Source organism: Eptesicus fuscus, chromosome 11, assembly GCF_027574615.1.
Source record: "Eptesicus fuscus isolate TK198812 chromosome 11, DD_ASM_mEF_20220401, whole genome shotgun sequence".
Lineage (NCBI taxonomy): Eukaryota > Metazoa > Chordata > Mammalia > Chiroptera > Vespertilionidae > Eptesicus > Eptesicus fuscus.
The window spans coordinates 80706653-80828548 of record NC_072483.1 but is presented as its reverse complement, the minus strand read 5'-3'; the positions used below and the strand labels follow the sequence as shown (position 1 = coordinate 80828548).

Genomic DNA, 121896 nt, shown 5'->3' with positions numbered 1-121896 from the left:
CCCCCCATGCCCACAACAGTGTGTGAATGTGTGTGTGTGTGTGTGTGTGTGTGTGTGTGTGTGTGTGTTGAACAAATAAATTGCTTTGGTTTGGGTATATGTCTCAAACCAAAGAAAGTTGGTAATTGTTCTTGCATCTCAAAATTACATTCTCAATGCCACACAAAGAAGAGGTTTGGCTGTCTTCATCTGCTGTGTTCCCATTAGCTTATGGATTCATCTGTGGTTTAAACAATATATGAATGATCTCTCATTGCATCCCGCAGAGGACATGCTCTGAAATAGCAAGTATTCAGTCATCTCAACAATCTCCTTTCTGCTCAGGAAGATGCTATGGATGGACCCTCACATCTCACTGTTCTGACCTTACTCCAGAAGTTAGGACAGAGATGGTCAAAGAGAATAGAAAGTGACTGTCATCCCAAGAGGGACTGGGGTTCAGGGCAGAGTGTGATGTATTTCTGATTTGCTTTCTTATTTTATTAGCACTAGTTAAATGACCAGGTGCTCCAATAGAAGACACCCTAAGTAACCAAGAAATTCTACTATTTTTGGTAAACGAATTTTTGTATCATTTGTTTTACATGAGGAATGAAGAACATTAGCTTAAGGTCTTTATTTTAAAGACCTTCCATAGATGATATATGGACTTTTAACTTTTTAACTTACAGTTTACTTTCAGTATTATTTTGTATTGGTTTCAAGTATACAGCATAGTGATTAGACAATCATATGCGTTACAAAGTATTCTCCCTGATATTTCTCGTACCCACCTGGCACCATGCATAGTTATTATAATATTATTGACTATATTCTCTATGCTGTTGAACTTTTAATTTTTTTCACTTGAAGTTTAAGTAAACAGAATGGAATTAATCATAATCCATGGTTCTTGATACTATTATTAGCCCATTGGCCTTTTGTATGCATGTATATATTTATTTACTTATTTACTTATTTATTTAAAATCCTATAGTATTTATAAACCTTCTATTCAATGTGGTAATGAGAACATTGACAGTAACTAACATTGTTTATATGAAACTTCTCCATGCTGTCCACTGGAATCCTCCCTTCTAACGTAATTACTATGTTGATTCTTATAATAATTTCACTGCCACTTGGAAACATACATAGTTATTTTTTTTTTACATATTCCTAGTAAATGCATGGTTTGGTTTCAGTTGTTTAAATTTTATGAAAATGATATTGACATTTTGTATATAATATTTTGGGACTTTTGTATTTTCCTTCTCAATCCTATATTTATGAAACCATCCATGATGTTTCAACTGTATTCCATTCATTTTAACTGCTGTGAAATAGTCTATTGTATGAACATACTGCCATGTATTTATTTATTTCCTACTCTGTGCATTTGAGTTGTTTCTGAATACTTGCTATGTAAATAGTGTCTCTGTAAACATTCTTTGTATTTATTAGTATACAAATGCAAGGATTTCTTTGGTGTTTGTATTGAGGAGTATAATTGCTTACTCATGAGGTATACCAATGTTTAATTCCTTTCTATAGTGATTGTACTGCTTCTAATTCTTGATTTCAATAATTTTCTAAGCTCCAGGATTTCTAGAATTAAATAATCCATTATTTAGTTAATGGATTATTGCCACAATCATAGAATAATACACTGTAAAGCAGAAATTATTTTTTAGGTGATCTAATTGAACCCATTTAGTTTACAGAGAACATTGGTGCATAGGAGAGACAATGACTTTCTCTAAGTCTTAGAAACAAGGGATTTTCAGATGTATCCTTAAGTTGTATCTTCTGTTTGGTAAATAATAATAAAACATCCATTGTTAAGATAAAGACATTGAGACCTAAGAAATTAAAAAAGACAAACTGCAAAGTAGTTATCCCAATTTAGGGTTAAAGTTTAATTTATTCAATGCATAGTTTTTCCATCAGCTCACATTGCCTTGTGGGGCTGACTTCTCTAATTGTTTCCCTGAAACCCATTTCCAATTCCATGGACAAAGTGCTTTACTGTCTCCCACTGCAGCTCTTTTCCCCAGACTTATTCGCATCTATAAATGACCACGTGACCTACTTGTAGCCCATGAATTTACACCTAAGTCCACTGATGAGCATTATAGAAATACCTTTACTTTCTTCATTAAAAAGTAACAGATATGGCTGAGCTGGAACAATCTTTCTATCTACTTCCAGCTTTGAATGTAAATGTGATGTCTGGAGGGGTGGCGGCTACCCTGTGAGTCTAAGGTAAGGCTAAAGGATTCATAAAAACATAGGGCCTAATATTATTGTGCCACTGAACTAATATCAGCAGTCACGTGTCTCCGGACTTCTTATTAGGTAAGAAAAATAACCCCCTTTTTATTTAAGCTACTATGGTCAGGTTTCCTGTTACTTGTAGCTTAATGCATTCCTAACTAATATATAATTTACAAAAATGGTCTCCAACTAATTTTAGAATGTTCCTTATTTTCCAATGACTAAAAATTAGAATCTTGCTATTGAATGGGAAGTGTTTTTCCCCTTAGGGAAAAATAATTGTAAACATTCATACTTAGCATCTACTTTTAGATTATAATCTTTCAATCCAAAACTCCATTTCAGATGATGTGCTCATACTCACATAAAACTAATGTCTACATTCAGCAAAAGTGTAATAAGAAGTTTGGCCACTGGTGAACAAAAGAAAATCTAGACCCTAGCTGGATAGCTCAGTTGGTTAGAGTGTCATCCCAATACCCCAAGGTTGTTGGTTCCATCCCCAGTCAGAGCACATACAAGAAACAATTTGGTCTACATACCAAGGCAACAATGACCAAGGTCCTAGTAAATTTCTTTTTCTAAGGCTTCAATTATGATGGAGTAGCACAAAACAGCATAGCCTCTCTATATCAACAGATATAAAAAGAGAGGAGGAATTCACAGTTCAGAAAATCAGGGGTCCAGGGACACCTATTGACTTTTGCCAAGAAGAAACATCTGTGAAAGGACAATGAATGCATAAATGAGTGAAACAACAAATTTATGTCTCTCTCTCTCTCTCTCTCTCTCTCTCTCTCTCTCTCTCTCTTCCTTCCTCTCTCTCTAAAATCAATTTTTAAAATTCTTACTTGGCAGACCTATATTTTAATTTCTTTGTCCATACAATGCAAAAGAAATTTTATTAGTGCAAAGTTGATTAATGCAATCACTACTCCAACCCAGGTTCAAAATGAGACTATTCTCATACGTAAGTCCAACCAACAATGGTTAAGAACTTATTATATGTGTGTTGGGCTCTAAAGCTGAGAGTAATCGGACATGATTCCCACTCTGAAGGAGCTGAATGTGGTTGGGGTGGCAGTTTAGAGGAGAGACAGAGAAGCATGTATAGCAATTAGAATATAGTAAGTGCATAATGAAAGTATGAACAAAATTGTGTAGGAATCTAGAGAAGAGCAGAGCTAACTCCCTTAGACACACATAAGTCAAGGAAAAATTTATCTTCCCAGGAGCTCTACTTACATTGTAAGTTATTTTGTGCCTTCAATAATATGTCAGTCTATGTCCTTACTTGTCCTTTCACAGATGTTTCTTCTTGGCAAAAGTCAATAGGTGTCCCTGGACCCCTGATTTTCTGAACTGTGAATTCCTCCTCTCTTTTTATATCTGTTGGTATAGAGAGGCTATGCTGTTTTGTGCTACTCCATCATAATTGAAGCCTTAGAAAAAGAAATTTACTAGGACCTTGGTCATTGTTGCTTGGTATGTAGACCAAATTGAAAACATATTACTGTAATGTAGTTTCCTTTGAAAATGAGTAGCCCAAAAGCACGAGACAATTCTGAAACCTGATACTTATAATGGTCACTCTTGAAATGTTGGGGTTATTGCAAGAGATAAACTCAACTCTTGACAAAGCCATAAAACTTCATAGGGGCTTTTCAACCTACTGGAAAAAATGGGCCAAGGTTAGGTGTATCCTGAGAAGTGCCCTAGAAAGAAACCACCATTATATCTATGATTACAGCTACAGTATCTGCATTTGTACAAGCAGGAAAAATATGAATGAACTATTCCTGTATCCCCAAGTAACTTTCCTTTCTCACACATTCTAGAATTAGAATCAATGTCCAATATCATCTGACTACTTCATTGCAACTTGTCCTTATGAATTTACTCACACTTACTGACTCATCCACTTACCCCAGTGGGCATTCCAGGAAATTGTCCTTGTTTATTGCCATCTTCAAATGATGAGAAAGCATAATAGAATGAGAGAAAGTAATTATTTTTACTATCTGATCCTAAATGTTAAAGAAGCACCCTGTTCTTAAAGGTTGTCCCAACCATTTGCAAGTTAATGCACCACTGAAGATGCAAACTATCTATATAACTGCTTTAGAATTTCATTAAAATTAATCGGAAGTCCTTTTTAATGTCTTTGAGAATTGCTTCAAGTGGCAAAAATCAGAAAAGCTATCCATGGGGCACATTCAGCTAATTGCAATTTACTTCTCAACTAGTCATTCTTTCTCTCTAGACTGCAACCGCATAAAACTGAAACAACTCCTTGGATGACAAATGCCAGTCAAAACCAGTTATTTAGTATCATGTACTTTTAAATGAACCCATTGGTGTTCTAATTTTTTTTTAATAAGTCAGAATGATGTGATAAGCTGATTCTTGGTAAAAGTATTCTCTAAGTTGAAGCTGCCATATACTCCCTCCCAGTTGGTATTGGGGAGCAAGTAAGGAAGGTAAAGATAAACTATATAGTGAAGAGAGATGAGTGAAATAGCACATTTAGATAAAAATAAAGCCACCACCAAATCATTTGAATGAAACATTTTATATGCTGTTGAACATATAAGAATGCTATCTGATCCTAAATGTTAAAGAAGCATCCTATTCTTAAAATATTCCCCAAAAGAGAAAAAAATATGCAAGTCAGTGATCATAAAGTAACCTTCTTTACTCCTCTTATACCTGTTTTTTTCCTTTTAACGAGACCTCCAGTTTCCTCCCATTTCTTCCCAGTCTAACATCTCTCTACCCTAGACTCCTCTCCTTTTCTGATCTGCATTTACCCTTGATTCCTTTGCATCCTTCTTCTTCATCAGTGTTTACCCAACAAAGCTCTAATGCTGAATCAATGTAATAATGATCTTTCTTTTCTCTTACATTTAGTCAGATAAGCACTCCAGGAGAAAAAAATAATAACAAGCATTTATCAAGTACTTCCTAACAAGCAGCACCATTCTAATTGTTTTCCATGTATGTTATCTTACTTTATCTTCACTAGCCATTAGGGAGATTTTTGCCCATTTTACAGGCAAGAAAACTGTTTTACAGAGGTTGAGTAACTTGTCCAAAGCATTACATCAAGTCAAAAACACCATTAATTGTAGACATTCTTTTATTTTAACAAAGCAAAAGAAAATGCTGCAATTCTAATTGCAAGGTGCCATCAGTTGATAGATACATCCTGATTTCAATAGTGTTAAATGTAAAAATAAAGTGCATCTAAGAATCAATGAAATACGACAGGTGAGGGAGTCATGGCGCAAACCTAGGCAGTTTGGATCCAGAGCATAGCAGTCTCCATCATTATGCTATTCTGCCTCATAAAAACCACACAAGCTTGCAAATGGTTTGTTATCAATTTATGGTCTCAAACTTTGGTCTTTTGGTACTTTCTTTAGTCTCTCTTATTTTTCTCTTTTCTCTCTCTTCTTCTCTTCAATGATTATTCCAAAATATGTTCTCTATCCTTAAATTTCTTACTTAACACCTTCCCTCATTCACTTTTTGTGGATGACTATGGGTCTTACTTCCTTAAGAAAACTGAGACCATTGGTCACCATCTCTTTCAATTCCTGCTTCCTGACCCAACATACTACCTACAGACATATTCATATCCAGAGACAGCGTGCCTTCCTCATGTTCAGAGAGAAAACTATCCCCATTTCTGTTAAACGTTGGCTCCTCCTCATTCTCTTGCCCCTATTACTTCTTGTTTCCTCTGAGATTGTTAGTCACCATTCTCTCCTGATTTTCAACTCCCTCTCTAAGGATTTCTTTCCCTCAGCCTGTAAACATGACAGAGACCCAACCACTAACCTCCTGTTCTAAATTCCATAGAGTTTTACAGGGCTGTCTACCTTCCCTCACTTCCCATTTCTGCTTTTGTTCACCACTTCTCCCCCCAACACTCAGTTGAAATTGAATTAATTATTAGCAACTCAGTGACCTCCTATTTTTTAGACCTCATGGACATTTTTTATCTTCATTTTCTTGACCCCTTTTCTGAATCTGTGTGATGTGGTTGATATCTTGCCCTTTTTTAAAGTATCTCTAGCTCATTGGCTTCCAAGGCACCAAGCTCTCCTGATTCCTTTTAACTCTATTTCTTGATCATGCAAAGGTTGGCACTTCTCAGTGTCTATCCTCAGGCCACTTTCCATATGTTCCTTGAGGGTTTGAACTATTGACTAGAGGTAAATCCAACCCCCAAGTCTAGACTTCATTCCTGTGCACTATTTCCCAAGTGCTTATCTTTAGTTCCCACCTTTTCCCTGCCTATGCAGCATCTCCATGTGGATATCAGCCATCTCAAACTTAACATCTTGAAAGCAAAATTATTGATTCCCTTTTCCCTAAACTATTACTCAAAACATTTTTTCCTCTCTTGGCTGATGATAATTCCAAACTTTCAGTTGCTTAGCCTCCCAAACTTAGAGTCATCTTCAGTTTCCCTTTGTCTTGAACTGTATGTCCAGTCCATCAATAAATCCCGCTCTTTCTACCATCAAAATATATTCAGAATCTGATCACTTTCATTGACTCCTCTGCTAACACCTTTATCTAATTTACCATCATATATCATCTGGATTGTTGCACCAGCTCCTAACTGAACTCCCTGCCTCTGCCCTTGCTCCCCTCCAGTCTGTTCTCGAGGAGCCAGGATGGATTTTAGACCACCTTTCTGACCTCATTTCCTACTGTTATACCCAGAAAACACTCTTCTCACAAAAATGCTTGTTCCATGCTTCCCTCAGTCCCCACCTGGAACATTTTTTTTTCACATGTATATGAGACTCACTCTTTCACTTCAGTAGGTCTTTCCTCAAATATCTCCTCATCAGGAAAGGCTTCTCAGTATTCCATATAAAATAACTGTTCTCCATCATCCTTTTCTAATCCTGCTTTACCTTTTGTTGATGATCATCTGCTCTTTCTTATTAGACATTTTTCCTTGGGTTTCAGAATAATAGATAGAATCTCATTATTGATTCATGCATGTCACTATTTACTTACACAATTAGCTAGTAATGTGTTTGCTTTTGATGCATAGCTGTACACTCACTGTTCAACATAGAAACTAGAAACACGAATCAGTATACTTTTATATAACTTAAAATGTAAAATATAAATTTTATTTCTCCACCCCCAGTGGAATGTAAGTTCCCTGAGCACAGGCACTTTGTCTTACTCCTTCTATATACACAATATCTAGAATAGTGCTTGGCACATAGGCACTTAAAAATAAAGTCAGCACTGCATATTTCATACTGATGTTTTCAAGGGGAATAATGCAACTATCGACATGTCCCAAATCAGAATTAAATTCCCACATCCCTACCTCTGTTCTCCCTTCTCTCTCTACATTCCTTTCTTTTGAATGCTCCCTCCATGCCTTTGCTCATGCTGACTTCTCTGTCTGGAGGAGACCATTCCCTCACTTTTGGCCTCAGGACACCTGTGTAACTCCTTCTTCAAGAGATTTGCCAGTCATCTCTTCCAAGATACCTTCACTGTCCCCTCCTTTCACTCTCCCTTTCTTGGGGTTCTCTCATGTCACACTCTGTCCCTGTGCACACACACTGTGTTTCTCTAATGACCTTCTCCAAGAGGCTGAGGGCTCCTTGAAGTTCAGGAAGCAAATCCGAGACCTCACCTAGGATCTTTTCCCATATCCTTAGGATGTAGTTTAAAGCAGGCATTGGTATGCTCAGATCACAGATTGAGAAATGGAAGTACACTTCACCCAGTTTCAGAACAGGAGAACCCCTTAGGAATAGTCTCTTCCTGTCACTTCAGTAGGAACGGGTCTCCGTGTCTTCCGTAAACCTGGTTACAAGTCTGGTTCCTCCCTGTGCCCCCTCTGGAAGGTAACCATGGATACTGTTGAGCTGGCATAAAAGCCTTCAATTAAATGGATACTACAAGTGGTTTTCAGGATGCTTAGAGGGATTTGACGTGGGGGACAAAATCTGGAAACACTTGCAAAGGTAGGAGGTCTTTTGCCTCCGGTCTCTGGGCTAGGAATATTCCAGTTAGGGTGGACGCTCATGGTCAGCGGAAGCCAGAAGGACTCTAGCCCGGGCTGGGATATTAACTAGCTGTGAGTCCAGAATCAAAGGCAATCCCAGCCGGTTCCTCTTCTTGGAAAACAGGGACCCCGCTGTGAACCTGGAGCGGTGGGCTGACTCCAGCTACTCCAGTAGCAGGCTGGGCTGGAGATAAAGGGATTTCCTGAACCCAGCCAGGAGCTTCCAGCAGCTCCACGCCCCTACCCCATCCTGGCCCCAGCGGTGTTTTACTAGGAGACATTCACACCAAGGAATGTCCTTGCAGCCCTTACTGACCGAGGGGAGGGCGCCCACGTGCCTTCCCCGACTTTAGGAGTCCGGGGTCTTCTCTCTCCGCTCTTGATTCCCAAACAAGGCACACCTGGGGAGTGGGGATCTGGGGACTTCCTCTCACTCCTAGACCTGCTTGGACTTTCAACTTTCCAGCTCCTACCTGCAGCGGTCGGAAAAGCCAAACCAACCTCACAAAGGCTCAGTTCCGCTGAGTGGAGAGTGGGTGTGGGTCACGGTCAGTGAGTGAGTGTGTGTGTGTGTGTGTGTGTGTGTGTGTGTGTGTGTGGCTAAGTCTGCTCATTTCCTGAAGTGAGATCTTCGAGGGAGGGAAGGGGGGGGGAGGAGAGGATGTGGGAGACAGACTTGGGGGCGAGGGGTGGCGGCAGTTTCCCGGCGCTTTGACGTAGACTTGGAGAGGCGCGCAGCACTCCCACTGCTTAAGAAGAGGCACCGTAGCCGCCAGGACGCCGCCACTGGGGACCTGCACTCGCTTGGGAGCAGCCTGAGCATCTTCTCTCCACTCGCTCGCGTGAATCCAGACGGGGCTGGGCAGGTAAGTGCGGAGGGGCGCCCTTCTGTCCCCTGGGAGGAAAGGCGTGGAGTAGGGAGGCTAGTGGGGCACAAAGGACACACAGAGGGTCCCTGGCAGCTCTGCTTCGAGGAGGGTGAGGCTGTGGGACCAGGTGCGGGGCGAGACGCACCGGGCTCAGCGCGGGACTCTTAGTGTGGCGCACGGAGGACCCCGGGGTTGAGGAACTTCCAAGCTGGAGGAGGGCTCTGCTCACAGGGAGACCAGGGAGACGCGGAGAGCGCCAACTTCAGCACGCTGGACAGCGCCTCGCCCTCTGTCTTAAACTTGGCATTGGCATCTTGGACCAGTCCTCTAAGAAAACGCAACTTTGGCGCCCCTCCGCTTTGATAGTTTAGTTCAGAAGAGGACAAATGGAATGTGATTTTGTTCAGGTAGAGATCTTGTGTAAATGATCTGAAATACAGGGTGAACATTTTTGAATAATCTTGTATCTAACACACCTCTTCAAAACAGGAACATACTTGTTCAAAGACGGTTTATGAAATATCGATTTAAGGGTGTCTCAATACGATCTGCTGCTGTGCAGGAAGAAAAGATTCCCTATTATGGTGTTATCATTAAATGTTTCGATATAGATGTATTTCCACGAGCTGTGCCCTGCTTGCCTTCATGATACTAACATCTAAAACGTTAGGAACTATAAGGTAAAGCTGAAAGTGACCCCCCCCCCCTCCTGTGCAAAATGGGATACATTTTGTATAGTCTGTGAAGAGTCAGATATCCTTTCTGTCTGGGAAAAAAATTAGGTTATTATTATTTTAAGGGTATCATTTCTCATTGCACGTGTCTGAAGTGGAACATAATTTCAAATTGGTATATGGATGCCTTGATTTTATTGCAACAGGTTTTGATAGCTAGCAAAATTTAATAAGAGGCAAATTATTTTTGTTAAAATTCTTGAGATTTATAGCAAGAAAGGAGAAATGAGGAAACATCATTTTATGAAAGTTATATCAGAATTGGAGAATATTTTAGGTGTTGGTAAAATGTCTATCGAGTCTAATGGGTTAAATACATGTCCCTTGGTTCACATACTTTTTGACACACTATCTCCTGTTTATTTTTATTTATAACACTTTACAATTCTTATGAATTTTTTAAAAATTGAAATTACCTAAACAGGAAAGCATCCAAGGGTGAGATATATTAAAATTCTTAATTGCACAGGAGTCCTTGATTAGGATAGCTAAGCTGAATTATGATTTTGTAGAAGAATGAAAGCCATGCAACAAGATTTTAAAATTTCACTTAAGATCTTTTAAATTATAGTCCTTTACTAGAAAAAATGTGTTCACTCATTCATCTTAAAGGATGAGTGTACATCTTAGGAGTACATATTTACTTCTTAGTCTACATATCTTGGTTTTACACTACCCAGCTGAACAATGAATCATTTTAGATAGAACAGTCTTGTGATATGGGAAAAATGGTAAGACTTCCTAGGGACAATGGTGTGTCTCCTTTGCTGTCATCAAGGTTCTTAAAGGCATAATTGTTTTCTTTACTGAGTGGAGCACAAGCAGGGACTCACGTGAGATATTTCCATCATGTGCATTTTCAGGGCCATGGCTGATCCTGGAAACAGAGGAGGGGTCTACCGTCCCTTGAGCCTCACCTGCTCCCTGCTCATTGTGGGACTGTGCTGTGTGTCTCCTTTATTCGGTCAAAGCCAGACAGACCTGCTGGCTCTTAACCAAGCCGATCCCCAGTGCTGGGAATCTTCCTCAGTGCTCCTCCTGGAAATGCGGAAGCCTCGGATTTCCAACACTGTGTCAGGTTTCTGGGACTTTATGATCTACCTGAAGTCATCTGAGAACTTGAAGCATGGGGCACTGTTTTGGGATCTGGCCCAACTCTTCTGGGACATCTATGTGGACTGTGTCCTCTCCAGGAACCATGGCTTAGGAAGGAGGCAATTGGCTGGAGAGGAAGAGGAGATCTCTGCAGTGCATCCACCGCACTCAGGGAGGAAACAAGGTGGTTAACCCTGGGTCTCGGGTCTGGAAAGGGTCAATCCAGGATGGATGTGCTAAATTGTGAGGAAGAGGGAAGTGGCTTTAGACTGATCGATTGCCACATGTACTCCTCTCAGGAGTGAACCCTACAAGCACACACGTGATAAGAAGATAGATAGTACTTCCTCCTGTATTTCATAGTAGCTATTTATATTAGAATATTGTCCTCATCCTTATACATCAAGGAAAAGTCAGAAATACGAGTAAGGGAAAAAGAAGAGTCCCAAAATGCAACATAAAATTATAAAAGGATGCCCCCAAATTAACATTTTTTTTCCATTAGCATGAATATTGAGTCATAACCTGTGTTTACTTGCTATGGTCTTGGGAAGATTTGAATATAAACCTGGGGAATGTTCACAAACACATAAGTGTTGCCACTTTTAAATAAAACAAACAGAAAACACATTGCTTTCATGTAATTGGAAGGACTCCTTGAGATGTACTTAGTTGATGAAGTAAAAGGTAGAAAAAATGGCTGGCTTACAAAGTCACTCCTCATGGCTTTTTAAACAAATCTCAAGTAATTAACTTCCAGCAAGCTGAATGATTAATATTTAATAATTTGGAACTTCCTACAAATTTAGAGGTTTTCATGTCAGTAAATATTATATTAAAATACAGTCTTCTCTGAAGGTACTAGAAGAAATGTCTTTTAGAGAATTAGGATGAGGGGGAATCAGTCTGGAGTAAGTTGAGAGATACCTTCTTAGCCTTATACATATTGCTTTTGCTCCTTTCTTGGCGATGTTTCAACTAATGAGCTTCCAATGCTTGCAGCAAGGGTGGTTTGAGTGACAGTGAATTAGTAAATTAGAATTATATACTTTAATAATTAAGTTATTTAATTATAAAAATTAGGTTTATACACAAGTAGAACATTAAGGCATAACTAAATTTTGCATGCATACATTTTATTGTGAGAATTTCTTATGTATTTCCATAATTTCTTAAAATAGCAATCAACCATAAGAGTTTCAGATGAATACTTTCCCCAGATATTGTAGAGCCTTTATATATCTAGTTTGTTTTCACCTTAGTAACTAAAAATCCTCATGATTTGCTGATCCATAAAGCCAGATAATTCACTGATATTATTTATAGATAAATTTATTATTTTAGCAGGTGTTATTGTAACTTAAACTAATTTTATTTTTTAGAGGAAATATTTTTTCAGCAGCTTAGCTTTAAAGTAGAAACACAAAATGAGTGTCTAAATGTTTGTTATTAATATTTAAAAATATTTTGAACAGAGGTTGCAAAGACATCAGTCTCAGTAGGGACTGTATATTCTCCTCATCCACCTGAATAGTCTAAGACTATTTTTTTAAGCATACTTCAACATGGCATTTCCATCCTCCATTAACTTCAGCTTTGGAAGCCACTTCCTTCTTGATACAGAGTTGCTATTGACCCAGCTGGTCTGCAAACTTTAACTGAGTTGCTACCTACGCAAGTAACAAGAGTGAACTTTTCACTTTATTGAAGTTGTTTTAACATCTGACATAAGCAATTGTTTGAAGATCAGGAAACAGATCTTCCACTTGCTTTGTACAATTATAATGAAAGAGTGTCTTCGGTCAAGAAGACACTATATCTAAAAGTTAAGTCTTGGCAGGAACATTGAGATTTCATCTCAAGAGGCTTGATTAAATCTCTAGTGGCTCAACTGGCCCTGGATGTACCTGTACAAATTCCGCACTAATTTTTTCTTTTGCTACCAGGTCAGGATGGGGATGAGGGTGAAGAGGTGTTAGTCTCTATTGTTCTCAGGGAAATCAGAGAATCAGGGAAATGATCAGAACAGAAGTCAAGAACTACAATAAGTTCCTGCATAATATGCAAAAGGTTCTTATTACTTTGATGTTTTGGAATAAAATAGTTTAAATACAGTTAAGAGATACTTTAAATCATGCTTTGTTAAAAACAAAACTCCTATATATTTGGGTATGTTAATATGTTACATTTGTTAATATTGGGCCAACAAGTATAAACAATAGATATCAAATAGCTATGTAATTGGGCAAGTTAATTAATTTATTTAGCCTTCAGTTTCTTCATCTGAAAAAGAGGGGTATAGAAAGAATTAGATGATCCATAAAGTCTCTACAGGCTCTCAGTTCTAATGTTCTGTGCGTCTACAGAAGGAAATGTACAAAAGGCATGTATTTCATTCTGGAAAGAATCTTGAAGAACTTTACCCCAAGGACAGCTTATCCACCAGGGTGATGAATGACCTGGACACCGTGGTTGTTTGTAACAATGATAAGCAGGAACAGAGGAAGTCCAGAAATGAAATGAGAATTCCAAAAACTCTGAGGGCTAGAGACATCATTTGAGAAAAAAACTCAAAAGATCATTGGTATTTAGTCTGGAAAGATAAGAGCTAATAATTGAATGCTGAAATATCTGGAAGGTGTGAGGATGGTGTATCAAGGCTTAACCACTAAATTATGATGAATTATATAAAGACATAGATGGAGAGGAGGAGGGTAGAAAAGAAGGGGGAAGGGAGATGGAGAAAGATAAAGATATTAATTAATTTAGGAAAAGAGTAGGCTCATGCTAACTCTCAGATAGAAAATAACAGAACAGTGGTTAACTCATGGATTAGTTTCATGGGGCATGTGCCTTGATGGGGAATCAAACAGGCAACTTCCTTGTGCATGGGACAATGTTCAACCAACTGAGCCACACTGGCTGGGTGATACTGCTTAGTTTTCAAACACAAAACAGAAGAGAAAACAATGCTTCAGATATATAAATAATTAAATTACAAATGCTTGATTTTCTATTTTACTCCAAGAAATTTCCCAAGTAACATATTCAGAAATTACCCATCTAGAAATCTATTCTAAGGAGACATTCAGAGATGTAACCAAGGATGCAGTATGAGGCTCTTCACTGCAGTGTTATTTATAGCAACAGGAAATTTGAAAGTAGTCTAAATGACCCATAATAGGGTAATGGTAAACTAAAGTATGGTATAAAGTGTGTATGCATAAAACTATCGTTATTTCTGGAAGATGATGCTAAGGGTGGCTTAAAGTTTTTTCCTCATATTTTTATACCAAAAATTATATAATGATCATTTTTATTTTTTAAATCAGAAACATATCTTAATACATATTAATAAGCAAATGTATTTATTATAATTTAATTTATATAACTGAACTGCATAGGACACAAAACTGCATAAACACATATTTACATATACACCTCTGGAGTACATTTATACAGAATTTTGATAGTAGAGTGGCAGAAACAGCAAACTTTCTTTTAAAACGAATATATTGATATTTAATTAACCTGAAAAAATTTGGTGACTTAATGATTCGTTCCTTTTCTCTACTTTCAGGTGCACATTCTCAGCAGCCAAGAATCCGTTCCCTGAAGAAGAAAGAGATTGAAGATTTGCTAAGCCTGTACATACGCAGGAGAGGGTCTAAATTAATTGGAAAAGCAAGCAGCGGCCTTGAAATGAAGAGAAAATAAATCTAACTTCAGAGCTAACTCAAGTCTTGTAATTTTAAAAATATATATATTTTTTTCTTGACTATTGATCATGTATTCACTTGAAATGGTGGGAATGTCCAGAGATAAATATTAAGCCACAATCAGAGTACTTAGTTTCATTCGTTTAGGCTGCTAGCATGTTCCTTCAAATGATGACCTTTCTGCCAGATCATCCCACAGTCTGAAAGACTTAAAAGAGCTTTCAAGGATGAGTAGGGGATCGGGGATACTCAGATTCTTTGTGTTCATTTTGACCATTTGTTTTGGGATGCATGACATTGTTAATAAACTAGAGTGCCATACATTTAACTTGAATATGTTGCATGACTTCCAAGCCATTAACCACTGGATTGCTTATGCACAGGCATGTTAATTAGCAGTTATTGATGACCTGTGGTACCCGAATCTTCTTTGAAAGAATATTTTTGAATATTTTAACTGAATGATGCAAAAAACAAAAAACAAAACAAAAAAAACACCTGGTGAATAAAGAATTCTTCTAATGAAAACAAAATTAATAAAAGCTCTGGACCCCAGGCAATATTATTGAAGTCTCTTTATTTCAATATTTAATGTTATCATTAATGATAATCAAATCACAAATAAAATGAGCATTAAGTTTGTTATTTCCAAATAAGCATATTTTCGGTCTGATTAACTATGAAAACTTTATAATTGATTAGACTTTGTGTTGAAAAGCAAGCTAAAAGTAAAATGAACAGCTTTATAAGAAAATTACCAGTTAGCATTTTTTCCCCCTTAAAATAAGCAGGCCTGAATGAGGTTCATAACAGAGAAGTCCAATTAGCAAGCTTATTTGAGTTCCAGACACATTGCTCTTTTTATATCATATAATTATTCTATTTTTCCAATCATTCTATGATAACCGATGACTGAGAACCCGTTTGAATTTCAGCTATGTCAGCGATTTACTTGCTTTCTCCAGGTCCAAAGGAAACCTCAGTAAATATTTTAAGGAAGGTTTAGGGCCCTCCCTAAGCTAAAACTCTTATCTAAAGGGTTATTATTAGAAGACTCAGCAGCATCTGAGGTTTAGCCAAGCCCTTCAATGGGGGAAGCAGGTCTGGGGGTGGGTAAGGGAGGGACCCAGCCCCAGCTTCTCTTGTTTAGAACAAGCACATCAGAGGCTGCCACGCTTCGGCTGCCATTTCTACATGTGTGCATGGCTTTGCTTTCATGCCACTTTTTCTAATGTCTTTAATCATATTCTTTAAAAACATCACACAAACTCATTACCTCTTATAAATTGTTAAAAAGATGCCACTCTCATGATGGTTATAATACCTGCCCCTCACTCCTATCTCGCCGTGGTCTACACAACACCTGCTGCCCAAGTTTTCTTAGAGGGTCAGAAAGTAAATATTCTATGCTTTGAGGGCCATCCAGTCTCTGTTGCAACTCATCAATTCTGCCTTTGTAGAATGAAAGTGACTGCAAACAAGACCTAAATAAATGAGCATGCCTGTGTTCCAATGAAACTTTTGTTTATGGACCCTGAAATTGGAATCCATATCATTTTCAAGTGTCACAAAATAATTATTCTTCATGATTTTTTTTTTCATTATTTAAAAAGAAAAAGTCCTAACCACTCTTAGATCATAGTGTGTACAAAATCAGCAGCAGGTAAGATGTGCCCTTGGCTGTAGCTTGCTGACTGGCATGCTTACAAAACGTGTAAGGAACAAGCTTGGATGAAGGAAGAAGGAGGCGATACATTGAGCAACAAAACTAAAAATAAAAAAATTTGTGATAAGCTGAAAAGCAAATTTAAAAATATTAGGATGACATTGAACAGGGATAACTTAGTCCTAATCCTATCCAATTGGACATTGCTTCATTCTGGAAACAGTACTAGAAATTATAGATCACATAAATAAAAGTTCAAGTCTCTCTAAACGTAACATGGACTATTCATTAAGATAATTGGTAAAACAATGAAATCATAACAATTTTTATTGAGAGAAAGTACAGAGCAGTGGGTTAGAGTATAAGCTTAGGAACTGGGTTTGAATCTCAACTTATTTATATACTGACCAAATAACTTTGGACAAGTTGCTGACCCTCTTTGTGCCTCAGTTTTCTTATAAAATATCCACTTGCTAGGTTTGTTGTGATGATTAAATGAGTTAGTGCCTACAAGGTACTTAGAAACAAAGTGCTCTAATAGTAAAAAGTGTTAGCTATTACTTTGGACATCATTAAATTAAGCATCTACATCCTCATTATACATACAGAGAAAGGAGGCACACAGGTACTTTGGCCAACCTTATTGGAATGGGGTCTTACAGAGAAACAGTCATGTTTTAAAAATAAATTTGAGATCATTGTTGATTTATATACAGTTGTCAGAAATAATACAGAGATATCCTATATACAGTGCATCCAGTTCCCCTCAATGACAACATCTTGCATAACTATAGCATAATAATACAGCCAGGAAATTGGTACAAACCAGTTCATTCAGATTTCACCAGTTCTCAGTGCACTCAATTATATGTGTGTGTATTTAGGGTTTTTTGGTGTGAGCTTATTCTCCAGCAAGAGCAACCAGATAGAAAATTAGCTCATCAATTCAGTAATTTAAATGTTGTTAAAGAAGATAGTTACACAACTTCATTTAGATCACAGACTTGAATATTACTTCCAACGATTTTAAAGTAAGAATGGCCCTCTACTGGAAACTCAGCACATCCGGATTGGATTCAGCCTCTTCTTTCCATTTCCCTCAACCACCCCTCACTCCCAAAGGTTTTACCCTTAAGAACTAAGACACATGAGTAAGGAGATGGAAAAAATAAAACTTTCTTCATGCTTCACACCAGACTATTGAGAGAGAGGGTAGAGGCTTAATTCTTTCAGTACAGATTTTGAAAATACGTTTCTTCATCACCCCAAGGGGCCTTTGAGACTGGACTCCTTTTCACTTCCAGTTGGGCAAGGTGATTTGATCAACAAGGGCAGAGAAGGCCCTGCTCACCTGCTCAGCTCCACGATACAGGTCCGTGTTTACGGAAGATTGAGGATCTGAAATCAATAAACAAGAGAGTCCTTCAGAGAAGGCACCTGTAGGTTCTCAAGCTGATATTTATAAAGCTCCAGGACAGTGAAGAAACAGAATCCACACCTCTCCTCAGTTCCTGATGATAATGCACTCTCTCTAAAGTAGCTGGCAAATGAGGTAACTATTATTTACCAGGATCAATGACCCATCCAACCAGATTGTGGGTTCTCAAAAGGCATTTCCCATGACTCCAAGCACAGATCTGAGTAGTCAGAAAGCCCACTCATTCTGGTGTACATCAGAATCACCTGGGAAGTGTCAGAAAAGACTGCTAGTTCCTACCCAGAATTCTGACTCAGTATATACAATGGTTAATTTTATGTGTCAACTTGATTGCCCAGATATTTGGTCAAACACTATTCTGGGTGTGTCTGTGAGGGTGTTTCTCAATGAGGTGAACACTGAATAAGTAAACTGGATAAAGCCGACTGCCCTCCCAATGTGGCTGGACCGCGTCCAATCAATTGAAGGCCTGAAGAGAACAAAGTCTGAGTAAGGGAATTTCTCCTGCCTGCCTTCCAGCTGGGATGTCAGTTTTCTTCTGCCTTTGGACTCAAAATGAAACATCAGCTCTTCCTAGGTCTTGAGCCTGCCAGCTTTCGCACTGGAACTACTATTTGGCTCTGCTGGCTTTGAGGTTGCTGACTACAGATGTTGGGACTTGTCAGCCTTCATAATCATGTGAGCCAATTCTTTAACATAAATCTCTCTCTCTCTCTCTCTCTCTCTCTCTCTCTCTCTCTCTCTCTCTCTCTCTCTCTCTGAAATATTGTGCCACATTTTAAAAAAATGACATTGCTCAATGTCTAAGATACATTGTCAAGTGAAAAAAAGCAAAGATACATATGGGTGTTCCCCCAAAATGTACACACACATTTTGAATAATTATAAAGGCAGTGTTTATTAAAATACATTTCATTTTCAAAATTGAGCCATCAGCTGTTAAAGCGTGTATACATTTTTTGGGGGGACACCCTGTATAAGTAGAAAAAAAGGATGAAGGAAAACCGCACTGAACTGTTAACGCTAGTTACCTCTGCAAAACAGGTAGCAAGGAGTGGAGGGCATGATAATGAATTCATTTCTTTAAAAAATCTTTGCTTAGGCATTTTAATTTTACAATGAGCATGTCATATAATCTTGTTTGTGTAATTAATTAAAAAAAAAGATCACAGGCAATGAAAACATGGAAAGGCTTGTTTTGTTAGTTACACACTTGAGTTATATGTTTTCTGTTGAACATAAGAGGAGAGGTTTTATGCCTTATTTATTCTATCTATTTCCTAACATTGTTCCAGAATGACAAGGACTTTGAGTAAACTGTATTTTATTGCCTGAATAAAAAACCTTGCCCAGAGGCAAACTTATTGTAGGATATTCTGTTTCTCAGCCCACAGTGATAAATATTTAAGACATGGCAATAAAGAAACAGGGAAGCAATAATCCATTTTATGTATGGAAGTTTTTTCTCATTGTTTGGTTGTTTTCTTTTTAAGCTCCAGTCTCTTAGAATGTTAACAATAGCCAAAGATGTGCACCTAGCATGTGGTTTGGCTAGGTGCACATTTGGAATTCAGTACATATAGGGACTGAATTTCTATAGCATATAGGTGGAAATGTTAGACATATCTGTGAAATCAATAGTCCAGAAGATATCAAAATGAGAAAATAATTTCACTCAAATGTTAGTAAAAATCTATCTGGTCTCTGAATGAATCAAGGATGAAGGAGATGGCTATCAGATTGACAGCTATGGAAGTTTAAAAGTATTAGGTTAGTGAGTCTATGATTACCTTTCTGGGCAACTGAAATACTGAGCCCGTGTCTTCCTTACAACAATAATTAATTAAGCAAACCAATAGGAATGGATATCTACTGTACTCAGGCCTCTCTCTTGAGCTCCAGATGGTACATGTTGATTGCCATTCTGATGCATCCATTTGCATATCTCTCAGGCAATTCACACTTAATGTGCTCAGAACAGAACTCGTGATTTGCCCACCTCCATCTCAGTGTTCCCAGCTTCCCCGCATTGCAATAGTGTATCACCATCCACCCAGACCAAGCCACCATCACATCTTGCTTAGACTGCAATAGGCAATAGCAGTCTAAGTCTGGTCTCTTTGCTCACCCTCTTGCCCTTCTGCCAGCCACATTCCACACAATGCCAGAGTGTTTCAAAAACATATATCTATTTCAAAATGAATGGCAAGCATCAAGCAAAGCATGTGGCACATAGTAAATGCTGGATGACCATTTGTTAAATGAATGAATGAATGCATGCATGATTCCCAGGCAACATTTGAGAAGACTGCCTTCTAAATAAGTGAGACAAATACAGTGTTGAATGTCTATTGCTGGGTTGCTAACATTCTGTTCTTTATTTTCCTACAATTTGTTAAAGTTCAAGCTTCATTTTATGATTATTTAAAAAATAAGAATTTAGATGTTGGTTCCAGGAGAAGAAAAGAACAGGAATAGACGTCCAACATCGCCACCCTTAATGCCATCCCTCTACTCCCTTGCCTTCTCATCCTTTAAACCTACAGTGGCAAATAGATGGCAAAAAAGGATGGGAGAGGAGCTGGGAAAAGGATTTCAGATATACACAGTATATTTTACTCAAATTAGAAAGAAAATAATTTAATGAGAAAGTAAGACTAGAATATTATGTCCTTTTCTTTTTTTTTTTTAATCACCACTAAAGCAAGTCCTGTTAGATGTTCTTTCAAATCTAATCCCTTTAGTGAAAGTTTGAACAAACTGCTACTGATTTTTCAATCAAACACTTGGAATTTCTAGAGGTTTGAGAATCTCTTTCTATAATTTCTCTTTTCTATTAAGCTTCCATAGGCTTTTAAAATCCTGTTATCCTAGGTATTGAGACTAAATGACTATTCAGTTAATGTCAACAATCACCCCCAAACTGACCATCAGGCTTGCTGTTTTAATCTTATTAAGCCTTAAGTAATATAAAGGTCATTTTAATTTCCAAAATGTGTTGACTCCTTAGTAAAGCTCCAATCCAATAGGGTGATCACTAGGATAATCACAACCCTGGGTGAATACGTTAACGCTGTGTGAGTAAATCTTAGCATATTACAAATAGTAGATCTTTCTAATCTTCCCAACAATCCTCAATTTAAAAAAACACACACAACTGGGACAGTAAAATTATCATAAACTTCCTGCTGTGGTCTGATTCATTCATGACAGAGTCAGAAATAAAACAAAAGTAACCAATACCTTAATTTAATTTATTTACCTTTCCACATCTTCATCAGGGTGGTTATCATGCTTCTGTCTCCGATAAAGTTTGAGGTAATTCTAGTGAGCATCCATAGATTACACATAAATTATAGAGTGTAATTTTTAATTTTTATTTATTTATTTTAATCCTCACCTGAGGATATGATTTTACTGATTTTAGAGAGAGAGGAAGGGAGAGAGACACACACACATCAATGTGATAAAAACCAATTGGTTGCCTCCTGTATACACCTAGACCAGGGATTGAACGCACAACCTTTTGGGTATATGGAACAATGCTCCAACCAACTGAGCCACCTGACCTCTAATCCATATTACCAATGGCTAAGGAGAACGTATAAACACGATCATATTCAATACCAGACTAAATAAGGACATAAAATTAAGAAATATTTAAGTGAGAGATGGCAGTGTTTAATAATTGCAAATAGTAGCCATGAAGGTTAATATAGATCTGATGCCTAAAAGCCTCAAAGAAATAAGACTAATATAAAATAAACTAGAGGCCTGGTGCACTGATTCATGCACCAGTGGGGTCCCTCAGCCTGGCCTGCAACCTCTCACAATCTGGGACCCCTTGGGGGATGTCGGACTACCAAGCTGAAACTGGCAGTCCGACATCCCCCGAGGGATGTAGTAGTGTGCGAAGTGGCAGGCAGCCGGGGAGGAGCCTGAGCCAAGGCTGGATGCCATGCCGCTCCCGCTCATCCTGGCCCTGCTGCACCTGCCGCTGCCTCTGCTTGGTAAGCTCGCTGAGTGGCGCTCCCATTGTGGGAGCACACTGACCACCATGGAGCAGCTCCTGCATTGAGTGTCTGCTCCCTGGTGGTCAGTGCATGTCACAGCAACTGGTTGACTGGTTGTTTGGTCGCTTAGGCTTTTATATATATAGATTACACTATAAGTTAAAATCTGATCAATTAATATTTGCTGAATAATCATGAAGTATATAGTACTCTAATAACAAAAAGGGAAAATGTGCATCCCTTTAATATAATAATGCATAATTTCTGCATAAGTATTTCAGTGTTTCTATTTTGGTTGTAAATGCAAGTAGAGGAAAAATTTTTCAGACATATATTTTTATATTTTCTACATTATTTAACATTGCTAATTGCATCTTTATTCATTATTACAACATCTGAATTGAGAAATAAACTTTACTTTTTCATGATTTTCCTTTAATGGTTGATTTTGATAAACCTTAATAAAGTCTCTTAAAATGTGCATGTCTTGCCTTAGCCTGTTTGGCTCAGTGGATAGAGTGTCTGCCCAAGGACTGAAGGGTCTCAGGTTCCATTCCAGTCAAGATAAGGGCACGTACCCTGGTTGCAGGTTTCCCAGCCCTGGCCAGCATATGTGCAAGAGGCAACCAATCGATAGGTCTTTCTCACATTCGATGTGTCTCTCTGCTCTCCCTCTCTCTTCCACTCTCTAAAAATCAATGGTAAAATATCCTTGGATGAGGATTAACAACCAAAAAAAAAAGGGCATAAATATTTTATCTTTATGTATCAAACTGAACACAGTGTGGGGTGTTATCTTCCAAATATGTGTAGATCTAGTCTATGAGGAAACTGAACTGTGCAAAATAGCCAGCTTACATTTGTTATGGCTGACCCAACACAACATTTTAGAAATATAAAAAGGTCAAGTGGATATTGACTTTGCTTTGAATACTTATCATGACCCCAGTGATGTTTAGATGGAAATACAGTGGGTGGAATCTTGTGTCAGCCTAAGAATCAGGCACAAGGAGTTCCTATGCCATCCTTGTCTCAGGCAGTCTGAGTATACTTCTGGCATCTTTGTGATGCTGTTCCTCTGATACAACAATAATAACTCTCATTCCCTTCACAGTAGAGAATTTAGACTCGCCAAATAATTACTTCATTGACTTGGTTCTACCAAGTTCAATATCCAACTGACACTATGTATCCATTTTATAGTCTACTACCTGTTATGGTCTAAATTGAAATTTAGAATGTGACTCAGTACCTCAGAATGTGACTATATTTGGAGGTAAAGTCTTTAAAAAGTTAATTACATTAAAATGAAGTTTTAAGGGTTAGTTCTAAACTACTATGTAATGTCCTTATGAGAAGAGGAAATTTGGATAGGGGCATGCACAGAGGGAAAATGGTGTGAAAACACAGGGAGAAGACAGCCATCTACAAGCGAAGGAGAGAGGCCTTAGAAAATACCAATGATGTTGACACTTCATCTCAGACTTGCAGCCTCCAAGGCCCCTAAGGAAAAAAAATGTGTGTGTGTGTGTGTGTGTGTGTGTGTGTGTGTGTGTGTGTGTGTGTAATGTATCTATCTACTTATCTATCATTTTATTATTACCATTTTTTTTTTTGCTTAAGTCAACCAGTCTGTGGTACTTTGTTATGACAGCTCTAGCAAACTAATATATCAACTCAGAAATATTTTGAGAAGACCTCCTGTGATGCAGAAACACACAAGAATGTTATCCTTTGTTTTATCACAAGTCTCTAGAATCTAGATGTCTAGATGAATTGTACTCAAACATAAAAGATCTTAGGTTTTCTTAAAAAGAAATGGATATAGATATCCATATCAATATGATAAGATAAAAACGCTCTATAAAAAAGACATCATGCCAAAACAGAATAAATAAATATAGGAAAAAAGACCCTTTAAAATTTAGCAATTAGTCATAGTTTATGAAGAATATGATGAATATAATGATGATACTACTTAGAATATAGAAACCTTAACCAATTATCCTCTAGAAATAGAGCATAATTTTTACCTATTTTTAAATGGTAACATCAGGCTGAGCAGTTATATGGGTTAATACTACTGATAATAGTAATTGCAATAAGAAACTAATAAGCATTTGCTGAATTCTTGGTATGTGCCAGGTGTTAGACTAAAATCTCAGATGTTTATCACCTTTCATGCTCACAACAACTAGAATGAATTAGGCAGTACTAGAAATCATGTTCAGAGATGCTACTGATGTGCAAAAGATTCACTACTCTGGTGATGAATTGTACTTTCTAGATGAATTGTAGCTGTTGGACTAATGTTATAAAATCAAGTGTTTGTTTTTTTTTAAAATTCTTTATTGATTAAGGTATTACATATGTGTCCTTATTCCCCCATTACCTCCTACCCCTCCATTCATGCCCTTACCCCTCTGTTGTCTGTGTCCATTGATTAGGCTTATATGCATGCATATAAGTCCTTTGGTTGATTTCTCCCCCTTACCCCCACCGTCCCCTACCTTCCCTGAGGTTTGATGTTCTGATAGATGTTTCTCTGTAAATCAAGTGTTTTTAAAAGGCAGCTTAAAAGGCCATCACTATCTCTATTGATTGTGAAAATCTTACCTGATGGCATTTCTAGAGTGAAGGCATCCATAAGTTTTGATAGCAGTTCTTGCAGTTCCTCTTCATCCAGCTCATCCTTTTCCTCCTGGATGTTAACTGTCTCTTTCTTTTCCATGGGGTCCAGAGTAGGACTGTTGATTTCCGTAGGAGCAATCTGGGGAGTCTCCTGTAGCAGTTCTTCCTGGGGACTGGTTGGGGAGCTAAAGATTTCCTTTGAGGTCTTTTGTGCTTGGCTTTGTGCCCTGGTACTTTGCGTTGATCTTGGCTGCAAAATGGCCTCTGGTGATTCTGAATTTGGTAGAGCATGATCTATTTTTGCTTGACTTTGATGACTTTTGTCAATCACAGTGGGGTTAAGAAGAGGTTCCCATTCCGGACCATCCACACTGGCATCCTTGCTCTGGGAAGAATCTTCTTCCTTCCAAAACTTTTTACCCTTTTCATGGTCACCCTTGGAAATAATATTTTGATAGGAAGATGGACGGAGTGGCTGAAACTTTGCCTGGAGAAAAAAAATAGCTTTATTTATGAAGAAATTAACACTTATCTTGCTTTTTTAATACATGCATTTCATCTTAATATTCCAAAAGGAAATTGTAATGTGTTATTTTTTCTGCTCTCTAAATACATTAATCTTAATGTATGCTGTTAATTCAATATCAACCTAAAATTGCCTACAAAAGTTAAAACAGCTCAGATATTAAAATATCACAGGGAATAATCACAATGAATTTGAAAAATTTTAGGTTCTAGACACTCAGATCCTAAGAGCGTAAGGAATTTCTGAAAACATCAGCCTATATTGAATTGATAGATTAAAAATGGAGTGTAAAATAGATATGTTTTCTATTTTATTCAATATCCTTTAAGAAACAATTTATTATGTTTTGGTGTAGTATCAAAGAAGATCTCCAATTACCTGAAAAGTCTATGAAAATACTCTTTTCAACTGCAAATTTGTGTGAGGCCACACTTATTCATATACTAGAGGCCTGGTGCACAGATTCATTCACAGTGAAAGGAAATTAATTAGAAGGTGGCCAGTGGGATGGGACTGGGGGAGATGGGCCAGACATGCCCTGGAGCCAATCTCCCATGGTCCTTCCCCAGCATCTGTGGAGTGAGTGGGATCCCTCTGGCAGGTGGGGTCCCTCAGCTTCACCTGAGGGGATCAGGCCAAAACCGGCAGTCTGACATCCCTTGAGGGGTCCCGGAGTGCTAGAAGGCACTCTGGAAAGTTGCTGTCGCTGAGCAGCTCCTCTGTTGAGTGTCTGCTCCCTGGTGGTCAGTGTGAGTCATACCTACTGGCCAGTTGGCCAGTCGCTTAGCCTTTTATATATATAGATTTCAACCAAAATATCTTCCCACAGATTGAATGCTGAAGCAATCATGAAAATCCAGCTATTTTTTATTAAGCCATATATTTAAGAGGTTTCTAAAAATTGCAAAATGATGCCACACTTCTCAGTCTTAAAAATATGGAGTTACTAGTGAAAATTGTTACTTATTTTATTTTTTAAATCCTGATCAAAGGATATGTTTATTATTGATTTGAGAGAGAGAGAGAGAGATTTGTTTTTCCACTTATTTATGCAATCATTGATTGCCTATTATATGTACCCTGACCAGAGATTGAACCCTCAATCTTGGCATATCGGGAGGATGCGCTAATTAACTGAGCTACCCAGCCAGGGCCTCCATGGCTCAGTTTTAATTTTGATTATGGCAAATAGTGATAGATAGAACCCACAGAAGCTCCTCGGGAATCCTAAAAAATATTTTAAAGAAGGTAAAAGGGATAATGAGACCAAAAGGTTTAAGAATGAAAGCTGTAAAGAACCTCATTGCCCCAGGTCTATTGTTTCTAAATGGTACTAATTCTGTTCTCTCCCAATGGCACTACCTTCACGAAGGGGGAGGACAGTGTGGAAAATGAAAGCTGGAGTGGGTCTGGGTATGAAGAGGAGAGGGTAAAGGAAGAGGCTGATCAAGGTGAGATTCGAAGTTTCAGGCTGCAGCCCTCCCTTGACCAGAGGATTCGAGGTCAGACTTTCAGGTGGTCTGGGTGGCCAGGGTCTCCTACATTTTATACCTGTGACTCCCGTCCCATTTGCTGTAGCTTGGTCCACAGACGGTCCTGGTTGGCTGTGAGTTCGTGAATCTTTGTTTCAAATCTGCAACATTTTCCTTCTTGGGAGGTGTATATGGCTTGCAACTTGTCTTTGTATCGGTTTAACTGTTTTTTAAGGAACCTGGAAAAAACAGGTCTGAATGGGTTGAAAGGGCAAGGGGCCAGCAGACTAGGTAGAGGCATGTGTAGCAAGATGTACTCCAGGTCCCCTCCGTAGGGCAAGATGCCGGAGAAGCCTGTGCCTTGACTATTATCTAACACTAGCGTTCCCGTTGCAGGAAAAATCCTGCAATAGGGTTTCCTGCTGCACTCTACCCTGCCCCACCTGCTCTCCTCCCTTCTCCCCTGCCCTGCCTTCTCCGCCAGCCTGCCTGCTTTTCCCTTCTCCCCCAGCCCGCCTGCTTTTCCCTTCTCCCCCGGCCCCGCCTGCTTTTCCCTTCTCCCCCGCCCCGCCTTCTCCGCCAGCCTGACTGTGTTTCTCCCTTCTCCCCCGTCCCGCCTTCTCTGTCAGCCTGCCTGCTCTCCTTCCTTCTCCCCCGGCCCCGCCTCCACTCCTCCCTTCTCCTCCCCCCGGCTTGCTTGCTTCTCTGAAGCTTTGCTCCCTTCTGCAGCTCTTGGCTTCTTTCTATGCTGTCTTGATATGCAAATTAGCTGCCATCTTGGTTGGGATAATTTGCATACTCATCCTGATTGGCTGGTGGGTGTGGCTTGGGTGTAGCAAAGGTGTAGTCAATTTGCATATTTTTCTATTATTAGGTAGGATTGTGCACCGGTCCTTCTGGTCTATCGTGTACCCGATTCCACTAAGAATTTCACTGGCTTTGAGAGGTTTTAGAAAACTCATCATGCAAACCTTCACCAGGTACTCAAATCTAAACATGGACTTTATTCATTATCATTTTGTCCAGAAATACTCCAAGTAAAGGATAGTATACATGCCATGGCTAAACTCCTGACACCTGTACTCCACTAGGTTCCAGGAAGGCTTCATCCTTGTTTCCCCAGGAACCCTTTTTCCCTCGGGTTCTTGCTTGGCTCCCTCTCTCCTCCTTCAGTCTTTGCTCACCACCATGTTCTTAGAGAGGTCATCCCTGACTACCCTACTTGAAATTGCAAATCAGAGTCCCCACCGTCCGCTCCAGGACCTCCCATCCCCTTCCCTTCTTTAAGTATCTCCATGGCCTTTTATGTTATCGAATTGCCACAGTGTGAAGAGATCTTAGATTCTGACTTAGTCTCCAGCCTTCAAACAGTCACCTTACGTGACATAAAACCTGTGTTGTTTTTTTTAATATATGATTTACTCTGTTACTTAATAACTACTTACTGTCTCTTTATTCTGGCAACTTTTTTTTCCTGTTTTTCTTGTTGCCATGTCCTCAGACCGTGGCCTGCAATAGTCCCTGTTACAGATATGTGCACAGTTCAAAGTGGCTTACTAAAGTACAGTCCCATTCTTTGATCAGAGCTGTTGGCATGTTTATTGAATTTGGAGAAATGTACAATCTCATTCTTTGATCAGTGCTGTTGACATGTTTATTGAATTTGGAGAAATGGGCTCTCTGGTGGGAAATGCAACATTTTTCACTGTTAGAGCCTTTGAAATTCCTATTTGCTCCCAACTTTGGAGAGCTCCTGGAATTTAGTTTGGGCTTCCATCAGAAGCAGGCATTTCTAGAGGCTGGCCTTCACACTTCCAGACAGTCTCACTCAGGAGAAACAGGAGCCTGACTCTAAAATCCAGAATCATAACTGAAGTTTCAAGTATATCCTTATGGTGGGTTTTCAGAAAGGAGTTGGCCCAGGGATTTGATGTTGCAGACAATTAACCGTTCTCAGAAGGCCTCCCTAACAGTATCATCCGTGCCGAATGTGCTTGTTATGACCACTAGTGATGCCGGTTTCTCTTTCTCCCATGTTGCTCCCCAACTCCTGACCTCTTTCTCGTCTCTCTCTGAGCCATCTTCCATGTACCTCCCTCCTTCCACAATCCAGGTGAAAGTAGGTAAAGCCCTATTCAAAGTATAGTTATTTTCTTACTCCATTTTTTTTTAAAGGAGAAATTATCCTGCAGAGTTTTTGATGAATATAATTTACCCGATACCAAGATTTCCAGCAACTGGGAGCCCAGTACTTTCCAGGCAAATATCCATTGTTCACAAGCAATTCAGATTGTTTGAGAAATAATTCCTTTCAAATGATCTAAAATCTTCTTTTCTACACTTTAAAAAATCTTTATCTTTAGCTTGAATCTCCCTTGTAATGGGCTTTCAAATAGAATGGGAACACTCCCCGGCCCAGTGACTCACACACATAGCAATTTCGTTCCTTGATCAGCACCTAGCGGAGGACAGAGTAATAAACAGGTAACTAATGATGGAATGATGCTCTTTTCTTTTAGTGTAATCTGAGTTGCCTTTTAAGTAGCCAGTGACACAATGTTGGCTGATATTGACCTTAGTTAACTATATATCTCAGGTCTTTTCCAGACTATTTGTTCTGAACATGGGCCTGTAATTGTAGAACTTGCATTTAATCCTTTACAATTTGGTCTTTATTAATTGCCCCAAATGTTTTAGGCTGTCATATTTTAGTGAGCCCAGATTGTCATTCAGCTTATTGTCTAGGCCATCTGGTATCATGTCACACACATTTGAGAAGCATACCCTCTACTATTTTACCCAATTCATTGATACAAATAATAATGCAGAGAGAAACAAAGACAAAGCCTTCACAGATTCATTCATTAATCAGCCTCACACTTTGGTATACTTTACATTGATAAATACCTTACCAGGAGACCAATGATGTATATATTTAGTGGGTAGGAATTATATAAAAGGAAATACTTATTTTAAAATAATTAGTTTGAAATACTTATTCTAAGAATTAAGTTTTAAAGAATCAGAATTGCCTTTTTATTGCTACGCTACTTTCTTTAATTTTATTTCTAATTTATTTTTCTTATACCATAAAAAAGATTAAAATTGCTTTTAACATTTGAATCATTTAACTTCTTTGAAAGTGTTTGTAAGCATCTTTTCATGAGTTATCACAGATTTTTAAAATGTCCCTTATCTGTCATACATTTATATTATGAAGCACATCTCTCTCTCTCTTTCTGTATATATTGAGCATCTGCTAAATAACAAGCATTGTGCCTGAAAATCAAGGTCTTCCCTCAGGGGGAACTTCTCATTGAGGATCATGAATTCCATCTTCTAAAGAAATGACAACAGGAGACAGGAACTCAAGGAATAATTAATCTCTTGAGACACAATAAGATGGTCGACAGTTTCTAACAAACCTAATAAACCTGGTAGAAAGTGGGATGCTGTTGGGGGACGTGTACTGATTTCTTTAGAAGAAGGGAAAACACACACACCAGGCACACACAGAATCGTACTTCGCTGAAAATGCTTAACCAATTTTCAAGGACTGAGATAAAAACTCAAACCATAATTCAATTAGCCAGTTGATCTCTGTTATGTTTAACTATTCAAATAGAGATGAAGCCCTCTTTCATCTTCATACTGGAATCATAGGATTTCTCTGTTTAAGAAATATCTTCTAGGTTTAAAAAATCATGGTAAAATCATTGTAGAAAATTTTTTATAAAAGGAAAAAGAAATGCTATTGATTTGTTTCTGCTGTCAGTATTTGTGCATGCCCCTGCTTCCTACCTTCTTTCCCTATGGAGCACGTTAATATATTCATGAGTCCTCCACAGTTCATTTCTAATGCTGACTGTGGCCTGAAGAAGCAAGAAACAGAGAAAATAAGTTTTTGGTTTAAATTTAATCCGCATTCCTAAAAATTCATCATAACAAAATAATGATATTTTAAAAAATTTCATTAGTTACTATTTTTAAATGTGACTAATATTTGGGTTTATGTCATCTAAGTGTTCATATGCTCAAAGTATCTATATATATAAAACCCTAATATGCAAATAGACTGAATGGCAGAACAACTGAACAACCGGTTGCTATGACATGTGCTGACCACCAGGGGGTGCGTGCAAAACATGGCAGGCATCGGCTGTAGCAGGATGGTGGAGCAGGTGAGCAGGGCCAGACCATGGCAGGGCGCCAGTCACTGTCATCGGGGCGAGCCTCTGGTGGTTATTGAAAATTATTTGCTCCTGCACACCGCGGTCCTGCTGGGCGCTCGCACCTGCTGCCGGTGCCAGCTCTGCTCACATCCACTGCTGGCACCAGAGTCACCGCTCACACCCACTGCCGGCACCTGGCGCCGGCCCAAATCACTCGGTGCCGTTAGTGGGTGCGAGTGGTGGCTGCCAGCCCTGATCACCCCTGAGGACTTCTCCACCTCCCCCTGCTCCTGAGGGGCGATCGGGGCAGCAGCTGCATGCATCCGCTGCTGGTGCCGGCCCCAATCGCTCTGCTCCATCAGTGGGTACGAGCGGGGCCGGCGCCATCAGCACATGGTAGCAGGGCTGCCAGCAGACAGGGGGCTGAGGGCCACAGCATAAGGGGCCTGGCGGGGGCACGGAGAATGGGCTGAGACCCGCCCCTGTGCCCACCGCAGCCTCGCGGCCCACAGTTCCTTTCAAAGTGCACGAATTCGTGCACTGGGCCCCTAGTAGTCACATAATATTGTTTTTACATAACAATTTCCTTTAAAGAGATTTAAACATAAAAAAGAGTTTTAGGGGTGGGTTTTTTTGTTGTTTGTTTTTTGTTTGTTTTAATATATTTTTATTTATTTCAGAGAGTATAAGAGACCGAGAGAGAGAGAGAAACATCAATGATGAGAACATTGATCTGTTGCCTCCTGCATGCCCCACACTGGGGATCAAGTTCACAACCCAGGCATGTGTCCTGACCAGGAATTGAACATAGGTCGATGCTCAACCACTGAGCCATGCCAGCCAGGCGAGTTTTAGGTTTTAAAATTAAGTTATAATAGTCTTTTGCTCAAGTTAAGTTGCTGCCCAGGACATCTCTTTCTCCAAAGGCATATGCCAAAGCAGTTGGGTCACTTGCTTTCTCTTGGCTCAAGAAATCTTTCACTTCTATCTTTCACCTTCTACTTAAACTTTTATGTCTTTCCACTGACGCCTAATTGGATGTGTACTTTGCATCATCACTTCTCTTCGAATTCACCAAGTCTCTTTGAGTTAATAACGGTCAGCTCCACTCTCATTTAGAATCCTCCCACAAAATCTTGTCTCTCACATCACACTCTGAAAGCCAAGTGCAAGTCCTGACCTAACCCAGGCTGGCTCTGGCTCCTGGGGCACCATGTACCAGCCTTTGGCTCCCACACATCTGGATGGGAGATTAGATTTCATTACTCTACATTTGTAAGCAGCTGTGGCTACGCTCCATGACCTTCTCCCAATGAAATTTTTTCAGCAAATGGATTGGAAATGCTTCTTGGTTTTTTAAAAGTGTACATTCTGCAAATACTTGGTCATGTATGCACTTTTGAAAATGCATAGAATAAAGTCTGCAAAAGTATAACTCTAACAGATTACATTTGGGGAACTAGGGACCAGATCTGGGTTGAGAATTGTGGTTGAGAAGGACTTTACCTTTACCTGTGATATTTTAACTTTTTATAAGACAAACTGATTCAGGTGTTATTTATATTGTTAAAGGTGTTTGTTTGTTTGTTTTAATCAAAGAAAGATAGGCTGCAGTAACTTTAACAATGAAAAAGAGATGCAAGGGATTAAAGGAGAGTAAAATAAAGGACAAAAACTCAAACAGCAAAACCTCTTTAAAATTTCTTCCTCAGAACAAATACATGTTAAAGTGAAAAAAACATTCTGTATTGTGAAATAGCGTTTCTTTCTCTTTTCTTGGGAGCAGGAAATATGTATATATAAAAATATATACATATATATCCTCTGTCCTCACACATGTAATTCCAGCTCTCTGTCAAGTGACGCCAGGTGTTCTGAGGGGTATCTGAGGGGCTCCATTTATGGAGCTAATGACGAACATGCACACAGACCTGAAGGAACATCCCAGAGGCAGCCACACAGGCTGTGCATCAGTGGGTGGTCACAAGACCTACTCTCCATTCACACTTCTACCCAGAAAAATGTATTGAAATATCATTAAGGGTCCAGTGTCCTAGGGATTTACTCTTGAATTCTGGTAATTGTTAAATAAATTGTACTTATGTAAGATAAATTGTTTTAAAGACAACAAAAGATGAAAAATGACTAGCTGCTTAATGTAACCACCAAAATTCAAATTCTCAAAACTGACAAAGATAGTATTGAGAGAGAGAGAGAGAGAGAGAGAGAGAATGATACTATTCTAACTCACAAGTTGCAATTCTAAATTTTTAAAACACCAGCAAATCAAATTTAAAGTGGATTTAAAGCATAATCCACTACAAACAAATATAGCTTTTGGTTCCAGCAATGACAGGGATGTTTGCTATCAAGGATTCTATTTGCTAATGCAATACTTCCAATAGGGGAAAACATGGGATAATTTTGATTGATGCTAAAAAGGTATTTAAAATAAATAAATTCGATGACTTCTGATTGTGTACCAAAACACTTAAAAAAATAGGAAAAGAAAATGACTTCCTCCTCATTGAAAAGAATCTCAAATCAACAACGAGCAGCATAATATTTAATGGAGAAATATTAGAGAAATGCCCCCATTAAATCTAATCCCATTGAAGATAAAATAAGCTGCCCCATCATCTCTTGCATTATTCAATTGTTCTGAAAGATCTGGAGTCTTCCAGGAATGGAGACATGAAACAGAACTAAGAGGTGTAAGTACTGTACAGAAAGAGACCAAAACATCTTTTTGCCCCAGACCACTTAATTTTCCACCTAGAAGCAAGAGATTAAAACTAAACAAATATTTGAAATTATTAAGAGAATTCAGAAAGGTTTCTCTTTAAAAGATAATTATTCAAAAATCTATAACTTTGTAATATGCCATCACCAATAATTAAGAAAAAGATACAAATGAGAAAAGCCTTTATTCACAATAGCAGCAACAAACATAAAATACCCAGGGTGCTCTAGTGAGAACATAGAATGATAGGAAGTAAGCTTATCTTGGAATGCTGGCAGAACCCAGCATGCCCTAGGTGCCAGGGGGCCACTGAAAACAAAGACAGCATTTTGAACTATCACAAAGTTTTAAGAGTTCATTGAGGAAAACATGTGTATGTATAACCTACATATATATATCCCACACGTATATCAATATATACATACTAGAGGCCCAGTGCATGAAAATCGTGCATGGGTAGGGTCCCTAGGCCTGACCAGCGATCAGGGCCGATTGGAACCTTCTGGCTGCCGGCCGGGGCCTTCCTTCCCCAGCTGCCAGCTGCTGACCAGGGCCTTCCTTCAACACATGTCATAGCGAGCGATCGAACTCCCAGTTGGTTGAACTCCTGAAGGGACACTTTGCATATTAGCCTTTTATATATATAGATATCCCACATATCCTATATAATAAAAGACTAATATGCAAATTGTCCCTTTGACTGGGTGTTTGACCAGGGGGTGGGGCTGGCTGGCCAACTGCCTGCGGCCCCTCCCACCAGATGACCCCACCCCTGATAAGCCCCCATCCCAATCTGGGGTGGGACCGGTTTGCCAATTGCCTCCAGCCCCTTGCCCCAACTGGCCCCACCCCCAATTGACACCACCCCCCCGATTGGGGCGGGTCGGCCGGCCCCCACCCATGCACGAATTTGTGCACTGGGCTTCTAGTATAAAAATATATACATATATATCCCATACCTCAATGGCAAAAAAACTAATTAATAATATGACTTAAAAATGAGCAGACAATATGAACAGACATTTTTCCAAAGAAGACATACAAATGGCCAGCAGGTACATAAGAAGATGCTCAACATCACTTGGGGAAATGCAAATCAAAACCATAATGAGTGACACCTCACACCTGCTGGAATGGCTATTATAAAAAAGACAGAAAATAACAAATGTTGGTGAGGATGTAGAGAAAAGGGAACCCTTGCACACTGTTGGTGGGAATGTAAATTGGGGCAGCCACTATGGAAAACAGTATGGAAGTTCCTCAAAAAATTGAAAATCAAACTATCATATGATTCAGCATTCCTGCTTCTGGGCACAAAAACAATATTCTAGAACAAGTTTTCTCTATTATATTTTTTTCTATTCAAACTGCATTTCTATATGATCTTACACACCATCAATTTAGTTCATATGGGATTATTTACAAAGTAACCCAATGTTGATAGTTTCCTTTTTTGTTTGTTTTATTTCTATTGAGATAGTAAATTTTTAGAATATAGCAAAAAATCAGAAATAACCCAAATACCAAATAACAGAGGTGTTCAATAATGTTAAGTTCATTTAAATAAAAATTATACAACCATTCAGATTGTTTCTGAAGAACTGTAATGGCAATGAAAATTCTCACAACATAACTTCCTATATAATAAAGAGCTAATATGCTAATTAGACCAAATAGCAGAACGACCATCCAGATGACCTTCCGGACAACTGTCTGGATGACCTTCTGGATGAAGCTGGGGCTGCAAGGGCAGAGCCTCTTGCATGAATTTTGTTCATCGGGCCTCTAGGATATTGATAAAGAACTCTATACCCAATATGATATCAATTATATTAAAAATGTTAGCAGGAAAAATTATATTAGTTAACAATGGTTGTATTAGGTATTGATTGTAATTTTGACTTTAGTCTTGGCTCTTTTATAACTTTTCCCAATTTTCCATAATAAATATGTAGCACTTCATAACTGAAGTTAAAAAGCTATTTTAAAAGTATGTTCCCAGATTTTTCTTTGATCACATGAACATCTTGAAAATATTCCCCAAACTCGGGAATGATTCACGGAATCTGACTGCGTCATTACAGAATGGCCCAGATTAATTGTGCCTTACAACGGCTCCTTTCCCTTTTGGACTCACCTGATGATGTGGGCTGCTGTCATCAGTTTGTTGAGCCTGAGACATCCTTTGACATATTCGTTTGGAAGCCTTCATGGCAGCTGTTTCCACTGGACCAATTGGATATTGGATGGAGAGCCTGTTATAAAGGGGAATTTTATGAGAGGTTGTAATAATTTTTAATATCAGGTATGACATTAAGGAGAGTCTAAGAAAATGTTAAATCATATATTAAATTTAATATCCAAACAATGGCAATAAAATAGCCCAACATTTTTTCTCTGTGCTCTTTCCAACTACTCACTTGATAGTCAATTAGCTAATAATAGGAACGGAAATTCCTCCTCCCTTCCTCGCCCCTCCCCCCCCCCCCCCCACACACACACACACTCTTGATCATCTAGAAATAAGAATGCAAAGAAATTCAGGGATGACTACAGGAAATCCCTAGGTCATCTCGTCCAGGTCAGATACTAGGAGCTCTAAGCGCAGCTGTGGGTTTATGATGTCATATCTGAAAGAACATAGAATAGAGCAGACTAGTTTAAGGTCAGGCATGTTCCATTTTATATAACTTCATTTCCTTTCACTCCTTTATTCAAAAACTATTTAAAGCCTCTTACCATCTTGAGTTATTGCAGATTTAAAAAAAAAAAAGATTTTTAAAGGAAGCAGAGAACTCCCTGTTCACGGAGACTTCACATCTAATAACAAATAGACAATCATTTTTTGACATAATGTGATTCTTTCAACAGAATTCAAGGAGAGTCAGGAAAAGAAGCAATTATTCTACAGCACATTTAATTATTTGTTTAAAGGGGTAGGCAACTTGGGGTAGAAAAACAGGATAGCCCGACACTTCTTTGTCATTCATCTTGTGAGTGAAAGGCTCTATTCTTACCCCAACTGAGATCATTTTTATTTTATGTTTTAAAATATATTCTTTGATTTTTTTTACAGGGAGGAAGGGAGAGGGATAGAGAGTTAGAATCATCGATGAGAGAAAAACATAAATCAGCTGCCTCCTGCACACTCCCTACTGGGTATGTGCCTGCAACCAAGGTACATGCCCTTGACTGGAATCGAACCTGGAACCCTTGAGTCCGCAGGCCGACGCTCTATCCACTAAGCCAAACCAGTTAGGGCTGAGATCATTTTTAATACCTTGGGGGTGTCCAACATCATTTTCTGTACTCACACAAATATTTACAACCATCAAAATACATATTGAATTTGTTTTTTAAACAAAATGGCATTAGTCCATGCACATTATTCAGCCACTTGCCTTTTTTCTCTTAATGTATGATGGTGAATGCCCTCTAGTATAATAAGTACGTACTAAAATTTGTTCTTAAGTAGATTCATTATGTTTGGTTGTATGTCTGTATCACATATGTTCCACCATTTTTTTACTATATGAGAGTTGCTTTTTTCCTATAAGACAGAGTTCCAAAAGTGGGTCAAGGGCCAAATCTTGTATATATTTTTATGTTGAGTAGATACCACTCTCCTAAAGTCAGTCCCTCCACATGTGCACTAGCGTCCATCCCTTCTGGACTGCTCCAACAATTCTCCCCTCTTATACCAAATCACCAACTTTTCTTTCTAAAATATCATCCCCTCAGTACCCTAACATGCTTTATTTTTTCCATTATAACAAAACATTCTCTTGAGTCATTCTACCATTTAAGACAATCTCTTTGCAACTTGTACCTAAACGTTCTGAAAAAAAATTATTATGTAATATCTTCAATTCTTCATCTCCCATTCTCTCTTAAATTGCCTCTAGTCTGATCTTTCAACTATCACTGTCCTACAATGCTATTTTTGAGGTCATCAATGATTTCCTTATTTCTAAATCCAAAGTCAATTCTTATTTGACCTAGCAGCAGCATTTGACACAGTAGACCATGCCCTCCTCCTTGGAACACTTTCTTACCTGTCTTTCAGGAGTCCTCATTTTCTTGGTTTTTCTCCTACCTCATTGATAACTCTTCTTCAGTAGCTCTTGCTGGCTTTTCTTCTCATCAACTTTGTAATGTGAAATATTGCAGTGCTCTGTCCTCAACTCTCCTCCCTTCTTCATCTACACTCTCTCTTTGGTGATCTAATTTGATCTCATGGCTTTAAAAGCCAGATATGTTAACAACTTCCAAATTTGTATCTCCAATAGACTTTCTCCCAAATTCCAGACATGAATAGCCAACTGCATACTCAACATCTTCATGTGGATGTCTAAGAGACATCTCAATCTAAACATCCCCTCCTCACTTTACTCTCCTCTCCACTATGGTCTCCCCCACTTCAGATGACAGCAACTTTTTACTCCTACATACTATACCATCACCCTACCTATAATATTTAGTACAGATACAAGAATTGATCCATGGATCTGAAGATGAGAATATAAATTGTATTAATTGATCCAAGTATATGTAGAAACCTAATATGTGAAAAAGTTGGTATTTTAATTAAGTGGGGAAAAGACAACATAACTGGCTATCTATCTTAAAGAAAGCAAAGTTAGACCCTTGCTAAAATAAATTTCAAATGCATTGCAAATAGAAACATGTGAAGAAAATTTAGAAAAACATTCACATAACCTTGATCCTACTTTTGCCCCCTTTCGTCTGTTGCCAGTATCTCTTCCTTCATTCCATTCAGCTACACTGGCCTCCTCACTGCTTTTTGTTGTTGTTGTTTTTGTTTTCTGTTTGTTTGTTTTGTTTTTTGTTTGCATCTGCCAGGCTCACTCCTGCTTTGAGCTGCTGTCTTCTCAACTTGCAATATGCTTTTCTCACTTACCAGTGCGGTTCACTCCTTCAGCTCCTTCAAGGCTTTGTTGAAATATCACCTCTCACTCAAGCCCACTATAACCACCTGATTGATTGATTGATTGATTGATTGATTTTAGAGAAAGAGATAGATAGATGATAGATGATAGATAGATAGATAGATAGATAGATAGATAGATAGATAGATAGATATATAGATAGATGGAGAATTGAGAGTTCCAGAGTGGGGACAGGGCCTGAAATGTTAAGTGGGTGTCAGGAAAGGCCTTAAGGATGAGAGGACATTTGAGCAAAGAGCTTTCATGGGTCTTTAGGAGCTGAGGAGTCAAGCCATTCAGGGAGGTGGTCTAGGGGTATCAATTCTTTAAAGTAAAGGTTTAAGTTTTAAGAGAAGGGGATCTGGCTTAGTCTTATGGGGAAGAGGGAGGAACCAGGGCTGGAGCAGCAAGAATATAGGTGGGGACTTGCGGCATGGAGGTGACATAGAGAGGTTATCAGGGTGGTTCAAATATGCAGCACTTTTCTATGTCATGTTACAATTTTTAGTTTTTAGCTTAAAACAATGGAAAGATAATGGAGGGACTTAAGGCATGGGACTTTGGGGGAGCTGAACATGTAAGAAGTGTAATTATATTTGTGTTTTAAAGATGAGTCAGGCTTCAGTGGTTAAAAGAAATGCAAATAAGAATATAGAACTTTGTGCTCTATGACAATGTAGGAATTTGAAGGAGATTTCAAGTATCCAATACATCTGGATGACTAATTGACTTATTTTACTGATACTCTGCTAGGGGAAGGTGAAATAAATGGATTGAAGGAGACAGTTACATTAGAATCTGAAATCTTTGCTTTTATTTTAAACTAAAATTCTTTGTACTCTATTAAAGATATACACCCAAATGATATACAAATTTTATAAGAATATATTGATATCAACCTGCTAAAAAATGTGATACAGACATAGTGAATGCCCTCTAATTGAGAAGCCAATATGTACTTTTTCATTTAAAGAGCTAAAAATATATATTTAATTATACCAAATTGTAAAGTGACAAAATAACCACAGAAGTAGGTCCTGGGGTTGAGATAGAATTTTACTGGTGGATGCCTGAGAATTACAAAAGAAATCAACAAATTAATGCCAATCTAAACTGATCTTTTCTTCTTCTCCCAGTAAATAATTCTGTTTCTGCCTCCCAAAAGTTTAATGACCATAAGCTCTAGGAAACACCCTCTCTTCTCTTTACCTTCTCAAATTTTAAATTATGGAGAAGGGATTATTTCAAAAATTAAGGTCACAGAGACTTTGTAAAGGTCACCTTTGGCGGTGATCGGCTATGTGATGGTGATCTTGTACCAGGGGTGCTGCAGTGTGCTTTGGGATGATCCCCTGGAGCATAATTTGACATTCTGAATTTTGAGAATTAAAAAAATTCACATTTTTGACCCAAGATTTTACTTGAGTAAATTTATCTTTAAAAAATGTTAAAAGTATGGGAAGATACGTGTATAGGGATGTTGATAACAGAATTTGGGGGGATAAAATTTTGAGAATAACTAAATTTTTCAATGATATAAGGGATTGCTTGTGAATTGTGGCACTTCCTTATAAGTATAAGAGTTAGGCCACTAAAAATGACATTTTGGAAATTAATGAGATGGGAAAAGCTCTTCACTTAATGCAGGTGAAGAGAAGAATGAAAAACTGTACCTACAGCGTAATTCCTGTTTTGGAACACTAAAGTGTGAAAAGCATTCATCTGTGAGTGATGGAATACTGTCTTTCCTTTTTTTTTTTAATTTTTTTTAAGAAATATTAATTCTGAATTAAGCTTTCAAAGGCAAACCAACTGAAAGTTAGTATATGAAACAAAGCTATTCCAATACTCTAATATTAAAAATCTTTTGTGGCTGACACCTTCTGTTGGAATAACTCTAAATAATTGGATGGGCCATTTGAAGGTATTTTTGCCTCTTTCTACTTTAACATGAAAGCTCATTCCGCCCATTCCTCCTGCCTTTCTTAGGATCGTCGGCATTAGGGAAGCTGCTGCTCTGGCCTGGGCTGCCACTCTGCACGGCTGACGCTCACAGACACTCACCTGGCCTGTGCACGGTCAGCCACGGCCTTTGGCTTCCCCGGATCCAGCAGCCGCTGCCTTCTCGCAGCTTCTTTCCTCCGCCAGCACTCTTGGAGCAGGTTGCTCCTGAGGGTCCCCAGGAGGAGTTTGGTGTACTCCTTTGCGGACATCTCCTGGAATGGCCAGCATTACAAAGGGGCCTCAGATCCGTCTCAACACGGTCTCCTTTCCTTATCTGGGCAGATGGCTGTGAAAGTCTGGATTTTTCTGTCCTCAGAAAAATCATCTTACTTTCTTACTACCTGCATTTCTTTACGTTCTCTGTGTCAATAGGTACACAGAGCATACCCCCCAACTTCCACAGTAACTCTTCTCCCTTCGAGCCACCCAGTATTGTGGGATGTTAAAGCTAGAAGGGGGGACGAAAGAGGACTAAGTCCATGGTCATTAACATTTGGGTTGTGGATTCCTTTGAGAAGTGGGTGATCAGCCATGGGTTTATCTCCAGAAATATGCTCAGACCACCTAAAGTCCACCCATCAACCCCACATTAAGAACCTCTGCTAAAAAAAAGAAAAAAGAAAAAAGAAGGAATGCAATGAATTGTTGAAATTTTCAGCACTTAAAATCTTAGGTGTAATAACAAAGTGGCCACACGGTGTCAGTCTAACACCAATAAGCCTATTTCTCCCCAGGCTTTTACAAACAGATCTCAGGCCATTGAACCTGGGGATTTGGGTTAATAAAGTTTAGCAAAGCGATGCCCACTGGGAATTATTTGGCAAGATGCAGACACTTGACTTTTGTGGACCATGTGGGTTAAAGGGGAGAACGAGAGAAAACTGTCCTCTGAAAAGCTAGTTAATCAAGACACTTCATTCACTATTGTGGCATTGAGGGTGATGTCATCTGTGATGAGAAGAAAGTGCTCTTTCTGGAAAAAGTTTAAATGCTCTTTGTTTAAAATGTACTATCCCATTTCTCTTTCTTCTTAGAAAGATCTGAATTCTCTTGCTGATTATTAACATTTTTCTTTTAAAAGTCTTAGTTTTATAATCTTCCACTAAAAACGGAGATAGTTCTCTTTCTCTTTCATTTTTCTTTGAGAAAAAACACTTGACATTTAGGACTCAGGAAAAAGAGGTTAAAAAGGAAAACTCCCCAAATGTCCTAGCAACTAGAAGCCTTGTTGCATCATCTTTGCCAACCAGAGCCTTTTCTTTTTAATCCGCACCCATTTCCAACGCCTCACTCCTCTGACACAGCAGACATTTTCTAGTCCACAGTCTGGGATCCATGGCTTCAGACTGGACTCAGTTTGGCCTTTTCTGGTCCCCAAAAGGTTTTATTTAAATTTACAATATAAAGAAAACATATTTATATTGAGAGATATTTAAGGTTCCCTTTGCCACTTCCTTAGTCATAAATATTTCTAACGAAAGGAGCAGACTCTGGTTTTTCTGGAGGGAAAGTTTCTAAACTGCTATAGCTGGTACTGACACGATTCAGGAGTGGTTTGGGACAATAGGTTAGGTGTTACCTGGACACAGTGCTCAACCACAGGATGAGACGTCTGGTGGGGCTTGCTGTGGAGACCAGCTAAGAAACACATCTGGCAGATGTCGAAGTTGAGGCACTTCAGGCAGCGGTATCTGCCAATGAAAATGGAAGCGGGGCTGGCATCACTACTAGTAGGCGAACAAGGAAAATAATATTCAGGTGGAAAATGAGCAGGAACATGCAGGGGATATCTGAGCTGTCAAGTGAGCATGAAGTTTCTCCCAAACTTTGCAGGGATGGATGGTAAATGACTCTGATATGTTTATTTAATCAAAGAAATCCTCTTTTGACAGTATTTTTATAATATGGAATTATATGCATATGGTTTTAGCCAACAAACTCGAGTATGGAAGTCTCATTCATTTCTCACTCCTTCCCCCAAAATACTTGTATATGCAGGGCAATGTGTGCTACAATCCTCAGGACAGACCTCATGTTGTGCAGCTGCACAATGCATTCAGATATTTTTAATTTAGTTGCCAACCTAAAAAAAAAAAAAACCTGAGAGATTTTAATAAAGTTTGAATTCTGCCTTCTGTTGAAATTTTGCAAGATGTGATGATATTGGACCTGCATTCCTGAATGGTGCTGGAGAGAATGAAGCTATCCTATATAATAAAAGCCTAATATGCAAATCGACCCAACGGCTGGTCACTATGCTGCACACTGACCACCAGGGGGCAGACACTCAATGCAGGAGCTGTCCCCTGGTGTTCAGTGTGCTCTCACAGGGGGAACGCCACTCAGCCAGAAGCTGGGCTCACAGCTGGCGAGTGCAGCGGCTGTGGTGGTAGCCTCTCCCACCTTTGTGGCAGTGCTAAGGAGCAGTAAGGAGCAGCAAGCTGGCAGGCAGTGAGGAGTGAGGGGTCCCAGACTGTGAGAAGGCACAGGGAAGGTTGATGGACCCTCCCCCGCTCTCCCCCCAGTGCACTAATTTTGTGCACCAGGCCTCTAGTAGATAAATAATTTAAAATACACTTTTGTCATTTTCTAGAAGTCTGTCCATAGAAAATAAAATAAGTGGAGGAGGGGGAATTCCCCTCCAGCCAAAGTGAGCATCATACCCACGTTTCTTACCAGCCCAGTACTGCAGGCTTCCTCTTATGAACAGTAGGAACCTTAACTCTCCTGTGTCAGAAGGAGAAGAAGGAATCTGAGGCCCTCTGGTAAGGAGGGGTGTCTCTAACACTCTGGGAAAACATCGTGATATCGGGGCAGGCTGGTGAGACCTCATAGTCACGAATTAGTAACTTCTGAGGGTATTGGAGTGGTATCATATTGTTTGTAAAAGATCAGAGATCTATACTCCCCCCCCCACCCCCCAATATTTTAACTATCTTTTCCAGCTGCAGAGTGCGTGGAATAGAGCTCTGTCTTCTTCATCAATGGCATCGATCAGTGAGGCCTATACAGCTCCTCCTCCCAGACAGACTCTGCTCAGCTCGCCACAGGCCCTCCCCTCACTTCTACTCCTTGCCTTGCCTCTAGTAGCATTTGAGTTTGCAATCCTTGTCTTAAAGCTCACACACAAAAATGGGGGGAACTATGGCAAAATCCCTACACTCTTCACATTTCATATCTTGCTGCAAAGAGACAATACTTGAGGTTCTAACCAGCCAAGTTAAGTAACGTGTGATTATGAGTTGGTGAGAGGCATGGAAAGTAAGTGTGATGGGGAGAGGGAGGGGGACGTTCCTGTGGGCTGGTATGGTCTGAAAAAGTGAGGCATGCCATGCCATGCAGTAAGCCTGGGCTGGACAGAAAGGTGGGGGAAATCCCAGAGAGAAATCACAGGAGGAGTAAGATAATATGAGCTGGAGTGAAGAAGGGTTTGGAGCAAGTCAAATTGGTCAGACCTGCTGATCACTCTGAAGAGCAGAGGCATACAAATTTGGAACGTCGCCGGGGCCAATGGCGGAAGGTCTTGGAAGTCTGACCCAAGTCATTTAAGGCAGAGCCAGAGAAGGTAAGTGCCACGAGACCAACCCTCACTGTCCTTGTTCACTGTTGTACCCAATACCTGGTCCCATGGTCAGATATTAATGAATAGTATTAAATAGCTATAATAGTAGCTAACATTTTTGAGCACTTACGATGCAGCAGGCAGGGTACATGTGTGGCCACGGTTAGTCCCTTGGAAGTTCTTTAAGGTTATGTGTTCTTCTTCTCATTTTACAGATGAAGAAACTGAATCAGAGAGGGTTCCACAGCTCAGACAGCTACACAACCCCATGGTAAGTTGTAGAAGCAGGCTCGGAGCCCAGGGATACCATCTGTCCAGAGAGCCAGCTATGTTAGCCACTAACATAGACCACCAAGGCAGGAGGCTTGAGTTTGATTTCACAGACACCAGTACTAGTGACCTGGAAGTGGAAATGTAAACTCCTGTTTTGGAGGATACCTGGTCCATGGGAAGTTTTCAATAAACCTAAGTCCGATGAAGTTAAATGAATCACAGTTTCTTCACCAGGAAAATGGACTGGTAAATCCTTCTTTCTCAGCGTTGCCAAGTTTTTACAAACATGCATAATTGGGAAGACTTGTACTTTTCACATGAAATGTATAATAATAACATATTTTAATAAGGTTATTTGATGAGCCATTTGCACTGGCTGCTTTATCCAGTATTACATATGGTTGCGGTTGACTCATCGAGGACCGTACGTTGACCCTAACCTTGCATTAGTTCCTCTAGGCTCTGAAACCGCCTGAAGGTTTGTGAGAAAGGGTGTAATGTAGATAATGAGATTGGCCTGTCATTGATGCCTTTACCAACAGAGAATCAAGTTTCTCCCCAATCCCATCTCAGCCTTAGATGGCTATTACAGAGCATAAATGGGACACATCCTGCTAAAACATAACACTTGGCTCAGGAACAACCTTGAGTCTTTGTACTTTCTCTTACTTTAGCAGGTCAAGTCTTTGCCCTCTTCCTGCTACCTCCAGATCTGAGAACACTTCTCTGAAATGGCTTTATTAAGCTCACTAACATGGAAAGCCTGGAGGCTACTGTTGGAGTTTACGAGAGCCCAAAGCACAGGATTAAGGTCAGGACTGTAATGCACTGAAGCCATTTCTAACAGATTCAGAAGGTGACAGCTAAAAGAGGCCAATGACATCATTTGACCCAACCCTCCTTGTTTTCCTTACAAAGAACTGAGGCTCAGAGAGGATACAGGCCTTGCCCAGCTCACCCAGCTGTCTCATAATATGAGAACTGTGCATGGCCTCAGATGTCTAGGAGGAGAGATGGTTCATATAGATGCTCTTCTAAGAAAAAGCTTAGCCTCCTAAATAGATAGAGACATAATCTAAAACTGAAAGTGTGGTCCTGCTTGCCCTCTGCCGCTGCTGTTTGTTTTTTTTTTTTTAATATTTATTTTTTTATTTCAGAGAAGAAGGGAGAGGGAGAGAGAGATGGAAACATCAATGATGAGAGAGAATCATTGATCGGCTGCCTCCTGCATGCCCAACACTGGGGATGGAGCCCGAAACCCAGGCATGTGTCCTGACCAGGAATTGATTGAATTGTGACCTCCTGGTCCATAGGTCTATGCTCAATCACTGAGCTACCCCAGCCAGGCTGCCATTGCTTGCTTTTGAGTGACTTTAGCAAGTCATTCAAAGTCTTTTATAAAATAGGAATAATAATATCTGCTATATGCTACACATAATGATTTTGAAAAAAATATTTCAATAGAAAAGTTGTGTTTGATATAATTGCAGTGAATTTCATACCTGGCCCAGTGCAGGACACATAGTAACTGCTTAATCAATACTTGTCTATTGGTTAAATGATTATACTACATATATAACATGGTAAATAATATTCATGCTCCTCCACTATTCTGTATAATAAAAGGCTAATATGTAAATCAACCAAATGGTGGAACGGCTGGTCACTATGATGCGCACTGACCACCAGGGGGCAGACATTCAATGCAGGAGCTGCCCCCTGGTGGTCAGTGTGCTCCCACATGGGGAGCACCGCTCAGCCACAAGCTGGGCTCACGGTGGGGAATGGACCTAAGCCATCAGTTGGACATCCCCTGACGGCTCCCAGACTGCTAGAGGGCACAGCTTGGGCTGAGAGACTCCCTCCCCACTCCCCCTCACCCCGCCGCCTACACGAATTTCATGCACTGGGCCTCCAGTCCAATATAAAAAGAACATATTTTTTGTTGTGGTGTGGAGATTTCTTTGGCTTGGCTCGTTTGGTTTTCAACAGCCTTGTTCATTTATATGTTTTATTGCTTAAAGTTCAGTTATTTGCAGAATTTTTCATTAGTGGGGTTTCACTGTGTCCTCAGAATTCTTTTCAAACCCAATTTATTTTTTCAGCAAAATTAAAACCTGATTTGCAGTTTTTTAGTGGGCCCAGCAGACCTGTTTTCTGTCTGTGGGGAGCAGGTTTAAGGTCCGGGGCTCGTTAAAACCTGGGAGCACGGAGGAGACGGGAAACAGTGAGCAGGAGCCAGGCCCTGCATCCTGCCCCTTTGACTTGCTTTTAGCGATGGATGTAAGAGTCCAGAATCAGCCTCCTTAGAATGTGCCAACTGGGCATGCAGAGTCTTCTGAGCTGAAAACAATTAAAGCTCAAGAAGAGGGTCTTTTGTTTGTTTTCTGTCCCCTTACCTGCCTAAAGGATGTCAGGTAGAAAACCTGCTTCGGGAAGGGAACCTTAGCGTATGTGAATTAAACATGGCAGACAGGGAGGATTCAAGCAAGTCTGTTTGTTCAATTCCCGTGTGTCCAGTTGTTTCTGGGTGGCCACGCATTTGTTTTCCACGTTTGCTCTTTCTCATCTGCCTGTGAACTGCCCACTTGAGACCTCAGACCCCTGCCTCCCTCTCCTTGGTCCAGCATGGCATAGAAGCCTCAGCTGCCCAGTGTGTCTTTGGGCCTCATATTCTTATGGAATCCCTATAAAAACATACGTAATAGATTTGGTCCTTCTGTCCTGTTAATTGGATTATTAGTCCAGCCAGAAGAACTTAGAAGCAAAGAAGAACAAGTATTTTTTCTGCTCCCGTAGCTCCCTGGTTGTCTCAGTTCTTCAGTCCTTCCACACCTGCAGCCTCTACACCTGTGTTCACTTATCATGATAATGGCATCCCCGTGCCTGGCTTACACCTGTTGGTTTCTTTCTCTTCCCCCCAAGTCTTTAATAATAGTTATAATTTCCCTTCCTTATTGTTTTATTTATAGGAGGCATATAACACCCTTCCCCTAAGATGGGATGTTGGCTGTCATTCATAAAGATCTGTCTTTCCTACCTGCAAACCTAGCTTTCAAATACGCCCTCTCCTGTCTAGGCAGAGACATCTGGAGTGAATCCAAGGCGTGTTCTCCGTTCCGTACACAGGGGGGCAGCATAGCATCATGATTGAAAGCAAGGATTCCGGATTCAGACTGCCAGGCTCTGCCACTTGCTAACCCTGTGAACCCGAGCAAGTTGTTTAGCTTCTCTGCAAATCAGAGATAATAATACCACCTTCTATAGAGAGTTATAAATGAAATAACCCACGTGAACAACATGGATTATTTAAATCTAATAGTTTTTTAAACCCTTAATACAGGCAAAACTTATTGTTTATATTATGGATGGCTCCAACGTATTTAAAATGTTGTGTTTTTTTTTGTAACAAAGGACAAAATATATTTTCCCTTAGAGAAATAAAAATGTGTATGGTCAGAGTATATATCAATGGAAGAATTAATATTTCATTAATTACAGAAGATAAAATACTTATTATCAACCAGGACCCCTCATGCAGGAAATTTCGACTCCCCCAAATCAACCGAGTTTCAGATGTGTCAGAAGAAACCACAAGAGAATCTGGAGAGACACAGCTACAGCTCCGGACTCATTTGGAGAATGACTTGGATCTGACATTATTCGTGTATTACGGATGAGCGACTGTACCTCAGTCCCGTGATGGGGAAGTTCCTGCATATTCCACACCGAGCAGGGTGCGTGACCATCTCAGTGGCCGACAATCGGTAGCAGGTCGGGAGCCACAGGAGGATGGGAGGCTCAGACTGTAACCAAGAGAGGAATTTCTCCTCTTTGATTGCTGGGCTCAACACCTGAAAAACAACAGCACACTTTGATGTGTTTCTAGAAGTGACTTTGGTCTCCAGTATAGATGAGATGTGTCTTCTCATCTTTTCTGGCTCTGTTTCTGTGAGCTGTGCTGTAAAAGTTCATTGCGTGAAAAGTCAAAGGCAAGTCTACCTCCTCCATTAGGTTGTCTGGGGTGCTGTGTGGAGTAATAGTTCTGTAATGTAAATTGGTCCCCCACTCCCAGGGATGTTTGCATGGCACTCACCCCCTGGAAGCAGCTGCGTGTAGCACTTTCCACCGAGCACAGAGAGCGGCTCTCACCCACGACAGCTGGGATCTGCAAGAGGCAAGAAACCCCATGTCAGCTGTTAGAAAGTGGAGAAATCTGTGCACACTGACATCAGCATGCCTGCTGGGTGGTGCTCACAGCCATGGAGTCGCAAGAATTGGGTGTCGGAGATTGGATGAACTGTCTCAATCCAAGCAAACAAGAAATGTATGGGGTTGGTGCAATGTATGAATAGAAACAACAGACAAACAAGTGGGGAGAAGTGGAGCAGGGAGGAGGGAGGAGAGTGAGAAAACAGTCTGGCAATTGGGGCAATACATGACCAGCTTTCATTGTTTCTTAGGATCCTAGTCAAATTACTTTAACCCCCTTTTTTTTTTGCCCTTGTTTACCTATGAATTATGTATAACGATACTGTATTAAAGTTCAGAGTAGTTTTTTAAAAAAACTTTTTCAAACTCTTCCATATCATCTCGTTTTAACAAATGCCAAGTTCTGGGGTAGGGCACTAACCATTATTCTTGTTTAAAGCAAGGGCTGATTGAGATTTGATATTTTGCTCAAGGTTAAACAGAGCAAAGATATAGCTACAGAACTGAGATCTCTCTCCAAGACTCCTTACTCTGTTGAGGGGTTCTCACCAAGCTCTGTCACACTCCAGCCTTATGTGTATTCCAATGGCTCAGTCTGCACGCACTTCGTGGTTTCCATCTTTCAATCACAGTCACCGTTAGGAGTTTAGCTAAGGGACCAAGAACCCCTCGTGGCTGCCAAGATGGCCAGGGCTTGGATCTGACATTCTCTATGTGCGCATTTACGTTGACTTGTCACCTCCATTTACGCCTATTTGGTCGGGGGTTCTAATTTTGGGTCTGATGTCTTCTGCAGCACAGGCTGTCAGCAGGCACTGCCTGCAAACTCAGAAGTAATTTCAAAGACCCCCCCTGCTGAGTCCATCAACCCGAATAAACATTCTTCTAATCAGGAAAGTGGCACTTAGAACCACTTTGCTGACAATTAGCCAGGCAGAAGTCAACAAACATTTGTGTAATCGTGACAAGATGGCTTGTGCTTTACATTGATAATAACCCCATCCCCAGCTGAACATGAGTAACTACTCCCTATGTTCTTCAGCCTTTGTCTGAAAAAATAACTCATCACCCAGCCTGTGAATGCTGGTGAACTCACTGGACCAGCATTCACAGGCTGGGTTAACCTTGAGCCCTGGAAAAGGGGGTTAACCTGATTTGTGAAACAAGGAAAGTGTCTCGGATGGGACTGACCTGCCAGCTCTGTGATTCTGACACCAGTCAAAAGAAAATTCACTTCGGCAATGGGTTTTAACCAAATTTTTGCCTTAAGCGTGTGCACAAAGATTTTGTGGGTGAATTGCCCATTTGACGAGTTTCTTGCAGGTGTTCTGTGGAAGAATTGAACATGACTAGATGACATGCTGGCACACGCAGAACACCACTTGAAATGATCATTTGAATTCTTGGGGGAGGGATTTGAATCACAGAGTGGGACCTGGAATTTTATGGGACTCCATCCCCGAGTTCTTAATGGAACTCAATGGGCTGATAATTTGCTATGCAAATTTCCAACCTTCCTTGCAGCTTTCTCAGGAGCATAATAATGTGTTGGGGGAGACAGCTCTGTGGGAGCTGCCATTTCAGCAGCTCACTGACCTTAGTCGAGGCTGAAACAAGGGCAGATGTTCATGGCCTGGTGGACAGGGTGATAGCCTGAGGCCAGCGACAGTAGTCAGGAGGCAAGCACAGGATTTCTACAGGAGAAGGAAAATGGCCCTTAGTCCATCTTCTTCCCTCACATCCACCTCCACATGCCAGGCTTACAAGTCTGATTGTGTAAATGAATTGACAGACTTTCCCACTCCCTCCGGCTCCCCACCAGCTTGAGTCCTGAGATGTGAGGCTTGTTGAAGCAGTGGCTCCCTGAGGAATGCCTGGCAATGAGATCCATGTGCTGCCACAACCGCCAGAACAGCCCTGGAAGAACTACGCCTGATGCTTTAACCTAATTCATGTGTTAAAAGTTATTACCGTATTTTCCGGCGTATAAGACGACTGGGCGTATAGAAGATTTTCCTGGGTTAAAAAGTCGTCTCATACGCCGGAAAATACGGTACTCTTTTAAGAAATAGGAACATCTTAAACACTGGAATTTTCAGAATAAATTAAACATTATTACGATCAATAAGAACATGAAATATTAACATTAAGAGGTATTTTTGGATAAGTAATTTTGGATAGGTTTTTTCTAACCATATTCTCTCTCCTAGAGTTCAACAACCTTCCTACATACCTACTCCCCACCCCCGTCATGACCATCCCCAGTTCAGAATCCCTGGTCCTGAAGGGCAGCAGAATATATCACTCAAAATATACCTCTTTGGCATATGAGTTATTTGAGCTAAAGGCTATTGAGAACCAATTAATGCAGGAAAAGCTCTAAAACTAGGGCACACATTTTCCTTTTGTAAATAAAGTGTACATTTATAAAGGAAACTTCCATGTGCCAAAGGTATCATGGAAGAGAACTCTTAACAACACTTATTAATGGGGAAGGAACAGACTAAACCTGAATAACAAACCTTGTTCACCAGACTTTGCATGGTCACCTTCTCATAACCTGCCTCCCCCACTCAGAAGCTCCGAACCTCTTTTCATTGTTTAGCTCAAGGCGGTGTGATGCTAAGGTTAGGCTTTCTCCCATAGACAAGAATGGCCAATGAAGAATTTTAGGCATGAGGGTGACATACGCATTTTGGAAGAGTCACTGGCTGTCGTGTGGAGGCAGAGTTGGAGAGAGGAGAGGCTTGAGTTGGGGAAACCAGTTAGGAAGTGATTGCAATAGATCAGACCTATACTCAGACGGCAGCAGTGGCAGTGGCTGTGGAGCAGAGGAGTTGCATGGAGAGTTCTATTAAGGTGGACTTGACACTGAAAATCAGATTCTTTAATAATGTGGCTGACACCTGGAACAAATTTAAAATTCTTAAATATTAGAGATTTACCTGCTGTAGATCTGTTAGTAGGTTTCTCAAAGTCCTTCGGGTCATACGTGCCCCGGAATCATAACCTCCCCTCTTATTTTCTGCATAGAGCTGGAAAAGAGCTGGATACATACGGGAGAAAATACCTTTACATTAAATTCATGCAATGTATCTTTGAAGAGTATGTGCTTTGAATTCTAAACAGTGTATTTGTGGGTATGAAGGGAAAAAATGAAAAGTTCTCTTCTTGATTCTTTGCTTTCTGTTTTGAAGGCTTCCCAAGCTAGATAATTTGATAACTACTGAAAACCCAATTCGCATTTCAACCCCTTGATAATTCAGCACATCGATGTTGAAGACCAGGAGGTTGGTAAACAGCAATGTGAGGAGAGTCCCAGCCTTTAGAGGAATAATAACCACTGGTGTCAATTATCCCTACACAAATGAATACCCAGGGTAACCAAGGTATGAATAAGTAGAAAGCACAGATCAACATCTTGAAAAATTCCAAGTCGGGCTGAGTGTATGCCAAACAAGAACCACGTGGCCGGGACATAGTAGCAGGTGAGGAAAATAATGTGTGGGAGATTTGGAGGCCATTGAATTTCAGACACTCAAAACTCCTGTGGGTCTTACCTCTGTATTTTGTAAGAGGGCTGTCCCCCGAGAGGGCAATCAGGGCAGCGGCTGCAGGTGTTAGCTTGAGAAAGCCGGTTCCTGTGCTGCATGGCAACAAATCGCAGAGACAAGAATGGGAAAGGCAAGGTGATTCTTGGTGAAGTGGCTTATAAAAAATGTAACTATTAATGGACGTTTCTGACATGGTGTTACAAGTTCAAGTCTTTCATGGTCTGCTTTCTTATATCTAGAATTGGACAAGATTAATAATTGAATTAAAATATTTAATCATTCATTTATTCATTCATTCATGTGCTCAGCTAGTATTTGCTGGGTGCCTCCTCTCTGCTAAGCACTGTGCTAGGCACAGGTGATCCAGGGCTCCTTCCTGTCTCCACAAAGCAGGTAGTTTCGCTTCCTTAGGCTTCACATATCTGGAAACCACACCACAGAGACAAGGGCCAAAGGCAGGCAAAAGGAGCAAACATTAATGTATATAAAAATCCACCAGTTCACAGGCCCTCACTTAGAGCCTAATCATCCTTTGCCACTAGCTTTTTCAGATGTCACACCTATAAAACAATGTATTTGAAAGCAGGAAGATGGTTAGGGGCAGGCACTGAGACCAGAAATGGCAATCAAAGCTTAATGTTTAAGGAGACAGCAATCATGAAAAAATAACTTGAGAACAGTTTATATGTTATTTGTGCAATTAAAAAATAAATAATAAACTAGAAAAGAAAGCACTGTAAGGAATTTGCCAGATGGCTACCTGTGCTTGCCTCTATGAGGTAGGCTTTTGGGTGATATTTCTTCTTTATTCTTTTCTGCTCTTTCTACGTGTATTATATTCACTATAATTTTTTTTTACTATGTTTTTATGATTTTTAGAGAGGGAAGAAGGGAGAGGGATAGAGATAGAAACATTGATGAGAGAGAAACATCATTGATTGGCTGCATGCCCCTTACTGGGGATGGAGCCCCTAACCCGGCCATGTGCATTGACTGGGAATCTAACCGATGACCCGTTGGTTCCTGGGTCAACGCTCAACCACTGAGTCACGCTGGCTGGGCTCACTGTGAATTTTTAAAAGTCCATTCTGAAGGATGAGGCTTGCTGGGGAAAAAAACAGAAAGTTCTTTTCTTGATTCTCTGCTTTCTATTTTGAAGGTTTCCTAAACTAGACAATTTGATAACTACTGAAAACACTATTCGAATTTCAACCCTTTGATAATTCAGAATGAAGTGAGACAAAGAATGGTAAGCTCCAGAGCCAGAGAGACACCTGGAGAAACAGACATCCCTGCACCCACACACGCACACACACGCACGCACCACTGACTCCAAGGCATGCATACTCAAGCCGTTGGCATGGTCTAAACTGTTGTATAAGTGCAATGAACTGAATGTTCATGTCCCTCCCCCAAGATCCATAGGCTGAAATCCTAATCCCCGATGTGATGGAATTTGGAGGTGGGACTTTGAGAGACGATTAGACCACAAGGAGAGAGCCTCCCTGAGATGGATTAGTGCTCTTATAAAAGAGGTCTCTGAGCACTCCCTTGACACTTGGCCATGTGAGGACTCAGGGAGTAGATGGTCCTCTATGAGCCAGACCTCCTCCTCACCAGACCCTGGCTGGCACCTTGACCTGGACATCCCAGCCTCCAGAACTGTGAGAAATAAATTGTTGTTTTAAGCCACCCAGTCTATGGTACTTTTGTTGTATTAGCCCAAACAGATTAAGACAATAGGCTAGCCATCCATATGCAGGTTATTCAAACTTGCTCCACTTAAGAAACAAAACAAAACAAAATTAATAATTGGTCACAAAGAAATATGCGAGGAAATAAGCTTTAGGGACTCAAAAGAAAAGTGTACAATTTTGCATGCATACGTGTACAGTTGCCATAGCAGAGGGTGCGCATGGTCTCTAGAGCAGAAACGGGTTTGTATGAGAGAAAGTAATGTGGATTTTTTTTTCCTTTTTGCAATCCATGGGTCACTTATGTTGGTAAAGCTGATAAACGTGTCTTCTTTATTGCCCTCCTGAATGAGTAGTACACGTGTGGAAAACAAAGAAGCCATCCTATACATCAAACCGCAAGCAAACGTTAGACAACACCAAATAGTCGATGACCAGTGGCAACCGAACACTGCCCTTGAGGTCCGTGTGCCCTCTGCACCCTCACCTGTCATACATCGCCATGAGCAGGCTCAGAGTGAGTTCCGCAGCCCCGGGGTGCACGTGGCCTGGCTTCTCCCTGGCTCTCTGGAACAGCTCCTGGAGGGCCTGGAAAAGATGCTGCATGGACAGGGGGCTCTCTTTTGCTTCCCAGAAACTCGGACGTAGTAGGACATGCTGAATCTGGGAACTGTCAATCAAGTCCACTGTAGAAAGCAAATGGAAAATTGAGTCTGATGTTCTGATGGGAACGAAAGGCTTCAAGTACAGCAAATGTCACCTGTGTTTAATTAAGACTTTTATTTTTATGGTAGCCATTTCCTTGAAAGAAAATAGATATGACCATTATTTGGATGCATGTCTCTTGTGCAAATAATTCAGGCATTACTCTTCTGACAGCCGATCTGACTGTGGAAAAGTGCATCTGTTAGTAAAGCACAGTTATAACATTACTTCCTGCATAATCTCTAGGATGGTACTTTATAGAATGAAGTTGGAAGGAGAAAAAGTGACAAACTCGAAAAATAGAATTTCCAAGGAATTTAGGACCCTCTAGTGAAAGGTTGGGGAAAACATTACTGTATTTTTTAAGTTGATTGAGTAAATTAGCTTTTCGTGTTCAAATATTGTTCTTCCTTTCTACAGCCTAGCTTTAGAAGAATAGTGTGTGCGATTGTCTTAGTTAAAAACCCAGTGATATTTATATAAGAGCAGTTGCTGAATTTAAATAATTTTATTGATTGATTGATTTTTGAGAGAGAAAGAGAGAGAAACCACAATTTGTTGTACCACTTATTGATGCATTCATTGGGATTGAACCCGAAACCTTGGCATATCTGGTCCATGTTCTAACCAACTGAGCCAGGTTATACTGGGCCAGTAGAGGTTATACTGGGCCAGGGCTGAACAGTTGTTGAATTTAATATCAGACTCTTTGGGTTCCACCCTGCCTCAGTAATATTTATTATATTTTTTATCTTGGTTCCATTAGTATTACTATCTGAGGAAGGCACAAAATAAAACCAAAGTTGCTTATAAAAAATAATGGGTTATTTCCTGTATACTTTTATCACCTCTTAAACATTTTACGAGGCAATGAATATAAGGACGAATGAAATAGAACTAACCCTATGGCTTCTTACAGATGGAGGGTGACAGACAAAATTAATAAACACCCAATTGTATCATCGGAGAGATGTGGATGTTGGTGGCACCAAGAGCTGCTGGCACTTAAACTGCCTCAGCCTGTGAAATGATAAAACCCTGTGCTTTTCTCTGCTTCATAAATCAATCTCGCAGATAAGAAATCTAGCAAGTATAATAAAATATTTTTATTTGTTCTCTGGTGCTGCTTTTAAGGGGAGCGTCTAAAGAAGTGAGGAGTAGGTTCCAGGATGTGACTTTAATGAAAACCTGGCTGCAGGCTGCCAAACCTTTTATCGTTACTCAATCGCAAAGCCTATCGCCTCGGCCCGGCGCGCTGCACACGGGATGAGGGCTCTGTATTACAGCAACACAGATAACACCGGTGTCCATTAATCTCACCACAAGATTCATGCAGCGATGCGCCCCAGGTCCTGCCGCCTGGAACTCACAGCATGCTGTATCGCTGTGTATGGGGCTCTTTTTGCTTTCAAATTTTCATTTGGGTATCTTTCCTGGGGTAGAACTTTTCAACTACTAATTTTGTGTCTTATTAATATTTCCCATGAGTATTATTCCTATGTACTGTTTCTGATGCCAGGGATAATAAGAAGTACAAAAAGGAACGTCCTCAAATTACATTCTTTGTACCCAGGCAGGAATGATGGAGGCTTATATAAACACTAGAGGCCTGGTGCATGAAAATTCATGCACTCAGGTGTGGGGGGGGGGGGGGGTCTCTCAGCCCATCCTGCACCCTTTTGCAGTCTGGGAGCCTTGGGGGGATGTCTTCGTGGGGTGCAGGCCTAAGCCGCAGTCTGGCCTCCCTCTGCGGGAGGCAACTGGCTGACTGATTGGAGAACAGCACCAGCCTGCGAGTGGCCAGCCCCGTCCCCCAATCGCCCCTCTGCTGCCGCAGTTCCCCGATCGCCATCCCTTCCCTCTGTCTGCTGGCACCCACCTTGGCTGGCCAGCACCACCTGCTCATTGGCCCTGCCCCCCCAAACTGGTCGTTTCACTGTATGGTCGATTTGCATATTAGGCTTTTATTATATAAGATTATATATAATATAATAAGATTATAATTATATTAAGATTATTAAATAAGATTATATAAGGCTTTTATTATATAAGATTTGCTGCTAACTTTCTTTAATGGGAGAAATTCTCTAAGAAAATAGCATAACTGAGGATGTATTTTTTAGTGTGCCTATTCTGTCTTTTATTAATCCCTGGAATAACAAATACTAGTTACAAGTGATTTTGTCTAAATCAGGGATTTTTGTTGGTTTGTTTCTTTCTTTGTTTTTTTTTGTTTTGTTTTGTTTTGTTTTTTGTCAAGAATCCCTGCTTCAAAAGACCCTTATACAGAAAGGCATTATGGAAAATAGAGAAATACAGTTGTTCTGATTGAGGAGATGGTTTCTGGGTTTTCCTGGGTTGCCTATCCTTCCTTTCCCACCTTGCTAACCCTTTCGTGTCCTACATCATATCCATGCACAAACTGTTGTGAAGCACAATTTGAAATTCATTGGTCTATATAACTTATTAGGCAAAAAGGAAAATACAAAAAAGATTAACCTTTAGGAAAAAATGTTATATATATATAACATAGCTTCTTTTATGTCTGATATAATAATATCATAAATCATTTCACATAAAGTGATTTTTTAAAAAATGTAATACAGAATTTATTAGAAATCAGTAAGTTTAGGTATGCTGAATGCCTATTGCTTTTCACAGCCAAGACCCAATTTATTTCATGTTGGAGAATTTTTACAGGATAAATATTTTTTAAAATGTATTTTTATTGATTTCAGAAAAGAAGGAAGAGGGAGAGAGAGAGAGAGAAACATTAATGATGAGAGAGAATCATTGATTGGCTGCTTCCTGCATGCCCCACACTGGGGATCGAGCACCACAGCTTGGCATGTGCTCTGACCAGAATCATACTGTGACCTCCTGGTTCATAGGTCAACGCTCAACTACTGAGCCATGCTGGCCAGGCCAGGACAAATGTTTTTATAATATTTACTTTATTTTGTTTAGATAACAGTATCTGAAAAGAAAACCATAGCATTCAATCAGATCTAAGTTTAACACAAAAGAGCAGTTCACAGGGAATTCTCGACATAGTTTTAAAATTTATGGCCCAAGGATTATTCACCTGAACCTACTTTTACATGTTCAGAGGGATAAGTACAACTTGAAAATGAAAATCTTATGGGGTAGAAGAAATTTAAAAATGTTAAATTTAGCCCTAACTGGTTTGGCTCAGTGGATAGAGCGTCGGCCTGCGGACTGAAGGGTCCCGGGTTTGATTCTGGTCAAGGGCATGTACCTTGGTTGCGGGCACATCCCCGGTGGGGGGTGTGCAGGAGGCGGCTGATCGATGTTTCTCTCCCTTCGATGTTTCTGACTCTCTATCCCTCTCTCTTCCTCTCTGTAAAAAAGAATCAATAAAATATATATATATATATATATATATATATATATATATATATATATATTAAAAATGTTAAATTTAAATCTATAAGTACAGATTTCTAAACTAACTTATTTTGTAATTTTATTTTGTGTTAATATCAGTATCCTGAAAAGAAAACCAACATTTTTTTTTATTTTTTTGCAGAAACAAAATAGGAAAAAAAACAACTTCATCCAAAAATCATTTTCTATTTCAGTCTATGAAGCTACCCTTAGGTTGAATACACCTAGTGTCACCTCCTCCTCCATCTTCTCTGTTACAAGTGGAGGAAATGCACAGATCCAACTTCTGGAGTCTGACCTCACTCACATGAGTTTTGGTTTGCTTTGTGAATTTGCACAGTGTATCAGGATCCGATTATTTCCAGTGTTTCAGAGAGTTCTACTTACATTGACACGTGGTTTGCACAGATCGTAATTTGAAGGCTGTTCTATAAATGGAATTCTCAATACTATTGAGAGCATCTGTAAAGAAAACATGAAATAACATGGATAAATGATCATCTCATTAGATAAATCCCACATTCTGGAAGGCAGTCCTAGGGATCATGTAGCCCCACTTTAGTTTTCTCTCTTTCCCATCTAAGAACAAATACTAATGGTCTACACTTAGGCTGCAGGGGACCCTAGGCTCACTGTCAGAGTCCACCAAACTAAGGAATCCACCAAAAAGTGAGGATTCCCCCACAAATCTGTCCATGTTTTTATAGGAGGAAACAGCCTTATAAACAAATAAAATAAAGATCTCTTTGTAGCCCAGCCAGTGTGGCTCAGTGGTTGAGTGTTGACCCATGAACCAGGAGGTCACAGTTTGATTCCCCCCGGTCAAGGCACATGCCCAGGTTGGGGGCTCGATCCCTAAGAGGGGGCATGTAGGAGGCCACCGATCAATGTGTCTTTCTCATTGATACTTTATCTCTCTCTCCCTTCTTATCTCTCTAAAATTCAATAAAAATATATTTTTAAAAACTCAATGTAGAATATAAACTCAATTTTCTTAATATATTCTACTCATATATACATATATATATATATATATATATATATATATATATATTTATGCATATATAAAAAGCAATTCAAATACTATCCATCCAATCATTTAACAAATATTTATTGAGCTCTTGTTATATGGCCCTGGCCCTTGTTATATGATTCCAGGCCCTTGAAAAATAGCAGTTAACAGATAAAAGTCCCTGCTGTGTGGAGCTTAATCCTTAGTGGCATTCACCAAATTGGTAGTAGTGGGTATCTCTGGGCGCTTGAATTCTTAGTGTTCATAGTTATTTTCTTTCTACGTGGTGCTATTACCTAAATTTTTTATAAAGGCCTATGTTATGTTTATAGTTAAGAAAGAGAAATTTAAGAGAAAGAATGAGAAGTGAAAGCCAATGAAACCAGGAGATAACAATAGTAACAAGGCCGAGGAAGATGAGTTTCAGAAGGCAGAAACAAGCCAATAGTTCAGTATCTGGAAGCCACAAGGACATCACCTATGGGCTAACTCAGCCTGATTTTTATGATTAACTGAGTGGAGAGAATGGCTGCGAGGTGTAACTACCGGGATCAGAGCTGGATTTGGCAAAGATCTCTGTGTCCAGTCTTAACGGGGAGGCTCGTGTCTTTAAGTGGAACCCAAAGCCAAAGACAAAAATATAGCAAGTGAGGGTCCCGATGGCATTTCAGACCAGATGCTCTGGCCACTTCAGACCAGACGTTCAGGATAAGAACCTTAGAGGCTTCCGTCTGTCTCACAGGGATGGCTTCTTCCCAGACTTAGCTCACTGTCAATTTCATGCCAAGCCACAGTGACTGCATTTTGGTTTGGAAAAGGATGCCTTGCCCTTGAAAGTCGTGGAGTAAAGTTCTATGTGTTACACGTTTGGGTGTTGAGTACCAGGCACTATGCTCTACCCTGGACTGGGTCAGACCCATCCTGGAGGAGTTGGAGCTCACCAAATGCCTCTGCCTGAACACACATTGATTCAATGATCAATATATGATTATGAGTCAAAGCACCCAGTTCAGGTGAATGTGGGCTGTGCCTGAAAATGCCACCAATACAAGCAATCTTGTTTAAAAAGCTCCACTTTTTTTTTTCTTTTTTGAACAGGTGCCCCTTTATAAAACAAAACAAAACACAAAACACAAACCTACAATTAGTTCTAAATATTTTGTCATTTAATGTGTCCTTATTTTTAAAACATACTTTCATTTCAGATAAGAGTCCAAACTTAGAGCATAGGAGAAGTGAGAAACATCTCTGCTCTATGTTGGAAGTAAAACAAATTGAGAATAGAGATAATAATAGTCTGGAAATACTTTGCAAAAGCATAATACCCATATTATTGTTTCCTCCTAGAAACTGGCCCATTTTTATGCTCTCAGATGTATCAAATGAATACAGAGAATCAGTAAACTAGGGGTCTTGCAGGTTCCCAGGTGCTGCTCTTGGAGGAAGAGTGACTCTGTAGCTGCTCTACCATCTGGCCCATCACCCTCGGGTCAGGCTCTGTTCTGCAGCGTCATCTGATGAAGTTATACAGCATAGCGTGGCCGGCTGCGATACAGCGCCGTGTGGAAAGGCATGCACAGCCCAGGGGCTTCACCACAGCCCAGCTTCCTCAAGGCTCCCCACCCCCTCGCTGGTGGGAGGAATTCAAGAAAGGAAAAAATTGCTAGACATACCAGGCCCAAAGCTATGAACAAAGTACTTTTAGATGCTTACAGAAATAATGCAAGCTACATATGGTCTTGTTCATGGGAGCATTTTGACTGGGAAATGTGTTTCGCTTTAAATGATTCTTAACTTTGTTTAGCCATATCAATATGTGTCATTTTCCGCAGATACTAAAAATTTAATAAAATCGCTTTCAACTGTCCATCGTCTATTTTGATAATCCAGAAATAGGTATTTTAGGTCAGTGGTTGTCAAAGTGTGATCCCAGATGAGCAACATCAGGAATTTGTGGAAATGAATTCTTGGACCCCACCCTGGACCAACTGGGGCACTAACTCTGTAGGTGAAGCCCAGCATTTTAACCAACCCTGCATGTGATGCTGACACACTAAATTTTAAAAACACATCTTTAGAGACAGAGAATTTGGCTTTGAATACATTATCTACTGTTAATATGAGGGTCTAAATTTGGGAAACCCAAAGATAATTTGAATTACTCAACTTGTTGTTTTAGATAAATAACTTGAGTTATTATAGAATTTTATATAGAACAAGTAAAGTTAACAATCTAGATTTTAGCTAGGGGCTGCAACTAGACCCACCAATAAAAATGTCCTAGACCAGTCCTGGGCCTAAGCTGGCATTCAGATGTGTTAAAAGAAAGGGGAATTGGTACCCCCATGTTTGTTTATCAAATATTCACATAATGATAGCTGTGAGATCTTTCTCCCAACTTTGGGCCCACATAGTACTGGGAACTTAACCCCTGACATGAAAATTTCTACAATGATATCATTTTAACAGTAAATTATGAGAATAATTTAAAAATAAGCCACTTCTTGTAATTGAAATATAATTATATTGAGACCAAGTAATTTGTTAAATTATTTGGGTGCTTTGGAGACAATAGACCAAATATTCTTAAATATGAATTTCTGAATCATTTGGAATGGCTAAGGGCATTTCCCCACACCTAAAGATTTGCATAGATGATTGTTTGCTGCCAGACAGCTGAGGGCATTTCAATCTACATGTTTTTGCCTCTTACTGGCCAAACACCTGAACAGCCGAAGGCAGTTCCCCCAATCTGACAATGGATTCTGTATACTAAACCTTGCCTTTAATGTATATCTACCTTGCCTTAGGACAATTTGTGTTAATAAAAAGCAAGGGGTCCAGAGTGATAGGAGAACTTGGTTTCTTTAGCTAAGTCTTCTCTGGCTTCCCAAAATGCCTTCCAAAATTATGTTTTGTCTCTGGACTCTTGATTAATTTACAGCAGCCTTTCCCAGATTCCTGAACCCCTTTCAGATGCCAAGAATCACACACTGGCACTGTTTAGAAGAAAAAGTCTCTTAAATCACCCAATAGTCTCTTTTTCAGCCAAAAATTTGCCAAATGTCTACTCTGCTGCAACTCAGAAGTCTGAAAATACAACATCTGTGCCTAATTTTTTTGTTTACAAACTATGGTCAGAAACTTGACAAAAATGCTCACCTTGATTGTCTGGGTCCATCTCAGGAGTTTCTTGGGAGGGTGGATGGCAAGAGGGTCCTCCTAACTGAAAATGAACCAACATTTTAAGCAGAAGGTTTTGCAGTGGAAGAACGGGGGTAGGAGAACATTCAAATACATTCAAGTAACATTTGTTTCACCTGTGGAACAAGAACGTGAGGTGTTTAGGAAGACTCTATAGTCTCCTGAGAGGAAAGAAATAAGGACCAGAGTGGGAGAAGCTTCTCATACAGGTCACACTTCTGGAACTTAGAGCTATAACTCAGAAACTGAGAACAGCTCCTGAAACTAATACCATGACTACTTAGAACTTTCGAGGCATTATCATTTCAAGAGTAAACTGGATCCTTACCTCAAGAAAATGTAGTTTTACTTGAATTTTAAAGGACAAAATTAACAAGTCTACATATTAAATTTCTGACAAATATTATATCCATTTAAATGCCTTGTCACACAATTCTACATGTAGAATTTAGTCACTATTTCATTTTAAAAAGAGTAGTAAATTAGCTAGCAGCTGTTTCATGTTGTAAGTATTGTTCAAACTCAATATATATACACACATATGTATATATGTTTGCTTTGAACAAAAAATAATGGGCTATACTATAAGAAAACATTATACAATTCTTTAAAAAGACATTTCTTAACATGAGCAGTGGAAAACTGTTTTAAAAAGTTACATTATAATCAAATTTAAATAGTACTTTCCCCCTTCTAGTGAATGAATTAAGGACAAATTATTGGACAGATTAAATCGTATTTTACAAAGAGAGAAACAAGCAAAAACTGATAACACTCGGGCTTTAAAAATACAACAGCAATAGTGCTTGCAGATTTGTCAAAACTAGGGAAGTTTCAAATACATTCAAGTAACATTTGTTTGGAAAGTCATATGAAGTGGGATCAGGTAAGAACTCCTCTTGGTGCAAAAATGCTCCCCAAGCTCTCCCTGAAGCCCCCAGGCAGGTGCGGAAGGACCCAGCCTCCTGCCCATCAACATGACCGTGGAGATGCAATCTCCCTGTCTCCACCCCAGGTCCTTACCTTTCTTCACGTCCTTGAAGAAGCATTGTAGCCAAACATTCTGCATAAATTACTCAGCAGTTTTGGAAGAGGGAAAAGCTGAGTAATAACAGATTCCCAGATGTGGCATTCCCAATGAGAGCGGACGTCTTGTCCCAATGGCCCAGCAATTGCATGCAAAACAGTGGCATTGAACCTACACTGTTTTTAAGGGCCCACAGAAGTGCATTCATTAGTAATAAAGATCTTGAATAATTTAATACCACTCCAACATCTCTGTTTCCGTATTAATTTCATGTGTAGGAGCGGCAAGGAAAACTTCTTCTGGGTGCTCTGAAGGGCAGCAGTCACTATAGCGCTTAGAAACAGTAAGAGGGGCTCTCCATCCCAGGTAGCAGGCTCCTTCCCGACCTAGGTAAGAGTGACCTAGGACTGGAGTCTATTTTTTTAGAATACATTTTTATTTATTTCAGAGAGGAAGAGAGAGAGGGAGAGAAAGATAGAAATGTCAGTGATGAGAGAGAATCATTGATCGGCTGCCTCCTGCACTCCCCACCCTGGAGATTTAGCACACAACCCTGACTGGGAATCTAACCATGACCTCTGGGTTCACAGGTTGATGCTCAACCACTGAGCCATGCTGGCTGGGCTGGAATTTAGTTTGTTTGATTAATTCTTTTACAAATACAGAGGTATTGTCACACATTTTAAAAAGGCACCAAATGTAATGCAAGCTTTCAAAAGGATAATAATAATTTGTTACAAAGATACATTTCCTCATAAGTTTTAACTATAATCTAAAAATGTATTTTTAAGAGGTTTGGATTATGATTAAAAATAAACATGTTCTAATCCTAATGGAGTTATAAAACAAAAACGTGTCACAAATGTATTAGAACTTTGTCAATAATGTCTTTAGGCTGCCAAGGAGGTAGGGAGTCAATTTTAACATGTGTTTCAGAAAAGTTAGAACTAAGCACAGGCATAATACTAGTGAGCGGTACCCGGAGAGCCAGAATGTCTGTGAGTCTTTGGTCCCCGTGGAGGCACTTTAAACAATAATGATACATGGTACCCGGCAGGTATGGCTCAGTGCTTGAGCATCCACCTATGAACCAGGGCACATACCCTGGTTGTGGGCTCGGTCCCTAGTAGGGGGTGTGCAGGCAACTGATCAATGATTCTCTTTCATCATCATCTCTCTCTCATCTCTCTCTCTCTCTCTCTCTCTCTCCCTTCCTCTCTGAAATCAATAAAAATATTTTAAAAAATAATAATGATAAATGGTCACTAATCTACTCTAGAATGTCTGATAATAAAAATCTATTTTGAAAAGTGGGTATGATATCCTAGCATAGCCAATTCATTCTTTATTTTTGAAAAGTATTAGAATCACAGTATTGGTTTCTTAAAAACAGGAAGGTGGGACACTAAAAAGATAAAAATAGATTAGTAATGAGGCAAAATGGGTCAAGTGGAGGGGGCAAAACAATCGATTGTCTTTCTCTATATAAATCTATTGATTTTCTGGGAGCAGGTAAGAGAATGTAGGAAGACAGCAAGGCTATCTCACATGAAATTATACCTAAGCTAAGTGCTGCAGACTCAAAATTGAAATTATACTTAAAATATTTTGTATTTCATTATATCTGCATCAAGATATATCGGCGGTACTAGCAACAGAGGGAGGTTGAAATGTTTTTCTGAGTGCTGCCCTGTGGAGAGGTGAGCAGATTTCGGCATTGACTAATTCAGGGGCTCAAGAATCTTGATACTAAAAATGATAAAATAGAGCAATTATAATAATACTAGAGGCCTGGTGCACAAAATTCGTGCAAGAGTAGGCCTTCCTTCCCCTGGCTGCCGGCACCAGCTTCCCTCTGGCACCTGGGACCTGGGCTTCCCTCGCAGCCCCGGCTTCATCCAGACAGTCTTCTGGAAGGACATCTGGAAGGATGTCCAGTCCAATTAGCATATTATGCTTTTATTATTATAGATTTTATAATAAAAGTTATGTAAATCTCTCTCTCTCTCTCTCTCTCTCTCTCTCTCTCTCTCTCTCTCTCAAAATATCTTACTGTACTGTACCCTGTATACAGCTTCTCACTTAAAGGAAGCCCTTTCCGGCTCCTCTATGGCCTGTCCACATTGCCAGCATCACTATCTTGCACTTCGGGCCATTATGAAGTAAGATGAGGAACACTTGAACACCAGCTCTGGGACACCTCGACAGTAGATCTGATAAGTGAGAAGCTACTAAATGACAAAGGGGGATGTGGGGATTGTGTATACAGGGTGGAGACCTTGGACAACAGGAGGATTCATGTCCCTGATGAGACGGAGCAGGATGGTTTGAGATTTCATCATGCTACTCAGAACAGCGTGCAATTTAAAACGTATGAATTGCCTTATTTCTGGAATGTTTCTTTTAATATTTTCAGACCACAGTTGACCACGGGTAACTGAAACGTCGAAAAGTGAAGCCATGGATAAGGAGAGGTGTGTGTGGGGGGGGGGGGGGCGGGCTACTGTTCCTTACTCCTGATATGATTCTGTGCTGTATATTACTCTGGGACAAATGTGTGGTAGTAGGTATGGTGATTAAGATCAATTTGCTCTGTTCTCCTAGGGGAGGCTCTCCTGGAGCCTCCGGGTCATCCTACAGTGGTTCCGAGATACATAGTTCATATTCATGCTGGGAAGTACAGCCAGCTGGGGATGGGCTCCATGTTCCCCAGTGCCCTTAAAGAGGAGAAACTCCGCCCACATCTCTCTCTTCCTAGATGTCCACCTATTAGAGAAGCAGCTGATTATCTGATTGGTCAGGGCTTGACATCCATCACTCAGCAGCAGAGCCGCTGCCTTGAAAGGTGATGTGTGTTCATGGCTGTAGTCTCTGCTCCAGCTTTTCCACTGGGTTCCTGCTGCTAACTGACTGGCACTCCTGACTCAAGGGGAGCGGAGCAGGAAGCTCTGCTTGGATTTCGCGGTCTCAGTCACACTTTCCAACCGAACTCCATTTTAGCATGAAGCAGCCCCGTATGTTGAGGGGCAACCGCCACGTGTGTGTAGAGCACCTGGTGACTTCCCACCCTGTTCTTGTTCCTGTGCTCACACTCCTTTGGTTGAGGTCCCCACAGGGAGAGGCAGGGGCAAATAGTAGGATTAGGGCACAAAACCCCAACCAAAGTCTTTAACACAGACAGACCTTAGGATTTCTTCACAATAACAGCAAAGGAAGTGCTGACTTTGAAAACAAGCGAATGTTAGTTAAGGTTTGGAATCATGATAGTCAGAAGCAGCAGCTGATATTTCACTGAAGTTTCAGAAAGTACGGTGTATCTTAAGACCGATTTAAAATGACAGAGAAAGCACAGACATCAGCAGTTTTTACAGGACTCCTGGGCTTTCAAAATGTCCTCCTTGGCATCTGTAAAGGGTTCTATTCGCATAAAAAACCCACGAGCATATTGCTTTGACTACTACAGCTTTAATAAAAGACTAATTTTTACTTAAACCATGCCATGCAAGTATATTGTAAGAATATCATCCTTTTCTTTCAAAATTGAGGCCACATCTAGTGTCACAAAAAAAACGTATTCAATCTAAGCTAAAGTCGGACTGTGATTTATTGTAAAGATCATTAAACCAAGGAAATTCGGTGCTCACCAGGTCTTATGGGGGTGGCGAACCTGGCCAGCTCTGCAGGGCTCATGGGCAGAACTTAGTGGTCTTCTCTAGTTCACCACCATCACCATCACTCACACACCAACTTACTCATCCATTTTTCTCAGGCCCTTTTTCTTTTCTTTAAGAGTAAGAGGAAATCTGATTGGTTCTCCTTGAAGAAGGTGTGTCTATCCTGGCCCAATCAATTGAGGCCAACACGATAAGAAAATCTGAGCAAACGTGGCCCCCCCAAGCCCATATTTTAGGTATCACCTGCAGGAGGAAGCAGGTTCTCTCAGAAGGAAGTACAGGCAGGGGCACAATGAGTGACACATGGTTTTATTGTAGTTCAAAAAAATAACAATTGATACCAAAGTATTTATGAGAAATTGATAATAACTATATGAGTGGGTACACAGAATAATTGAACTCTGACTTGTGTGTGTGTGTGTGTGTGTGTGTGTGTGTGTGTGTGTGCTATCACTGTTATTTAATTGTCTGGGATAATATTATCTGAGACTGAAGTAAATCTTTCTATTATTCTTCTCTAAGTACCGACATCATGGGTCTTCCTATATTTATTACAATACCAGATACTTTGATCTGTTACTGTTCCAAAGATATGCCTTCAAAGTCTGTAAAAAGGAAAAAAAAAGGAAAAGATGTAACAATTTTAAAAATACATTAGTTACATTTGTTTTTATTAGTTTTTCTCTTGTTCCCCTTCCCTTCTGTTTTCTGGATTTCTGTATTCAATTTGATTCAACAACTGAGGGAGGTGTGTGTGAGGGGGTTCCTATGCGGGAAATTGAACTGTAGGCCATCATTAGATATCTATATATATAAAAGCCTAAGTGACCATTCGACCGTTTGACTGTTTGACCATTTGACTGGTAGCTATGATGCACCCTTACCACCAGAGGGCAGATGCTCAATGCACAGGCATGGAAACATGGAACAGACTCATGAATCTGAGAGGGAAAGGGGGAGGGGAGAGGGCGGGAAGAGATTAACCAAAGATCTTATATGCATACTAGAGGCCCAGTGCATGACATTTGTGCACTGGGGCAGGAGGCCTCTCAGCCCAGCTTGTACCCTCTGACAGTACAGGACCCCTCGGCGGACATCCCCCGAGGGATCCTTGGTGCTGCCGCGGAGGCAGGAGAGGCTCCTGCCACCACCGCTGCGCTTGCCAGCTGTAAGCTTGGCTTCTATATAGGACTAGAGGCCTGGTGCACGGATTCGTGCACTGGTGGGGTCCCTCAGCCTGGCCTGCACCCTCTCACAATCTGGGATCTCTCGGGGGATGTCAGAGAGCCAGTTTTGGCCCGATTCCTGCAGGCCAGGCTGAGGGACCCCACCGGTGCATGAATCCGTGCACCGGGCCTCTAGTTTTCATATAAGAAAATTAAATCCTGGCCTCTTTGCTGACTTTAACCTATTTCTATGTGCAGTCTCTCTTGGCTCCTTTGCTTGTCAGTCTGAATTTTGTTTGCAGCTATACTGTCAGTTCCATTTCTTCTCTTGGTCCTGCTTCTCCACTATTCATGAATTCTAATTCCCCACAGTTAGCTCCACTCTAAGCCCCATTATACTCTTCATTCTCAGAATGGAAGGTGAAAAAGATTTGTTCATTTTATTGGATATTCAAATAAAAGTCTGGAAGCATGAGTGAATATCCTGGTTGGTCAATCACAAAGAAATCGACATCAACTTGGTTTTCATAAAGTAGCAGGACAGCTCAGTTATATACTTTGAAAATCTGGACTCGCAGATGCTTCTGGGTCCTTTTCCTTTCCATTCTGAGGGAAGAATTTGGTTGTCACGGTCATGATTCTGGCTGTAAAAGCAGGAAGCCAGGTTCTAGAAGTCAGCAAAGCTGGTCCCTGGGAATATGTGATGGGGAGGGTTGGAAAAGAACCATATCACAGGGACATGTTCTCTTCTACCCAGTTCCATTTCTAGAATAAGAAGAGACTAGTGAATACTTTGTCAACCACCTACCATTTGTGAACTCTTGATTGAATGGGCCTTCCGAGTTGATTTTAGGAGTCAGATCTAAAAAATCCACTGCGGCACATAGAGAATTGAAAGAACAGAGTTTTAGTATTTAAAGCATGTTGATTTTTTTTTTTTTTTGCAGTTATTCTCATTTTATCCTCTCTTGTTCCTTCTAGTCCAGTTCCTCCAGATGCCTTGCTCTCTTTGGAGGGTGTGAACTGCTAGGTCACTTTTATGTGGAGTTTCAACCCATGACAGTGGCTTCCCCATGGCCCGTGGGCAATATGAGCAAGCAGGTGTCCAACGCAGCAGCTAAGCGCAGTGCCTTTCTGCCAAGCTCCCTCTCTAGCCCTGGTCCTCACAGCATACACCCCTGGGCAATGGCTCAGTGTTTGCCAGCTCCCTCCCCTACAGAATTTCAGGTACAGAAGTGGCAAAAACTGAAACAGTCTAGATTATTATTATTTTTTGGAGATATGATTTGTATAGGCAGATTTAGCCAATATATAATCTTCTACATAATTTTAACTACATAAATATTAACATGTATTTTGTAAATATAAATATTTACATAAAATGTACAAATATTTATATGTTTTACAAATATATACTTTGAATATGTATATGTGTATATACATACACACAGAGAGAGAGAGAGAGAGAGAGAGAGAGAGAGAGAGAGAGAGAGATTCCTAGATTTTCCTGCTAAAGAGAGATTCCTAGATTTTCCTGGCTCTGTGGTTGAGCGTCGACCTATGAACCAGGAGGTCAGAGTTCAATTCCCCATCAAGGCACATGCTGGGGTAGTCGGCTCCATCCCCAGTTTGAGGCCTTCAGGAGGCAGCTGACTGGTGATTCTCTCTCATCGTTGATGTTTCGATCTCTCTCTCCCTCTCCCTTCCTCTCTGAAATCAATAAAAATATATATTTTTAAAAAGAGAGACCTCTCCATCTCTTCCTCTCACACACCTTCTGAGGAGGATCCTGATTTGCCATGTCGGCAATTTGGGGCTTTGTAATGAAGAACAAAGAAGAAAAGGGAAAGGTGAGAAGAGTGAACACCACGGGCTGAAGCTGAGGCGAGAGTATTTGGGGAGAGTCTGAGGTAAGTATGACCTGGAAGCAGCTTTAGTATTTTTTTTAAAAAATATGTTGACATTTATCCCTCCTTCAAAGTGTTTTCTAAGTATAAAGAGATAAATGGCGTTATTTACAAATGACTTCGGTTGCTGGACTATGTTCTCTGACTCTCAGAAAGGAGTCAACATGAGCCAGGCCTCAGCTACGGAGATTGCTTCTAACTAGATTGACTTACCATCTGGAGTAACTTGATCTTTCCCTTCCTCGTAGGTTAGATCAAGATTGTCATTTTTATGTTCTGAAACCAAAACTAGATAAAACATACTGGGTTTAGAATATAACTAACAACTTGTGCGGTATTTTAACACAGTGTTTTCAAACTTTATTTAACATGACTTACAGTAAAAAAATGCATTTTACATTACAGTCCCGTACATGCACTTATGCACATATAATGAAATGAAAAGTTACAATATTTACCCTTTTCCAAACTTCTTACCTTTTTCTCATCTTTTCTACTCATCTTTTTTCTTTTTATTTAATTCTAGTTCATTGGAAAAAATTCTGGTCTCCTTATCCTTTTATTATCAATTTTATTCTAGTTCAAGAAAAAATGCTAGTTATTAAATTGATTCTCATGACTCACTAAATATTTTCACAACCCACCTAACCCACAATATGGGAAGTATAATGTTATATTTGATTCTAATGCTCCTTCAACAAATAGCCCCCAAACCAACCTGAAATCAACCCCACTATCTCCACTTTATCACCACTCAAGTTCTTTAGTCTGTATAACATTATCATTTATTAGAGGGTCTAAGAACCTAAAATCCTCTAGAAAGCCCATGATCAAGCAGGTTCATTTGTATGCTTTGTTCCACCTGTCAAATGTATGCTTTGTCCCACCACCCACAAACCATATTGCTGAGCTCCCAACCAACTATTCAACCAAATAGCAGATGCTTCTTACCTACTTTTCCCAGCTCTACTCCCTCTTTCTGGATCCTCTGCTCTTGCTCAGCTACCCTATGTATTGTCTTCTGAATATAGTTTTATACTATCTCAGGTTCATATTTCATGCCTTGATCACTGAAATGTCTCCTTTGCCCATATTTTCCCCTCTGGTGGGGATACCTTTCATATCCTCTTTCATAGTCAACCCTCCACTTGCACACCTCCTTTGTACTAAATTACATGAGTAATTCCTACTCATTCTTCTAGACTCAGAGCTCCCATTATGTCTCTTCCTATAAGCCTTTCATAACACTCCCAGGCTATGTTAGGAGAGCCCCTGTGGTGTCCCATTATACACTGGGCCTCTAGCATAACACTTCTCAATAAGGTAGTTTTGCTATTTCCCATGCTAGATGGTGAACACTTTAAGGTCAAGAACAATGTTTGATATATGTTTATGAGCCTAGCACCTAGCACAGTTTGTGTGTGTGTGTGTGCGTGTGTGTTAACATGAAATATTCCTGTTCAACAACATTTTAAGGGTACAGTAAGTTAACTATACACACATTGTTGTATAGTAGATCACTAGAATTTTTTTCATCTTGTGTAAATGAACTACACAGTTTCTGAATAAGTGCCTACTTGACTATCTTTAGCTATCTTAGATACAACTAGATTTCAAGATATTATTAAATTTTCTCCATACAGTACAAGACTCTTTCCTCTCCTAGTAAGTTTCTAGATTACTTATCATATATATATATATATATATATATATATATATATATATATATATATATATTCTTTCCTTTTGACCTGTCTTGACCTTAGTTTTATTGAGCTTTTTAATTCATTGTGTATCTTGGCATTTACCTTTTCATATTCTCATGGCTCCTTTCCCCCAGATGTGTTTGTGTGGCCATAACTCCCTTATTGTGTCCCTCAGTGTCTTTCACAGTGACCCGCACACAGAAGGTGGTCAATGAATGTCTGGTAATTTCCTTCAAAGGTTTTAACAGATTTTAAATGTGATCTTATATTTGAGTATAGGATGAGGGTGATGTAGGACTCAACTCCCATGATATAGCTAACAGGTAATCAAATTCCTTTGAAATGTAGTGTCAAGTCTTGTATGAAAAGGGCATTTCTTTTTTCTAATTGATATACCTACCATCTGAATATTCCTGATTTTCCTCCTTGTCATCTGTGGTAGTTAAGGCAGCCCCTTCAGGTTCTAAAAGTCAGAAAATTAAGTATTAACTGAAAAGATTAAACAATTCTCATGCATGAATCATCTCACTGATATGTTAATAAGCAGAAATGCCCAAACTCGCAAAGTTCTGATTATTTTCAATGTCCTGATCTTGGAATCTCTGGAACCATGTTTTGGGCAAGGTCCAATGGTGACAGAGTCAAGATCAATCAACTCTATATACACCTTGACCTTTGTTAATAAAAATTCAGCATAATATCAGGTCATTTTCTTTCGGAAAATCCACTATAATTCAAGTGTTTTGGGAAATTTAGGACTATCAGTCAATGGAGTCAAATTTAGAATGACTGCTCTATAGGCATTATCATGAAAGGAATTTATAGTTTTAGAGGTCTGTCAAATGCAGGGAAACAAACTGCTCCTCAGACTTTTGTGCCTGCACCCTCCACCTCTGTGCTGCCTCTAAACTTCATTTGGTTTGACCACTCCTGGAGACTTGAATTCCCAAAACCCACCCTCTGCTGTAACCTCTTTTCCTTGCAGGCTCTCTGTCTTTCCTCTCACTTCCGGTACTTTGACCTTTAACTTTACTAAACTCTCTCTCCTCTGGATGATCTGAACCAAGGGCAGTCCTGTTCCCAGCCAGGGTTTTTATTTATTTATTTATTTTTTGTTTGTTTGTTTTTACCAGTTAATCCATTCTGAGAGACAGCAACTGTTTTAATTGATTGAAATCTATACCATACTTGTTAAATATTTTCAATACCACCCCTGCCTCAGCTTTTAATTTTATTTATATTTATTACTTCCTTCTTTAGCTAATCTAGACCCCTATAGTTAATCACTTTCTTGCAATTATTCTCAATTTCTTTGATTCACCTCCTTCCTTCCCAAATGGTAAGTAAAATAACAAAAGTACTCATTTTCCATTCTCATGCTCAATGCCAATGACCAAATTACCTTAGCATCCATTTAGGGTGCCAGAAAACAAGAGAAATATGAGAAAAATAGAAAAATAAAAACTTTTGGGAAAAAACTTGCTATTCCAAATAAAGTCATCAGGGAAATATTTAGAATTTTGTTGGAATGCAGTATAGTGTTATTTTAATTCTAATTGCATTATTCTAATTGCAGGGGTGGCAGTACACTACAATATTTCAGGACTTACTACAATCATGCATCTAGGTTCCCACTCCAGCCAGCTAAGCACCTTTGCGAATCACACAACCATACTTTGAGAGAATAAATTTATTGTTTTAAGTCAATAGTTTATTGTAATTTGCTATGGCGGCCTGAGGAAACTAATATATAGGGTATAGACAAAAGTTATATGGCCATAGTGTGTTTAAAATGTGATTTCTTTAGCATTCTTATGAGATGTTTTATTTCAAAGGACACAGTAAACATGGCAGTTTATTTTGTCAATAGTTGAGTTTAAAGGTGATAATATATTGCCCTGACCGGTTTGGCTCAGTGGATAGAGCGTCAGCCTGCGGACTGAAAGGTCCCAGGTTCGATTCCGGTCAAGGGCATGTACCTTGGTTGTGGGCACATCCCCAGTAGGGGGTGTGCAGGAGGCAGCTGATCGGTGTTTCTCTCTCATCGATGTTTCTAACTCTCTATCCCTCTCCCTTCCTATCTGTAAAAAAAATCAATAAAATATATATTAAAAAAATAATAAAATAAAGGTGATAATATAAGGATTTTATTTATCTATATTAAATAGCGATTCAGTTTTAACAGATATTTTAACTCTCTTTTATTGTCCCAATAGGACATCACGTCTAAAAGGTTACCTGGTTGATATGGCTGAAAATGTAACAAATCTCCAAGTGCAACAAGTTTCTCCTGTTGAAAAATTTTACAATGAGAGAATTAAATGACCACAATTATTAATCATTCTTTAATAGAAAAACACTTTGATTCTTGATTTTTTTAAAAAAAATAACCAACAAATATTTTTAACATACCAGAAATTATGTAACCAAATGGTTGGTCTGCTGATTTTTTTTCAAACTTGTGTTGGTTCCTTATTGTTTTTCGAAATAAGGTTCAAATTAACCCCAAAGAAAACAAATGTATGTCTTGGCTTCAGAGAATCGGCTTAAGATCATTATCAGAGTCAGTTGCCTTGTATCTATTCTGACCTTACCTGCATTAGATCACTTGCCATTCTGGTCATTATTTGTTCACTTATTTCAGTATCTTTGAGATCTGTGAGAACCACCCAAGTTCCATTCTCAAATTTCACAGGCATAGAAAAGACGATCCCTTCAGGAATGCCAAACTGGCCTGCGGTGAGCAAACGCAAAGCAAAGCAAAGCAAAGCAAAAACACTCATAAAAATAAGTCTTACGAAGTATTGTGGAGCGGACATAATACATGGTTTTAATGGTAACGGTGGAACTAAATCTCTGGTAATTCCTCCCCAGGGGGAGGTGAAACACTCTAGAAGTATTGATTGGGCATCTGTCCAGGTTCTGGCCATCCCCCCTTCAGTGTCTCTCTTGGAAAGGAGTGCACCACTCTTCCCTTTTCTTCTTCTTCTTCTTCTTTTTTATTTTTAATATATTTTATTGATTTTTTTTACAGAGAGGAAGGGAGAGGGATAGAGAGTTAGAAACATCGATGAGAGAGAAACATCGACCAGCTGTCTCCTGCACACCTTCTACTGGGGATGTGCCCACAACCAAGGTACATGCCCCATAACTGGAATCGAACCTGGGACCCTTGAGTCCGCAGGCCGACGCTCTATCCACTGAGCCAAACCAGTTAGGGCTCTTCCCTCTTCTTTATCCCTTTGTGCCGGGGTCAGACTCCCTGCCTCTGCCTGGAGGGCTGATGCAGCCTTTCTCCTCCACCTGGTCTGGGTTCCTTTTGTCTACTTTCCAAGGCTTTACCTTGTGCCCCTGGGTAGCCCAGGAGCCCCAAGCCTTGTCCAATCTGGCCTTCTGCTCTTCCAGGGGACTATTGCAGGCATACAGTTCAGGCATGAGGACTAAGAAGGGAACAAGAGGGAGCCGGAATGTTGCTGATTTCCTCTGAGCTCCTAGTTCCCAGTCTGGATGTGCTCCAGACAAAAAGATTGACAATACTTGTTACTAAGTGAGCAACATTCAGATAAAATTGTGCAGCCCCTTCGGCACCTTAGTCAAATCAGAAAATTATGCTTGCCAATCTAGTCATCAAAAATATTGCCACAAGGGCAAAATAAATGCAGATAAGAAACTAGGATCTAAAAAAAACTTCCTCAGCAGGTGTCCCAGGTCCTCTGTTCACGCTCTACTGGTTTTCTCTGTAAAGAGACAGCTTTATGGGTGGGCAACATATGAGGTTTACCTATATAGTTTCAGGGAGACAATGACCACAAGCTCCTATTCCCCAATATTGCATTGTTTATTGATGAGTTCCTCTAGCAATTAATTAAAGTTTCTACAAATAAAGGTAAGATTTAAAATAACTATTTCACTAAAAAGGTGATATGCTGATTTGAATTCACACAAAGGGATGTTCATACATCGTAACTGCATTTGAACAAGATTCACTGAGTGTCTACCCTCGAAGGAGACCCAGGCAAAGCCCTGTCTGTAGGGGGTACACACTCTAATGCAGGGAACATATGAATCTAACCACACCATGGATAAAGGCAGGATGTAATATGCCTTCTGATGGAGGAACACTATGCTAGGTGAATACAAAAGGCAGACAGAGATTAATCTGACTTGAGGGCTTTGGGGAAATTTTCCTTGAACTGCACAGTAGTCACAGGAAGAAATATAAGGAACACAATTATGAAATTGTGAAAACTCAGACAACTTATAGATCATGTTAAGAGATAATAAGTGGGGACACAGACGTAGGAGTACGAGGTATACATGGAGGTTTTTTTCAATATTACAAGATATGAAAGACCCAGGCTTACCTTCACTCAATACTCCTAAGGACACTATCTCCCCATACGGTGATCCATGGTACCAGTATTTCAATGTAGTGGCTATACTGTGTGCAGCTAACATGCCTCCAAATTGTTTTCCTGTGGCGGTCAACTCTTTAAGAGTTGTCACAAATTCTCTGTTTATCCACTCACTATATGAAAAGAAAGAAACAATTTTTCAATGAAGGGAGAAGTGGAAATAAAAAAGACTGCTTCCTGGGTCAATGAATCTGAGTACCAAAAAAAAAAAAAAAAAATCATCTTCACAAAAGAGAGAAACAACTTCCTTTGTCCTTTCTTTAAGCTTCTTCAATCCCATAAAAAGTTGATTGAAAAATAATGAGATAGAGTAGAAAGGAATCCCACAGCTTCAAACTAAAGACATGATAATATAAATATGGAACATGGAAAAGAGGTCAAAGGCTACAAGAACAGTTACTTTCATGATGAAGAATTTATCCTATGTAGATACTATCTTGGAACCGGTGGTATTCATTTTAAATAAAATAACATCATAAAATGTTGAATTATTCACACTGAGAACTAGAGAGATAACTTTGTCTTTATAATCTGAGGTTTCAAGGCGGGGAATAGTCCAGCTGGAGAGCAAGCACTAAATGCTGCCCCTGCTGAGCCATCACGCTGCAGTTCCATTAGACACTGCCCCTACCCAGGCAACAAATGCAGAGGGACCTGCTCCGAGAGGGGAAACTGGAGACATATGATTTCTAGGGTCTGAGGAAGGGAAGGAAGGGGAAGGAGGGCCATTGGAAAGGAAAGAGCTGCAAAGCGTTGAAAAATGCTTCAAAGGCTCTCCTCCCCCTTTCTCTTCTGTGCCTGAGCACAATGGTAAGGTTGACTGTGGTGGGCACAGTTCTAAGGGCTTTGCCTGTAATATGAACCCATGTAATCTTCCCAATGACCCTGCAAGGCCCCTACTGTATGACCACTTCCACTTTGTAGATGAAAACTCTGAGGAATAGAGAGGTGAAGTAACTTCTCTAAAGTCATACAGCTAATCATTGGCTGCGTGAGAATTTCAGCTCAGGTGTGTTGGCTCTGGGGCCTGGGCTCCTCACCACGTCTGCACTCTGCCTCTCCCGGGACAGCACACCCAGCGGGGCCTGGGTGTGCTCATCTTAATCCCTTGCTCTTGAAACAGGTCAACTAATTTCAACCTGGATACCTATCTCTGCCTTTATAGTAAATGAGATTCACATTACATACACCTGCTTTAGCAATAACTTTAATGGACTATGTGAGCCACTTTAAGGATAATCTGAACTGTAAAAATTTATAATTTCAAAACCAAATAAATTGGGGGTGGGAATTGACTAGTTGAAATCTTATGGAACTTTCTATGTTTCTTCAATAGAGAGCATAAACGAAGATGAGTGTGAACAATGTCAAGTTATTTTTGTCCAAAGATTTCCAAGATGGTTTAAAAGATTACAACAACTATTACACATTTATTCAACACTGTTAGGATACTTCACTTAAAAAACAGACAGTACCTATCAAAAATCAAGCTTAAAATAGGGCGAGAAAAGTGAGGAGGTCCCCAAATAGCACTCTCATATCTGTAAATCTTGGCTTTTCTCAGATCGACGTAGCAGTTTCCACTAATATTACCCCAAATTATCACATCTTTGATGTCTGTGAAGAAAAGAAATAAAAATTAACCTAATAATGAACGTCAGTATACAAAATTGCCTGACGCCTATTTTTCCTTTGTGCTTGTTTTAGGATTGGTCCTTTTGCTATAAAGTAGATCTAAGTTTATGCTGCCTAAAACTGTGCAAATCATGTGGCTCAATCATCTCCTTAATCAGGGTTTGGAGAGCCTTACTAATGCTCTATAAATGGTGTGGGCGTACAACTGAAATCCAGGGATTCTGGCATGCCCCCTGAAGATACTGCTGCTGAAAACTATGTCACTGGCCTTGGTCCTGACTTCGTTCACCAGCTTACCTTAGAAAACTGTTTTAAAATTATTAAAAAAAAAAAAAAACAAAAAACATTGATGACGTTTTTAACTGTTATCACGGGGGGAAATGGAATATTAGGTTTCAAAGTATTACTTGCAAAGTATAAACCTTATTATATAATGATGGACAAAGTCAGGTGGTCACGAAAGCCAGTTTAAAAAAAAAAAAAAAGTTTGCACAGTAGTCAAATCACACACTACGAAGTTCTCTGTATGGGCTTCGCACTTGCTACCCCAGACTCCAAAAGGCGTCCTAGAGGGTACAGGTTTCTTCCCAGCTGCTCTGAAATCGTGCTGCTTGGAAACGCAAGCAGAGACAGGGGTTCACTCACATGAGGGGGATGTTTTCATCTTTCTGGCCAGCGCCGCCTTGGCCTGCCCTTCCACCCCCAGCGCCACAGCGACAATATTGCGCGCGATGCTCGGCGCGTATCTCATGAGCAGCAACGCTTTCAGGTTGACGAAGGTTTTTCCTCCCACGATGACTCGGACCGAGTCGCGAGCGTTCTTCTCGATCAGGTAGCCGTAGAGCCTGCACAGAGGAACCCTGCTCCGGAGGCAGTCCTCCACTGTGTACACCTCCTTGGTCCTGGGGTCGTCCAGGATGATGACCACGTGGGCCTGGCGGAAGGCCTCCTCCACTCTGGTGCAGATGGAGATGCTGCGCAGCACGGGCGACACCAGGTCCTGCGCATTCATGGCGAGGTTGTGGAGGGTTTTTTCCGCCTGCTTGTTGTCTAACAGGGCTATGCTGATTTCCGTGTGCATTCCGAACACCTCCCCGCTGGTCAGGATGGGGATGAGGCTGTAGCAGGTAGGGGCAGATGCACTAACAGTGCAAAGCAGGATTAGCAATGGTTAAAGTTTTTGTCCCTTTTAAGCTTTTACTCTCTCTCTCTCTCTCTCTCTCTCTCTCTCTCTATCTATATATATATATATATATATATATGTATGTATGTATATTATAGAGAGGCCTGGTGCACGAAATTCGTGCACTTGTGGGTGGGGGGATCCCTCAGCCCGCTTGTGCCCTCTCACAGCCCAAGAGCCCTTGGGGGATGTCTGACTGACGGCTTAGGCCTGCTCCCTACAAGCCGGCCTAAGCTGTCAGTAGGACATCCTTAGCGCTGTGACAGCCCTGAGCCCGGCTTCTGGCTAAGATGTGCTCCCCCTGTGAGAGCACACTGACCACCAGGGGGGCAGCTTTTGTGTTGAGCATCTGCCCTCTGGTGGTCAGTGAGCATCATAGCGACCGGTCATTCTGCCATTCGGTTGATTTGCATATTAGCCTTTTATTATATAGGATTTGCATTGATTTCAGAGAGGAAAGGAAGGGAGAGAGAGATAGGAGCACACACACACACACACACACACACACACACATCTCAAACTTGACATTCAGATCTTCTATCATGGAGTTAATCCCACACCCTCCTCCTTTCAAATATAAACAGCCAACCTCGAGAATCCTGGGCTTTGACTGTCCCACCTGGTGATCCAGACCTGCAAGGGGTCAACGAGGTCTTTCAGGGATTCTTTCTCCAGCTCTTTTTGTATATGAGCCTCCAGGTTCTCCTGAGCAATCGCCTTCATCAGCTCAGTCGTCATGCTAGAGGTGACACCGTAGTAAAGCTAAACATGGCAAAAGAAAAAGTCAGCCCCCGAGAGAAGACAATTAGTGGATAATGGCTATCATGGTAAGTTCTTGTGTAAAGCCAGAAGGGAGTGAAAAGAGAGCTGAGAGACTTTAGAAAGCAAGGCGTTGGGAAAATGAAACAATGTGAGAGGTTGATAATGTTTTAAACAGATAAATCAACTTACATACCTGGGCATGCTCTAGGAACTCATTATATCCTCCCAGCAGCAAGCCCTTTCCTCCGCGATCCAGCAGCTCCCTCCAGATGATGGGGGAACTTTTGTGGCTCCATTTATTCTTTTCACACACATCTCTCAGCCACTCCTATTAAATGATATTCCAAGTGCAGTCACACATTAAATAGACCTCAGAATTCAATACTTTAGAATTCAAACACTAAAATACTGGCTTTTTTTTCCCATTACTGAATATACATAAAATTTAGATAGCTTAAACTGTCAAATGTAAATATAAAAAATAGTGATGAGTTAAATAACAAATTAAGCAAATAAGAATATTCCTCAAATCCACTGACAACAGAAAGGCACAGGAGGTTGCTCTCTTTTGCTGAGGAGACCTGGAGTGTTTATGTTAAAGATAAGCCAAGTGTTCCAACTCAACTGATGTATATATAAAAAAAAAGTCTAACTGATTTCCCCCTTATTCTTCTATCTGAGCTATTTCCAGTTGTAGGGAATTTCCAATGTCGTATTAATTTGATATTGCTTTCCACATCTGTGGATATAGTGTACATTGCTCAGATTAAATTAATGAGCTAAAAGTTACCCAGGATTTCTGATAATATTTATTAGAAAAATATTAAATCATTATTTGGTTTGTGTAAATCAGGCCTTCCAATGACAAGAGCTGAGTAGAGATAGACAGGACTTTCTTATGGGTAAAGTGCATAATAGCATTGTTGTCTTTGGAGGCATGTGTAATGATGCTACCTTAACACATAAAATCTTAGAAACAAATTTTCCTTCTGATGTTGAAATCTCTCTGCCTTGGAGATTCTACCATGGCCCTCTATTTTACACCACAGCCTGCCCAATGAAGCACTGAGTCTGTGGAATAAAGGGACTCTACCCAAAAGGACCTTCAGCGTCAGGGCATGTTGATATCTTGGCAAGAAATGAGAGAATATGTATGGGACTGGCCCCCAAGGGTGCTGAGTCAAGAGTGGGACATAACGTTGGACAAGGGAGAATTTATTAATATTAATCACTCCTCTGCAGTTCAAGAGAATACACCCTGGCAAAGACCTTGGAAGAGAGTGATAACATGTTGCTAGGATGATTTTCCTAAGACTGGGGAAGGTGATGACGCCCACGAAATGCCGGAACTGCCTTGGAAAACAATGGAAGGGATAAGAAAGCTTAGGAAAATGTTCATGCGAGAGTGGGTATGCTACTATAGAATGCTGGAAACCCATTAGTCAGCTGTGTGCTCTAGAAGGTCCTTGGGGCACTACATTCACAAAGTGTTAAGAAATGCACGGATGAAAGGGGTCTCAGGACATGCTGTTATAGAGCTGGACTCCAGGCCATTGGGATGAGAGAATCTTGAAACAAGAGGCTAGGGAGCAGTGCCTACCAGAGAGTATCTATTGTGAAAGAAATAGTAGCCCTAGCCAGTTTTGCTTAGTGGGTAGAGCATTGGCCTGCAGACTGAAGGGTTTTGGGTTCGATTTTGGTCAAGGGCACATGCCTGGGTTGTGGGCTGGATCCCCAGTAAGAGGGTGTGTGTAGGAGGCAGCCAATCAATGATTCTCTCTTGTCGTTGATGTTTCTATCTCTCTCCCTTTCCCTTCCTCCCTGAAATCAATAATATATATATGTGTGTGTATATATGTATATATATATATATACATATGCATATATATATATGTATATACATATGTATACATATACACACACACATATATATATATATATATATATATATATATATATATATATACACACACACATATATGTATATCCTAGCCAGTTTGGGTCAGTGGATAGAGCATCAGCCTGCAGACCAAAGGTACGTACCTGCATTGCAGGCTCCTCCCCAGCCTGGGCACTAGCCAGGGCTTGTGCAGGAGGCAACCAATTGATGTGTTTCTCTCACATCAATATTTCTCTCTGTCTTTCCTTCTCTCTTCCACTCTCTCTAAAAATCAATGGAGAAATATCCTCGGGTGAGGATTAGCAAAAAGAAAGAAAGAAGCACTAAACAACCCAGCAGGAAGATAACTTAGACAGCTGAAGGCACGTGTGCTCATGAAGAGGCAGAGGTTATGCAATGACTCTAGAGATCAAGCTGTCACTCACCAGAGCTGATGCAGCTATTGCTGCTACTAAATGTTCAATATGCAGCAACAGAGACCAATGCTGACCCCCTCAGAATGGCATTATCCCTTGAACTCACTAACCAGCCCCTTGGTGGGAAGTTGATTATAATTGGACCCCCTTCCACCCTGGACATGACAGTGATTCATCTTGACTTGAATCAACATATATTCTGGGTAAAGAACTGTCTTTTCTGCTTGTAGGGCTTTGCCCAGCACCCTGTTCAAGAGCTTACACAATATGTAACCTGTCAACATGGGATCACTTCAAACTAAGGGACCCACGTTAGTGTAAAGGATGTGTGGGGTTGGGCACATAACCAAGGGGTTCACTGGCCCTATCATATAAAATACCACCTAGCAGCCCGATAGAGGGAAGGCACAGGCACCAGCTTGGGACTGATGCCTTGCAAGGATGGGGCACATCTTTCAGGATTCAATAAATATCATAAATCAATATAGTGTTTTGCCACAATAGTTAGAATGAATAAATTCAGGAACGAACCAAGGGATGAAATTAAGAATGACCCTGCTTACCATCACTTCCAGTCACTTGCCTTAGACTCTGTGGTTCTGCATGTTCTAAATCCCAGTGTAGGGGTTGCTTCTATCAGGAAGATACCCATTAAACTTTAGGCTGTGGATGCCACTGGGTCACTTTGAGTTTCTTTGCCCAAAAGACCAGCAGGCAAGGGAAGGAGTTACCATCCTGGAGGGAATAATTGGCCCTGATGATCAGAAACATGTAGGGCAGCTATAACCCAATGTGGGCAGAAGAGAATATTTGTTGTCTAGATGATTTACGGGGGCATCTTTGGTACTCTCTTGCTCAATTTTGACAGCAAGTGGACAAGTGCACAGTCGCATCCTATAAAAGAAATGGAGACTAGGGTGCAGGCCCCGTAAGGATACAGGTATAGGTCACCACACCTAACAAGTCACTTAGACAAGCAGAGAGTAAGGGGATTCTAGAAAGGAGAGTAGAGAAGAAAGGTGATGAGTGTTAGTTGCAGCCCTGCAATGATGTGTAGTGGAGACCATAGTTCATGTGACTAACCTTCTTGTAAAGTTTTCCTAGGGAGAGAGGCCAACCAGAATCTTGGACAAGCTGTTTCCACATGGTGTGAACCTATTACACAGAGCATGTGGACCCAAAAGGCACAACGGGTGCACTGTGGCGGGTCCTGTCATGGCAGTCCCCATTTCCCCTTCATGACCCAGGCACTCAATCCCTCAGCCACCGGGAGTATTGGCTGCCGATTGCTCAGTGCCCAGTCTCCTTCCAGAAACTGGCTTTAGCTGAAGGAAGTTCCCTTGCCTTAAGTTACATGCCTTCCCTGGGCAGCCGGCATCCAGTGACTGTTAGCTGGGGGAGTACAAAAGCCCAGCCTCCTTGCCTATTTGGGGGGGGGGGGGGGTATCTATGAAAGGCTAACCCAGATTCTGAGTTCCCTGTATGACTGGCCGAGCCCTTTGTTGCAGCTGGATGGCAATTCAACTCCTTCCATTGCCCAATGCTGCTGACCTCATTCCTTCCCAGGATGTTGTTCCCAAGAGCACCCCCTGCCCCCAATAAAGGAAATTCCTTCACCTAAATCCTCATCTCAGTCTGTTTCTGAGAAAACCCAATCCCAAAGAAGGGTATTTCAGTAAACAAGCACCTTGTGCCATTGGAAATCAATATGAAGGTGAATGAAGAGTTAAGAAGTGCAATAAAAGTTCCTTGGATTCTTGGGTGGCGGGGCCGGGGGTGGGGGTGGGGAGAGACAAATTTATTCTACTCATTTGTTAGGGCCTTGTGTGTTCTAATAGGTTTTAGGGAAAAAATAATGCTTTGAGACTGATAAGTGGGGATTTATTTTATTAGTAGTAAAATATCAGTAGTACATGAACATTCATTACTGGAAGCCTATCTGATATACTTGCTAATGTTAATCAAATTAGAAACATTTTTTGTGCATGTGTAAGCTTAATAAATTGTAAAGGCTTCTTACCTCCCAAACATGAGGATGTTGGGTAATTTTAAATATATGAAAATCAGGAAGATTCTTCTGTAAATAGTCTGCCAGGAGTTCTGCTTTAGCATAATATGGGTCATCTGCTCTACCTAAAAGAGTTCAAGTTAGCAATGCCTCCTCTTGTCATACAGAAATTATCATGCAGTTTTAAGTATATGCTATGTAATTAATCATATAGTTACATTTTGTAACATAGTTATAGTATAAATTGCCACCACATAAAGTTTTGATTTTTACTATATTGGTAAAAAGGTCAGAATCTTAAGTAATAAAATGTGGAAAGGAAAAAAAGACTATTGAATATTCACTCTCCTCCAGTAATATGTTAGATCTCACTTCCTCTAAGAGGCTTACATGCTACTAATTAAACATGAACTATTAACAATGAACTATTCATTAGTAGCTATGAAAATGCAAAGTGTGAAGTGAAGAGTAGTGGTAGAATCACATGTGGATTTGATGTATGTGGCAGGAGTATTAGGGGAGAGGAGAAGCTGAGGGAGAGAGAAGAGTCTGGAATAACTTCTACTTTCTGGCTTGAGTAGATGATCCTGAGCTTAGCAGAGAGAAATCACAGGTAATAAGTTTATTGATAAGTGCAGTTGGAGGGATCTGTAGTACATCTAAGTGGATGTGAGCTGCAGGCAGTTGCATGTGTAAGTCTGAAGTGCAAGCTCTATGTAAGGGCTTAAGATGTAGCCATCAACACACAGGAAGTTAAAGCCACCAATGTGCATAGGATTGGCTGTCTGATAGGCAGGGGCCACATGCAAAAGTCTCTCTATAGCATTCTTCCCCATTTACCACAATTACCAGTTCTTTGACCTCATGGAGACTTCTAAGTCATCAATCCCTCTCAACCTCCCCCTATCTATTAGCCTCCCTGTCTTGTTCAAATCCATAATTCATGAATCAAAACCACTCTCTGGCTAATTTGCCCCACTGTGCTCTGGCAAATCAGCCTGATAAAAGCCCATCACTATGGATGAACCGAATTACCTGTCTTTCCTATGCCTAGGTCCCATCTGCTAGATACCCCTGGAGAAACATGGCAGAACCAAGCCTAGTGGCGCCATTACATTCATGGTCATCAACCTCAACTGGCCCTCAGCTCTGCCTGGAGATCCCTGTTTCCATTAACAGTATTCTCTTCTTTTCTCCACATCTGCTGTTCCAGACTTTGTCCACTTCCTTCAAAACTCTTCCTTCTCTCCAACATTTTTTCTGGACCACCAAAAGACAATAGATAACCTTGCTCTCTACTTTACAAAAACAAACCCAAGTCATAGAACAAGGCATCCGTTGGGAAAGACCCCAATCTCCTGCCGTCACAGGTACCAGTCCCTCTGCATTCGGACACATCCTTTCCTTCTTTCTTCTACTCAGTGGAAGAGGGATCCTACCTCCTGTTTGGGTCTCATCTTACCACTTATGCTCTGAATACTACTCTCTTCTGCCTTCAGAATGTTCATGGATTCTGCTCAGTTTCTTTCTAGCATCTATCTCTGTTTCTAATGAAACTTTTTCTTCATATTTAAATACACTCATTATATTTGTTTCTCCTGTACTAAAAAACAAAAAGTCCATGCCCTCCATAACTATTGTCTTCCACTTGACCTTTTCTATTAACACTTTTTTTTATTATTAATAAAAGAGTTCTCTACACTTGCCATCCCCAGTTCTTTATTTCCATTTATTTCTCATCCCACAGCCATCTGGCTTTCCCCATAATTCTGTAGAAGGTGACCAGGATCTCCATGTCACTAAATCTAATGGATATTTTTTTAGTGACCCGTGTTGACCCTTGGCAGCATTTGGCCCCACTGCTACCCTTTTGAAGCACCCACTCTGATTGGGCATTCTCCAGGATTTCTTTCTACTTCTCTGGTCACTTCTCACTATACACTGTAGGTTCTTATTCCTTTATCAATCCATTAAAAGGTAAACATTCTGCAAGGCTTCTCCTCTTCATATCCTACATATTCTTCCTGGCCAATCTCCTCCACTCTCTTGGGTTCAAGAAGCAATCTGTATTTCCAATTCAGACCTATCTCCTTATCCAGTCTACCTATACCCTTCTGTATTCTTTCATCTCCTTCTTAATGTCCCATAGACACTCAGCATATCTATGACGGATTTTGCTACCACTCCTCTACCAAATCTGCTCCTTCTTATATATTCTTTATGTCCATCTATCGAGTTATCTAAGAGTATCCAGAGTATTAAGCCTGTTCTTTTTCAATAACTCATCTACCCAGTTATCCAAAGCACTGCTTAGGAATAATTTTAACTCTTTCTTCTCCTTTACTTGCCTCCCTCCACCCAATTAGACAACTAATTCTATGGCTTCTGCCTTCCTAACATCTCTCCAATCCACCCATTTCTTTTCATTTCTGTTTCCTACCAGCCTAGATTAAGCCAACATTATCTCCTTACAGGACTATAGCAGCTGACTGGGTTCTTGGCATCCAGTCTTTCTCTTCCCACATTGCAGAGATAACAGTCAGATAAAATGCAAATCTGACTATGTTCTTCCCTTCCAAAAACCTTCCATGTACTTAGGATAAAGTTTAAAATATTGAACATGGCTCACAAGAATCTACATCACTAACTCTGGCCTTATGCTAGATACTCCTTTCTTTGTTCTCTTTGCTCCAATCCCACTAAATCTATTTCAATTTTCTATTTATTGTATACTCTCAATCACCATCAAGCTAGTTCTCCTCGTTTCAACCCCACTTCCTACTCCCCATGCCTAAACTGCTCTTTTCCTTCTTACCTCTTCTCTGCTGGTAGGTCCCTTTCAGGTCTCTGCTTAAAAGTCACTGCCTCTAGGAAGCTCCCTTGCCTGACCAAGTGAGGGCCTCTGCCAGGGCCACTGCTCCTATCAACCCCTGCCCTGCCGCTGCCACGCGTGCAGCATTCTTTGTACATTTGTTTACCACTGTCTGTCCAGCATACAGTCTCTCAGTGCTCAAAAATATCCTTCGGGATGAATAAAGAAGAAAAGAAAATAGATTTTCAGGAAGATGGAAGGTGCCAACTGTGTTAGTACATCAAAGAGGCCAAATAAGACGAGACCTGGACAGCTTCTCTAAAGCCATTGGTGATTTTGTGAGGGCCATAGAAATGGAAGAGAATCTTGTTGAGAAGAGAAGGAGGCAGGTACAATAGCATGTTGTAGTAAAGGACTCTTCAGTGCTTTTCTGTATGCCAGTCATCATTTCCTATCCTTCCCCTCCATTGCTGACAGGGTGGGCTTCCTAAATTGCAAGCCCATTAAGGATACTCTCCTGCTAAGTTTTTCAGTGGCTCCCTATTGCCTTTAAGGCACAGTTCAAAGCACCTTTGCTTGGTGCACTTGAAGATCTGGTTGCAGCTCCCCTTCTAGCCCCAGGTCCAGTCACTTCCTCCATATCCAGATCGTCCATTAGGCCATGAGACTCTTAGCCTCTTTGCCTTTATCTGGAAGGGCCCCCCCTATGCCAAACTTTCACAAATCAGCTCCTGTAACAACCTCCAGAGCCCTGTGCACGTCTTCTTCATCGCATTGATCACATTGTGTCAAAATTACTTGTACACCATGAGACTGAACGTTTCTCAAAGGCAAGGAGTGCCCCCTCCCCCAACCCCCTCTCCATAGATCCAGTGTCCGGCAGTGCTTTGCACAGGGTCCCTGCCCAATCAACATCCTTGAGTGCTTGTACTGTAACAGAAAGCCTGAGGTGGTCCATATAGAGGCTGGAGTTGCTAAAAACAGAAGCCAGCTAAGAAGATCACTGCCAAGCGGCTATAGGAGACGAGCAGTTGTTGGTGTTTTGAGTGATCTGCGGGGCTTACGCAGGGATCACTCACCCGCAAGCACGAATTTGGCCATGGTGAAGCTTTGATCCCTGGGCAGACACCGCGACTCCGCCGTTTCCTGGCAACCACGCTGCCAAGGACGCGGCGCACGCGCACTCTGTAGCTGAGCGCGGAATCTGGCGCCCCGCAGGGAAGATTAGATATTGGGGTACACGATCATAGAAAGCCTATAAAAGCTTGGCGATGTCTCCCATTCCTATCATTGAAGCTAAGAACACTCCTCGTTTCCTTCGGCAGGCTTTCTCCTCTAGGCGAGTCCTTCTCAAATCGCTGCGAGCGAACACTTTTGGACCTCAGAAGGACCCGTCAAATCTCGCGAGACGAGCAGTTCGCGGGCGTGCTGTTCGTGGTTCCTGAATGTAGCCACGGGGTTCAGGTCTAAGGTGAGTGGAGGACGCGCACCGGCGGAGCAGTTGGCGGGGCTACACTTTACACTTGAGCTTTTCAGGTCTCAGGGACTAACCGGGCATTGAGTTTAGGAGGTGGGTGAAGACTGGGACGGGTGGGTGCGCCCGCGAGGACGGGCTCCTGTCTCTGGTTCTGAAACCTGGGAGGCTGGCTCTCCCTCCCGCACTCAGGCCACATGTGAACATCAATTTAGTTTGCGGCTTTGTCTCCGGAGCCGTTCTCCTTGGATCAAAGCCTTGTTCTTAATAGTCTAGGGTCGGCCGTTTCTAACGCCTCTTGTTAAAAAGTATGGATCGGCGTTAAACCTTAAGTTTCTTTGAAGACATCGCCAAGGCAATGGGAACATACCCGTCCCTGCAGAGGGAGCTTTGTGGGGACACTTTCCATGGGAAATCCACTTCATTAAAAAAAAAAAACAAACACACACAACACACCCCACCTCAGTTACACAAAGAGTACTTCTGAAGTAACCTGGCTCCTCTGAGACTACACATGGGTAGAGATGGAGGAGGCACGTGTTGGTAAAAGAGTTTACCATTTTAGTGTAAATCTTTCATGTCTCCGTAGGTCTCCGCTTTAGTCTCTGTTAAATGCATTTCATTTAAGTAAGAGCTGTGTTTTAATTTTTATTCCTTTCATAACCCCTTCCCTATACAGGAAAGCAACGGCATGTGCTCTCTTTCACGGATAGAAGCGATGTTGGTAGCATAGTGACAACTCTCGAGCCTTTGGCAAGTGTCTCAGTGGATAGCAAGATGAATAACAGAGCAGGTTCCTTTTTATGGAATCTCCGGCAATTCAGTACTTTATCTCCAACAAGCAGAACTGGGAGGCTGAACCCTTTGGGATTTTGCCGACCAAAAATTGTTTATTCAAACTGGAACCCAAGAAACCATCTCTTAAACGACTTTGATAATAAAATGCAATCATCTATTAGGTATCTCTTTCAGGATGCCTCGATTTTTAAATCAGGAGATGACGTCTTTCCAACAAAGGGCATAAGCCCTGTGACAGCCCTTACAGTCAACAGATTATTCTGTCGTAGAAGGCTGTCCTTTGACTCAGAACAGTCTCCTGTCTCTGCTGATGGATTGAAGAAAATAAACTTTCATCATGACGCCTCTAATGAAGACGTTCTCACCAAGGAGACAAAACCAACCCCTGTCAACTTGAAAAAACTGTCTCAGGGCAATTCCCTGAGTGACGTGTTAGATACATTTTCAAACGCACCTACATTTCCTAGTAGTAACTATTTCTCAGCAATGTGGACAATTGCCAAAAGGATGTCTGATGATCAGAGACGCTTTGAAAAACAACTGATGTTTAACCACCCTGCATTTACCCAGCTGTGTGAACACATGATGAGAGAAGCCAAGATCATGTACTATGACCACCTGCTGTTCAGTCTTTACGCTATAGTGAAGCTGGGCATTCCTCAGAACACTCTGTTGGTTCAGACTCTGCTGAGGGTGGTTCAGGTAAAATCAAAAGGAGACTTAAACATCCTTTTACTCGGTTTGTATATCTTGCATGAATGAAGGGAAATAGAGGTGTAGTCTTGGCACATCTTGAAATAATGGAGGGAAATAGACTATCTGAGGAACGGTAGGTTCCTTTTTATTTGTTTCTGTATATATGATTTAGAGTCCTTAAATTAGCTAGGTCTGCCCTTTTTTATGAAATTTTTGAAAGCTTGCCCCCTTTTTCTTCTTTAGAGTTGAATAATAGTGATTTATAAGATAAAATGAGGAGAGAGAAAAAAAATATGCAAGGAAGGTTGGGTAGTTGAAGGAAAAAGGGTATACCTACACCTCATACTTATATAATTATATTCAATCCTCTTAACAGCTTCGTAAAGTTAATGTTACCTTAGTTTTGCAGATGAGGAAACAGACTGAGTGATGTTAAGGAAGTTGACTAAAGTCACACAGCTAGTGGATTCTTAGTAGATATTGGGTGTCTTTTATGCAGTAGATATTGTGTGTCAACTATGCTTCAGTTACTGAACTTGTCTCTAGGGATATAAAGATATAGAAGACATGATTCCTACTCTTACAATCTGGAGGGAATATGGATATTTTGTGGGCAATCACAAAAATAACCAACATTCGAGTCATATATTAATTGTGTTACAGGCATTGTACTGAGCACAGGGGGATTTAATTGTGAACAAAATAATGGCTACAAGGAACTTTCATTGCAATGAAACGAAAGTATAGAGTCTTATGAGAGTATAATGGGCTTCCATTCTAGTCAGGAGAAGGCCTTCATGATGGGAAGAGGAGATTGGGGAGAAGGATACAGGATTAGTGTTTGCGGCAGAGATATGTTTGAAAACAGAATTGCTGCATGTAATCTTCAGTGTAGCCTTTTAAAATAGGTATTGTTACTCTCATCTTACCAATGATTAGAAAATTTAGGCTTAGAGAGGTTAAAACACCCAAAGTCACGTATCTGATAATATCACTATTTGTAGGTACTTGATAAATTTGTCCAGAATGAATAAACGCCTACTTAGTCCATTGTAGAACTAGAATTGAAGCTCAATCAGAGATGATGTCTAAGCTGAATCCAAGAAATGCACAGCAGTTTGTGAGAGATTGATAGTGAATGGGATGGTTTTTCAATCAGAGAAGATTGCCTGTTCATCCCAGAGCAAAAGTTTGGCAAGTTTGGGAGCTGAAAGTAGTTCAGTATGGCTGAAGTACAGAATACTGGGGTGTGTGTTTGAGGGAGTGGGGAGGAAATTGTGTATGTGGTGGTCATTGAGGAGGGCTTAGGAGGAGTGGTAAGACATGAGGCTGGCAAAAAGGGGCAATCAGAAAGAGCCTTTTATGCCTAAATAAGAAGTTTGGATTTAATCTGTAGGCAGTGAGGATCCATTGAAGAATTTTAATCAAAGGGTTGGCATGCTCAAATTTGTATTTTAGATCACTGTATGAGTGGAGAATGGATTGGAAGAAGGATGAAATTAGGTGGGGGAGCCACTTTTTGTTTCAAACAAGGGAGTCTATCCTATTTGATGTCACTGAAATGCCGGATGTTATGAGAGAAGGATAACTTATTAAAGTAATCATTTGTCTTTTGAGAGTGGGCGTCTCAGACTTCTAAACTCAGTGATTACAATTAAATACTTTTTAAAAAGACAGGAATTTCCTAAGGATGATCTGACACACTATAGAATTCAAGAATTGGGTTTATAGGTATATGAGAGTTTTTACTTTTAACTTTTTACATTACTGTGATTTCTGTATGTCCTCAACCAGGCACTAATTTTTATTTTGTGTGTGTGTGTGTGTGTGTGTATGTGTGTGTGTGTGTGTGTGTTTAAACCACAGACTACCCAGTTTATTTGGTAGGCTGTGTTCCCTATGTAGTTATTTTAAAGTGATTATAGTAAGTCACTTTACCTGGTCAGTGATGCTCTTACTAGATTTCAGTCAGGCATTCACATCAGCATAGCATCTGCATCAGTGAGCAGTGGATATTTGTACGTACAATTGTGTCTCACTGACCTGTTGGAATGTTGTAAAGACACTTTATCTAGAGATGAAGGGACAGTATGTCATCAGTGAATTTGTCCTTCAAACACATGGCCAAGTGGCCTTTCCTTTCACAGTAAATATTGAAATATTGATGGCATGTTGTAAATTGTAATTGAAACCCTCCCATGGTAATGAGACCATTTTTTTTTCCTTCCACGTGTATTTCTTTCAGCCTAAGTTTCCTCGATGTGCTCTTGTAAGGAGTATAGATTAGTTATGATTAAATTGTAGGGCACTAGGTAAGCTGTGTTACTATTCATTTTCCAAATTATGCCCACTGCCATTTCTGGGATCTATAGTACCAAACGCAAGGGACCTGAAAGAAGGATCTGGGGCCTGGGGCTCCCCTTGAGACCCAGATAATAGTGATAAAATGTAACAGGTGATGTGGATCAGAAGATTACCAACTGCAGTTTGTTTGATACCCAGGAAAGGATACAGGGAAATTATAAGGACACAGGTTCTTTACAGATGGTCAGAATGCCCTCTATACCCTAGTAGCTCTTATATTACAGCACTTGTCTTCATGATGACCTTGAATTCTAGAAGGAGGTAAAAATAATCTTAATAATAAAAGGCTAATATACAAATGGTCATTTCGCGCGATCAGCAGGAGGCTTCGTCCCCCACCCGGTGGGTCTTGATGGGGGATGTGAGGCTTCGTTCTGCATCCCCTGCCCGGTGGGGCTTGATGGGGGTGGGGCTGGCTGGGTCTGGGTCTCATGAGATTGCGAGGCACGGGTGGGTGAGTGGGGACTTGACTCTGGGTCCCACGCCGCACCCTAGACTCTGACAGGAGGGAGATTTTCATATACATTTTACTGATTTCATCTCTGACACTTCTATTATAGAGAAAGGGCAAATAGCAATATTAAAATATTTCCTCTAATTAATTCCCTTTTAATGTGCATGAATTTCATGCACCGGGCCACTAGTGTTTGATAAAAGGTGTTTCAGAAGCAGAGTAATATAATCAATAATGGATTTTCAGTGATAATAGTAAATGTAAAGGAGTTTTAATGAATAAAATAGTGTGAATTGGGTATTTGGAAAACTCACTACAGATGACATTTTATTTCCTAAAGATGGTGTTTTTTGAGGACTGACTCCATGTGAATTATTGGTTTCATATTTAATCCTTAATTGAAAGCATTAGTTCAGTGGTTTTGCATGGGTGCAACAGTCTACTATGGGCTCATCAACTGTAATGTTTTTGTAATTATATTTCAATAGGAACGTATCAATGAGTGTGATGAGAAATGTCTTTCAGTTTTGTCAGCTATTTTAGAAGCAATGGAGCCATGCAAGAATGTGGATGTTCTTCGATCAGGATTGCGGTGAGAACTCTATGCTTTCTTCAGGTGGCAATCTTTGTTTTTTTAATATCTCAAATCAAAAACCAAGATGAAAGCTGAACTGCTTTTTCTGTTTGGGGAAAACTTTGATGGTAGTTTTAATACCTTATTAAACTTAAAATTCTCACTATGGATCAGGTAAAGGTGGAAATAATGCTGTGAGGGTCCACAATAATAAAGGTATAAGCAGCATTGAAATCTGAGTTTAACATTTAGTACTGATGTGGGCTGGGAGAGAATTGACAGGTATTCAGTTCATTGTGGTTATTTGTGCACTGTGTGGACGTTACCTGACACTGGCCTGGCTTGAAAAGGAGCTTGAGTTTTATAGTTTATCAAATTGATGCAACTGATACAATGTTATAAGCCAGTGAGAATAATGCTTAAGCCCTTTTTTCATTGACTATGCCTTGGGTTATCTTACAATAATCTGATGGATTTGTTCATTCATAAAGATAGCAGAATAATGTGAGAGGAAACAGTGCCAGACTGGGCCTGGATCTTTCAGTAACTACTTACACTATCTTCGGCAGGTAGATCATGTCTGTGGGCTTCATATTTCTTGCCTAGAAGTAGGAGCTGGACCAAATGACTTGTAAGATTTCTCTTCTGGTTTTAAGATTCTAGGTCTGTGGTATTTATTCTGTTTGGTTACAGGATACTAGTTGATCAACAAATTTGGAAAATAAAACGTGTCTTCACAATACAAGCTGTGATGAAAAGTATTGGAAAAGATGCACCGATTTCTCTTAAAAAGAAACTGGAGGTAAAGACCATCTGAGTTTTTTCTGGTGGATGAGATTTAAAAAGAAAGATTTCTTGTGATCTGCTGTCACTTCCTATAGTCAATTTTGGAAGGACATTGTTATGCTTTTGTATTTAACTCTGTCAAAGTAAAATAAAAGAAGTAGGTTTATATTTATCTGTATATATAAGTATGTATATTAACTATATGTCTAATGAGGCATTTTGCTCAAACTTTATCCTTTTTATTTAAAAACAAAAGTTTATTTTATCACAAATGACAAATTTAATCTTGTTTTTTTTTTAGATGAAAGCTTTGAGGGAAGTAGACAGATTTTCTGTTTTGAATAGCCAGCGCATGTTTGAGGTCCTAGCTGCCATGGATCACCGTTCTGATATACTTCTGGATGAATGCAGTAAGATGGTCATAGGTAAGGGAAACTTTTCTTTCATGATTTTTAACCTCTGACCTACTCTTCTGGACTATATTTATTTTGTTTGTTTTAAGAACTTTGCTATTACAAATAAAACATATCTGATGATATGGTTACATCTAAATTTTATTTTTGCCTGCAGTTTTGTTTGTTTTTACAAAATACAGTACTATATTTTTTAAACAGAAACAAAAAATATAGAGTGTAGAGTCTCTTAGGTCTTATATTACAAGCTACCTGGTAATTTTTGTTTGTTTTTTTAACTCATTTTTAAAGGTAATATCAATGGATGTCCTTTGAAAATATTGATCACCATATTGCAGTCTTGCAGAGACCTCCGATACCATAATTTAGATCTTTTCAAGGGAATAGCAGATTATGTGGTTACAACTTTTGATGTCTGGAAGTTGAAACAAGTAAGTATATTAATAGGTTAGAATAAGCCTCAGAAACAAATCAAGAAGCATATTAATTCATTTAGCATTCTAGGTATTTCTCTATCAGCTTTATAGCAGTTAAGATACCAAAATATTCCAGTGCTAAATTGACTTTTGAAAAATTAGCTCCTTATTATTTCTGTCTGGGATTTACCTGTTAATGTACCACTCAATTGTTTGACTGTTTTTCTATGTGAAATAAAAATTATATTGTTCAGTGTTTGCTTTTCTATATGCCATTCAAAAGGTTCCATGGTGCTTTGGATAATTAGGATTAATTCTGTCTTTTTCTTTTCTTATATTTAGAATAATAAATCTGGGCGATGTGACAGGCTTATGTTTTTTGAAGAATAAAATGTCATTACTTAATGATCATGTCTATTTTCTATTTATGGAATGTTTGCTTATTTCCTCCAGAATAAGGGCCTGTAAATTCAGGGGCTGTGTTAGTAATACAAACATGAATGAAGCAGCCGGTAAAAACTTTTTTTTTTTGCAATTAAGCATTGGTAACCATTAGATCAATAGGTTCAATTTACTTTGGAGGGTAAGATAAATATTGAGTTTGCCATAGAAACTGATTTTAGAAAGAGAAAGACCAAGAGGGAAAGGATGAGTGAACTGGAAGTGTTAATGTAATCATTTCATCTCTCATTTCTAGAAATTCAGATTGACACAGAAATTTCTGAGTTACCTCTTATATGTTAGAATCTAGGAAGTGTCTAGGTTTGGAAGGGGAGCAGATAAAAATTGAGTTGGTCACTTGAAAACCTTCAGAAAAGGTGTATATTTAACGTAGTTTTCAGGCCTGTTGTGTGAAAAGCCTATAGGATAGGACTTATTTTTAAATGAGATGGAAACCATTGTATACTCTGGTATTCTGCTTATAAGAGGAGGTTGCTCATTAACTTAATGCCTGACTCAAAATTAACTGGAACAGATTTTGTGAGGAAAAGATAATTGTTCCTTTTTAGGGAATATTCTCTTGATCAGGACCGTTCTATTACTATTTAAATTTTTTGAGATCTAAAGAAATTACTCCTAGCATACTGGAATTATTAAAGTGTTTTTCCTCAATTCACTCTTTTTTTAAGGTTCTTTTTATCCTTATTTTATTTGAAAACCTTGCCTTTCGACACACTGGTCTGATGGATTTATTTATGAAGAAAGTGGTGGATGAACGTGGCTTCCTGACCATGAAAAGCATTGTGTCTATTCTTCACGTGTACTCCTCTCTGAATCACCTCCACGGGGGCCCAGCCCGAGAGTATGTACTTGTCCTTTTTTACTTTTTTTATTGCCACATAACATATTTACAGTTGACTAGAAGAGATGAATTAGGTAGGAAGATGGTAGATAATTTGGCTTAACACATTGTATGTCTACATGTTGTACAGGAATCATTTTACTTATGCGCTGGCCTCTGGGAAAGAAGGTGTGTTACATCCAGAGTATCTTCCTGGGTCTGAAACCTGAGGGAGAAAGCATTTAACATTCAAACTGTGATTTCAGTCCCTTGGTTTCTTCTCTTGGTTGGTCTGTACCGTCACCAGATTTGCATCTCTGATCATTTGTGTGTTCCTGAATCCAGACTCCTATGGATTGGGTATGGTCACTGTAGGTCCCACAGGTGTCTTATGGTCAATTATTCTGCCAAGTCGGCTCATTCTATTCTTTTTTGTTGTTGTTGTTAGTTACTTACTATTTACCAACCACATGCAAAGTGATTTTATAAAACCACTTTATTGAGGTATGACTAACTTATAAAAAGCTGTGTGTACTTAATTGAGTACCATTATGCTTGTCTCATTCTCCTCCTGTCCTCATCTAAGTTTATTTGTTCATTTAGTCAGAGAGTGAGTGCCAAGCACTTGGGTTAAGGACAAAGATGAATAAGACATAATCCTTTTTACCGGACGATTCTATGTAATTGGTAAGGTAGACACATAATCAGCGGTTAAATATAGCATGAAATTGGAGTGATAGAGTTTTATACAGGACATATGGACATAGAGGAGGGATGTGCCAGGAAGCTAGCCTGGCAAAGTGGAGGGTCGAGGTGGATGCCAAGTAGTGCTGCCTGGAGAAGATGCTACCTGTGCAGATCCTAAAAGATGGATAGATAGGAGGGAAGATAAACAGAAAAGCACATTCTGAGTAGAACGACTCCGTAGTCAAGTCAGGGAGGAAAGACACAGCAGAGCACGTGCAGAGAACAACAAGTAGTTTGGTGTTGCTGAAGCGTAAGGAGTGGGATGAGAGGACTGGAGAGGTGATTACCACTCAGGCTCCAGACTTAGTCATCTGCAGCCCTGTGATGTCTTAAAGCCTTGAGTTAAAACCTTTCTTGCTGCAGACTGCAATTCAGTCAGTTATCAGTTAATAAGTGCCACCAGTGAGGCGTCTCAAGTACCTCTTACATTGTCCCCATCCCATTGTAACTCTGAAGTCCTACTTAGCCTGCCTCTGCCTTCCTCCTTTGCTTCCTCCCTCACCCATTTGTTCCTTTCCATAGACCTCCCAGTTGATCTCAAACATTTTCTTTTATATCCTCACGAGGGCACACTTGCCCCTGTAAGTAAGAATCACTTCTCTGTGCTTTAGCCTCACTGGTTACTTACTATGGCCCCAGTAACGTGCACTTCCAGGTCTCGAGACCATTTCTTTGCTCAGTTTTGCATGACCTTCCCATTTCCTGTCTTTTTAAAGTATTGACAATCTCCTTGTCCCAGAGCCATACATCTACTTTCAGTCCTGTGCACTACCCACAGTCCTTTGCAGGTACTTTATGTTTGTCTTGCATAATGATACATAGCTTTTGCCCTAAGAGTCAGACAGACCTGCTTCAAAGGATTTGTGCCGTTTATTAGCAGTGACACCCTGGACAAGTGGCCTTCCCTAATTTTGACCTTTCCTCTCCTTGTGTTTAACTGTTTTGTTTTACTGGATGATAGGATTAGGCTTGTTTTTTAACTAAGAATTATTGATAGCTAGAGAATATTAATCCTAATATATAAAAACCCTGGGTCCGCAGTGACCGGGAGGCTCGACCAACCAGAAGTCAGTCCTGCAGACAGCGCTGGGTTGCCATGGTGACCCAGCACTGACTGCTATGGCTGCAGGCATGGTGACCCAGCACTGACTGCTGAGAGGACTGCGAATTAGGCCCAGAGAGAGGCCTGAAGAGAGAAGCAGGGTCTGATCTGTTGATCAGCACTTGCCTCTCTCTTTAGCTCCGGGCCTGGTCAGCAGCCACACCTCCATTTCTCTCCAGGCCTCCACCTGGGCTGCTGATCAGCCCCGCCTTTCTGATCAGGCCCCGTTGATAGGCCCAGAGACACTGACTGGCATAGAAACCAACCAATCAGAACCAAATTTGGGTCAACTGTGAGGAACCAATGTCTGCCTAGGAGGTGGAGCTTTTCATGCTGACTGGCATAGAAACTGACCAGTCAGAACCAAAACTTGGTCAACTGTGGGGAGCCAATGGCTGCCTAGGAGGCGAAGCTTTTGACACTGACTGGCATAGAAACCGACCAATCAGAACCAAATTGGCCAGCAGAGGAGGGCAGTTGGGGGCGAGATCAGTCCTGCAGGGGAGGGCAGTTGGGGTCGATCAGGTCGGCAGGGGAGAGCAGTTGGTGAGATCAGGCCGGCAGGGGAGGGCAGTTGAGGGGGACCAGGCCTGCAGGGGAGGGCAGTTGGGGGCCATCAGGGTGGAAGGAGAGGGCAGTTGCGAGGGACCAGGCTTTCAGGGAAGGGCAGTTGGGGGCAACCAGGCTAGCAGGGGAGGGCAGTTGGGGGCCATCAGGCCAGCAGGGGAGGGCAGTTGGGGGAGAGATCAGACCAGCAGGAGAGGGCAATTGGGGGTGAGATCAGGTTGGCAGGAGAGGACAGTTGGGGGCAAGATCAGGCCGGCAGGGGAGGGCAGTTGGGGACGATCAGGCCAGCAGGGGAGGGCAGTTGGGGCCGATCAGGCCGGCAGGGGAGCAGTTAGGTGTTAATCAGGCTGGCAGGGGAGTGGTTAGGGGGTGATAAGGCTGGCAGGCAGAAGCTGTTAGGGGCAATCAGGCAGGCAGGCAGGCAGGCGAGCGGTTAGAAGCCAACAGTCCCGGATTGTGAGAGGGATGTCTGACTGCCAGTGTGGGATCGGGCCCAAACTGGCAGTCAGACATCCCCTGAGGGGTTCCAGATTGGAGAGGGTGCAGGCTGGGCTGAGGGACACCTCGCCCCCCAGTGCACAAATTTCGTGCACCAGGCCTCTAGTTGTTTATAAAACAGCAGTGGTGTTCCAGGCCTTATGGACATACTCATGATAAAAATCTAGCATAATGGTTAAAAGGTTCTGGAGCCTGACAACCTGTGTTCCAATGCTATCTCTGCTGCTTCCTGGCTGTGTGTTCTTGGAGAAGTTACTCAACCTCTCTGAGCCTGTATGCTCATCTTTATTGTGAGAATAATAATAATATCAACCCTATAGCGTCTTAATAAGAATTAAATGAGTTAAAGCTTGTAAACCATTTATTTGCCCTATGCAAGACATAGTGGTAGCTAACATTTATTGAGCATATGAATTTATTATGAGATAGCCACCTGAGCTGAAAGATATGTGAATACTTATTTCAAGCCTGATTTCCTTGTCTTTTTTCTTTGAACTCCTTAAAGCCATTGGTCCTGTAGTGCCTCACTAGCTCTACCATGACCTTGTCTTCTCTTTATCTTTGAAAGCTGACTTTTCTTTGTTGCCCTGAAGGTTCCTGGATGCTATGGGCGCTGCTCTGACTGGTTATCTCCACCACATCTCTTCTGAAAACCTGCTGAATGCTGTGTGTTCGTTCTGCTTGATGAACCATTTTCCCTTGGCTCCCATTAACCAGCTTCTCCAGAAGGACATCATCGATGAGCTGCTGATGTCAGGTAGGGTGTCAGTGCCCAGTGGTGACTCAACTGTGGCAGGTCTACTAGCTGCCTTTACTCTGAGTGGGGTCTTAATAGGCTCGGGTTAGAATGTGCAAAGCAGATGCTGCTGAGGAAAGGACCGGCAGTGGTGAAGTCAGAGGTCATGTAGAAGGCAAGAATGAGAAACACATCATCGTGCCTTTATTTGCACTTTATGCAGCTGCACAAAGGCTCACAATGTTCTTTATGCCTTGAGCAGAGGTGTTTGCACTTCCTCACCCTTGCGTGTCACCTCTGAAGCCAAATTAAGTCAACTCTGCAGCTCTGAACACCTTGTCTTTCATGGCCGGCGATCAAGGCACATGTTAGATCAAGAAACCAAATAATTACCAAAGCAGTGAATTTATTTACTCTAGGAACCAAATTAATTGTTGACTTTTGGTCTTTAATATGGAACACAGAAAAGCAATATCAGGTCAGGTGTACAAAATTTGATGTGTCTGAGGAGAGAGAAGTTTACATTCTTCTAAAAACAATGTTACAAAATTGCAGCGTTGAATTGAGAAGAAGGAACACTGTGTTTAGATTTTTCAAGCAACTTAATGTGCGGGAACAGCCTGGAACCCAGGAGACCTGGATCCTAGTGTCAGCTTTGCCTTAGTTAATCATGAGGTGTCTTAGCATTTGCTCATCTCTTTAATAGAGTTCAGATTAAATCACTTTGAAAGAGATTTTGAACCTTAAAACATTATGAAATACAGGGTATTGATCTGGACACTGTGGGAATAGGGAGCATAGATTCCTCCTGATACGAAACAGATCAAAGAAATGTGGGTGCATTAATACACATTCTTAATTGTGGCATTAATATTTTTTCTTACATATTTTCTCTCTTCTTTTAGATAACAAGGAGAGGAATGCTTACAAGCTTCAGATTTTGGCTGCCTGTCTGAAACTTGATGATGTTCCTTGTCACAAGGCCTTAGACTTAGTACTGCCATCGCTGCCACCTGCACCATTGTATCCAAATGCAAAGGTGGCCGAGTTGCTGAGCAGCCTCCTGGGAGAGGGGTACTTCTTGGAAAATGTACAGTTGCCACATAATCATCATATCGGTATGAGACTTGATATGATTTATATCTACTTTATTTTGTTTATTTTCCATTCTTCCTTTCTCTCTTTTTAAAAGTCTGTTTTTATTGATTTTTTTAGAGATAGAGGAAGGGAGAGGGATAGAGAAATAGGAACATCAGTGAGAGAACATTGATCGACTGACTCCTATAAACTCCCTACTGGGGATCGACCCTGTAACCCAGGCATGTGCTATGACTGGGAATCGAACCAGTGACCTCTTGGTTCATGGGTCAACGCTCAACCACTGAGCCACACCAGCCGGGCTATTTTCCTTCCTTTCTGACTAGGAGTTGACCATGGCAATTTACTGTAGCGTACGCTGGCTCTGGAGCTGGACGCCTGGGTTGGGTTTCTCGCTCTGCTCCTCACTGGTGCTGTGACTGCAGGCACGTAGCAATCTCCCTTTCCCAGTGTGTAAAATGGCAATAATAATCTGCTCACTTCTTAGGATTCCAGTGGTGAGTAAATGAGATTGCACTTGTAAAGTCCAGACCAGTGTCTGGCACATGGTAAGCTCATTATATAGGGTGTCCCCCCAAAATGTATACACACACTTTGAATAATTATAAAGGCAGTTTTATTAAAATACATTTCACTTTCAAAATTGAGCTATCAGCTGTTAAAATGTCATCACATTTTTTTGGAACACCCTGTATTTTAGCTGCTGCCTTTATCATCGTTGGTAGTAGTAAGGTACGTTTTGAAACAGAAAATCACTCTGAGCGATGTTTGAAAAATTATCAATTCTTTTCTTTCAGATTTTGAAATCAGAATGGATTCTAACAGGAGTGAAGTGCTCCCACTTTCTGATGCGAATGCAGTAACTTCTGCTACAGATATTCAAAGGTTGCTTACATCTGTTCATACACCCAGCTTTCTGATTTTAAATCTTAATTCTCAAAGACTTCCTGTTAAATATTAGTAGCAATCCTAAGACCTTCTGTTTGTAGGGAGCTTGTAATGCACCAAGGGACTTCTCAACTGCTAATCTCAGGTCTTAAGTGTGGGCACTGTGGCCTTCAACTGTGCATTGGAGTTGGGCCATTTAGTGAAATAGGCAATTTTTAAAAATTAAGTTTTAAAGCTAAACAGTTCAAAACAGTGTTAATGAGATTGAAACTATTAGTGCAGTGTGAACTTTTGACAAGATAATGCAATAGTGATTAAAAAGAGTTAAGGTCTCTAAAAAAATCAAATACCCAATAAATATTTTGTTCTACCCTGAAGACCTTTATAAAGGTGGAGAAACTAGTTTCTTTATTAAGCTATATTGTATGTGGGTCAGACCATATCGGGGTTAATCCCAAGTTGTTTCCTTGACCCACACACTGCCAAGAGGTGTCTCCGGGAGAAACGTGACGCTGCACCCTCAGAGAAGGTCCTGCCTGTTTCACTAGATGATGCGGTGGTGCTGCACTCGGCCTTGCTCAGTCAGCCTTGGTGGGAAGGTCTGCTGGGCCCTGTGGGGCACACAAACATGAGTCAGACATGGATCCCGACCCCACGGAACTTATGTCCCATGTTGCTCATACATATGGTAGGGAGAGGTACAGAAAAACATTTGTAAGGGTTCACATACAACTCTTACCCATTTCTGCATTCATGAAGCTTATTCCTTGGGCATCTTTTTCAGCTGCTGTCTTCCCTGTGCATGTTGCCCATCTCCTCTCAACCAAAGACTTCCTCTCTGATCTTGTTAGAAAGTTATATTTTTCTTTTTTAAGTACTCTATTTGTTCTGGCATAACATTATAACATAGGAGCTCTCAGCCTAAGGTATGAGAAGAATTGAGGAATTTGAGCATTCCTTTAAAAATATAAATTTTTTTCTCTGATTTGTTATGTCAGATAACAGCCAGAAGACAGTAGGGATACAAATGTCTTTTCTTTTCACCAAAGGCCAAGAGCAATGAAAAAATCAAATTCCACGTTCCACATTTTTGTTACACATACGGATTTTATGTTTTTAACAGTCTTGGTGTTTCTTTTAGTTTTTTCTTCTTTGTATTTGGCCTCCCCATTCAGGTTTTTAAATTCATTCTCTCTCTCTCTCTCTCTCTCTCTCTCTCTCTCTCTCTCTCTGGCACTCACTCTGTACTAGAAGAACTTTACCATTTGGTAGTATCTACATCAGTACTTCTAGTAGCGTAAATAATTATCTTTAGGTCAGAGATTAGCCTTAAAAGGGGTGCTTTGATATTTGAAATTTTTCCTTATCAGGAATGTAGCCAACCTTAAAGATGATTGAGGAGTAACTTTGTCTAAAGCATTTTTATAAGTTTTTGGTTGTTAATGTAGCCTTCATATACTGGATTATCTGCAGAGGCCAAGTAACAAGGAAGCTGCGGACTAAGACAGTAGGGAATGGTGAGGGTCAGTGGGGAGCTCAGCTTTGAAATCTCCAAAGAACAGGAATACAGCAGGATTGTACCTGGTAATCTCATTAGTAAGTACTCTCATATTGTGTATTTTCATTTTCAGAGTAGCTGTACTCTGTGTTCCTAGATCTACTTACTGTTTGGATTTAACCCACCCCAGAGGATTCCTTGCTATGAAAATGCGTCATTTGAAAGTAATGGGTTTTCATGTGATCTTGGTAAGAAAAAAAACGCAGATGATGTGTTCTTTAGTTACTGATGTCCATTCTGCCAGGGGTATTATAGTTGAAGTTAGTTACTAGGATTCTGGAGGAATTGTCAGCAGTACAGAAATAAGTGTTTTAATGATTGGTTTGGCTGCTTCTTGGGTGATTACTATCATTTACTAGGGGTTTTATAAGTGCTACATTTGGTGAACTTGACTCCTTTTTGTTAATGTTTTGTTTTCATGGGTCAGTGTGAGGCTGTTGTAGGGTGTTTGTCACCATAAAAGCTGGATGGTTATAAGGGGATGGTTCTTCTTCTTCCCTCTTGTGCTTCATTTTGGTTCTGAGTACCACAGCTTTTCATGAACGGCCTCTCCAGATGTATGGAGCAAGAACTTGACAAATAAAGTTATATTTATGTTAACTTTGGCATCTATCTAAATGCCACTCATTGTCCTGCACACAATATGGAATGCAAACATTCTAATCTTCATTATGATACTTAAGTATCCAAAAATGGATTATACATGGATACTGATGTTAGGATGGCCCCTTCTCTTAGTGGGCTACTATGTAAGACTTTTTTTTCATATTGGCTGTTATATATATATATATATTCTAGGGAAGAGTATTCCTAGAAGGGAATTTTTGCACCCTTTAGAAGACCTTTAAAGTTTTTATAGTTTTCAGCTTAGCCACTTTCTTCAACCCTAGCACAGTCTTACTAAGCCTTTAAAATGTGAGTAAGTATAAGATTTTAAAAAGCAGTTGGCTTGATGTTACTTTACTATGTTTGGATCAAGAAAGTAGCTTTTATTTTATGTGGCATCATTTTCTTGCAAACCGATTATTTTCCTCTTTCTTCGTAAGGTCAACAATTGGGAGATGGAGAAACTAGAGATGAAGGAGGCGGTCACATTTTTGAAGTCTCAAATCTATTCAACTGAAAACCCTCCTACTGCTGATGTTAATTTTCAAAGCACATGTTAAAGTAAATAACTTTTCGTATTAAGAGACAGACATAAATTTGTAAAATAGCTTTAATAAAGACTGCAATTCAACTGTCAGTGGCATTCTTTTGACTGCTCACCATAACAAAAAGTTCCTTCAGTTCACTGTTATAATTTTAAAAATAGAAGAAATATTACTGATATTTTAGAAAATGCTGAGAAAATTCCAGAAGGGTAATTTTTCCATTCCCTCTAGTGCCCAGATATTTGACAAATTCATGAGCTGTATGTTTCACTGTTTCTCGGTAGCTTTGATGAACTGAAAACTGGTTTCTTGGTTGTGATGGGTTGTAGGTAAGTTGGTGTGGGCAGTCCTTGTGTTTGGATCTGCTTATTTAGACTCTTGTTACAGCTGTCTGAGGGCTCAGACATTGCCCACATTTCAAGCATTGGCCACCAGGTTTTTGGTAGATGGTAAGAATGAATGAGGTAACAGGTTACACATGGGTGAGGACCGGGCAACTGCATTTGTCACATTCTAGGTACAGGTGGTTTGTGGGCCATACTAAAGCACAGGTGAGATAACAGAGATGTCAAGTCAGGGAGTCCAAGTTTATTAAAATGGAGAGGCTGTGGGTGGTAAGCCCTTAACTCTTGCCATCATTGAGGCCATTCCTTTCTCTTTCTTCCTCTTTCCCCTCCCCACTACTTTGTAAAGTCTTTTAAATTACATATATATGAACTGTGTTGTGAGTCAGACTACTTTTCAGTTATGCTTGTTCATTCTTCTGAAATATTTGTTCAAGTTTGCTGACACCTATTTACCTAGCATTCGACTCACTGAGGAGGATACAGTGAGTTTCACCTGTGAAACCTGAGTGCCACGTAAGTTGGTATTATTTTACCCCCACAAGAAAGACTAAATGGTTATATTCCCCAGAGTTCATATGTTGAAACCTGACCCCCAATGTGATGGTGTTTGGAGATACAGCTTTGGGAGAAGATTAGGTCATGAGGGTAGAGCCCTCCTGAATTGGATTAAAAGAGGCTTCAGAGAGTCCCCTCTTTGCTTCTGCCATGTGAGGACACAGTGAGAAAATGACCATCTATGAATTAGGCAGGGGCCCTCACCAGACACCAAATCTGCCAGAACCTTGCTCTTGGACTTCCTAGTCTCCAGGACTGTAGAAGTAAATTTGTGCCGTTCATAAGCCACCCAATCTATGGTATTCTGTCACTATCAGCCTGGATGGGCAAAGACCCCAAACATACAGACATGCAATTACTGGACACCTTACTCTATGCAGCACTGCTAAGTAGTCACGTGTATTCTCTTTTCATGGTCTTAATAATAATGAATTCTCTTTGAGGTGCGGCTGCTCTAATGATTCTCTTAGGTCCCTTGATTGCTCATCTCTAATACGAGGATAGATTATTTGCCAATGATACACAGATAGGGCAGGGCTAGAGTTGGAACCTGAGCTGACATGGGCTTCTGAGGAAAATGGTCCAGGAACCCCAGTAAAAATACTCCAGCAGGGTGACTGCCGCTGTCAGAGGTTTTATCGGTGTATCCAGCTTGTGTTTAGAAAAGGTTAGTGCTGAAAGGAAGTTTAGCCATCATTGAATCCACCTCCCTCATTTTATGGATGAGGAAGCTAACTCAAAGAATTTGATTTTTCTGGAGGCTCAGCCACATATAACTGATTTCCACGTCATTTCATCCTCTGCTGCTCTTCAGCTTGTGTCTCAAGGAATCTGGTTTCTGGTTCCAGACTGGGTATCATCTGGTTTTGTGTATGTGGCCAAATGATTTAACCCTTACAAACTTTAGAATAAGAGTTGAAAATACTCTATTAAAAAAGAAATGAAGATTCATTCTTTAAACGTTAAGTATGTATCTGTTTCTTCTAACGACTAATATGATTCATATTCAAAAGTTGGACCAATTTATGAATACTTGCAACTACCTTTTGGGGGAGTAGTTTTCCTGAATTTGTAACAACTGTTGTGGACAATTAAAAGGCATTCTTTTACTGGTATTGCTAGTATTAGCATTCTTCATTGCTTTGTGGTCTAAGAAAATCCTGTGAGACTCAAGGTTCAGAGTCAAGAAAAAAGTGTAAATAATAATACATGTCTCTTCAGGATTATTAATATAAATAGGGATTTACTCCTCACTTCAGTAGAATATGTAAACATTCTCCTTTTCTGGTATTTATTCAATTGACAAAAAAAAAAAAAAATCCCAAACCACACAACCCATTTTGATTTTGATTTTATGTGCTTGTTTCTCACACAATGACACAATAAGTAACAAAAAGTAGGAGTTTATAAACCCAAATTCTGACTGCTCTTGATGAAATCACAAAATATTTTATAGTACTAGGTCCATTTTAATAAGGATGAAACTGCCTATTTTACTGTTAACCAACCAAAAGGGTCAAGATGAAAGCAATTAATTATGTATGTGGCTTGTTTCTGATATAGTCTTATGCCAAGTCAGCCAACCTGGGAAAGAAATTAAGTGACCAGAAGAGTTTGATTCTTTGGTCTAATTCTATCTTTTTGTTGTTAATTCTCACTAGAGGATATATTTTCCATTGCTTTTCAGAAGGAGTGGAAGGGAGAAGGAGGGAGGGAGAGAGAGAGAAAGGAACACTGATGTGAAAGAGACACATTGACTGGTTGCCTCCCACATGCGCCCCAACCTGGGGACAGGGAGCAAACCTGCAACACTGGCTCATGCCCTTGACTGGCTATCGAACCCGAGACCCTTTGGAGCTTGGGGCTCCATTCTAACCACTGAGCACACCAGCCAGAGCCTACAAACTTTAAAGGACTAAGATGTTAGGGGAGGATCTCTAGAATATTCACCAGCTTTCCAGGTTGGTCCTTTCAGGATTGTGATCTCCACTGATGGGTGGGTGCCGGGGAAAGAGGACCAGTCAATGCAGCGGGTCCTGAGGTCAGCCATGTAGTTGCTTGTCTGGTTTTGCTGCCTCTCTGGGCCTGGAGCTGAAATACAATGGAGGCCTAGATGTTCTCTCTAGGGAACCTCTGCCTCCCTCCCGCTGACACCTTCCTGCTACAGGTAGCGGTAGCGCTCCAAGATGATCTCATCTGATGCTCTGAGCTATTTGCAGATGTGGTCAGGGGCTCCAAACCACATGACCAGCAGTATGCTAGGGAGGCAAGGTTACCCTGGAGTCGAGGTGTCTGTTCTAGTTTTGCCCATTGCTAGGCACCCAGGGCTTTGTGCCCTGGTGACCTTTCTGTACCTGGCCCATTGTCCTTGCCCTGCTGATCTCTAACTGCCTACTACAGTTCCATATATTTAAGCCTTTATGGCTCTCAGAGGTCACCCTAAGCTATGTGCTCTCTGTAAATTAGAAAAATGTTGAGGTATTCTAATTCTATCTTTTTTACTTTAATAAGCTTTTTTGTTTGTTTACACATGTTTAGAGCAGTATTAAGATTAGGGTGTTTTTTTTATTCTTGAAATTCTTTAAAATGTCAATTTACATTATAATTACATCAGGTACACACAAAGATAAATATCAAGTCAAGGGAAAAATAGGTGATATAGCTATGACACATCTATAATAATAAAAAGGTAATATGTTAATTAGATCAGACGACGTTCCGGATGGCATTCTGGGTGCCTGCCGGCACCGGAGGAGGGAAGTTTGGGTCCCGGTGCCGGAGATAAGCTGGTGCCGGCAGCTGGGAGAAGGAAAGCCTACTCTTGCATGAATTTCCATGCATTGGGCCTCTAGTATCTAAATAAAGAGCTCCTATAATTTGATAAGAAATACACATTACAAAAGACAAATGAGCAAAGAGCTGAGCAACATGAAAAAATTTCAAAAAAAAAAAAATGCCAGTCTACTAGTAATCAAAGATGTGCACATTCAAACGAGATATTTTTGCCTTTCCAATTAGCAGGTGTTTTTTTTCCTTTAAGAATTACAGTGCTGACACAGGTGTATTGAGGCGGGCACTTGCATATGCTGCTGGTAATTAAATTAATATGACCCTTCTGAAATGCACTTTTGCCCCCCCCCCCTTTAAAATATCTTTATTGAAGTATAACTGACAACTACATAGATTTAAAATATACAAGTTGATAAGTTTTAACAGGTTTTACACACACACGAAAACCACCACAATCAAGATAATGAACAAATCTACCATCCCTAAAAGTTTCCTCCCTCTTTGCCTTTCCCTTTGTTCCCATGAAACCACCCGTCTGCTTTCTGTCACTATGGAATGCTGTTTATCTATATGCATCCAGAGTCTTGAAAATATTGATATCTATTGACAGCCCTTGTGGAGATCATGGGTAAATCTCAACGTGGGTAAGTTTCAGAGCTTTGGTTTCTTCATCTGTAAAATGGGATGCCAATGCCCAGTTTGGAGGACTATTATGTATATTGGAAATAAATATATGCGCCTTGTTATGTAGTAGATGTTTAATAAAAAGTGTGTGCAGAGAAGCTCCTATACCTTTCTCATGTAGGTATAGGGAGGTAGTTGTGTGTTGTTGTTTTTTGAGGTGGTGGTGGGGGGAGGGTGGCGGCACTATTCCAATATTTGAAAAGGAATTTTACAGTGGAAATAGCGAGAAATTAATGCAAATGTCCCCTAGGTGGCGCTACTTCATCGTGAAAATGCAAGCGGGAACCAGTATTTTTAGAGGTGACTTCCCCTGATTTGAATTTCAAATAAGGGCAGGAGAGCTCCCCAGCATGTCTGGAAAAAAGTGATCAGGAAGAAAGAGTCTTTTGAGTACCACCGCGTATACAATACTCTTGCCCGTGAGGCCCCGTCGGGCATTGGGTTTGCTGCAGTTGGAACCAGGGAGTGGGTGCAGGCCAACTCTTACTCATTCGCTGTTGGAGCCATGACTGATTTTGACAGATCGAATACCATTTATAACTGCTGTGGGGGACAGGGTAGCCTGAGATGTCCGTGCTAGCCCCCCCAGGGACTGAGTATGGGATTTGAGGGGTGTAAGATCCCCTGGAATATTCAAATATATATGCTAATGAATTGAACAAGAATAGCCCTTTATTGTTCTGTGTGTCACTGTGCATTTCTCAGCTACACTCGTCCTTTCCAACCTCCGTTTCTGGGCAACCTATTTTTCTTTCGGCATCAGAAGCGATAGCATCTGGGAAGTGAATCTGATGAATTCTGTCTGGCAACCAGCATCCTTCAGACTGCCAGATCCTCCTGCGGCAGGAAGCTGAGATGCGCAGGAGTTGACTCGGGGCCAGGTCTACCTGTCTTTGAGATCCTGGTGATGGGGGACGGAGGCTGGCCAAAAGCAGAACTTCTGAAACTCTGTGTCCTGAGTTCATTTCCATTTTGGCAAAATGTGACTTTGGTTTCCAAGGGGAAGAGTTCACATGTATTTAAATGTCTCCGTTGCCGAAGTTGCCTTGTGTCCTCCGCTAAAGCCTTCTGCCATCAATTCCCATCTCCCAACACATTTTCAAATGTGGTGTCTTTGGAAGGTAACCATAGCAACTAAGCTTATTCAGAAATGACTGAGTGTAGGCAATAAAGGGAGAGGTAACCCCATGGTATTTTCCCCTGGAAACTCACAGGACACTTGACTTTAATAATTGCATCTAGTCTGAGTACTGTTATCTGTGTATGAGGCAGTGTCCCACTTTAAGACACCTGGTTCTCACAAACACCCCACGAAGTGACCACCATCCTTTTATACGGTTGAGAGAACTGTAGCACAGAGGTTTTGGTGCGGACAGGGTTGTGCAGCTGGTTGGGTTTGCTAAGCCTTGAAACCAAAGGCCCTGCGATATACCCTGTATACACGGCCTTCTAAGGAAAGCGGGAGAGAAGTTTTTCAATGTCCATTTTGCAGGTAGTAAAGGAAAGATGGAAATTATTCAAGGCAGCAGAGAACGGCAGAGCCTCTGCCTCCCTCCCGCTGACACCTTCCTGTTACAGGTAGCGGTAGCGCTCCAAGATGATCTCATCTGATGCTCTGAGCTATTTGCAGATGAGGAAATAGAGACCCAAAGAGGTTAAATGACATTTCCCAAGGTCACAGCTAGTCTATTGAACAAGAAACAAAATCCATCTCTAATTCCATGCCCCCTTCCTGGAGTTGGTCCTTTAAAAAGATTCCATCCCTCCATCTATCCATCCATCCACCTGCTCATCCATTTCCTAAGAATTTATGAATGTATTGGGTACCATATATCATGTGTGGTTGACAAGGTTTTCAGGATTAACTTTAATTCATCAGAGATGAATTTTACTATAGATACAAGGACCATCTTTGACTTGAGTACTGTGGAAATACTGTTTATGAGTACAAACTTGTATATGTGAGAATTATATATTCAAATTAGCCTTAAAATTCCATGCTAAATGTACTATAGATATAATACCATAAATTTATCTCCATACGTTGCCTAAAATGATGACAGAGAAGGATGTTATGCATGAAATTTTTAGTTAAGCCAAAGGCTGATAGAGTCTCAAGAGACAGATGATCTGTAATCTGAGCAAGAGCCACTTGCCATACAGGGAGCCCAGTGTATGGAGAGGAAGTGTAGGGGGATGGGCCACATCCCTGGGGAGAGGGTGTCCGCTGACTTGGACTCCATGTTCACTCCGTGAGGTAGAACCAGGATTCATGGCGTGACACTCAGAAACCTCAACTCAGAAGTCTTTTGAGAGCTTGATGTGAGCCCTTTGATCCCTGGGGGCCTGGAGACAGGATCCTGACTCTTGTCTGGAAGAGCCAAAGACAGGAGGCTGCCTGGAGCTGCTTCTATGGCAGAGCAAGAGCAGAGGGCACAGGGAAAGGGCTAAGGAGAGGGAGGCATGGATGGATGCACAAGTGTCTGCCGTGGTAAATGGATGCCGAAGAAGTTGGCAGGTTGAGCTGTCCTGAACGGCATCTTCCCAGAAGATGTCCTCCTACCAAAACCCCCAAAGGAGGTTGTGTGGGGTCTTCTCAGGCAGCCTGGGAGTGTGTGTGTATGTGTGTGTATGTGTGTGTATGTGTGTGTATGTGTGTGTGTGGGGGGGCTGGGTTGGGTCAGGGCAGAGACACTGTGGTGTCAGAGGTGCAGCCAGTAGAAGGGGGTGGTGGTGGGTGGTTGGGTGTCTCTAAAGAACCCTCTAATGTCCTTCACGCGAGGAGGAATCAGCGTTTGCGCATCTACTACCTAAAAGGTGTCTTCACAGCATACAAGGTCACCGGTGAACAGACCTCACCCCTGTTCCCTTGTCCCTCCCCCCGATCCTGACCTTGCGGGGCCAGAGGCAGCACAGGGAGTGGGGCTGGAGAAGTGACAAGAAGAACAAGGTGGACAAACAGCGAAAGAAGAGACTGCTGCTCATGGCTGAGCCTGGAGAAGAGGACCTTCAACTGGGTGAGGGATGAACGCTTTGAGGTCAGCAGATGGACTTTTTAAGACCTGGAAATGAGGCTGTTCCAATAGCCAAGTGGGGCCCGAAATGCTCCCGTAGATGCCTGAGAGATCTCTGCGGGGTGAGGTGGGGTGGGCGCGCTGCTATGAAAAGGTTTTCACGCGCACAGTGTATTTTCAGCGGGACCCTGGGGTTTCCTGTCCTGGCTCCTTTACCCCCAGCAGCGAGGCTCACTCTAGAATCATATCCTCTGTGTGTGTTTCTCTCTTTACACTTCCGGTTTGAGAAACGTCCCCGCCCTCTTCTGCTTGGTTTCTCGTTTTCACTCTAGGGTTATTACCAAGGAGAAGGGACACCTTTTCCCACACACTCAGGCAAGTGCTGCAAACTCCCTGCGGTGACTTTGTGGGACCTTCAGGATGAGGGTGGAATCCGAAGGGAGTAGGCGTTACGATTAGAAAAGTTATCTCTTGCAATAAAACACCCTCTAATACTGCTTATACTAGCATATAGAGTTACTTGGTGAGGGGCCCCCACAAGATGTATTCATTTGCAATTATTTATGCTCACCAGGGAAAAGAGGTTTTTCTTTGTTTATTGTTTTATTCGTGATTAACCAGCATGGTAATGGTAGGGTTATAATGATAACAACAAGAGGAATGAAAATGTTTGAGGTGCACATTGTAGGCAAGATGCTAATCCTAGATTGACAATTTCAGAGGCAGGGAGTCTGTTCTGTAAGTGTGTGTGTGTGTGTGTGTGTGTGTGTGTGTGTGTGTGTGTGTGTATGTGTGTGTGTGTGGCTTAAGGGCAAAGGGAGGGAAGAGGGGATAAATGAACCCTGTGCAAGGATGGGCTGGGGGGGTCCAGGTGCTCTTCTTATGTTTTTCACAAGCTGTTTTGCATTCGAGGTCACGGATGCTTAGGGCTCTCACAAGCCTTCTCCTCCTACCCCTCCCACAGAATGAGAATTAATCATTACCAGAACTACCGTGATCTTTCCTGCTTATGAAAATCCACATGTACTAGTAATTGTTCCTGAGGGGCAGTCTTTCTTTCGCAAAAGTTCCAGAAACTTTTAGCTTCCCCAGGACTGACCTTGTGTCATTAACACCCCTGTTTTCGGTCTTCTCAACTCGGGAACAGTGTTCGGTTCTGTGACCTACGACTTTCCCAACGTTTCTGGGCCTGACCCAATGGGTAGAAAATATGTCCCCTCCACTTGAGCCAGAGAATTCTTTTAAATGTCCTCAGTCCTGGCAAGACTTTATCTTTTGTCTCTGGTTTTCGCACACAAAGTGCTGCATAGCTAACCTTGGTGACATTGATAACACTGAGTTACACCCTTTTTGGCCAAAATATAGGCATAAAGGAATAATTTTCTCCTAAAATGTAAAAACTAGTTCTGAAGGCAGAGCCAAAAGAAAAAAAAAGCACGAAATATTTTGAACAATGACATCATTAGGGGAACAAATATATGGTGAGTCTCCCGGGGAAATTATTTTAAGCCCAAACCCAAATATGTAAAATACTAGAGGTCTGGTGCACGAATTCCTGCATGGGTGGGGTTCCTAGGCCTGGCTGGTGATCAGGGCGATCAGGGCTGGGCCGATTGGGGCCTGCCAACTGGGGGGGAATGAAGCGGGGGGAGGTTGGCCACTGGCCTGAGGAGGGAGCTGGCCCTTGGCCCCCCTGGGAAAGGGGCCATTTCTGCCACCCACCTCTGGTTCCCCATTTGGAGGCCCCATTGGGGTCAGGAGAGGAGGCGATGGTTGCCAGGTGTGGAAGGAACAACCACCGCTGCCACCAGCCGGCCATGGGAGGTTGGCTGTAGGAATGCACTGACCATTGGGGGCAGCTCTTGCGCTGAGCATCTGCCCCCTGGTGGTCAGTGCGAGTCATAGCGACTGGTGGACAGGTCATTCTGGTCATTTGGTCGTAATGGTCACTTAGGCTTTTATATATATAGAATATTATAATAGCCACTGTCTTTTAAGCATCTTTTCCTCAATGGTTAATTAAATAAAACACTCCAACTTGGAGGTATATATTATTATGACCATTTTACAGATGAAGGAACCCAGACAGACTTCCCAGCCATGGGACTTTGAGCAAGTTATTGAATCTTTCATATCTGATTCCAGAGCCATATATGGACACATAACTTTATCCTAATCAAACAGAAGGCAAGTGATATTCAAACACATGTCATCCATTTTTCTGTCATTTTTATGTGAGGAGATAAAGGTGCTAATACATTATACATGGGTAAATTTTTCCCCACTTTTGAATGAATTTCATCATGGATGAGAAAGGCCCTTCCTCTTTTTTTTTTTTTTCTATTTTGTAATTTGAACTTTAGGGAGGAAAGGGAAAGAGGTAAAAGGTCATCGGACTGAGCATCGGGAGACCGAGGTTCAAGCCTCTCACTTAACTTCTCTGAATCTTGGTTTCCTTATCTGTATAACACGGTGGTCAGATAGACCTTCTCTAACATGCAAGGCCCGGATTGTCAGTGCCAGCTTCTGGTCAAAGGTCCTCCTTATTGCCCCAAACTATGTTTTAAGCTCATAGAGGAGCAGTCTGTCATCCCAGGACTAAAAATACGCAGTGCTTTGTGAATCAAATTGAACATTAAATTGCATTGAAAACATAAAGTTTTACACAAACTGTTGGTGCATGGGACTTAATGAGCTCCATATGCCCGACCTCTGGAAAGAAACGGCTTTGGGAACTGTCGCTGTGGAAGAGGCTGGGGCATCAGCATCTGGTGTGAGTTACGCGGAGGGAAGGGAACCGACCACATTTTTGTACCATCGCCAAGCTGGGGAAGGTAGAAATACTGTGTAATGTGTGCTCACCTTCTGAGAGAATGCTGACTGTTTTCCAAACGTTTCCTCACTCTTCAGGAAGCTGTGGAGTTGAATGGATCTTGACTTCCTCTTCCATGCGTCTCGTGCCTCTGAGGCCACAGGGTTTCAGGTCTGCTCTGTTGAAATGGGGCTCTCTTGTTGGATGTGTCAGTGACTTTGACCACTTGTACTTGTTTTAGTCGACTCTGCTACTCCTAAAAGGATCTGCCTGAAACCTCTTATTTAAAGTAGTCAGCCCTCCCCATTGCTTATGCACTTACTGCATGTAGGTGACTTGAACACTGAACCCATTTTTTGAGATTCCTTGGTCATTAGTCCCCATCCTTGGCATGCTGGGCTGTAAGCCATTCAGAGCTCATCATCAACATCCCAATCTCATCTTTCTGAGCCATCCACGAGCTTTCTACTCTGAATTCCCATCACCTCTTCTTCATCTGGGAATTTCCTAATCAACACAGCTCAAACAACAATCCCCTGGGATGTCGCTCTTTGCCATTTCTATGTTCCTATAGCCCTTAGATGCAGTTAGGAATAGAGAAGAGGGATATAAACCCCCTTCCCCCGCCCCCCAGGAAATCAGAGAGCTCTTCATGAGTGAACAAATGTCTGATTCTTCCCTTTATTTTCCTGAGCAGAGTACAGTTGGCTTTCATGAAATATTTATTGAGTAAATAAAGGAACTAATGAAAAAACAAAACAGAAAGTTCTTGGAAACCAAGCAGGGTTTTAGTCTTTTGTAGCTTTGCCACCACACTTCTCTGACTATCCTGCATATGATAATTTTATGTCTATCAGGGTTCATGCCATACTTACATCCTTGTTGAAGGCTACTGTTCGAGGATAGAAAAACACCTAATGTTCCTCTGACCACAGGAATTTGCTATGAAAAAGCACAGAAAGGAACAAACCAGGAGACTCTCTTGTCTACCCAAAATGCTGCTGCTCCCTGAACTCGTTAAGCATATGGATGGACACTCGCTTTGGAGATGTGCTTTGAATGCAATCATTTCCTGTGTACGGTTTTGCAAATAAATAGGTCTCCCAAATGGAAACTGAACAGAGGAAGTAATTTAGGTCTTCTATTATAAAATAGAATTTAATTCTAATCTTTTTGTTCCTATCTTCATTTCAGTTTATTTTCTAAACCCTGAGACACACAAACCATGAATTGTCACCTATCTTTTTTATACCAAGTTTTGAATATTCACATTTTAGAGATCCTTAGTATTGATAATCAGAAATAAATATTTAGAAGAATTGATAGTCATATTTTAGTAGGACATGATAACTTTCCAATTCATTGTCTCATGATCCTTACAACAGTCTTGTGAAATGGACGGGCAAAAATGCTTTATAGATGAGAAAGTTGAAGCTCATAGAGCATCAGTGAATAATCCAAAGTCACGTGGCTAGGAAAGGGCCATGCCAACACCTGAATCAGTTCTGATTGTGAGGGTCACTTCATCTCTCATTCCAAGCATTTGTAAATGAAGAGGCACACACATTGTCCCATGATGATTTGGGTCACTTTTGCAAGTTTCTGTCCTCCCAAGGCATGCAATCCATGTTGGAGAAACTGGTTACTCAAGGACCTCCTCTGGCTCAGTATCATGCTCTAATGAGATCATGAAAGAAGTGACTCTGAGAGAAGATGGGATTGAGAAAGGAAAACACTGAAAATTGACCTTTAAGCCTTGATGCAAATGCAACTGAAGTTACTTGGAGAAAGATGCAGATTGTGGAATTGAGGTATTGTTTTTAAACTGGGGCTATCCCCTTTCTCCATTCTCAGAGAGATTCAGACAATGATGAAGAAAATAGTGATCTCATTTACTCACTAGCTGGCTCCTCTTCAGTGAAGGTGCAGGTGGTAAATGTGTTAAGACTTAGTTAAAAACAATGGACGATTTAAAATTCAGGAAATCGGGTGTTCCCGTTTAGCCTGATCTTGTTAGAATAATGGAATTTGAGGGTTTAAAACATAACTTGTTTCAGAATGATGCATGAGTTCTCAAAAACCTTGTTTAACATATTGCTGGAATAATGCATATGAGATGGTTAAAAATGGAAGTAGAAAAAAAAAAATCCCCAACACCCTTAAAGGAATTTGCAATTCATAAAGTTACTGACAATTTTGCATTATAGTTGCCATGGTAACCGTGCTAAGCTTCTGCTAAAATGTTTCTTAAAAGGAGAAGGAATAGTATATAATAAGCTCTTCAAGTGTAATTTTTTTTGTTGTAGTTGAATTAATGTGTAATTCTTATGTGAGTATTTTAGTAATGCATGAACGTGCACTCTAGTTATGGTTCAGATTTCTTATCTCTCTGTGTTTAAGCAATGTATGAGAAGTTGCTGGCTACTAGCAATGCTTAGTGATTAATTATAAAAAATATCAACAAAAAGCATTATCCACAGTAATTAATTATAAAAGTGAAAACAGAAAGCATTTCAAACCCGACTGTAGTAAATTTCCCAGACCAAAGCACTGACTTGCTTATTGATTCAAAGTGCTTTTAGCCAAGCTTTTAGGCTATATTCACAAGTCACCCCTTGCCCCCTCGCTCCTTTTTGTTAGAAGAGTCCTGTGTACTGAATAGATGAGGACCAATTAGACCAAAATAATACTTTAATTTGGCCATTTGAATAGAGAGCTATTTTTAAATGGTAATTGACTCTGTGTGAGTGTGTGTGTGTGTGTGTGTGTGTGTGTGTGTTGTTCAGCTTCTATGGAGCTAGTCTAACAGCTGAGTCAGAACAGTGCATATCTGGACAAGGAGTTGAGGTTGTTTAGGGTTTGATTTCACATGGTCTGTCTTGAATAGAGAAGAGATAGGGGCTTTGGAGTGAAACAGACCTGGATTGAATTTCAGGCCCTCATTTTACTTGCTGAGGGCTTAGCAAGTCACTTATTATCTGGAGCCTCAGTTTCTTCACTTGTATGAATGGGGTGATTATACCTTTCTTGCAGTGTTTGTCAGGATGAGAGATTATATTGGACATAAAACACTTTACCCGAAGTTTGGCAGTGTATTAATTGCCTATTGTTGCTGTAACAAATCACCACCAATTTAGTGGCTTAAAACAGCACATATTTATTATCTTAGGGCACTGGAAGTCAGAAGTCCAAAATGGGTCTTGGGATAAAACCAAGGTGTCAGCAGGACTGCCTTTCTCTCTGCCTCTTCCAGCTCCCAGAGGCTGCCTGCATTCCGTGGCTCCTGTCCCCATCCCTCCATCTTCAAAGCCTGCAATGGCCAGTTGAGTCTTTTTCACATCTCCTCACTCTGATGATGACTTTTCTATCTCTTTCTACTGCCTTTAAGGATCTTTGTGATTATGTTATGCCCCCTCAGAAAATCAGGATTATCTCCATATTTTAAAGTCAGTTGATTAGAAACCTTAATTCCATCTGCAGCCTTAATTCTACCTTGTCGTGTTAACGTAGCGAATTTATGGTTTCTGAGGATTAGGACACTTTTGGAAATGGGGATGGAGGGTCATTATCCCACCTACCATGCACAGAAAGTAAAATAAATGGTAACTACTACATATTTTTCTATCATTCTTATTATTTGTTGTATTAGTAATAATAATACTTACCCCATCTAAAAGAGGGACCAACGAGGAGTCTCTAGAACAGAGAGAACTGTCGAAATCCAGAGCATCTGAATCAAATGTTGGCCTGCCTGAAGGCTTTGTTGACTTTCTGTTTTCTGACTATCACGTTTTAGTAGATTTGGGTGGGTCTTTATATTTGGAACCCATACCTGGAGAGCTGCCATTGGGACTGAGTTTCATTTCCCAAAGGCTTTGCTTTAATGTGTTCTCTATTATGGAAAGCTTTATTTCATTAGCATTGTTTTTTTCCAAAACTGTTTTCTCAAAATGCAATAATTTCTAAAGCCTAGGAATCACCTCTTAGGAGTCAAGGCTTCAAGGATTTGGAGATGACAATAGGAGTTCTTGGTAATATTCTTCCAGGAGACGGCATTTCCACCCTCTAAAGTAATGCCAGTGCCTATCAGCCCTATAAGAAAACAAGGTGGTGAGGGGCTCATCATAAAACTTGCTGTGGCCAATGAGTTGTTGGTAAGCATAACATAACCAAAGGCTTGAAAGCATCAGGCTTATTCTCATTCTTAACTTCTTCATGACCGTAAGAATCTCTGTGCTGGCCTGTTGGGTGATTAGAGACATTTGGGACAGAGATGAATCAACCCAGTAATTGCGGCCAAGGACATCCTATAGCAGCTGAAAGCCAGCTGACCCCCATCCGTCAATTCATCTCCTTGTACATGTGAGATTGTCCAACTGAGACCAGAAGAACCACCCAGCCCAGCCCAGCCAAAATCAGTGGAGTTTCTTAATCAACCACTTCAGAGACATGAACAAACATTGCTTGTTGTTGTATTCCATTGAAGTGTCATAATTAGTTGGAAGTCAAAATTGCTGGGGAAACATTTATTTCCCAATATAGTTTTAAAGACTCTCATCCTCATATTTTTTTTCTCCTTAACAACCACACTTTCATTTTTCCTAAGACATGGTATATATCTGCCCACATGATGTTCTCACATATTCTACGGCAATTTCTTTGGAAGAATGCAATAATTGGGGTTCCAAGATGGTGGTGGATTAAGTAGAAGCTACACTGACATTCTCTCCGGACCAAACTGGAATTACAACTAAAGTATAGAAAGATCATCCTGAATAAGCAACTGAAGACTAACTGGAGAGAACCCTCATAACCAAGAACATAAAGAGGAGACCACATCCAGACTGGCAAAAACATCTAAATAATTTTCTTCTTCAACTCATAGAAACAAGCAAAATACTATGTAATATCACAACAACAATGTTTTAAATAAAATGTTTGAACTTGTAAAATAAAAAAAAATGCAATAACTGAGTCATTTGCTTCTGGTGGGTTCATGTTTCTGAAAGAGCTGGATTAAAACTGCAAAAATCTAATGGGTGTCTATGAAATTGAGGAGGCTATTCATTTAGTTAACTGCTATTTATTGGGTCCTTGAGTATTGGCTCCATATTAGACATGGCACTGGGCTTTGGGGAAGGGAAAGAAGCAAATGTGAAAAGCTTATTTGTGCAGACTTTGTGTTTTACTAGAGGACATTCTAAATTGATAAATAGACAAAAAGCCAGCCCAGTGTGGAAAGTACTAATACAGAAAGAGGAGCAACATTTTGTCTATTTTCAAGTCTAGAGAGACACACATTTTGATGAAAACACTAGAATTAAAGAAATACTTAGATACTATTAGGTTATTTATTCATTAATAAGTACATGTCAGACACCTACTATAGACAAAATAGTAAACTAGATTTCTGGAGGCTATAAAAATAAGTCCTTAAAGGGTTTATAATCTAGAATGGGACACCAGCGTACAGAGTTAATATAAATCAAAAGGAATAATTCTCATTAGGAAAATCATAAAGTGCCTTAAGGATACTATGGACTTTAAGCTGGAATTTGAAATCGGATATAAACCTCTGATTTATATCTACCCAATACAAATAGATCTACACAATAAAGAGTATCAAGGTGTGGCAGAGAACATAGACCTCTGGCTATAAGATTTGAGAAAGAGAAAGCTGACGGATGCTGCAGAAGACGAGAACCTAGAAATAATGAGGGTAGAGGCTGGGGATCTCTCGTGGGTGGTATAACACACTGGTTGTGTGACTCTCACCAATTCACTTAGCCAGTTTGGTTTTCTCATCTCCAAAATGAGCAAAGCGATTCTGGATAATCTATACAGACCCCCTTCTAGCTCAAAGATCCCGAGTAACCTAGTTAATTACTCATCGTGTGCTAAAACACTTAAACACATAAAATGCCCAATATTTTCCATTAAGGATAAATTAGCATGGACTCAGCTACTGGCTGTCATGTGTAAATGGATACAATTTGAAGACTTCATACATTTCAATTATTCAATCTTAATGTAACAAACACAATGTGGTGGAAATTCTATTCTTGGAGTGACAGACTCATTAGTCCGAGTGAAGGGGAGGCTAGTGAAGTTGTATCACAGAGTAGAGAGAGCAGCAGGCAGACTGGGGGCCAATGCTGGTGGCTGTCACCAGCAAAGCGATGGTTGCAGAAGTCACTTAACCACTGTATGCCTCAGTGTTTTCATCTACAAAGGGAGGCTAATAAGCCTGCTTCATAAAGTGAGGTGCACATAAGGTAACCTATTTAATGTTACTCATCAATAGTTCATTATGGATAATATGCGAGGAACTAAGCGAGTTCTCTGCAGGAGGGTATCCTTCTCTCTGCACCGGAGATGTGTTCCTGAAGGGTTCCGTGTGACTTGAGATTTTTTTTTATGCCTCCTTCATCTTTGAAGTGTGCTGTTTTAAAGGTTCCTGCTGTGACTCTTTTGACTAAACAATTACTTGATATTTAGATTACATGAAATTTGAATTTATGAAGCAGGACCATTATTTTCTTAAAGAGTGGATTATAAAACTACGCTGAGTGAGGAATAAGTGGCTAGTTTATTTAAACCCAGGATTCACTTCCCCTTTCTTTCTATTTAAGATGTTCTTTGCGGCACCAGTGTCCTCGACCAGAGGACTTCATTTTACATGCTTTTTGTGCCGAGGAGTGGCCAGTGTGATATTAGCTGAAGGCAATAGGCAAGGCTTCAGGAAGAGACCTCTTTAGCCCTTTACTTTACCCCTTTTCTCATTTGGAATGAAGGTTGGATGTCTAGAGACCCAGAGATACTTTGCAGCTTTGAGAACAGAAGTCACACACTGAAGACAACGGAGGAGCTAAACAGAATTTTGCTGCAGTGTCAGCCCCGGACTGTCTGTCTTTTGACTTTTCTTTCAGTGAGAAAGCAATAGCCCTCTATTTTCATTTAAGCGTCTATTATTTCTGTTCTCTGATAGGAGCAGCTTATTGCAGTTCCTAACAAATGCACCTAGCAATATTGGTGGCATTGTCAAGTTCAATGGGCTTGCGGGGGGGAGGCAGAATCAGAAATCAGAGTAGTAATTATGCCTGATACCATCTTCCCCCTTACCCCAGCTAATAATCTGTGCAGGATTCCATAAGACTAACCAGTTAGTCTGGACAATGTTACTGATTGTAACATCAAAGTTTATCAAAATTCACTTAGATGCAGGGGACGCATATAGGAAGGGTGTCTAGTTTAGTCTTGAAGGATCAGGAAAATCTTCCTTAGGAAGAGAATGTGTGTGCTTAAAACTGAAAGACAGCAGCAGCTAGCTACTACGGTAGAGCAGAGGTAGGAGGGCAGAGGGAAAGGCGTCTGGCAAATGAGCAGTGTTAGCCACGACACAGAGGTAGAAGCGGACTTAGTCTATTTGAGCGAGCTGTAAGTAGCTAGCATGTAAATGGAGCCTAGTGTCCGAGGTAAGGGAATGGACCATGGAGGACCATAGCAAGTGAGGCA

At 40.6% G+C, this 121896-nt stretch overlaps 4 protein-coding genes across 4 annotated transcripts; 2 read left to right on the top strand and 2 right to left on the bottom strand.

Moving 5' to 3' along the window:
- Positions 1-10781: 10781 nt before the first annotated feature.
- Positions 10782-14726, top strand: FAM237A (family with sequence similarity 237 member A). The gene is made up of 2 exons (XM_008145239.3): positions 10782-11193; positions 14590-14726. The coding sequence occupies exons 1-2, from the start codon at positions 10782-10784 to the stop codon at positions 14724-14726; spliced, it is 549 nt and encodes a 182-aa protein (XP_008143461.2).
- Positions 14727-17594: 2868 nt separating this feature from the next.
- On the bottom strand, positions 17595-61943 carry DYTN (dystrotelin). Its single transcript, XM_008145291.3, has 12 exons — positions 61925-61943; positions 58138-58212; positions 54125-54323; positions 51950-52035; positions 51335-51435; positions 48274-48345; positions 47868-48031; positions 41922-42033; positions 40403-40551; positions 26554-26713; positions 24462-24963; positions 17595-17792 (listed from the first exon to the last, which is right to left on the bottom strand). Exons 1-12 carry the CDS (start codon positions 61941-61943, stop codon positions 17689-17691), a joined length of 1743 nt encoding a protein of 580 aa, XP_008143513.2. The 3' UTR covers positions 17595-17688.
- A 5034-nt stretch (positions 61944-66977) lies between these two features.
- Positions 66978-87692, bottom strand: MDH1B (malate dehydrogenase 1B). The gene is made up of 13 exons (XM_008145290.3): positions 87657-87692; positions 83778-83890; positions 79635-79769; positions 79299-79441; positions 78142-78638; positions 77337-77478; positions 75811-75974; positions 74041-74180; positions 73685-73736; positions 71847-71909; positions 69954-70028; positions 68642-68707; positions 66978-67272 (listed from the first exon to the last, which is right to left on the bottom strand). The coding sequence occupies exons 1-13, from the start codon at positions 87676-87678 to the stop codon at positions 67244-67246; spliced, it is 1641 nt and encodes a 546-aa protein (XP_008143512.1). The 5' UTR covers positions 87679-87692; the 3' UTR covers positions 66978-67243.
- A 316-nt stretch (positions 87693-88008) lies between these two features.
- FASTKD2 (FAST kinase domains 2) lies at positions 88009-104265 on the top strand. The gene is made up of 12 exons (XM_008145238.3): positions 88009-88048; positions 88731-89551; positions 92852-92955; positions 93631-93739; positions 94025-94148; positions 94428-94567; positions 95683-95855; positions 99342-99505; positions 100390-100602; positions 101380-101467; positions 103102-103216; positions 104075-104265. The coding sequence occupies exons 2-12, from the start codon at positions 88829-88831 to the stop codon at positions 104192-104194; spliced, it is 2073 nt and encodes a 690-aa protein (XP_008143460.2). The 5' UTR covers positions 88009-88048; positions 88731-88828; the 3' UTR covers positions 104195-104265.
- Positions 104266-121896: the final 17631 nt, after the last annotated feature.

Coding starts and splice junctions, on each gene's coding strand:
- FAM237A (XM_008145239.3), top strand. CDS start 10,782: ATGGCTGATCCTGGAAACAGAGGAGGGGTCTACCGTCCCTTGAGCCTC. Junction 11,194..14,589: donor GCACTCAGGGAGGAAACAAG/GTGGTTAACCCT, acceptor CTCTACTTTCAG/GTGCACATTCTCAGCAGCCA.
- DYTN (XM_008145291.3), bottom strand. Junction 24,964..26,553: donor AAATGGGACGGGAGTCACAG/GTATAAAATGTA, acceptor TTTTTTCTCCAG/GCAAAGTTTCAGCCACTCCG. Junction 17,793..24,461: donor CACTCTAGAAATGCCATCAG/GTAAGATTTTCA, acceptor TATTGATTTCAG/ATCCTCAATCTTCCGTAAAC.
- MDH1B (XM_008145290.3), bottom strand. CDS start 87,678: ATGGCCAAATTCGTGCTTGCGG. Junction 78,639..79,298: donor TTGCAGGTCTGGATCACCAG/GTGGGACAGTCA, acceptor TTGCACTGTTAG/TGCATCTGCCCCTACCTGCT. Junction 77,479..78,141: donor GATGAAAACATCCCCCTCAT/GTGAGTGAACCC, acceptor TTTTCTTCACAG/ACATCAAAGATGTGATAATT.
- FASTKD2 (XM_008145238.3), top strand. CDS start 88,829: ATGAATAACAGAGCAGGTTCCTTTTTATGGAATCTCCGGCAATTCAGT. Junction 89,552..92,851: donor CTCTGCTGAGGGTGGTTCAG/GTAAAATCAAAA, acceptor ATATTTCAATAG/GAACGTATCAATGAGTGTGA. Junction 94,149..94,427: donor ATGCAGTAAGATGGTCATAG/GTAAGGGAAACT, acceptor TCATTTTTAAAG/GTAATATCAATGGATGTCCT.